General features: G+C 35.4%; 1 protein-coding gene across 1 annotated transcript; it reads left to right on the top strand.

Moving 5' to 3' along the window:
- The first annotated feature begins 10,817 nt into the window (after nucleotides 1–10,817).
- LOC110464455 lies at nucleotides 10,818–97,693 on the top strand. The gene is made up of 10 exons (XM_021519674.1): nucleotides 10,818–10,920; nucleotides 70,085–70,669; nucleotides 80,340–80,405; nucleotides 81,254–81,375; nucleotides 87,608–87,785; nucleotides 89,531–89,628; nucleotides 92,569–92,676; nucleotides 93,063–93,098; nucleotides 93,918–94,019; nucleotides 97,371–97,693. The coding sequence occupies exons 1-10, from the start codon at nucleotides 10,911–10,913 to the stop codon at nucleotides 97,665–97,667; spliced, it is 1,602 nt and encodes a 533-aa protein (XP_021375349.1). The 5' UTR covers nucleotides 10,818–10,910; the 3' UTR covers nucleotides 97,668–97,693.
- The last annotated feature ends 26,780 nt before the right edge of the window (nucleotides 97,694–124,473 follow it).

Below are 124,473 nucleotides of genomic sequence, written 5' to 3' on the forward strand. Positions count from 1 at the left end.
TCGAATGCAGGTGAATGACTGTGATGTGCGTTTTCAACTAGACAGTGCTGCGGATGTAAACACTATATGCAAACGGTATGTTCGGCGTGAACAGGTACGTGCATGCACGACAAAGATTCGCATGTTTAATGACAGTACTCTATGCCCTGAAGGTGAAGCAACGCTTAACGTACTGAATCCTAAGAGTGGAGAACAGCATAATGTAAGCTTTATTGTGGTCCCTAACAAGCTACAGTGCCTCCTAGGACTTACAACAATTACAAAGCTTGGATTTGTGACTGTGAATCAAGAAAAGTTCATTGGGAAGATTGAAACTACAAGTCAACCAGGAGATTTGGGTGAGGTTACTCTAACTATTGACCCCGAGGTCAAACCCGGATTCCTGCCCTGTAGGAAAATACCCATCGCTCTTAAGGATCGTGTAAAGTCTGATCTTGACAACCTTGTTGAGAGAGGTATTCTGATACCAGTGACAAAGCCCACAGCCTGGGTCAGCCAGATGGCTGCAGTACACAAACCTAATGGCAAATTACGAATCTGCCTAGACCCTCAAGGTCTCAACTCTGCCATGCTGCGAGAAGGTTATGCCTTACCAACACTGGATGATGTACTACCTAAGCTATAAAATGCACGTGTATTCAGCAAATTGGATGCTAAAGAGGCTTTCTGGCATGTCCGTTTAGACGAACAGTCTAGTGAACTAACCACTATGATCACGCCTTTTGGTCGCTATCGATGGGCACGCCTACCATTTGGATTAAATGTATCCAGTGAAATTTTCCAACGCAAGTTAAACGAGGCTCTTGAAGGACTTGATGGAACATTCACCATTGCTGATGACATCATCATTGCAGGACAGGGAGAAACTGATGAGGAAGCACACCGGGATAATGACAGGAAACTGCAGGAGTTGTATAAACGTTGTGATAAAAGGAACATAGTGTTAAATGAAGAGAAGAAGGTGATAGGGCTGAAAGAAATCACTTTTCATGGTCACACCATCACAAATGAGGGGGTGAAAGCTGACCCCAAGAAAATTACAGCTATCATTGATATGCCAAGTCCTGTGGATGTTGCAGGTGTGAAAAGATTTTGTGGTATGATTCAATACATGGCGAGGTTCTTACCTTGTCTGTCAACAATGTTAGAACCAATGAGAGCTCTGACTCGCAAGGACACTGATTTTAACTGGTCATCAGCCTGTGAAGATGCATTCCGAGAGGTGAAACAGAAGCTCACAAGCGCCCCAATACTTTCATATTTTGACCCTGGGAAGGAAATATGGCTGCAGGTTGATAGTAGCAAAGATGGACTCGGTGCTGTTCTACTCCAAGATGGGAAACCCATTGAATATGCGTCTCGGTCTCTAAATCCCTCGCAACGCAAATGGGCACAGATTGAAAAGGAAGCTCTGGCTGTACTATACGGTGTAGAAAGATTTGACCAATCCACCTATGGACACAAGATCATAGTACAAAATGATCACAAACCTCTAGAGTACATTTTGAGGAAACCTACCAGCAGTGCTCCCCGTCGGTTGCAAGATATCACGTTAAACCTCTTAAGGTACGATATTGAGTTTAGATTCCTTAAAGGTGATAAACTTATCATTGCCGATACTTTGAGCAGAGCAACGGTCGCTGACCCATCTGAAAACCGTGATCGTATCATGTCAGTGAGCGTAAACGACAACCTAAGTGATAAGAGACTTACTGAGATAAGGGAGGCTACTCTGGAAGATGAAGATCTACAATGTCTGAAGAACAATATCCGGGCCGGATGGTCAGATGAAAAAAGGGATGTTGAGGACTGTTGCAAGCCCTATTTCGACATGAGAGACAATCTAAGCGTCTATGAAGAAATAATTGTAAACGGAGAGGCAATAGAAATCCCCAAGGCCTTACGAGCTGATGTGAAATCTCGACTACATAGTTCGCACACCGGCTATGACTCAATGATGCAGAGAGCGCGGGGTACCGTCTACTGGCCCCATATGAACTCTGACCTCAAACAACTAGCTGAAAGTTGTGAAGCCTGTCAGGAACTTAAACCGCGTACAACAAATACACTACTAAATCAACATGATGAAGGACAAGCCCCGTGGCAAAAGATTGGTTTGGAATTGTTTGAAATAAAGGACAAGCGCTACTTGGTCAGCATTGACTATTATAGTAACTTCATTGAGGTTGACCTCTTACAGAAAACTACTTCAACTGTGGTCATTGGCATCCTCAAGAAACAATTTGCGAGATTTGGCATCCCGAGGACCATAGTATCAGATGGTGGCCCCCAGTTCACCTCGAGTGAATTCAAGACATTTACCTCAAAGTGGTGTATTTTTCACCAGACCTCCTCACCTCACCACCAGCGAGCAAATGGTAAAGCAGAATCTGTGGTGAAGGTGATTAAAAACTTAATGATAAAATGTGAGCGGAACAGACAGGACCAATTCGAGGCTTTGATGGAGCTGCGGAATGTTCCTCGACAGGACACTGGACTGAGCCCTAACCAACTTATGTTTGGACGTCAAACGCGCACTTTGCTTCCAGCATGGAACCAGGAGGCAGGAATGAAAAGTGAAAAACGGGAAAAGCGGAAGAAATCGTGATTTGCCGAGATTAAAGCGTGAACAAAATGTGTATTTCGAACACAAACCGGAAGAGAGGTGGACACTCGGAAAGGTACTAGACGCCATTGGCGAGTACACATACAGAGTGCAAGCACAAAATGGTGCTACATACAGAAGAAATCGGGTTCATATCAGACCCACTCGTGTGGAAGCCGTGCACGACCCAGAAAAGACTGCTCCAAAAGTACATGTGGAAACACAATTAACGCGGCAGCCCAGTATCGCTGGACGTGAACACCGCCCAGTGCGCCAACGAAAAGAACCTGGCTATTTAAAAGACTTTCTTCGTTACTGATTTTCATATTTATTGTTTATAAGTTTATGTTAGTAGTTTCTAGGTAGCCAAGTGACAATCAAGGACTCTGTAAAAAGTGACATTCTATTTTGCTCTAGTGCCAATTTAAATTTATTTTAGGTTCATGAACACTGGTAAAAATCATTCATACATTTCCATTATGGTGAAAATTGACAGTTGATTAAGATATAATACAAACTGCATTTAAGCTTGTTAAAAGCAATGAATTTTATTACTCAATATTCTAGTCGTAAAAATTTGAGTCATTCATTGGTATGCTACACTATGTCAGTTTAATAATTTGTGTATGTCCATTTCATTTTGACACTGACAGTCATGTTCTTCTAAATAAGGGGGATGTTGATGATTGCGTTCCGTTAGTTTATATCATTCCTAACATTACATGTACCGACTGTGAAACCTCGTTATGAGATATAAACAGCTAAGATGGTAGTCCATGCTTGTTGTTGTCTTTGATCATGAGAACCCGTACCTATCTGTAAGAACTTGAAACGTTATCAACAATCTTGACGGCTGATACAGGGTAACAAGTTCCTGTAGGTACTGAGGAGCTGTTCCATTCAGTGCTTTGTATGTGTATACCAGAATTTTGTACTGCGACCTGTATCGTACAGGTAACCAGTGCAACGAATAAAGCGCAGATGTGATGTGCTCTCTCTTTCGAGTACGAGTAACTAGCCGTGCTGCAGTGTTCTGAACCCTCTGCAGACGACTTGTTAGTTTGTCAGATATACCACAGAGCAGGGCGTTACCATAATCCAACCGAGAGGTAACAAGTGAATGCACCAAAGTCTTGCCTGCATCTGCAGTTAGAAACTGCCGAATACAGCCGATGTTCCTGATCTATTAATGAATATAGGTGAATATTAATGAACTTGTGAATACGTACGTGATTATAGTTATTAAACTTTATTTATTTTACAACAATTAAGAAACACGTTATTTCAATTTGTAATAATCGTTCTTATTGGCCCGTATGTTAGCGTACGGGGTCTTAATATTGGAGGAAACTGAAGTGCAGAGAAAACCGACGCCGTCGAGTAGGTGACCTATACCTTTTCAAGTCCGATCGGGGAGTCGAACCCCGGCCGCCTTGGTTACAGGCATGTGTGCTATCAACTGCTCCAACTGATCAAAATCTGTTGTGGGAAGTGAGAATGACTCATTATCAAAGTTTATACATTAATTTAGATATTACCAAGGCACCGCATCCTCGATATCCAGGTACCGGTGTTACGCTCACTTTCGCTCTCTGCACCCCTAGCCATGGCATAGCAAACTCGAAGTCTCAGTGTGCAGCATCTTGCGGATGAGACGAGAAGACTAATTTGATCCTTGAATGTGCATCAAAAGAATCTCGCGTTCGTGTAACGGTACAACTTACTGGCTTTGAAGTCGGGCGTCGCTCATCTGTAATCTTAAAGAGTATCAGCCTAACTAGTGGTTGGTCAGTTTTTATTACCTGACACCAATCAATATATCAATATATATCAATGGATAATGGATTATCGGTGGAATGCATGTATTTAGACTATAAGAAGTCCTTTGAAACTGTCCCTCATAACCGGTTACTAACAAAACTGAAAGCATACCAATAGCAACGCCAATCGGGAACCGTCGACACTTTCCGTAAACGAGAAAATACCAATCGGGAACCGTCGGCACTTTCCGTAAACGAGTATTTTCTCGTTTACGGAAAATGCCGACGGTTTCCGATTGAAAGCAACGGGTGACGGTAAATGGGAAGCATCCAGAATGGTCAAAACGCGATGTCCGGAATCCCACAAGGATCAGTCCTCCGACCAATTTATTTGTGATGTTTGTCAACGATCTACCAGACCTCGTAAAATTATACATGTTTTTACTTATATAATAATAATAATTGGAGGTTCTTATATAGCGCTTTATCACAACCTAGTTCGTAGGTCGTTGCAAAGCGGTTCACAAAATATTATCCGTGGTTATAGGGCCTTTCCACCCAGCCAATACATTTCTCAACTCCATTAGGAGCATACAGCCGGGGCTGCCATTTCGGCGCTGACAGCTAGCATTCAACAATTCTAGCACTGCCCAACTACCTACTCATTTACAGCTGAGTAGACTGGAACAAGCGGAGTAAAGTATCTTGCTCAAAGATACAACACATTGCCGTGCCGTGGCGCGAAACCGCAACCCTTCGGTCACGAGCCCGGCGTCCTACAACTAGACTACCTTGCCTCCTAACGATAGAAAAATAATCAAGATCATAGAGAATGATAAGGATAAGGCTACTCTACGAACAGACTTCGACAGTATGTGTGAATGGAGCAAAACATGGCTATTGGAAGTACATCCACAAAAATGTAAACATATGCGCATAGGAAATCCAGTTGAGGGGACAACATTATATTCTATAAACAACATAGTGTTAGCCAAAACAGAAAATAAAAAGGATATCGGTTTAAGGGTGGACTCAATCCTCACCTTCGAGGATCATATAAGTCAGAAAGCGAAGAAAGCTAACTCCATGTTCGCAATGCTCAGAAGAAGTTTCAATTATATGGACGAAAAATCATTATTACCATTGTGCAAGGCAATAGTACACTCACCTAGACTTTGCAAGTTCAGTATTGACACCATTTAGACTCAAAGATATTGAAAAGATGGAGGGAGTCCAGAGAAGGGCGACTAAGCAACTAACTACCATGAATGAAAGACCTCCCTTATGAAGAAAGGCTGAAGAAGCTAAAATTACCATCATTAGCATACCTTTGCACTAGAGGTGACATGATAGAAACGTCCCAGATAATGAATGGGATATACGATAACGATATAAATAGTATTCTCCGCCAGAATTATCTCAAGAGGGAACACCGGAAAGATTTTTCCACAGAGGGCCAAATCAAGTTTGAGACATAATTTCTTCTCGCTGAGAGTAGCCAGAATTTGGAACTATTTGCCAGGGCCATAGCCACCGCACCAAACACAAACACTTTTAAGAACAGACTGGACAAGGCCTCGAATAAACAGGAGCTGTTGTAAATAATAGAGCTTAAATTAGAACAGGGTTACACGGAAGTTACAGACCAACACTGGAATTAAACGACTAGTCCGGTGTATAGGAAATATATAGTTCCTGTACTGGAAATCAACTATAAGTTACTTTAAGTAAGTAATCAAATAGCCAGCCGCGTGCCTTCAATATTACTTTGACATATTCCAGGGGTGCAGAGAGCAAAAGTGAGCGTAACCCCTGGATATCGAGGATGCAGTAGGGAAATAAAGTTCAGCGTGACCACCGTGTACCCTATAGCTTCACTAGTGGGGTATTAGTATCGAGAGATAAGTGGTATCGGCATCAAAGCGAGACGGAGATCACGTAGGCAGGTCAAAGTACTTTTATAATTTTACAGATCTATCTTGTTACCCAAAATGTTATGCAAATGTAAGGGGTTTGGGAAGTGTTTGGGTAGAGTATGTTTTCTGCTTTTTAGAAAGAGGTTAATAGTTGCATTTCAGTAAAGAGTGCTTTAAAGCAGTGACATGTCAAATTAATCCTGAAAATTGTGTGTGGGCATTGACATTTTGGAAAAGAGGGCAGCGGGGTTTTGTCTAAATATATAATAATTGTGATGTATGATAATGAGAAATGTTATTTAAATATTTCCCGATAACAATAAGCATTTAGGACAATGGCTTTATCGCCACCGCTCATTGCTGTAAATAAGTATATGTAAAGGAACAGATGACGACGCTTCTATTATCCTTCCTTATTCTGTTTGGCTTTAAAACCACAGTCAGGATTTTTCCATAGTCATTCTGATATAGACATCTCAAACTGAAAGCCCATTGCCCTTATAAACCAAAACCTCAATACCACCAAGAATTTTTAGGATTATAATGATATTTTACCGCTCCCCCCCCCCCCCCCCCCCCCCCCAACACTATATAATTCAACTCTTAAACTCTTATGAAATAATATTCTTCACAATGCAATGAGGAAAATATCAGCTTGAATTGCAAGGTCAACGAAGTTCTGACAGTATCCACCAGTGTTTGCGACTTCGATGGGGAATTGCAAAGTGGATATTAGATTGTTGTATCACTTTTACATTCCCGCCACCCGTAAACAACATTTTGGAAAGCAAAGATATGTCTGGAGAAAAACATAAACTTGTATATGTGCGTACAATTTTAAAGCCGGCATCAGCCTTTATGTCTTCTCACAGACTAAACTGAATTTGTTTTGTGTCATTAAAGTTTAATAACTAAAGATCACATATCTGAATTCCGATGTTTTATTTGGGTCTTCAACTATAACTTATTACGGTGTTGAAATAATGCAAAAGCGATAGTTTTATGTCCAGATCTTTCGGAATAGGACTAAAGATAACTCACCTTGCCGTTAATGCCATTCGTGAACCATTGAACCATCTGTCTCAAACCATGGTACTCCTAACTCTTACTATACACTTCACCTCTCTACAACCATGTACTATTGTTACCTCTTGTTTAGAACCACGTACTTGTGTTACCTCTTGTTTATAACCACGTACTTGTGCAACCTCTTGTTTATAACGATGAACTATTGTTACCTCTTGGTTATAACCACATACTTGTGTAACCTCTCCCCCATAACCACGTACTTGTCTAACCTCTTGTTTATTGCCATGACCTATTGTTACCTCTTGGTTATAACCACGTACTATACACTTCACCTCTCTACAACCATGTACTATTGTTACCTCTTGGTTATAACCACGTACTTGAATAACCTCTTGTTTATTGCCATGACCTATTGTTACCTCTTGGTTATAACCACGTACTTGAATAACCTCTTGTTTATACCCATGAACTATTGTTACCTCTTGTTTATAACCACATACTTGTGCTACCTCTTGTTTATAACCACGTACTTGTATAACCTCTTGTTTATAACCATGAACTATTGTTGCCTCTTGTTTATAACCATGTACTTGTGTAACCTCTTGTTTATAACCATGAACTATTGTTATCTCTTGTTTATAACCACATACTTGTGTAACCTCTTGTTTATAGCCATGAACTATTGTTACCTCTTGTTTATAACCACGTACTTGTGTAACCTCTTGTTTATAACCATGAGCTATTGTTACCTCTTGTTTTTAACCACGTACTTCTGTTTATAACCACGTACTTGTGTAGCCTCTTGTTTATAACCATGAACTATTGTTACCTCTTGTTTATAACCACATACTTGTGTAACCTCTTGTTTATAACCACGTACTTGTGTTACCTCTTGTTTATAACCATGAACTATTGTTACCTCTTGTTTATAACCATGAACTATTGTTACCTCTTGTTTATAACCACGTACTTGTGTAACCTCTTGTTTATAACCATGAACTATTGTTACCTCTTGTTTATAACCACGTACTTGTGTAACCTCTTGTTTATAACCACGTACTTGTGTAACCTCTTGTTTATAACCACGTACTTGTGTAACCTCTTGTTTATAACCACGTACTTGTGTAACCTCTTGTTTATAACCATGAACTATTGTTACCTCTTGTTTATAACCACGTACTTGTGTAACCTCTTGTTTATAACCACGTACTTGTGTAACCTCTTGTTTATAACCACGTACTTGTGTAACCTCTTGTTTATAACCACGTACTTGTGTAACCTCTTGTTTATAACCACGTACTTGTGTAACCTCTTGTTTATAACCACGTACTTGTGTAACCTCTTGTTTATAACTACGTACTTGTGTTACCTCTTGTTTATAACCACGTACTTGTGTAACCTCTTGATTATAACTACGTACTTGTGTTACCTCTTGTTTCTAACCACGTACTTGTATAACCTCTTGTTTATAACCACATACTTGTGTACCCTCTTGTTTATAACTACGTACTTGTTTTACCTCTTGTTTATAACCACGTCCTTGTGTAACCTCTTGTTTATTGCCATGACCTATTGTTACCTCTTGTTTATAACTACGTACTTGTGTAACCTCTTGTTTATAACCATGAACTATTGTTACCTCTTGTTTATAACTACGTACTTGTGTTACCTCTTGTTTATAACCACGTACTTGTATAACCTCTTGTTTATAACCACGTACTTGTGTAACCTCTTGTTTATAACCATGAAATATTGTTACCTCTTTTTTTTAACCATATACTTGTGTTACCTGTCTCTAATGTGTTGTTACCTCTGACTATTAACACCCCGATCACCTTTTACTACTGTTACCACAAACCATGTACGTAGTATATATTAGTGTTACTCTGACCATAAACAAGTGCTATTCGTTCCGTGTGCTTGTAAGATTACCTCTGAATCTAACAACTCTGGTTTGCTCCTGGTTATATTAATCACATACTAATATTAAGATTTAATACGGCGTCAGCCCATGTACAGCGCTTAAATCTATATTGTACTGCATTGTTCGATGTTTCAGTTAACAGAACACGGCTTTCGCCTAACCATGCACTATAGAAGTCTACGATGTGTCACGTCGAACTCATAGTCTACATGAATATTTTATTAGATGTGCCTAGCACGATTCGTCCATACCGAAGCATTGGCAAAAGGTCTAGTATAAATCAATGCAAAATCTGTAGGAAGTCATTGCTAAAGTCGTGTCAAACGGTCGAATGCAAACTGTATATGCCCTAAAACAAAAGCACAAACATGAAGTGCTATTTGCACGAACATTGCATGCCGTATAACAACAGAAGTAGTGATGGTCACACAATATTACATTCGGTACATAACGAGCACTTTAGGTTAGTAGCGATCCTCGCACGGAAATTACATTGCTCTTTATACAACAAAAGCACTTGTATATAGCGGTTGAGACTTTTTATACAACGAACTACGAGAATGTATTGTTCCTTACACGGACTTTTCCTTAGGTATATAACGAAAACAGGTATGTGCTGTAATCGTCATAAGGAAATGACATCTGAATGTAACGAAATTACGTATATTATATACATCGACCGGCACACGGGAATAATATTCCTTGTATAACGGAATCAAATGAACATATATATATCGTTACAGGAAATTGACATTCTGTATGTAACGAAAACTCGTATGTAGCCAAGGTCACACATAACTTGAGGTTTTGTATATAAAGAAAGCTTAGACAATCTTTTATATATAGGAACTGTGTAGTGATTTTCTTACGGGAATTAGGCTTTGTATGTATATATTAGATGCATGCGTATGCAGTAATCGTTACATAAGCATTAACGAATTCACGTGCATGCAGTGGTCGTTTTCCAATATTTGCCCTTCGCATATGTAATAAATATCGCATAGATAATGATACTCTACAGACATTAATGGTCTAGAGCAATGTATTTTGAAGGGAGCAATAGCCACTGGAGTATTGCATGCCCAACAGTAATATTACGAGTGGGTGCAGATTGAAGAGAGAACTCAAGAAAGACAAAACGTACACAGAGAACGGAGCACGCCATTGTCTTGGGACAAAAGTAAGGAATCTGATAAGTCGTTGACGACACCTTCCGCAATTGTTCAATTTCGCCTTTGGATGCGTTGTCATTAAATCTAACTACGGCTCGGAGTTAAATCTCTAGTCGCTGTTTTCATCATTCAGCCCTGAAGGCAGCATCATTCTGGAGACATTTCAAAAGCCAATATAATTATGTGTGACAATACTTTTTTATCCATTAAAAACACTTTAAACGGAATATATATTTGAGCAGAGAAGTATTTTTCATGTAGCTTTGTCTAAAAGGTTATATTGACATTAAGATATATAGGTGATGTGAAATGTTTAAATTGCCGTGCAGTTTGCGTTGATGGTGAATAGGAGATTTCTGTGAAGGAATTCCACTGCCGTGTGATAACCATGCCATGTGCTCCGGCTGTCAGTTTCCCGGAAAGATCAATGAAATGGGGCGGGGCTTCGGAGTTGTATAGTTGCTGACAGTCTGATATGTATACAGTGTTAGTTGGAGGGCCGACATGGCAGAAGGTAAGCTATTTTTAATAGTTTTTGTAATTTGTGATTTGTTGTCATCAACATCATCATCAGTTTTTTATAGGCCGTGTTTGATGAATACCTTATTTACTAGGAACAGAATACGGGGTGTATCTTGTGACTTAGTAAATGTGTATAACGTAAAAGGTTCACGATACAATGAACATAGTTGTTGCACCTGTCGATGTACACGTGGGTTGCTAGGTAAACCCAACACCATACCTGCTCACATAGCCACGATACCGATGCACCTATTTGTAATTCCTGTTATCTACTGGAGAGGAGCTCACATCTGTGATGTTCATCCTCACCTGAGAAGCTGTTGAGCTACACCTGGATGAGGCTCGAGCACTGTAACCGACAGATGCATCATATAGCGTTTAGTCTGCTTACATCTGCTGTTATGTACGTGGATTCTAGCGTGCATGGTCGTCGATGCGTATTCTGTTGAAAACTCTTGCCATTCAGATCATATAAACTTGAGCACGATTAATCAAATTGACTATGTTAAATATTTTTTATTCAATTAGATAATTTCGGCAAAGCTTAATGTTGTTAAGTCTTTATTAGATTTACAAAATTTACATCAAATTGTTATACATTTTTAGAACACGGTCGTATATATCGATATTTCTTAACATGCAAATGTATGACGTTATAAAAGTGACGTAGTATTTGTAATTTCTCGTACAAGTGCACCATATATCAAAGGATTTCCAATATACCACATTCTAATGATTACAGACAACATCAGAACTGCCGGAAGCCTTGAGGGTAAACAATTGTTTTTATTTATCATCAATACCCGTAGAGTATCAATAACAGGCTATCGGCAGGAAAACCCAAAATGTACTTCATGTACAGAGCTAATCCGACAACACTAAATGTACCAATACAGCAATGTGAAGTGATGATTCCCGGTTGTATAATAAAGTGTATCAGTTGAGGCTAGAACGTGAACTCAATTATACTTTAATTGTATTTTGGTGTAATAAAGATTCCCTGGTGTAGATATGAGGACGTTTCAGACCCGTATGTGCGTGAGTGCAGTATCTCTGTTGTGTGTGTGTATGTGTGTGTATCTTTTAACGATCATAGCGAGACTTGTCAAGTTGGATTATTTGGATGGAATGTATTCGAGAGGATACTATGTCACAAACATGTTTTCTAACTGACGAATATACATTTGATGAGCCATATATCAAACGATTTTGGTTAAGTAAACGTCATCATTTGTTCTGAAATAATTGTATTTATTTTTCTGTTGTTTTAAGCCATACGAGAATAATATACGTCATGATTTTGCTCACCTATGTCCCTTTTCTTAAAGACTATGTGTTCTGAATTAAATACTTGTTATTGAAAAAATTCAGCCATGATGAACTATAAGCATAAGTGTTATGATATAAACACAACGTGGCGTAAGCTACATATGTTGCCGTTCCAGTTCTTGTGTGTCATTACCGTAGTATCATTCGTTTGCAATATGGTACAAAACGATATCTGATATATCTACTGTACACAGCATGTTCAGGTAACAGCACCGTCAGGTTAGAATACATCATTACCATTGCTACTAATGTAAAATATAAATCAAGTCATATTCTATGAATATATTCCATATAAAACGCGTCTTGCGATCCATTTTAATGAAATACAATTGTTCGAGGTGTTTTTCTGAAAACAAATATAAGAATAAACAAGCTTATAAACACAAAATGCAAGAAACAGAATTATGACCAAAATAACCAGGGTCCTATTCACTACCAACACCACACATTTTACCGACGTTATTATCCAGGAATGATCAAAATGAGGGATGAACACCTTACCAAGGGTAGTAGCTTTCAGCTAGAAAACGCCTTTATATTGCTAAATCCTGTGTACATGTATACATGTATACATGTATGAGAGAGACTATTCCGAATCGGATAAACTAATCTCTAAAGGGGAAATATTCTTCACGGTTCTAACTGTTGCAGTGGTACTCTTAACCTGTTCTATGGTCCGATAGCAGGTACAGAGTCATTGACGTCAATACAAATCGCCACCTGGGCTTAAGTATTGAACTGCTTTCAGTTGGCATTCATGGCATTCAAACTACCATTTTTTGGAATCTGTTCATCTCATAGAAAATTCAATTACACTTTTTATTATTCAGCATTTAGTTCAAATAATGTATGTATCGTGTTTGCTTGTTCAATGATTAGAACAGCCATCGCCCATGGATGGAGGGTCAGTGGTATCCAACGTAGCAATTATGATGTCAACAATCGGTCCACGTATTCACAGCCTATATGATTGCCAACTGAATTTGGCAGGGTTATATAGTGGCAGTGCCATGAGAGGGTAAATATAAGGAAATGAAAAAAGTGCGGACGGTAAATCGTGGTTAAACGGTTGCAAATTATTTTGATTGATCTATGTCACATCTTTGATTAAAATTTACCATATAAAAATATAAACGAAACGACCATACTGTGTATTTAATATTTAAAACAAATTGGTCTTACGAATGTAAATTTGATATATTGGTAAAATATGTGCCACGACAGAATGTGTCTCAGTCAATTTGAATAAGCATTGCCTATGACTACCGTCTATCTATTTCCGTAATCTAAACTCAATGTACATTTAGCAGGAAATCGGAGCTTCATCGAAAAGCGAGACACTCACGTTATCCAGATCACCGGACACACGCCGGAATAAAAGCTAAAACAGGTTTTAAGACCACCCCCTCAAAACAATGATAGACGTAGATTAATGGATATTACGTGGTTTTTGGATTGGTTAGAAAATAAATGCATTACTTTCGGGCGGAATATTTATCTTGATTGCAAGTTTTTGTTTGTTTATTTGTGATGTTGACGATAAGTTAGATTGTCTTCAGACAGGACTAATGTATACCAGCAGCTGCGTGGTCTGTCATTGAGATCTCTGATCGAATTTGATTTAAATAGGACAGACATCTGGACTCTATTGAACGAATCGTAATTACCTAACGTTTGAATAAATGATATTTTCATAATTATTAAAACTGAAAAAACCCACGCTATAACTGGCATGGGATTCCAATTGATCCCCATAAAGTAATATATACAACAATACTAAGAGTTCTACATAGATAAAAGAAAAGAATAAAAGATAAGATGGATATTGTACTATATATATTATATATATATTGATAATTGCGTGTCATTGCAAATTGAAAAATTGTTGTTACAGAAACTTTATAATAAAAACAATATAGAACAAATAGGCAAATGATGCTTGTTGACAGCACACAGTACAATTATGTGTTGATGTCATTCCACACAGCAAAGTCATGTGAAACTAGATAAACAAATAAGTGTAATCTAGTAAAAGCGTCCAGTGTCTTCAATGAATCTCTGAACCATCTCTAGAATACTTACACTCATATTGATATCGAGTTTTCGACATCCATAAACAAAGTCTTAGTATTTAATGGAATAGTGTCATTAAGAGCAGAAATGGAGTTCAGGAGAATTTGCCTTTCATAAGCATACAGGGAACAGTTGAGAAGGAAGTGATCACAATCCTCAACAGGAAAATTACGTAAGCAGAAAGGGGTATCAATTAGATGATATTAAAATAGATATGAACTCAGGTTACTGGGTCAGTTTTGTAAGCTGACAAAAGGTTATATTAAATTTTCGATCACTATAGTATTTAAAAATATTAGTACATTGGAGTTGAGAATCCATTTCAGCTGATTGTAAAACATCTCTTTTATAGCTCTAATTGATGTCATTGTGGGATACAGGCAAGTTGGATCATTCCATTCAGACATCAGTTTGGGGAAAACCCTGGCATTATATAACTGAGTTCTCGGTATAGGAACATCAAACATTCTATTATGGGGAAGATGAAAATAGTCAGTATTATTGTTAATGTACGGTTTACTTATATCATAGACATGAGAGGAGCTTTTCTTATTATGTATTTCATAAAAGGTAGTATTTTGATGCAAAAGTCTTCTTCTATTAAGTGTTATAAAACCAGATTCTCTATATCAGATGTCATGACTTGTATCAAGTGATTAACCTGTAATAATACGTGCTGCTTCTGGTTGGATTGACTCCAAGACACTGCATTCAGAATGAAACTATCGTCCATAGTTTGTCACGGCTGGTAAATTGTTATAGCTGTGAGATTCTATCAAAACGATGTGATTACCACACTGGTGGATGATACAAATGGAATGGTAGTCAAACCGGTGTTCTGTCTGATCAGTGATATTCTTTAAGGTACTGGCAGGTTTCACAATAAACTGCTGTCGAACGTTTACTTTTGCTTAGCAACTCCCATGTCATCTCTTCAGCGGTAAAGAAGTGAGCTAAAAATAAGTATTATTTCGGATTGGTCAACACATGACGTCATGGTACCATGGCGGCCGTTTGAATCTCCTTCACGGATGTTTACCCGCGGTAAAGTACCTTAATTGATACTCAATTTTATAAGTGGTCAGTCATCTTTACTAACACTAACAAATAACTGATACTAACTTTTATAATTAGTCATCTTTATTTACAACTCGCTTAGGAATGTATCTATATGGAACCACTGGAGGAGAGAATGCACGCGTGCGGAAAGACAGTGATTAGGACCCGGGGCCCTCCGAACTCTAGACGAACTCTCTAAGCAATTAAGCCACCTTGTCGCATGAGATCGACCCAGTCAGGTTTCGCTACTTATATAAAAATCATCATTAGTGGTATGCATACGTGAAGGAATTCAGTACTGGCATACCTAAAGCGCGATAAGATGCCTTACTGTAAGTTTTATAAATAGCTATCTTTACGAACCATATAAATGAATAACATTTGATCAATTCCAAAATATTAGATGGGTCTGCAAAATAAGCTGAAATTATATAAATGCCACTTTTTGCATAAAAGGTAATTCTACCAAACCGGCAATGTGATAACACTCTTCATCGGTTAATAATCATGTATTATGTTGTCAAGAAACCATGCACGTGGAACGTTCTTATACAATCCTCTCATGCATTGCAAATGTAAACAAGCAAACCAAGGGACTTGTCGAATGATGGTAAACATATTTGTTTTGGAATATTGGCTAACGCACAAGCTAAACATTTTTTGTTTAACCTGCAAATATACTAAAATCGTGTCAAGCTCACGATTAACTCTTCCGCCGGTCATACTATGAAGGTAACTTGAAATAGTGTTTGTAAGTCTATCAGGTGTTATATAATTAGTTCATGTGTTGGCGAGCGGTGTCAACATATTGACGCCTTTGGTAGATTGATGCCATGTTGTGCAAAACATGACGTCATGACGATATTTATCAACTGTTTCTAGAAGAGATTTAAGTCAGTAAAAATGTGAAACAAACGTAGCGAAAAAATCAAAAACAAATCCGTCATCAGCACGCGCATTTTCAACAACCATACCCATACACAACTGTCCATTCAGCTGGATAACACTTTGGCCTAAAAAGTACTCAATATCCTTACAACTCTTGTCCGGAAGAACATTTTGATCATTCCAGTAATTCAAATGTCTTCCACTGCATGAAATATTGACAACGGCAACACTTTATATTCCTACTGGGGACACATTATGAATTCAAAAAATAGACATTGTATTTTCTAGTTTGGTCACCGAAATGTCATAGTTTAATAGATTATTTCCACCATTCTGTATTTTGTAAAGTTTCTGGATTTATTTGCTAGATTTTTGGAATTTCGACGTGCAACCACGACACAAATCAGCTTATCTGAGTCTGACACGTATTTTGGTTTGAATTGTGATATTGAACTGTTAAGGATAATATATATTACTAATCGTAACTTTGACTAGGACCTATTTCGAGGTCAACAGTAAGAAAAAGACAGCTATAATACTCTATTCCTGCCCTGCAGCTGTATACAGATGTTTATGCTTGTTCATGCACAGTTATTAATAGAAGACGGGACTTGTGTACAATCTAGATTTAGTCCAGTATAATGTTACATTATTTCTGCGCTGTAACAATTCATTGTAATTTTATGTTTTATTAGATTAAAAACAGTAGGAAAATAAGTTATCTCAATTGTTTCGATGTGTAATCTATTATGAAAGGAAAGCAACATGTCTGTCTATTAAGTGACTTAAACGCAATAAGAAATAGCACAGGCGATTGCAACGTTTTAGTCTCTTTTAAATGTTTTCGGTAGGACCTATATAAATTAGACGATTTTTACGTGTTGGGGATTAGGATGAAATATGTGTTAAAATATGTCACTGCTGTTTATTTAAGCATTGAACTGTTACAAGATGCAGTATACAGTCGATATGAATGCAATTTGGGTGATAGATAAATAGAATGGCGCCTAACGGGCGACATGAATATTTATCTGTCACTCAAATTGCAATCATATCGACTGTATACTGCATCTGGTAACAGTTCAATACTTATATTTACATTTATATAGTTTGTTTTTTTGTAACTTAAGCAAAATACGTTTGAATTTCCCGCTTATCATATCTGTGACATCGGTAAGTTCAAATCCCAGAACAGCCGAATTTTCCAGAAGAAATAATCTAGTTCCTCGTGTCATTGGAAACCACACGCACCTAAAATGGTTTGAACACAAACATAACTTAATTATTTATTACATATGAGTGTGTATTTGTTAAAAAAATGTTAGTAATTGCATAACTTCTGCTTGTTTAAAATCAAAGCTGTTTTTCTTGCATTGATGGATTACATGTATTTGGAAGTGATGCGGCACTGAACGGACTTGATTGTTTCCTCGGGAAACGCTTATGTTTCTATCGACTGGAATATTACGTTTTTTTTTTCAGAAGCATATATACTCAGAAATGTTTAATTAAAATGGTCCTTTCAGTAGGTGATAACGAGTCCAAGGACGTTTCGTTTGAAACAGATTCCATGTCTAATCTGTCAGATTAGCATCGCTAGCAGACGACGTTCACAGGGGCTCGGTTTCGTGATTTTGAGTAATGGATGTCATCACTGAAGAAACACAACACTTAAATAGGTATTTACACACAATCTAAAACCTTGTCGATACCCTCGACTTTTACAAGGTTTTATTGTTGTGGTTATTCACTGATGTTAAGCATAACTTAAAATCTCGAAACCGAGCCCCTGTGTGATGACGTTGATAAACTTGGTAATTTCGTATCTAGAATGGCGCTTACAATAATTTTGTGGTACCTACACATCTTATAATAAATGTATATATCGTCATAATTTGTCAAGTTGCTTTATTTTGTGGGATGACCTACATTGCTAAATGCTAACGAACACAGAAAGTTCTCTGACTATAGGCCTATTGATATCGAATGTGACTGGCGGCCATGTTTGTTTACCTTGTACCAGCTGAATTCCTACACTGGCCGAATCACTGTCAATTGTAGTATACAGTCTCATATACTGCAATTTGGTTTACTAACGACATATAGGCAAATACAACACAGAATGTAAATATAAATTCATGAACTGCATTGAATTCTGTTTTTTTCTAAAGAACATTTAAAATTTTAAGTTGAGTTTACTTGTATATATTCTAGTATTGCATAAAATAACACGAACAATTGTCGAGTAAACTCAAACAAGTGGTTCTACAATGAAACGCGTTTTTCAAACATGTTACTGCAAGAATATGATAAATTTATAACCATATTAATTGCATGTAAATAAAAATTGAGAGAGCCAAACTGGTATCCCAGCCTTGTAGATATCATATCTGACTGTGTAATTGCCAACAAAGTTCATTTTCATATTTTTGATATGGTTTTACTAGAAGCAATAATGCTTGTACTCCTGTTATCCCTAGCTTTTGTTGTTGATGCAAAACAACGATAGCCAGCTGGTATCCCATCCATTTAATTGCTTTTGTTTTAGTGAAAAATTACACGTATACAAAGTCTGCATTTGATAGGTATTTTATTAAATATATTATTTACCATTATCGCATTATTGGAAATGTCTTGCACATGCATCGATATGTATTGTTACATGTAGCTTCGCACTAAGTCTAAGGAACACGAACATTAGTTGTAGTACGCTGTAGTATCATGAAGAACAGTACGATGAATAATTGTGACATACATGATATATGCACGACTCATGACACGCTTAAGCTGTCATTACGCATAGTTAACCATTGGAATTGTAGGGCTACTGATTAACTCTGTCCCTCTCGGGGAGTCGTTCTACGGGTCAGGGTCAGGTTTCACGAACGCTCATCAATGCAATGCAAATCACAGCATTGCTGTATGATGGACACACTTAACATAAGTCAAAAGTTGTTGATGGAAATAACAGGGTTGTGTGTGTCCCAAGGAAGTGTAGGCAGGTTTTGTGTGTCCAAAGGCAATGTAAAACCAAACAAACTAAGTTATAAAAGGCAGGATTGTGTGTCCCAAGGCAATGCAAAACAAAATAAACCAAGTTCTAAAATTTAGATTTTATGTGTCCCAAGGCAATGTAAAACAAAATAAACCAAGTTCTAAAAGGCAGGTTATGTGTGTCTCAAGGCAGTGTAAAAAAACAAAAACAAAGTTCTAAAAGGCAGGATTGTGTGTCCAAAGGCAATGCAAAACAAAATAAACCAAGTTCTAAAAGGCAGGTTTTGTGTGTCCCAAGGAAGTGTAGGCAGGTTTTGTGTGTCCAAGGTAATGTAAAACAAAATAAACTAAGTTATAAAAGGCAGGTTTTGTGTGTCCCAAGGCAATGCAAAACAAAATAAACCAAGTTTTAAAATTTAGATTGTATGTGTCCCAAGGCAATGTAAAACAAAATAAACCAAGTTCTAAAAGGCAGGTTATGTGTGTCTGAAGGCAGTGTAAAACAAAATAAACAAAGTTATAAAAGACAGATTTTATTTGTCCCAAGGCAATGCAAAACAAAATAAACCAAGTTCTAAAAGGCAGGTTATGTGTGTCTCAAGGCAGTGTAAAAAAAACAAAAAACAAATTCTAAAAGGCAGGATTGTGTGTCCAAAGGCAATGCAAAACAAAATAAACCAAGTTCTAAAAGGCAGGTTTTGTGTGTCCCAGGGTAATGTAAATACATATAAACAAAGTTCTAAAAGGCAGATTTTGTTGTCCCCAAGGCATTGGAACAAAATATAAACCAAGTTCTAAAAGGCAGGTCTTGTGTTTGTGTGTCCGAAGGCAATGTAAAACGAAATAGTTCTGAAAGGCAGGTTTTGTGTGTCCCAATGCAATGTAAAACAAAATAAACAAAATTCTAAAAGGCAGTTTTTGTGTGTCCCAATGCAATGTAAAACAAAATAAACAAGATTCTAAAAGGCAGGTTTTGTATGATTCAAGGCAGTTGAACAAAACAAATCATTTTCAAGGCAGGTTTCCGAAGGCAATATTAAACAAACTAAAATAGGTATTAAAAGGCAGGTTTTGTATGTCCCTAGACTATTAAAAATAAACCAAGTGCTCAAAGGCAGGTTTTGTGTATGTGTGTCCCAAGGCAGTAAAACACAAAATCAACCAACTTCTAAAGGGCAGGTTTTGTGTGTCCCATGGCGATCAATCAAATGTCTGTCAAGGTTCTAAAGACAAGTTGTGTGTGCCAAAAATAATTTCTTAAATGATTCTTAGCGACATGATTTGTGTAGCCAAAAAATATATAACACATCATTGACAAGATTTGAAGAGGCAGGGTTTTTGTGTTCAACGGCGATCTAACCCAACATTGAAATGTTCTAAGAGACTGACTTTGTGTCTAAGCTATCTGATACAACATTGATAGGTTATAATGGGCAAGGTTTGTGTGTCTCGGGGCGGACTACCAAAACAATAAGCCAATACAATGTTTTATAGACAGATGACTCGCTGACACTTTTCAATATATCATTGGATGAATTAAGCAGCTGCTTCTCCTTATTTAAATAAAAGTACAATTTAGACTAAATAAAAATATCGACTTCCAGTTATTGCATAACTACTCAACTATTCTTCCCATGAAGAAAAGACATGACAAACATGTCAATATACAATCTAGGACTAAACCTACATTAGTGATACACAGAGGATGAAGTTAAACCGTATGGAGCTTTAGTTTCCCTGGTCATATATTCACGACTTATTCCTGAAAATGATTTTGCAGCATTTAATTTCTTGCAACACCGTTCGCAAAAGTCTTCGAATTCTCAGCGTTTAAATAGTGTTCTACATAAACTTAAAATTCAATAGTTAAATTTGGCTATTTTTCGCGTATTTTTCAGACCGTGAAAGTAGGTAAAATAAACATCCGAGTAACAACGACACCATGCAGTATAATTTTAAGCAATGTTTGAATGAATATTTATTCAAATGAAATTTAAAAATTATGTGTAGCTTTTGTCATCTCTGTCATTTAGCTATCAAGGCACATTTGAGTCTACACATTTACATACTGTAGGTTTATTATATTTCGCACAATCTTATTTTCACGCTCTGACATCTGACAGGAATTTTTTTATGTGTTGTATGAATATTTTTTACATTATCATTGAATTCGCAGTCGATCCTTCACATTACTTAAAAAACGTAGGTAACTTGGATATACCTTATCTACAGTATTCTGTCGGCAAGATATATCAGCTAAACTGGTTGATGCATACACAGTTAAAACTATTATGGACTTATTTATTTTTGCCTGGTTGAGATGTAAACAATCCATATAATAACATATCTGACCAGACAGATCTCGTTTGTTTTGCCTTGCAGATAGTACGTAAACAATCCAAATGGCCTTCTCATCTTTCTGGACTAATCTTATTGTTTCTGGTTGATGCACAAACAATCACCTGACATAGCCATGAGCAGTTTGTGTTTTCATGGTTGATACGTAAACCATTCACATGGTGATATCATCTGTCTGGGCCGATATTGGTTTTCCGGATTGGTTTCGGTTAATGGGTTGATCGGTTTCATGTATTGTACACCTCATATCACAGTTACCGAAACCAAATGGCAGACGAAAAGTGGAAGTTGAGAATAAAAACGGTGGCTCAGATGACAGTCACATTACCCATGGCTTTCATGATTTTTAAATAGTGTGCATTATTATAAGATAGCGAAAACTTTGTACATATACGAAGATTGTTTTCAGTAAGTATCTTCGGCATATGCCAGGTCACGATTCCCAGAAGAGGTTTTTTCACTTGCCGACGATTTTAACTTGATATGATATAAACACTAACCTAGTCATAAAAACAGCAAGGACAATCCAATATGTTTAAGTTGCGACGGGATCTGATACTTTGTCTTCTGTGTGTTATTTGTCTGGATCAAATATTCACGGTAATGTAATACTTTCCTGTTGAAAAAAAAGACTGGAGAACAGTCAGCGACCTCAGGCCATATGTGTTGCTGCTGTTCTAAGTCATATTTGGAATAAAACTCATTTATATAGAAAAGACACTAACAATTCTGTATAATTCCATATCTATATTGATATTTTTTTTTATTAATAATACATATTTTTTATACGAGTACTGAACTACATTTGTATCTATTTTTAAATCGTTGTTTATATCATGTCTGTACGGCTGTTATGGTAACATGGCTGGTGTTTATTTGCTACAGATCTTAACGATTCCAGCGTGCCACAGGGTATATACAACGAGGTTAAATGTGCCAGTATTTAAATGTCTCACTGTCATATGTACACACTCTATATCGTATAACGACTGCCACGTAATGGTCATCAAGTTTGCTCGCAGAATTCATACCAGACATTGATAAATATATCACACATCATGAACTACTGAATTTTAATGTAAACCTGCTCACCGGCGGTATATTATTGTTGTAGAAAAATCCATACAGCCATGTTAGTACAACTATGGTTTTAACCTATCATTTATAGCAATCAGTTTAAGTACGAGATATATGTAAATATGTTTAGCTTTGTTGAGGTCTGTGATGTATATTTATATTGATATACGATATGTATTTGTACAATATTGACACGAACTTAATGACAAAACCTGCATGGCGACAGTTACATGTATATCAGTACAAACAAGTCTGTTAGATTCCTCCAAGACATTACCACTACTGTGAATAATCGAAATTCACACTGAATAATTGTCAGTCCTTCCGTTCTAAACTTATACACATCAAAGCATTTTGATAGCTCACATAGCCCCAATAGATGCATCAACTGTTGCCTTGCTCACAGCTGCAATAATCAATGCGAGTGATGTTGTAGTTATTTTATAACATATCTGTGATCAGCAAAAATACCGTAGATAAAATCTTTAGTTCGTGATGTGTTACTGAAATATTGAAATGTGCTCCAGGTTTCGAACCGAGATCAGTTACGACAAGGGTTGGTATGGTAGGCGTCACACTTTTGTATGAAGCCAATTGATCCGGATGACATTGTGTTCCTAGGTGTAGAGAATGTACTGTAGAACAGCCAAATCATAAATTAATATGAGTTATCACAACTTGTATTAATCACTCTTGTTGGCTCGGATTATTTAGAACTTGCATTATTTCTAAATCCGGTAAATAGTTAGGAAATACATTCAGTTTGAGGATAACAATAAAATAAACACTGATTGATTTTACTAATTTATTTATTATTATTTTATTGAAACATATCATTGTATAAAACCTTTTTTTATTATTAACATTCCAAAAATATATAACATTCAAAACATATTTTGCACAGCATTTGAACGTATTTTGTCCTATAGATTAAAAGCGTAGTTCATTCATATATATTCTATTATTACCTTATAGGAAAACGATTTGTTTACCGGCAACACAAACAAAACATTACAAGGATTGATATGGCAGAGTCGTTCATATATATATAATGACTTCATTCAAGCATTATATATCTGAGAACCAGGATGACATGTTTAAACCACCAATAACCACCAAAGCAGGAAGTCGTTCATTCGTCATACTTCTTCGTTTATTACACATTTGACAATCTGCTGTCAACGGAAATCCTCGAGAGTTTAATATCATAAACTTGTTTAATGTACATACTTCCACGATTTGGCAGGTTTACATGTTTCATTAATCTTTACGCAAGGTTAAAAAGCGGGATATTAACCCAGTATTTGGTATTCAATGTACCAGTCAAACTATCAAATAATATACAGCGGTAACAGCAACAGAGAAGATCTACTTCGTGGCTTTTACCGCTATCAATTAATACACTTGCACACAAATTAAGGTATGTTTTGACATTGTATCGTTAAAATGCATAATATTCGCATTTCTGTTGAAAACCTTATTATTCCTTAGTGATTTATTTTCAAATTTCTACAATAGACACTAGAAAAAATAAATCAGGAATTTTGATTAAGACAAATTTTCATCGGGGGAATTCTTGAACTGTTTACATACGCTTTCCCTTTTACAGATCCTTTTTTTCAAACAAGAAAACATTTTAAATAATGTACGTTTTGACATAAAAAATGTGGAAAGTGGTGGACGGAAGTAGCATCAACAAAACCCGGAAGTCAGCGGAAGCTGATATTGGGCGCCGTCTGGGATGCGACAGCCTACAGGACTTACAGTTCAGTTATTTGGAATCAACCTCATCAGATTGGTTATAAAGTATTTTCTGTGTATAAAAGCCAACACAGAGCGGATCGTAGTGTGTGTGACTCCAAATGTCAACCGCGTGTCAACACTTACTCAAGTATAACAGGTACTAGTGAAAAGGCTGCTTAACTTCAGTCGAAAAAAGGGAAATGTGATAGAAATGAGAAGAGGTGAACATATTCCACATCTATGCATAGCATAAAACTTGGTGACACAGACTGGTATTCAAGGAATGATCATACAGCAAAGCATCCTGGTCTTGGACCAGAACACAACTATGCCATATGTTACGCTTTAAGGAACATATGGTTTAGGTCAGCGATGGGATAAAGAGATGCGTGTTGTGACGTTAGTGGTATCAAGTATCCACTGACCGGTGAAATGAATGTGTAAACAGGTAGAAACAAAATCCGAATGATCACGGAGGAAAGAGCCGAATGATCACGGAGGAAAGAGGGGAGAGACCTAATATGTATGAGGTCAACATGTTCCAAGCTGAGATTGCCAGCTTACTTTGTTCAAATCTTATGGATGTCGTGGAAACGCCAGGCAATGCTATTTCTCATTTAGACAGTATAACGTGTTATAAAGAATAACAACAAAGCAGCATGTTTGAATTGATTGAATTGAAAACGTTTCTTAGCAAGAAACATGTCTAGTGAGCAAGTCTAATAAAATGTGTCATCATTTCAATTTTCTTCCTCCAGAAGGGAACAAAGACAGCAGAATTATTAGATATTTCAACTTACAATCCCTAGAAGGGAACAAAGACAGCAGAATTATTAGATATTTCAACTTACAATCCCTAGAAGGGAACAAAGACAGCAGAATTATTAGATATTTCAACTTACAAAACTCCTAATTCTGCTCCTTCTGATCCGGTACAATTACGCTGCCCAAATTTAGACGGCTTGTCCAAAGTTCTCACATCCTAATGGAAACAAAATAAGTATTTAATGACATCTTTTGGTGTCTGTAAGATTCAGGTTCCAAAGTATATCCTCATTTTCTTGTCGCTAGGGTCAAATATGGAATGGTCGACTCTTGAGTTCAAGAAGCTTTTCCGTAATGCTGAGTGTCTCCTTTATCATTTCTTCAATACAGCTTAGCATGACAATGACATACCTCTATAGGGTAAGTGGTCAGATAAATACGATTTTTATTACTAACATTAGCAGTCTAAATGCGATTAGCATGGTCCGGAATGTGCCGATCCGCCATTCGTGTTGCATACTAACGACCACACGTCTGGGTCGTGGTCACGCTTTGTCTGATCTTTATTTCAACACGAAAGTGAATGTGTTCAGACACTGATTCGTGTTTGTAACGGGCTCTCTGGGAAATTGTTCAAACTGAATGTGATAAGATAAGTTTCCCTTAATCATATATTCATGTTTGTTGAGGTAGTGACTTACAGATTATGCCCAACAAATACACGCTATGAAAATAGTGTCTAATCCTTTAGACAGTAAACGATACACTTCCAAACGCAGCTTCGATAAACATATTTCAGCAATATCTCGAGAAACTTACATTTTTTGTCCGTCCGCCTTCCTTGTTAGTCCTCGCGCCCAAGGTATTTTATTTTATGTAGCTTAGCCTGATTGTTAGACTTGATACGAATGATAGAGTTAAACGAATATTAGACATGTATGGATCAAAATGGGACAGTCTTCATGATATGAAATAAAATACTTAAAAAGGTGTGTTTCGATCCCGTTAGTGTAGGAGTGTGTGGCGATATCTATTAAATATCTTCATTATGTTACTTCAGAGCAATTGCCCCTTTTCTATAGCCTTGTATTGCAGATGAATATGGAGTCCACAAAGGACCGTTAGATATTGTTCACCTTTTCTAGGAACCAATTGTGTTTCCCCGTAGCAGCGTCACGTTGTCAGAGACAATAATATTAATAATGCAAAACGCCCTTAACAAGTACAGTAATGGTTAATTTCTACAGTCGAATGGCAGACCCGCGTAATAACGGAAATTATTGACATTTCGCTAGCGACAATTAACATGTCTAACGAGAAGAAATGGAAATTAGAAAGAGCAGATGCAAGCTACACTTGTACCGTAAATTGATAAAATAATCGCTATTTTTCTGCCAACGCCTTTGTGAACATGTGTTCTAGTTTACAGATTATTTTAGCGACGTCTTATTCATCCGACTTCCTCATGCCTTGGTGGAACAATGAAAATATGATCTGGACAGCAACGCATGTCTGAAGCACATGTTTGTTATTACATTGCTCTTTTCATCTGTATTTGGTATTAATCGCACATGCTACGCAAAATCGGATCGGCTGACAGTGATGCGTAGACACCATCGAGTTTAGTCAGATAACGTTTGTTCATCCACATATGACTGGAGGGTGCTAGTCCTGTACAGGGTTATAGTTGGGTAAACTGTTAACCGGGTGTTAGTCATCGTACAGCAAAATGTTTGTATCCCTTGAGTGAGATTAGATCTATTATCTCTCGCACATAATGCTGGGGACATTCTTAGATAAGTATATAATAATGACACTGTTGACCGACTGGCTACGTTCTTTTCCCGATAATTTTTCAGGAGAAACCGTCGAAATTGATGAATATGTTTTTACATAGAGAGCAGATAACAATATTATTTCATCCATTGTTACATAAGGCAGTATAACGGCTAATGCATAGACACGAGACACGAAGTAGTCTCTGTAAACTCTATAAACAGGGTATATCGGGAACCATTATACTGATACTGGCTATCATTATACCTTTTGTCCTTATAATGGGCATGTGTATGTGTGTCCTTTATGGGAATCACGAGAGTACGTTATCGGATAACGTGTAACTAGTCTTAAGACATTGGAATCAGCAGTAAAGTGGTTCCACCAATAGTGTTTTCCGTGCGTTCGTACAGTTTGTATGTGAGATAGGAGTTAAATACTGGAATTATCCTGCTGAATACGAACACGACCCGCCTCTGATGTACCATTACCACGAATACCCCTTTGTTTTGTATGTAAATATGTGAGTGCACCATTGGATTGGTTTTACTAATGTTTTTTTGTCATTGACAAGCCCCCTCCTACTCCTCCACTTCTATCTTTTTGTCTATGTACCTTCCGTATTTACGTTCCATGATATTGTGTAAAAAAAATAGTAATTAAAATTTTATAAATGAGTTTTGGAAATTCGTATAGCTTAACACTTGCTCCTCATTCTCTTATGTAAGATGTCTGTAATCCTGATAACTGACAGGTAACAAATATGTTGTTTTTGTACTAATTATTGACTAGGTCCGACTCTATTACCCCAAACATCCCTCACGCTGACATCACGCGTCCTAAAACAGCAACGCGGGCGAGAAAACGAATGTGGTTCGTCAGTCAGAAAGACGAGTACTAATCACAACATCAGAACAATCCAATAACAGTACAGCTTTTTCTGATTAACGTGCACGCTGACTTGTAAATGAACTTAACAACCACAGCTAAAGTTTCGAAGTCCCTAATTTAACTGACAAATGTCACCATTTCCTAATCATTTTCCAGTAAAACAGATTACAAGATTACCAAATCTCAAATCACAAGTATTATTTTTTTCTTTTGAAAAACAATTATTATCTTGTACTAAAAGGAACTTTTGGAAGATTATAATGAAAAAGTGGGGGTGGGGTGCAGCATCGAGCATCGTCAATACAAACTACAAGAAAACAACAGGAGCTGAGGAGACACCAAAACAAAAGGGAATACATCATAAACAAAACAGCGTACGCGACATCAAGCTTGTCCCGTCATCATGAAACATTTCTTATTCTAAATCATGAATTGTGTGCACATATAAACGTCTTGGTATCTCACTGAACTCATGGCACACATTCATAAAGAAAAGGCAAGGCATCAGAAATATTTTTCAAATCTCTAAGATGTTCCTAAAAAAATATTGAGAAAATGTCAATATTGAGTAATTTATCAACGCACACAATAATTAAGCTGATGCAAAAGAACCTGAGTTTGAAATATGGAAACGTTTTTAAGAAAACGGCACTTGACAGATGTTCGGGAATAAAAATGTTTTCTGCTGTCTATTTTCAAATCAAGGAAATCTAAAATGTGCCAGTCAACGCCTATCTAAGATACAGTGAGCAGGATTTCCATTGTTGTAGACACCGGAACAGGTCGATATCAGCTCACATCATTCTTTGGTGTCATGGATTTGAGTCTCGGATGTACACTAGGAGTTCATTTCTCAACAGGACACACAAATAGTAAATAAAAAATAAAATAATACAAAGAACAGACTGTAAAATATCGAATCAGGCTTAATGTTACAACTCCAGTTTTATGTGTGGTAGAATGATGTTTTAAGATAAAACACCTATATAAGGAGACGTTTTTTTGGTCAATAGGACGATTAAAAATGATTTAGAACAAAAATCGTCGATTTACTGTCTTTGTCAACAGAACAAAGAAAACGTTAAGATGATTAAAAAGGGAGAAAAAGAAAACTTCGACTTAAAACATGCTGTGAAATAGCGAATTAAATGTAACATTTTAACTTCAGATTTATGTGTGTCATATCTTAATAGATAATCCGCATTGCATTACCATTAACTGGGTTTAATTTTCATGGATAGTGTTCTGTGTATGTGTGAAAAATGTTACTATGAATACTTTGAACTAAAGAAGTGAAATACTTATAATGTGTTGATATTGATATTTCAGGAAAAATCTAATTGTGTAAGAAAAATTTGATATTCCCGAATCAGCTATGATTATTTTGATTTGTTTAGGGTTTTACTGTCCGTCCTTGCATCCGCTCAGGTCTTATGTTATCAGTAAATCATTTATGAATTGATCCAGTAGATTGATATGTAAACTCCCGAATTAAACTGTTCTGTTTGTGGTAGTGGCGAGTAGGATTATCCAAGTACCAAGTATCTATTGCTTCAGATTGTTCCATCTTGGTTATTCTTATACTATCATTGATGACTCGTTGGATTGTATTTCAAAGCTATTTTAATGAACAAATTTGTAGTCATTTACTTGTTACTACATTTACTTTTAAGAGCTGTATTTACTAAGAAGTTGTTCAGTATTAAACCAAGGAGTGGACATATACTGCTGAAAACATTCATTTAAATTTTGGACGTCGTTTTATAACGCACCGCATTGAGTACATTTGATGGTTTCGTGACTATGTATATACAATGGTTTGTGATAGTTACAACTGCCATTTAATTTGCTATAAGTAAAAAAGCGGGTTTCTTTTGTTACATTTTGTTTTTCTCTTGTAATTGTTACAACTGTTAGCCTATTTGTTTGAGCTAGTTACAACTGTGATTATTTGTCTGTGATAGTTACAACTGAGAACCTATTGGTCAGAGCTAGTTACAACTGTAATTTTGTTTGTTTGTTATATTAATAATTTAGAACCCATTTGTATGAGCTAGTTACAACTGTGATTTTGTTTATTTGTGATAGTTACAACTGAGAACCTATTGGTAAGAGCTAGTTACAACTGTGATTTTGTTTGTTTGTGATAGTTACAACTGTGAATTTATTTAAACAATAACTGATTGTCTGGATTTAATTATTGTTGATATAAATACAAGTGGCCTCTGGCAAATCCCATAAAACCCACTTGTAGTTATATCAACAATAGTTACATCCAGACAACCAGGTATTTTTTATATTTACATATTTTTCTTTTTTAAAACATATTCCTACAAAAACCATTTGCCCTGCCTCAAAATACATTTCAGGCGGCCCATTTGTTTGTTGATAAATTCTTACACTTGAAACAGGCAGTTGTATTTATAGTCGAGCAATTGTAATTATAGCCTATATAGTTACACTTGCCCTCTAACACTGTTGTATTGGGACGGCGCGGGGGCAAATGTAAATATTTGCATGTGATAATGACAATTACAACTGTGATTTTGTTTATTTGTGATAGCTACAACTTAAATCCTATTGATTGTAATTGGTACTTTTTTCATTTTCATTGATCTTTGATAGTTACGGCTGGGCTATTTTGTGATGTTTACAATTGTGGGTTTATATGTTCACGACTGGCTAAGGGTCTAAATAAAACATCGCTCTTTCTCGGTCTTTCTTCATAGTTTACCGGAAAGACGCCAACGTTCACATGTGTTAGCCATTGATTTGCCATGAGTTATATTCCAGTTCTGATTGGCATCTCGACAATTCGGCGTACACCTGCCATATGAAATGGAAACAGACGACGTTTTGATGAATATCAATCAATTTATGTCGTTGCATGGTCTGAATATCAAATTAAATCTTTAATTAGATCCAAGTAAATATCTACCTAATTAATTTAGAATTGATTTTGTGAGTGATACAAATATGTATCGGGACTAATTACATCTTGCGTTACTAAAGCTGCTTATAAATCAAGGTCAAACGACATTTCTCTATGGCCGATATCAGGGATAGTCCTTATAACGTACACATATCTCACTCTTGTAAACAGAAGGACACCCAATCTTAGCCACGACCTTATCACATCTAAGATGTCGTCTGTAAAGGAAAAGCTGGACTCCCTGTAGGAATGGCTTTAGACGAACACTGTAAGATAGATATACCGTACTCGTACAAGTAGTGATCTTCTCGAGATAATACACATCTCTGTATATAATAGCATGCCATGCGTCTTTTGCTTCAATCGACACATGGATAGGAAAAGCAATACCAGTTATTTACAAGGCCTTTATTAGCCCACACTTTATGCTACCGACTAGGTTAGAAATCGCTTCTTCTTTGATGTTTCCAATATAAATAATGGAATTGGCAAAATGTTGGCTGCGGGTGATTCGGTGGCAAGAAGCCGTGAAAACCAGGTCATGGCGACATCGAGTGCAAAAACTGTAAGGAAGAGGTTTGTGTCACACAACTTCTGGTGTATTGTGCTACAGTATTGATTATATCAGGTCACAGGGGCAGAGTCGGGTCATTGAAACGAACAATATATTTTACTAATCTTAATACGAAATAGTGTTGATTGTTTCCAATCAGATAGTTTATAAGTACAATATGAAACACATTTTGTAAACACAGTATCAATTCATTCTGTAAATATTAAATCCTTCTTATTTAATAGCTTACCTCATCGAGGACCTATTAGGGGATTGCATTGAAGCAGTGAGACCAGTACCATTAAAAATTATTGCAGATATTCGTACGTTTTGGACTTTAACCCCAACCTATCATATTTAAAAGCAAAATTACTAAAACCATTAAATAATAGTCTTGTATGAAAATGAAGTTTCACATCGCCTATTGAAGTTATTCAAATAAGCATGTAGATCTCCCTTTAAATTGTGGTGTTTGAAGACATCATAACGTAGCTAATTCATGGGCGTCTGTCCTCTGGGGGTGAACTGTTATCTTTGTGTTTTTTTGTGCAATGAAGATGTAACTATATTAATAACTCCAAATTGCATCCATTCTGATAATAACTGAAATAACTGGTTTCTATGGACAACATAACATACACAATGCTATGTAGGTATATAACTTGTCAAAATACTTTTCTTTTATCATAGAAAGTTGTAAAAATATCTGTTGCGCACGGATCATAAACATATATTTACACATTATTTCTAAATATTTATCCCGCGTGGATAACGTGAACAGCAGACAAAATCCAGATGTAAGTTCACACTGACGCTTGTTATATGCAAGGACAAGGCCTGTACACCTCAAGAGCAAAGCGGACTCAGAGGCAGACACACCATGATATCTTGCACCTTGTTTGTATGATATCAACACAGTTCCAAATTGTTTTTGACATGATATGGAAATAAAAATAATTATCCGTTGTTTCGGTGTTTTATGTTTGCCGGTGATATATTCCCACCGGGTGTATCGCTATGTGGTAAACCATAAAATGGAAGACTCCCCGATGCTTACCTTAATTAATCGAAGACCACCGTGCTCATATTTGTCCATCATACACTGTGACTGTATTGCTGTTGTTTGCGTTTGAATCGAATAAACTGTATAAGAAGAAACAATGTTGACCTTAAATTCAAGACTTGCACAAAGACAATACGAGAATAACAAGTCTAAACGTTAATCTTTTGTCCTTTGAAATTTTCAGGTCATCCTCAATGTCATTATTTATCACGACAATTCTCAATTATTGTACTCTTATTCTGCAATATATCAGATGCGGTAAGTCTTGATCGATCTAATGTTTGCATGGAACGGTAGAGGAAGCCCATCACCAGAGATAATTTCCCTGTCGATAGTCAAAATCAACTGCATGCTTGATATCTTGGCTCAAAGGATCAGAAAGAAAATATGTGTGACGGCTATTCAATCACTTTTACATGGAGGCTGTATTGATTCACTAACGCCAAGTACACACTCATTACGGTTGTTTTACACCTGAAGATGGAAGAGCACCTGTCAAACGAGACCAGTAATTATAGCTCTTCAGTACATCATGGATATTATATAACATGCAATTATTGAGAGACGGGGCTGATTTAAAAAATCCCAGAAAGAGTAAGATATGGGTCGGAGTTTGTATAACCATGTTATGTTGACGAGGGTTAGTTGAGCACTGTATTGTGCATCAGGGTTGGTGAAACTATGTAGGAAATTGCGTTTAGCTGTAACACTGCAGGAAAGATCGGGGTCTGTTAAAACACTGTAGAAAATTGAGTGGAATGAAACACTGAAAAGGGGCCAGGGATTGGCTGTAAAATTGCAAGGGAGACCTCGGTTGGTTGTAACTCTGTAGGGAAAAGCGAGATTGGTTGTAACTTATAAGGGGAGACAAGGGTTGGTTGTAATACTGTAGGGGAGACGGAGACAAGCTTGCTTACGCATGCAACATGTAAGTGGGGCCAGAATTGGTGTAACTCTGTAGTGCAGACTGGGGTCATGGAGAAACCTAGAGTTGTTATAACACTTATAACAATGATAAACCAACATTATTTAAACACCGTATGGGAGGCCGCTTTTGTTAACAATTTAATTTGAATTATGTAACAACTGTTCCAGACTTCCAAGAAAGATACCCTGTTATCAAAACATTTCAAAATGAACCTAAGCATGTACAGGTTTGATTAATGAAATGATGATCACGTCTATCGAAAAGAGTTGATGTTTAAGAGCATTTTGAGATTTACATATTTTATTGTTGAAATGTCGCCAAAGCTATATCCATTGCATAAGAATACACTTAATATCAAATCTGCGTAACAGTATTATAACAATTAGGTAGCAGACTACAGTAGAAATGACTTGACCCTAAAATTAAAGGACATGCAAGTCCCACGCAAGTAGTATTTTTTTCTTAAAACCTGTCTTAAATTAAATATCACCTACTCTGTCACAGATACTCACGTTTTAGTACAGGTCGTCAAACTGGATTTTTCACAATATTAACACATGTGCTGAGTACAAAAATAGACTACATGAAAAGCTAGCTTTTGTTGTGTAGACACAGATTCGTAAATTGCCAAAAATGTAGTCTCAAGCCAAATTCGATTTTTTTTTTATATGTGAAGCCCACATAGTCCAATTCATTATGTATATGCCAATTTTAGAGCTGATTTTTTTAAAAACTTTTGATACATGTAATATTACAGGGGTTATTCATTGTACAAAAATATCACCCATGGCCACTGGACGCTACTGTACACTACTATCTTACTGCCACGGGTCTATTGATGATCTCATTATTATGACACAATATAAGTTTGAAGCAATTCTACCACCATGGCATGTATTTTCCGGAATATAGAAGTAAACGATAACTCAAATTTCTTCATGATAGACACAATCATTAAAAATATAGATATTGGAGTTTAACTCCTTTCAGGTGGCATTCATATCGTCTACGTGTATGAATGCCATGGTTTCATAGTTAAGATGAATTCGTCTAGTATGCGGGCATTATTCAAGCGAATTTTGTTGCATTGTATGAAACAATTTAAGTTAGTTTCAACACCGAACGTTTCAGAAAATTATTCTTTTTTCTTTAGCCGTCCAAGCAAAGTAAACAATTATCGCCAAAATAAATAGTGTTTGTACTGAAAGGTAAATAAGGAGTAACATCACTGGTTACATACTATAAAGTCTCTTTTTGTATTTTTGGTGGTTAACTGGTTTTACTCTTGCGGACGCCACCTAGCAGGAAAAAGACGTCATTGCGCCGCCTGAGTGCATATTACTTGGCCGCCCTGGCCTCTCGAGACCTTGTGCATTGGTTCACGAGTTTATTGAATGAAAACATTTGTGGCACGATAAAAGACCAGTTTTAGTGCAGATTCCAGTTAGAATATAAAGGGTCGATCTTTACGAAGACTCGTTTACTGAATCGTATGTCCCCATTAAGTGATTGGTCATGAGCCGCAATAAATGATTTCTTGTTTATAAGGCACTTGTTTGCTTCTAGTTGATTAGTTTATTCTTTTTCATCAACATGGCTATTATTTAACGTCTGAAAACCGATAGCGAACAGGTATCTATCTTCTAGTCGTATCCATCAACTATTAGATTATATTCGTGTTAAAACATAGCAAAAACAATGGCAAAGTCAATTAAGCGGACCAGCAAGTTACAAAATGTAAGCTTCCATAAATCCATAAAATGAAGTAACAAACCTTCGTGTAATCTAGCCATTCAAATGCGTACTCGAACTGGAGTCTTCGTGCGGATTGTGGCGATTCAGCAAATAATCAAAGGTTTATTGAATTTTAAACATCTCATAGCGTGTAATGTAATTGGCGCTAGCGTAAGAAGACGTCGTTACTTGCAGCAATAGGGCAGGTCACTGTAATCTAGCTGAGTTGAAACCATTAAGAAATTCATTGACATATCATTGAATCTAAGACAGAAAGTCGAATCTTTAATCATTTTGTTATCTTAACCGTGACTACTGACTTAATGTTTAGACACCTAAAAGTCTGAAAAATTACACTTGACGAAAACCCCCATATCTTACTAATACAAGTATGTGTATCTCGTCAAAGAAAAAAATACAGAGAAAGATGACGTTTAGACATTTTCAACATTGTTATAAACAGCGTAAAAATCAATTTGAATTGAAAACAAAATGTTTGAATATGTGGAACATAATCAACACACGGTATGGTTTGTTAAAATTCTGTTGAATTGTCTTCGAGTTGCTTGCAGAACAAATTAACTAGAATAAACTGTAGAAAAACAAAAGTCATAAAAGTCACCAACGTCTGAAATGTCAACTTATAATATACAGTGCAATATGACACATGTAGTATCGACGTACATTTTGTAGTTTAGTTACAAGCAAACTAAAATGTGTTTTAAGTTGTCGTCTGCTTAACGAACTATTACAGTCCCCAAAAAACAACAATGGTTTGTTTAAAGTGCATTTTCTTTAAAAGATACAACCAGCATTTGTCAAATATTCACAACATCTGATAGTCGTTCGTTTATAAACTTTAAAGAGCTACCATATCTACATATTGCAGTAAGCAGTAACATAATTGTTTTTTTTTTTTTTAGAGATTTTCAACTTTGTATAGAGTCCCTATGGAAATATACATTATGAACTTGAAATGTTAAAAACACTATATGGTCATGCTGTGCTATTGACTTTCTAATAAAACCACGTATAGCATCGTCACGTAACTTGTATTGGACTCTTTTATGACAAGAAAGATATGTTTTAAGGATAAAAATCCCTTTGCTCTATGTTGTATTTCAAAAAGAAGAGTTTCAATTTGTTCGCCCTTTTTTCTGTTTTTGAGTTGCTTGCCCATTTGCCGCTATATACGAAACAAATATATATATACACAATAAAGCGTCTTTGCCCCTGCCATTCCATCTAAGGACCTTTTCCTTTTAAAACAGGAAACTAAATCACTGCGACAGTGGTTTTGGTATTTGTTAGGTGAGCACTCTCTGCTACATTACAAGGAATAGTTTCAATTTTTTTTAACCCCCTTAAAAAGTCTTCTACCTGTATTTGACTCTTTACCTTTTTCTCCATTTTTAATTTAGTCATCATGGCAATGCCTTTTTATATTCAATTTGCATAATGGAATCAGCACACGGGTAATTGTGTATTTACTAGCTGTTTACAAAGGATTCTGAGCTGGCTATTACTTGTCATTACGGAATACCCTTGGGATATTAAGCCATATTTTATAGATAAGTATTCCCTTGCCTGGCTGGAACTGGTTTTTGAATGTTTCTTTTCTTTTTTCCTAAAATATGTAAGATTAGTTGAGAGATGATATGCCTAGTATTCAGCTTCAATGACCCACTCTAAATTAAACGAGTTCCGGTGGGAAATCTAGCGTATTATGACCAAACGTTAACACACAAAGTAGCAATTTAACAGCGTCCTTCATTTTTAATCACTTGTTTGAAAATGATTACACAATGTTTTGAAAGGAGGAGTGTGCATGACGAAGTGTTGGGTCTCTTGATTTTTATTTGTTTTCAAGTTAACTATTAATTGCAGTTTTATTTGTATCATAGTTCTTTTTTTCTATTCCTTTGAAAGGCAACCGACATCTATAGATCGTATCTTAACTTGTTGTTGTGCAGCGTTTACTCTGTTCTGTTCTGTTGTGTTATTGTCATTGTTAATTACGGTTCATACAAATAACCATTGTTTTATCACTAAATAACTTTACTTTTATTTGGCATTCACAGATCTATGAATGGTTATGCGTAATTATACAAGAATCAGGAATACTGTCAAACGGCCAACAATGAAAGCTAACTTGAATCCATCAAGAAAAGTGCAAAGTATAGTTATATATAGAAATTCAAATGCAACCCGATTTGAAGCCCGCACGATATGGAGATGATTTAGTAAACTAATCTGTGTTTGCTTGAAGTCTAAGACATTTCATAGCGCCTACTCTTATGGATGCTAACATAATAAGATAATGTTGATTGCTGCAATCGGTTGGGATGCTAAATTCTTGATGCTTTGAAGCTATTATGGAAATCATTTACATTAAAAATGTATTTACTTTTTCTCATTTCCGAATGTGTAATGTAGAGATGTCAAGGGTAAGAAGGGGGTGTAAGCAATTTCTACCTTACACCCCATTTCAAATGACGTGACGTCAAAATGGCTTAACAATGACTTGACGTCACGAACAAAATAAATGTATTAATTCAAGGTTCTGTTTAGTCCACTCGTTTTCTGGGCTCGTGATTCAATGTTCAATCACACCCACATTTCACAAGTCAAACTTTGTTCCAGCATTACAAAAACACATTTGATTACAAAGTCATTTCATAAACATTAATCAATAACTGGTGAAATTATTTGTTTATAGAGATAACAACGGGCATTTTAACCTATCAATGACGGAGTCCTATACTGTACTAATATTGTATTATGATGTGATATATACATGGATAAGAAAACTGAAATTAATGATGAAAAGAAAATCATCTTTTCATCCTTAATCAGAACGCATTTTCTACACGCTGATCCATCGGTTAAACATTCCAAATGTAGAGCCGCGGAAACGTGAATTATTGAAGTGGGTTATTATTGTTATATGACAACAGAATGTAAATCAATATGTCAAGTAGATATAGTTTTGGTCATATCTGTTTCTTCATTATGGGTACCAAAACGCAAGCCGTAGGTTTTAGAAAGAATGTAATACAATACACGGATTCAAAATATGCTAGTTTCTTAAAGCGGCTTTTCAAGTAAAAAAATCGCATTTGAAATTTAACCTTCTCAGTTTCAGTTCTATTTGCTTTTTAAGACAGGGTTATTTTTCTAGAAAGGTAGAAACATATTTTTCTAAACCTGCCATTAGCATCTTGTGTTGCATTCTAAAAAGAACATTTCGCTATATCAGAACCATAACTACACATTTTCATCGACAGCCTGCTCTATTACAGACTCTGAGGCGGCAACCAATGAAAATGGATTGAGGTCTAACGAGATTGCTGAACAAGAATATTGATAATGTTTCGAAAGATACTCAAGATTGAATGACATGTGCAGGAAAACCTTTTAAAGCGATCGGATCTAGCTATGATGCATTTCTCCAATTTTTCAGAAAACAACACCTTTCAGTCTCTATAAAACGGCCTTTGTAGTAACAACATATTAAACGTGAATATTTGATCTTAAAAGCTCGTAATATTTGGTCTACCGCCTCTGTCTAATTTTACCTGTCTCGTACTTACCTCAACAACAGTGTACTAGATAACTCGTGTACAGTACTTTACAATTTGCTTATTTCTTTAGTATGTCTATACATTGGTCATAACTGTTCAGTTTAACTTTTTAGTTGGAACAGTGAAAGCTCAGACGGGATGGTGCCATTTGCTCCCTAAAGGAATAATTTTAGCTTAGGTCTTGTTTTATTTATTGTTCATGATTAATTGATAATAATGAAATAAGTTATGAGTATAGAACAGTCTATATTTGTTGTAAAAAGATCAAATATTAACGTAAAATAGTAATTCTATGTATGGATGTAGAGCCCTGGTGAGTTTCACTGGTTTGCACTCAATGGTTTTGTACTGGTCCACTGGATGTTTATAATCTGGAAAACGACTTCGTCAGCGATACATGAATGAGGAGTAATGCAAATGTATTGACGTAGGCGCTGTTTTCGTTACGTATTGAACAATATATCTGGGAGGAGTTATGCAAACTTTATTGATGTTAACGCCATTTTCGCTTTGCTTTGAACCATTTCTGTAGAAGGGGATATGCGCATTTATCAACGATGTACCTTGCAATGATGTTGGCGCTGGTTTCGTTATGTACTGAGCAAAATATCTTGGAGGTGTTATGCAAATTTATTGAAGATATTGGTGTAATGTCACGTTGGTATCATCTTCGTTTGCAGTGTCACGCACATACGTTGACGTTGACACTGGTTTTGTCACTTAAGTTTGTAACATACACATCAATCGAGGGACACGACGATACCATAATGTAATTATAAAGATGGTTTCCTGGTTGATCATTTAATATCGGTAGAGAAGTATGAACACTTAACATGCATAAATTAACAGTTGGTATAATTTGCATATTCTTAACGATAGGTTGCCTATGCAAATGATCTTTGATTCTCTTCATGTTTTACATTGATAACTTAAATAGCTACATTTGCTCTGCATTGCCACTTAAATCTGCCAAAGTCAGTTGTGGCTCATGACACCATGTATCAAGAGAGTAAAGCGTGACGTATTTACTCTGGATGTCATAGTTATACTATTGGTAATAGATGGCCGATTATTGCTGTTGACTGTTCTATTTTATAAAAAAATCTCAGTGGACAATGTAAAATGTAGATTATTACTTGTCGTCAACATTAATGTAAAATGCAATATAAGTATTAAACTGTATTCTGTTCAAATAACCTGATACATCTGAACAGTATTGCAAATCGAATAGCGCATGTTCTAAAATGTCGATAAACCCCTGATGTTTATGAGCAACCTCTGACTTTGTTAGGAGTTCTATCAGATTATTGTATGCTGCAGTATACTTGTATATAAGGAAAGACATTGTTGGATGTAGGTGTACTGGGTAATACCTACATATATATACACAGAGGACGAGTTGTGTACTTTATCGGACCTACACTGAACGGGATCGTCTATATTTGTCTTTGTAATTCTAATGCAGTACATTCACTATGTTTATTTTTGCTGCTGTAAGGGCTCTTTCAAATTGCAATTTAACGTTTTTAAGGTGATGACGTTTTCTATAAGATTCTTGGAAATAAAGAACACATGTCTTTTTTCTTTTTTTTTTGAAGTGAGTGACGATGCCATTATATCACCCGTCTATCTGTACGCCGAAATGTCGTTGCGACATAATTCTTGGCCGTATGTTTGCATTAGTGCCAGCATCGGTTACATGTGCATACACCTTAAGTGTTGTTAATCTTCTAGCATGTTAGATTGGGCGATGCATATCTCCATCTCCACAGTACATGTAATTTAGTTTTAATAAAAATATCACACTGGCTTTGTCAATTAGAAAGCAAGAAACACGTCGAAATTATATTAGGATGACATTTACAACCAACTTCCTACTTTTTTTAATGACAAAATTATAATACCGAGGAAGAAGAAATATCTGTCGGAGATTAAATTATTTATACCTTCAGAAAACTAGACTTTATATGATACATTTGTATCTTCATCTGCCAGCTTAATCTTCAGAAGCATTCTTGAAACCTAATGATGATGTACTTTGGTAAGTTCAATTCAACTTCTGTAACATATCCTCTGAAACCAAAAGATCTGTAAATTGAGTTTATAAGAACTTTCGTATGAGAAAAGAAACGTGTATAAGAAAAGCGACAGCTTTATTCAGATGTACGTATTAAGGGTATTACAAAGCTATATTTAAAGGCTTCGGGAAGTACTTCAAAACGTAATATTGTGGTTTCTGCGCTTGTCACTTTAATGTCAGGAACGACATGATACGGAGAGATCGTTTAAGTGTTTCTGTGATGGTTGTAATATTTCATTTTAGTAACTGCATTATACATATTTGATACCAACGTTCACAGTGGAAAGTTTTCCCCTATTTACATATCTATACCAACAGATAATGGCGATTTGAGTGAACCAAAACCTGGCACGTCCTTAAAACACAAACAAACCAAACGGGTATATATTACATATATTAAAAAAATATAATATTATCACTTATACCTTCTGTTTCAATTTTGTTATGTTTTGTTTACACATTTGTATTTAATGGCCCATTAATTACAAAATGCACGACAAAGGGAGATATTTGTAAGTACATCTTATGATTAGGAAATTAATACATTTATTTACGCAAACATATAAGAACTCGTAAAAAATGTCTGATTGGAAAGGAATGAAAACAAATGACACCAATTAATTTAGCTCAATTTAATATAATACACATAATATTAATAGTGTTATTTGAATGTTCTACACAATAGTAGCTTTGGTTATTTAAACCGTATACACATACATTTATACCGAAATTATAATTGGTAAAAACAAAGTTTTACTTTCATTGTTTCCAAAACATTTTATTTGTAGCAGTTTCCTACAGAAATGTAACCTCAATCGAACCTTAGTTACATTTTCATTTTCAAGTAGTATGCTGTTGTATTTTGTAAGGGATATGAAATTTTAACACGAACCTTGCAGTAAAATGAAAAGAAATAGCAATTGGCATCAGGTGCAATAGAAAGAATTAGTTGGTGTTCATGCTGTTCACAGCGTCCGTTGCTGGGCATGCTGGTAGTAACATGAACGACGTACTAGTATCAGCCGCGCCTTTCGAGACCACTAGCGACAGTGGTATCACGTCATGGTTTTATCCATCTCCCGGGCAATATAAATTCGCTTGCTTTGCCAACCTTTCAGACTTTTATTCATATGAATGGCTACTTAACCTTTGTTTAGTAATACGAGTGTGGAATTAGAATCGTCACCTGGGTTAAAATTGCGTTAGAACTGTATACCTTCATACGGATGATATATCACATTAAGTCAATGTTATGACGAATTTTTTATAATGAAAGAGTATTATTTTTACGCCTTCGTTATCGTCGCTTCCTGCACGTAAATGTTTTCAAAAATGAAACATTAACAATCAATTTATTTCAACGGTGATAATAAAATAGATTCCAGACATGTACATAATAGTTAAGTCCGTGCGTTAGGATATCAAAACTTAGCAACTACTGTAATAAATGAGTTGGAAACTATTCATATTGAAACTTTCCCATTCTTTATGTCGCAGAGTTTCCAATGACAACACAGTCTGGCAACTGATCCGATAAGTGACAGTGCTTTAAATTTCGTCGATAGCTGGACATGAAAAACAACAATGTCCTTCATCTTTGTCTGAACCAACAGACCAATGGAGATTTGGGATTGACCAGATGCTATCAATCATGGTTGGCCTACAAGCACTTGGGATATCATCAGAATACACACATTTTATAGACATCTTAGGAAATAGTTTCACGGACTGGAATTTTTTTCTAATGCTTTCCCATGAGAAAAAATGGTCTAGAAAGCTCTCCAAGTCGTCTGATATGTTATACATTAACTGCAGGTTATAACATATGTCTTCATTGGTGTTTAAAGAGTGCAATATATTTGTCACTGTCAGCTACATATTACAGTGGTATAAAAACAATCAATCACTTTGTATATGGGATTGTTCTTCGCATGTCTTTATTCGCTAGGATTTTGACGACGAATACCTCCCTTGTGTACTTTGTATGTAGTGAAACACATATTCCCGAGACTTTTAAATTCGTAATCGGTTCCCCTTCAGCATTAACACGAACATGTATATACATGTACGTATCCTAAAAATATATGTACGTTAAAAGTTAAAAAGAAAGATTTACAAGTAATATATATAAGATTTGGTAATGGAGTGACGGACTGATGCAAGTATTCGTATAGACTACTCTAACAAGCCCATCATATGTATAGATGTAATATAGCCAGCGTGCGAAATTGTTGAGTTTTAATATCATGGAATACGTATCAGTTAGAAGGGTCCGGGATTAAGTATAAAAGGGGCTATACAGGATAACAGAATACTACTCACTGTTGTCAATTAATTATAATTAAGGCAGGGATAAGTGACCATGACTTTTTGCAACGCACCTTAGCTGTATTCTAGTTACATCCACCTACGGAATTTCATTTAAAATATTCAGAAGACATTAGCAGGAAATGAAGGTGAGAGGAACAAATGGACGGACATGATGTAATCCCAGTGCCTTGATTTCACTTGTAGAAGATTAATTATGCATAATAGCTGATTCAGCAACGTTCTCTCTAAATAATACATATAAACACATGTATTGAATAAGGTGACGCTATTCCCGAAGTTATAAATAATAAAGTATGGCTCTCGAGGTTATAAACGGTTCCATTTAGGATTCAGGTAATTTGCTCTCGGCAATGCATCTCATGCTAAGGCTGGAAATAGTGCCTTCGGAATTCACTTCGTGTTTACTCATTTCTTCCTGGGTTAAGGGACGATCATACCAGAATTATCACGCTATTTCGTGCTTTGACGAATTGTGCCTATAAGATTCCATGCGTTGACGGAGTTGACCGATATGATGCCGAGCTTTCACGGAGTTTACCTATATGATGCCGTGCTTTGACGAAATTTACCGGACATGAACATTACGTTACGAGGTATCGGGCAAAAGTCTCCAGTCGGAATTTTTATCACCAATATTTTATATATAACTCCATACAAACTGGCAGGCATAATATATTACGAATAGCCATGAAATGTCATGGAATATTTTTCATTATCTTTGTTTAATGAGCAATGTCACCATTAATGGTTTGGATAAACCGTTCACGCTGTTGTTTACCTTGAGATTAATGCAAGTTTATATCTACCGTAACATAGCATCGCTCAAATAACCAATAAAGGCAGAAAATTGCGCTGACTGTTCAGCAGTTTAATTGGTAGACGCTGGTTGAGAGTCCAATCTAATATCGTGTTTTATTAAACATGACCATAACAAATTTATTTATATGAGTTACTTCATAAGTAAATCAAATTTGTATGGAATCCGAGACACAGTCGATAAATGTCAGAATATCTGTAAACCTAATTCCATATTCCCATATCAATATAAAGTTTTGTGCTACTATTTCTGTTTTTTAGCATTAAAAAAGACAGACAATAAAAATAATATCTTCGAAATTTTCTTCCTTATTTCTCCAAAAGCTTCAAATGCCGGCCCCGTAATTCTGGCCGTTCCGTTACTATCGCTAAAGTTAGCCTGGCTGAGTGCCCCTGGGGCATACTTATCCACTTCAAAACAGATAGAAATGGGAGTCCGTAGAAGCTCCCTATTTCACTGTAAATACATACGCCAGACGTCTGCATTATCAGCCATTCTCGGCCTTGCATTTCACATTGGTCTCACAATGTCAACGACACTGTCTTAAGTAATTGTTGCCCAGAGCGTGCAGACAGTTGTCTGCCTGTTTTCCTGGTGCATATTTAGCCAGAACACTCCGATATCGGATCGGTAAAATCCAGTTCCTAGATCTACAGTACAGGTCATTAAAGTTGTGACCAATATATTTAATATAAGGTGTGGCAAGTGTGTTTTGACCGCGGCATTTTCACAGACAACATTACGCGAAATGTCTCCATATTAGACACTTAACATGCAGTTTTTATGCTTCGGTTTTAGCACTTTTGAAACAAATTATCTCGAGTCCCAATAGTGCATTAACACGAGCATCGTTGTTTAATCACATAAAATGTGATATTTTCGTTTTACACGTATTATGGTCTTGCATTGTTTGCCACTTATGCATTGGTATTAGTGTTAGTATTATAGTTGTATTCACATAGGAAATGGCAAGCTGTGTAAAGACCTTTCAGGAATACACCAAGTAAGAGTTGTAGAAACGAGAGAAAAAAAGTTCAAGTTGACAATTTGTTAATGGAAAACAAAACAGCAAAAATAAAAAGATAAACGGAAGTGTCAATAAACCCAACCTAAAAAAAAAAAAAAAAACCAAGACAAAATATGCACAAAGGAACGAATTACATGAAAACCATTTAAAAAAGGCGTAAATGGATACTAAAACAAGCTATTTAGGAAGGGTAAGCATCTTCTGCGATACCTACGAAACCCAGCATGTCAATCTAGGTAAATGCAACACATTTAATGTCCTCAATGTGTAAATTGGGGTAATTTATGAAGAAATTAGTCAACAAGGACATTTACTTTCCCGTGTGTGTAGCCGGTCCTACCTTTCGCCCCCAGATTCTTCAGGTTTTACGAATACTTTCAGTCAAAAATCTCTACATGACCTCAGACAATTTGTGTAAATGTGTGTGTTTAATCTGTCGTATTTCGTATCAGTTGTTTAGACGATCTCTCGTTTTCATTTTTAATTGGTCAACATGATCACCCACTTTCAGTGACCTTATTACGAATTGGCCTTCATGACTGCTTGCATTTTGTGTGAGTTGATTAGATGACCTCTCATCTAACTGGGATCTGGTCTATAGATAGTGTTTCCCTTTCCTCGTTGTGCCAGTCGCTTCTAGTGACTTCATGAAATATCACCTTCAATATCTAGTTACCTTTTTATGACCGATCAGCCTTTCTTCTTTTGTTTTTAATGCGTTGCTGTCTACATCAAACACCTGTTCCTAATATCATGATGGGAGGACACAAGCTGGGCTCAAGATTATATTGATTCTAGCAAAATACGCGACATGCTTCTAGCCATCTTTGAGTGACACTGTGTGTCTGACCTGAGGACCACATCGTTACAGACCGAGTCTGGCATAAAGCCGCTAGCTAAACATGTATACGGTTACTAATCACAGGGACTGATACACCGATTTTAAATTAGTCCATAACACCTGATTTGCAAAAACGCACGGCATCTTCTTTTGTCATGGCATATGGGAATTCTATGGATCTTCTTCTCATTAGATTTTGTAATACGACTACGTACATTATATATATGTCATACATATAATGAATTCCACCGCCATTAATTAAATCTTAAAGGTTAAATTTTATCACTGATTTGATCCTCTGACAGGTCCTTGTCAAGCATATCGTGTAACTTGTTGTTCTCTCGCAGGTGTTTTGTTCTTGTTTGAACTCCTTTGTGATGACATAATGGCGACGGTGAGGACGGAGTTCCCGAGGCAATGCGCTTCATTCTAAAGACACACATAGCAAACAAAACATTACTCAAGATGAACCATACGATGAACAATATTACCACGTTGTCACACAGCCCCTTTGAACGACTGTGAGTCTTGTACTTCTCAAAAAATATGACAATATTATAATTATATTTTATATGTTCCATAATATTTTGACAATATCAATATGCGCATATATATTTTACAAAACAATTGTGATTTCCCGGTAAATCTCAAGAAACTCTTTATTTAAAATTCATTTTATTTACAAATATATGACACTAAATTTGTGGCGAACAGTTCATACTATCACTGAGAGCTGCCTAAGAATATAATCAATATCTATATAATCAATATCTATATAATCAATATCTATATAATCACTCTCTATATAATCACTCTCTATATAATCAATATCTATATAATCAATATCTATATAATCAATATCTATATAATCACTATCTATATAATCAATATCTATATAATCACTATAAGATAAGGTGTCCCCGACGTCGAGAATTGAATCGCCACCAACCAGAACTAGAAATGCCGGTACCAAACGCTCTCGATATCGCTGCCGACTTCGGGTGGTGGTTATACATACTTCTTTTATGTTACACTTACATTGTATCATACATGCCAAACTAAAACGTTTCATTAATATCATGAAAACGAGATAAATTTCATTAATCATAAAAAGGAATCATTTTTAATGCAGATAATGTGTAAAGTGCACGGTATGTTTGATGCCGGAATTTTTTTTACACGCTACGATAAACAATGACTTCCGGTATAAAATGTTTCCGTCAACAAAAATGTCTCGGAGATGCGAGTGAACTGATGAATATCGATTTGTTCCTGGTCAATAAAGACCCCGCCTTGCTGCCCACTACTTAGTTTCAATATTATCTTAAAAATCTCGTTTGATCGCTGCGAGCCAGCAAAATCCCATTTTCCAGAAACACGAGCATAATGACAAAATCGCGACCCCATAATTGGTTTATTTTGGGTATCCATGTTCGTAAACCGGAAGTTCATTTTCTTGTCCGTGATGGAAATATCTGGATCTGGTTTATAGTTCATTGCACATCCGCTACAGACCGCAGAATTACATATTTCCTATGAACAAATTAGATTTTGTTACAGAATGTCAAATACACCGAATGTCTCCCTAATATATGTTTTGATAAATTCCCAGTCATGCGGCAGTGACCGCTCGTCTCTGTATTACCAATGAGACAAGGATAGTAAAACAAGATTTTCCTTAAGTATTCTAGATGAAACGAGATTATAGACCGACGTCCCAACATGTCTGGAAGCTTCTTCCTGTGGTCGACAGGAGACTGAGATGTTCTGATAGAGGGATCGCTACTGTTCATTGTCAGTCGCTTTCAAACACTGGTTGTCACTCACCCAAGGGTACTGAATAATTTTCCTCCCGCAAAGGAAGCAGTGCAGACTATTTAGCTGTTGTCTAAATGCTGCCCTTTGGTTATTTTTACAAGTTCCTCAAGAACCGTATAGATTCTTTCACATTTATTCATTTTTGGAAAGAAACATTTTTGACAAATTTTATAAATGTCAATTTTGTTGACAAGAAACACAACTATCACAGTATGTGCCTGGCTTATGTTATTTCAGTGGAGCCTTTGTGCGTTTACATTGAAATTTCTCCAAAATCTTTCTTACAAACACGGATTTCGATAACAACAGTAGCAGGAGATCGCATATCAAGGAAATGTGGGACTTTTTCATGTTACTTTTGCCAAACTATCATCTTCACTATTTTGTCGATTATTTATCCTTACTACCGCGCAAGGACTTTTAGTTTTAGTTATTAACAAACTTTAATATTTCCCGTTTTAAACATTATGAAAATCGAGGATCGACAGAGGACGTGAAGTCTGCAGAAAGGTCCATGTTGTAATTATGTTTGTACATGTTGACAAAACAGCTGCAAGACGCTATTTTAGACACAGACCAGAATTCCTTCATTCGCAAAAAACAAAGCCCGTTTACAGGAACCTATAGTGATACGCGGATGACAACACAATGACGGCTAATAAACATCGGCATGTGTGACGAACACATCAATGATAATGGAATTAATTGCATTTCCTCTTAATGGTACGTGAAAATGCCAGACATATTTCCACCCCTTATGTGCTTCATATTATTGAATTTATGTTTCCACATAGACAGCACACAACAAGATAGCCGAAGCGTGGCGATCGTGCGAAACCACGCATGCCTGCATATAACACCTAAAATAAACAATCAATACTGGCTAACGAAGACTCAGCCGGGATGTATTGTTTTCGCCTCCTTCATAGCACCCCTGGGAACAGACAATATATGATCAGCTATGTATGATTGATGGAGGAAACGAATTGCGTGTCATGACCTTGACGGAAAGCTAGAATGCGTCTGAAATGCCTTTGAAGAGTTCAGTATCCCAGGATCATTAGCGTATTTCATAAATACCATCGTGGCCTTGGAAACGCAATCCGAAACTACATGATACCAAACGACTGAACGGCACACACTTCAGATTATGTGTGTTAATTGGCTTTATCCTACTGTATATGGGGTACCTGTCAACCTGTCCTAGACACAATGATGATATCAAAATACATTTTTATTGAGCAAATTAGCCCAAGAACTAAAACGTGGTCTGAAAACACCCCAACCAGGAAAATAAAACATATTTGTCGTCCGTTTGTACATGTATCTTGTACGAACGACATTTCTGTGGAGTTGCTCTGGAATCTATTTAATTATTGACACATTTTGTCTTTGTGAGTAACTTTGATTACACCATTCTAAGTAAGTTTGCACATTCTAGGTATGGCAGTATATATTCAATGATTTATGTCTATCGAATTCTGTACGCCTCATGAGATTGCTTTGCAAGATTACAGCACATAGGTACATAGAGGGTCAACCAGTATCCATCTATATCCCTGTAAGGTCAGTAACTCGATAAGATAGCTTTTGCTCTATGTTGTTCCAGTCACGACCCACTAAAAGTACTTCCACTCTAAGCTAATAATGACAAAGCAGTGTCTAGTGATTGCTGTACTGTTTCTCAGAACGTGTTAAACTGGAAACGATGTGACGACGGTCGGAACTCTAAGCTCACTAATACCTGTAATACTCAGTGACCGGGGTCACCATCCCGATAACCTTCCTAAGTATCAAACATGTCTAGTGACCATCCGATTAGCAACAGTCGATGTAAGCTGTCCGAGGGTCACACAACGTATCGCAATGTCTTCAAAGTTAATCTTAACTCGCTGACTCGGACTTTCACAGCGCGAAGAGCGCCCTGAGCCGATATCCCATCGATAATTGTAGCACCAAACAGAATAATGGGCCACCAGTGGAATATCGATTCATCTATATAACTGTACGTTGATAGACAATACAATACAATGAACGACTCGGATTGGGGTTGAGGTCCTGGTGTGTATGGGGGGGGGGGGGGGGGGGTTTTNGGGACATTTCCATGTCAATGGGTTGCTTGGAGAGTCTTTGAGACGATGAGTACTCCGTGTTATTTGAAGTGATACCCTGTGTTTTTGAAGGCAACTTTCGCCATTGATTGCCTCGTCGTAGAGACTGGCGTAAGCTTCAAGATGTTGCAATCACTTTACATCAAACTTGTCACGCGCTTATTGTCTGCGCGCCGATTTTACTCTGATCATTCATCTGGCGCCTTGCAAATATATGCCATCACGGTTCCCTGGGAAATATGACCGTGACATTGGGATCTCATTAACCGCGGGAGATGATGAAAGGGCGGGGGTTGCAAGTGGCCCATCGATTATTGTGTTACCAATTTTCATACACACAACGCAAGGAAATGTGGATGAATGGACTTTATCAAACGTAATGTGATAGGAAACAACATGATTACAGCTCCCTTTCGGACATGTAGAGATATACTTTACACATCTGTAGAAACAAAGCATCTAACAACAGTGCTGGTATTGCGCAATGAAGCCCTCTCAATCAAGATCATATTTGTTCTGTGATAAAGTACAATGAAGCCACCTCAATCAAGATAATAGTTGTTCTGTGATAAAGTACAACGAAGCTTGATTAGTAAACGTTAAGACAAAAGCGATAATTGTGTATAGAAACAAAACTTCGTGATGTATGATAAACCAGTACCAAATATGGCTGATTTTATTTGCAATTAAGTTACTGAACATATTGGAATACAATGTATATCTTATAGAACACAAACATAAAAACACACACAATGATACAACTAATTACTACTTGCACTTTATCTAGTGACGATATAAGTATGTCAAAATATTACATTATACCTGGTTCATTATAGGCATTTTATAATTCACAGATTGTTTAGCGTCGAGTGTAGACAGGTTACACTTTTCAGATTATACAGGGTTCAGTGTATACAGTTTATGTGTATCAGGTTTTAATGTACGGATAATACAGGATGCAGCTTAGACAAGTTCCTTTTCATGTTAAACAGTGTTCAGTTTAAAGAGGTTATACTGTGCATAATAGGATACAAAGTTCAACGTAGAGATTATATTGTACATATAATACAAGGTTCTGTGTAGACATGTTTCACTTCAGATTATACAGGACTCAGTGTAGATAGGTTACACTGTACAGATTATACAGGACGCAGTGTAGATAGGTTACATATGTGTACACTGTACAGATTATACAGGACTCAGTGTAGATAGGTTACACTGTACAGATTATACAGGACTCAGTGTAGATATGTTACACTGTACAGATTATACAGGACGCAGTGTAGATAGGTTACATATGTGTACACTGTACAGATTATACAGGACTCAGTGTAGATAGGTTACACTGTACAGATTATACAGGACTCAGTGTAGATATGTTACACTGTACAGATTATACAGGACGCAGTGTAGATAGGTTACATATGTGTACACTGTACAGATTATACAGGACTCAGTGTAGATAGGTTACACTGTACAGATTATACAGGACTCAGTGTAGATATGTTACACTGTACAGATTATACAGGACTCGGTGTAGATAGGTTACACTGTACAGATTATACAGGACTCAGTGTAGATAGGTTACACTGTACAGAATATGCAGGGTTCAATGTATTTATTTAACACTACAGATTATATTGGGTTCTGATCGTTAGTTGATACATTTATATGACATCAATGTTTACGAATATTTAAGAACTTGCCGAACAGCCTTAGCAAATTCGATTAGAAAATTGTCCATGTTAACGCATTATAAAATAATGTCTTACTGTGACATACACTGTTTCCCTGTTCTTCTGTAACAGCGACCCTATCTTTATAGCCGACCCTTTGCATCTTTGATCCAACTATAACCCGGCCTGACCTTTGACCTATTTAATCAGTAACCTTCTGTGATCTTAACCTTTCTGAACAATTGACATTCCTTACTCCCAGATCTTTCCTTAGCACGGGATGCTTCCGGAAGTCCGACCCCTCTGTAAGCGAGACCCCTCTGACACGTTGATACTTTCTTAACCAACCTTCCGATACGCTAATGACCTTACAGCCGATACCACTGAAGACACCTTGTAATCATGGTTGCTACAACACTGGGTTAGATTTAGGCCTACATATAGTTTTAGACTCCAACTATTACTGTCATGTAATATTAATTACACTGTTAAGGCGAGGAGACGTGAAACATACAGTCATGCATCGTAAAAAACGGATTATCGACTTGTTCCCACCTACACAAGCTAATGTGACACGAGCTGAAAACTCTCAAGAGACTTAAAACTTACCCATATGTAATGATCAACAGTATTAACGTTCGGCTCTGTAAGATTTGCTAGGTTATGCAATGGCAAAACGAGGACGGACTTTCGATTACGTCTTCATTTGCAAAAATAAGTTTGTGAAACGTCTCCTTCATCCCATAAAGAGAGTTATTCGTCTGACTTATGGTGTTTAAGTGTTATTAAACAGACGATACATCGCTATCCTCGCCATTCTCAAACCATATAATTGGTGTCTACCGAGGTTTTACCTCCTTCCGTCGTATCGTTAAGAAGGCAAAGCTAATAAAAACATGTAGAGCATGCCAAAAGAGATGCTATACACTCTCATATCATTCGGATTTATCTGTATCAGTTGTGCGGTTTGTGTCATTGTCTAGCCAAATATACCGTCAATACCTTAACGAGGTTAAATACACCAAGGAATTATATAAGCACTTTTAAAATTTGTTATTGGCAGAGTCATCCGCAATTTACAACTCTTCTGTATATAGACAGTTCAGTGGAGAGAGACTTTCTCGAGCACAAGCTTATGCATAAGGTAACAAAACTAAGAATGAGCTTTCAGGCGCAAACTTATCGGTTCACGACAATTATGATTCAAAAAGAACCCAGGGTGTTGGGTACAACAGATTGAGGATATAGGCTACTCGGTGTATGCAACATATGGCATCAGTTTAAAATCAAGCTCAGAAAAGGACGTAAGTTTAAATGTGAGTGATATATATACTGAACTCATGATGTTAGAATTTAGCCTACCCATTATGGAATGGAAAGACTCAAAATGTCATCACAAAGCATCAGGCATGGCTTAAGGGGCCGCTAAAAGGTGTGATCAATAGGATGTCTATCATATATAGGTATAAAAGACATTGAAAATCTACACCTGAGGGTAAATCTGCATATTCCACATATTTTCAGAATGATTGATTTTTTTTCACATACCCCAAAAAGAAAATGAGACACTTCCATCGCAAATACAAAAAAAAAAGAGTATTGCAGATTTCCAAAGGATAAAGGAGAAAAGAAAAATAACGTTTACCGTATTTCAATATACTTTATAACTAAAGGATTCTGCAAATCCCCAGCAAGCTGTCTGTGAGACGATGTCAGTTGCCGTACATTTTCCACTAGTCAAAACTCAATTTAACATCATATATCCCTATGAGGCATCGTTACGCTTAAGAACATCAGGTGGTAAGATACTGAACATTTATCTCAAGAGGTTTTGTTTTGTGTTCTCTACACTCCGGATTTAGAAAAAAAATATTCCCGAACAAGACACCACTGACTGCGGTCATGAAAGGCACGGTTCGTATCAGATCGAGATATCAAGTAAGCATGGGACTACATTTTCGCCACTGGTAGTAGCTTGTGCTTTGTTTATATTCCAGCTGCTCTCTCTGATACTCTTGTAAAAGGACGGACACTTTCATATAGGGGATGATGTTTTACTAAACCTAGCTATAAAAGACGTAAGTGTTTATTCCGGTTTGTGAGACTTTTCCGTACCATTCCTTTTTGTCAAACAAATCCATACGCTCTATATTTACAAACTAACTCCATTCGAACAGCTGATATCTGCATGATGGCTTTCGAACCGTCTGGATACAACATTGAACATATTAATCTTCGGGAAGCCTGGGGTCTCTACTAAATGTTTTATTCCATAGGTTAGGATGACCTTATACTTACCTCGCATTATCAATTGATTCTATTAGGATTTCATGGAACGATGTGTGCAAATTCATTAAGTCATCGGACTCTCATGAAAAGTTAACGATGAATACTAAAAACCATTTTTGCAATAGGCGAAATTAAACGAACATATAAATATGTTATGTTTATATATTGAAGTTATCAAATAAAATAGTGTTCAATGTGCTGATGATAAAGAGAGGTATGGTTAAGAATAATAGTTGAAACAGACGTCAAAAGACAACAAGAAGAAGGCTCTTAATCTGGTAAAGAAATTGGGGACGGTTTGAGGGTTGTTTAGGATATGATTTTGTTGTTTTGATGTCTCTTCGGTTCCTTTGCGACTCTGTATGTGTTCACGCTATGATTAAGCTACATGTATGATATATTTAGTCATGCTACATGCGTCTTATCTTTTTTGCTTTGATGATCAATATATATTTTGTAGATGTACCCTTTAAATACGATAAAACGAATTCCCGAGGACATATCAGCTGACCTATGATATCAATAAAGATTCGATTGACCGATTTGTATACAATATTAAGAAATCTTGCATACGGCTTGATGTGCAACGGTAATTTCGAGTTGATTTTGAAAATAACAAATATTAAATAATGTTGAATTTTACCGTAAATGCCTTTGACATAGAATTACTTGTACTGCACCACTATGCTATACAGTATTTGGATGAAGCATTACAAAGTACACTAGACACACGAAAATGGTCTAGAACTGTGTATTACAGAAATAAAACTAATTTAAAATTTTCTTTTTTTCAATAGTGCCTGTTGATAGACCAACATTAAACATGTTATACACACACGGTAAAAGCCACGATGCTTTGTCAATCGAGTGTGCAGCTCAACTGTACAATACTAGTACATGTATGGATAGGGAATATTTAGAGTAAATGGAAAGATGTCTTCAAGTCTTCTTTCCTATGAGGACAGTCACTTGGCACACCGATCTCTGTTGTAATTTGCAAAACGGGAGATGTTTGACACTTTTTCTCCTCATAAATAAACAAATGATCCCTTCAAATATTGTTCTGTGCAGTACATATGACTTGTAATTAATTCTTTTGGTTTATTAGTCATGCAAGTATTAGATAATTCCGAACTTAATGAATAAAAAAAACCTCATCTTATTTCTTGTCAACCCGTCACTGGCTCTAATACAAGGCTAATTAGAAAGCTGCGGAATCCTTCGTTTTTGCTCATTTCCCTTGGCTTCGGATTCCAATTGAACTAAATGAAGTAATTCCGATGCCAAAAATTGAATTGTGCACAGAGAAGAGGAAATATTTCCCCAAACACATGTGACGCGCTTTTCTCGCGAGGTGTAGACATAAACATGTCATTTATTTAATTTAAAATTGATCCTTTTATCTTTTGTCTTAATTTGTACATTTTGAAAAGAAAATGTATGGATCATCAATGTACCTGTCGGCAATGCCCAGCTATATTAACCCTTTAAAGGAACACTACTGACGTAAAACGATGCCTGATCGAGAGTATATAACATGCTTTCTTGCATTCCTTTAATCAGGTTTTCTATCAATAATATGGAAGTCGACGTTTTTAATCATGCTTATTATTGTGCCTTGCTTGTTGTCACTACCCCAGTTCTCGCTTTGGTTGGATGACATTACAACGATTTGACTTATATTTACATATGTACCTGGAGGTTGTCATCGAAGCATGAAGCAGAATATGTTTACCTTTCTAACACACTTGATCTTATTCTCCATGTACATTTTTAATGGTCTCTATGTGGATCGTTCCTTTATTCATTCTTTCAACAGTTTGTACTATTCAAAAATAGAGAGAGAGAAAAAGGATCTAACGTTTTGGTTTAATTCTTTCTCCGCAGACGATTTTGAATACGAATGAGTCGATTTTATGTAGCTGTGTGCCTAATTATAGCTCGAATATCACTTAATCCTGCTTAATTCTTTCACAATCAGCAAATATATTTTCATGTGTTTATCGAGTGTAACAAGGTGCGCAGTAAACGACCATCTTGACTCACAATACAATTTTTTAGGTTCGCTTTGTCTTTAATTTCTTTCAGCGTGTCCTTAGTTTCTATTGTTTGTTTTTGTTGTGATTTTCAGTTTGGTATGTTGCTATGCTGTTCTTTGTTTCTGACGAATGCTGTTGTAAATGCGTGTTTGCGTCAGTGACGTTGCTATCTGTGTTGGCTTGGCAGCGTTGACTTGCAACCTTTCGGCAACAGCAGTGTCACGGATTGACCAATTGTGGATACTGGTTATACACCTCCTGTTGGGAGGTCACCTTGTGCAATTTGTATGTGTAAAATGACCAGTGCCACTTAGCTGGCCAATTAAGTGCGAGCATTCCAGCGACTGTTAAGAATGTGAGTAATGCGATTGGGGTTCGCCTGATCGATGTCACGGCCTCGGGTAAAGTACACAACGTCAAATACAAGGTGATTATCTAGACCAAAATACACAAAGTCGATGGTCAATTTGATTGATGCAGCGTAAAGTTGAGGTCAGTGACAATCGGTATTCATTATATAGGTACACACAAAGTGTCGGACAGTCAGAGGTCACGGACGTAAAGATACAATCGGGCAGATCCAATAACAGGTTTACCTCTTTATTTATTTATGTGTCGTCTGTTCCCGTCTTCTTTTGTTATCGGATGAACTCTCTTTTGTTACTGTTTACTTCTTCACAAGTAGATTGTCGTCGGAAAGCTGGAATTCTATTTTTTGAAATGCAGATTGCTTCTATGAAATCATAACAAGAGAATTAAAATCAATATGATTGGAACAAATTCAACCAATTCTAAAAAGACACTTTCTCAAAGACTTTAATATCTCCGAACAACTGTAAACCGTGTCATTAGGAATCAGTACCCAATAACATTGACTATCACGGACAATGTCTAATATCCTGCATTAAAAATCAGCAACCGTATTCAACCTGTGTCAGTGTTGTCGAAACTGTTATTTCCATCTTCAAGTCGAATCAATTGCATCAGAACGGAATCCTTGATTAATGGAGAAATGGTGGTCGAAAATAAAATTCTTAAACAAATGAAGTCAAAATATGAGATCTGATGAAAAGAAATCCTTCACACTGTGGTTTAAATTCGGACCCTCCCAAAAAGCATGTCCAGATTATCGACCTGTAAAGCGAGGAACTAATAGCACGTGTATGTCATCATACGCTGGCAATTTCCGCTATGATGTGCTACAAATGTAGGATAACACCACCAACAATGCGGTACCAGAATGGTTAATATTGTATAGCAGACTCGATTATATTATTTCTTTACAAATAATTTTTAAGTTTGCTAAGACATTAAAAGTTGACAAAACATCACAAAAACATAGTAGGATGCCCCCTCGCCTCTCCCCTTAGAAATTTAATTCCACGACCAAACGTGTTTTTCGTTATAGTGTCCTTATGCAAATGTTTAACGAGGATTTGTCATCGAAGATTGCGTTTCTTGCTAAATGCTCATTAAATCCTTCATCACAGGTGATTAGCTTTAGCGCATCAACCCCTAATTAATTGCTTTGTGGAATATTGAATGTCTGCCATGAACTGTTTTTCTTTGACTATTTTTTGCACTATTCGATACCATAGCAGAAAATGAAACGCTGATCATAAAAGCGTTTTAATTTCAATTTGAATTTAATAGAAAATCGGCTTTAAATGTGTACTACATTCCTTGGGGCTCGAGGTCAGTTTAGCAATACGCTTGAGACCTGTGTCTTGAAATAAAATTCAATAATTCATATTGCAACCTGTCGGCGTGTACTTTGTGTCACGTGACTTTCATTAAGGTTAACACCTCACACGGTAGCATGACTGTGTGTACTTTGTGTCACGTGACGTGTATTAATGTTCAACACCTCACACAGTAGCGTGGCTGTGTGTACCCTGTGTCCCGTGACGTGTTTTCATGTTCAACACATTATAGTGCAAACTGGTGTTTGACAGTGTGAACTTACATGCATTGTATCTAACACGCTCATCGTCAAAAATGTATACTGATCCACGTGACTTGGTGTGAGATTACCACTTTTGTAACACAATACCAAAATATGTACTTTGTGTCACGTGATTAAATGTGGTTTGAACTGATATTCCTTGTTAAGTGCAAATCTCGTGTAATCCGACTTCTTTTGTTGTGAATGAGAAAACTAATTACAATATGTGCCTTGTTGCACATAACCTGCAGTGACGTATGCACACCGTACCTGTGCATGAAGACGAATGCTTTGAAATATTTCCATGCAAAATTCAAACACAATTGTCTTATTATAATTTGAATTAAAATTCAATTTCAGTGATGGCTATTTTAGGACAGGCAATTTCATTCTGCCACAAATTCTTTGAGACCAGCACAACACAATCACATCAATTTGAAATGTCGAAAATGAATGAAAGAAACATTTCGATTAATCGATATGAACTATTTTAATGGATGCAGGCAACAGGTTATGTAAACTGCATATGTGACTCCATTGCAGTTCTGCTTAGTACTTTGTTGTACAACGGATGCTGCTGATAGGAATTTTCTACCTCGTAACAGAGATTTCGTGCCTGGTCACAATATTTCTACGAACTTTTGTTATTTATATATCTACTGTCCTTTTCATGTAGATTTTCAGTGTATTGAGGTAAATGACGGATTTCTACGGTATTGTGTGACACAGCAGGCTGTTGTTTACTTGTCTGTATTTATAGACATTTCGGCGCACTATGATACCTTCACAGCGTTGCTCTTTTCGTTTCTATAAATATTCATAAGTCGGCTAGTTTAGCTTAGTACGTCTATTTACTGTTGTGCCAGTAGAGACCTTTCACATGCAATACCAATTGTAGGTCTGACAAGAGAGAAAGAAAAAGTGTGTATGTGTATGCTAGAGGGAGGGAGAGAACAAAGGGACGGATGATTGGGAAACGGGAGGGAGAGACGGGCGGACAGTGAGAAAAAGAGGAGAGACAGAGAGAGTATAGAGACAGAGAGAAATACATAGCGGTGGGCAACCGCCTGCATTCGTTTGATAACAGTTGTTGTTGCAACGTCAATGTGACTATAGAATTTTATAAAAGTGAACCACTTTGAAATAGAAATGTTTTAATGATTGCTATGCTATTGTATTAATATGACAAAACTAAAATTTAAACTCTAAATCGGTAAAACTGGGGCAAAATATGACCAAAGGAAAACTGTTACTTGAAGACCCTTGAAAAATTGCAAGGATAATAAGACCAGGTAGGTTAAGCGTCTTCTGGTTCGTCGACGACACCTGACATCTAAATTTAGGTAAAATCTAAGTAATATTACGTCCCACACCAACGACTCGGGTATTGAAAATAAACATTCAAGGATCACTAATGACCATAACCAAAACCATCGACCTTTATATCACACAAAGCGACAATATTAGATCATGATGGCGACCTTAACACTTGTCGTCATGAGCTTGCTTCTTTTCAAACCCCGTGTTGCAAGTTTGTCCAACAGCAGTCGACATCTAACACGGAAACCCTGTGTTGTAAGTTTGTCTGTCAGCAGTCGACATCTAACACGGAAACCCTGTGTTGCAAGTTTGTCCAACAGCAGTCGACATCTACCACGGAGGTCATGATATTCGGAGCAAGCATGTAAGCACCCTCGTTCGGGGAAGCAATGATGTTGCTTTCGAGAAAGGGAAAGGTTCTTGTTCTTTAAAGACAGCATGTCTGCGATATATCTTAACGTGAAATTGAAGGACTTGTCTAGGTTTGTTACATGTCCTAATAAGCTCATCTATAAATTCAGCCTCATACAGAAACAATTACAAGTCGGCCATAAGAGGGGCCGATACTTCTTGTGTGACATGGAGTTTTATCAGGAGTTCATTGATCACACAACGCTCTATTTTATCATATTTATTTAAAACTCACACCGTAACTTATTCTAATTAAAATGTATAATTTAGATTTGTATGCCAAGTCACGAGGATGTCAGGAGAAAGTGTCTTTTGAGAAATATTTCCACAGAAAGCTGATGTATGTCTGACCCCTGACTCTATACATTGTAAAGATGAAACCGCCTCGGGGTGATGGCGGTGATGTCTGCTGTTGGTTGTCACTCTTTTTTATTATCCTAATCAGAAAAACGGGAAATAAGGCCGATTCCATACTTCTTCCAAAATTGCGGCATGTTTGACATGAGTGATGTGAATATGGTTCTCTAGCAACGGTATTGATTGGGAAACACTTTATAACCAAGGAATGCGTACTTGATTATTCGACCTCGCGTTATGCAAGTTGCGTTTTGTTATCGAAATTCTTTACGCATATTTGATTCGAGAACACACATGACACATACGGCATGCTCTAAGGTTGACCAGTCCATGCTGTCTCGTTTGATAATCCACTAGACAGGAGACATGAGTAAGGTTCGCCCTGAAAAATCCCTGTATTTTTGCCAACAAAATGTAACTACATTGGAAAAAAAATTCCAGCTGAAGTATAGCTTTAATAAATTAGTCATGAAATAAATAACAAACTTTACCGGAACGAGAGCTAAGAGTATGAAAACACAACAGGACCAAAGCAGGAATCGAACCCTGGAACTCATTTTATTTTTGACTATAGCAAAAACAAAAACACAGGTATCTTTGAAAAAAAAATGTAAATACCAATGGCTACTTAGATAATAACATATACATATATATATATATTGCGGCTAACATACATTTATGTCATAGGGTAAAGAAGTATCGTGTTACTTAAACCACGTGACAAATAAATGTAAAAAAAACACCGTCAATTAAATGAATGTACCATGTACAAATTGAAATAGTTTGCCCTTTCATATTTATTGATTTTGTTTTCAATGAATTGTTACATTTTGACCGATGAATGACCTGAAATTACTTCCAATAAGGTCCATACCAATGTACAGATTTGTCCATGTCTAGTCTAAACGAGGTATGATAACAATACCTGGAAACTGCCGCTACTTAATTAATGGGAATCTGTGCGAAAAACCTGACTAAATTGCTACCTACGATCAATCTGTTTGTCAGTGTTGGAGTTAAGCTGAGTGTCACATTCTTCATGTTATCACGGGAATATGTCTGCATTTGGTCTGATTTCAAACTTAATGTTTTTACAAACTTATTTGATTAGTTTGTTCACCTCTTAACACGCAAGTATAGATAACGAAGTTATATCAATTCGGTATCTTTACAATCAGTGTTTTAGGACGCATCGGTAGACTTTGTTTGTCATCGTCAGTGAGCTGTATTTCCTATTAGGATAAGCGTACTGACTTTTTGATAAACAATGAAAAACACATTTGTTTTGTAAATTGCACATTTGTTTGTAATTCTTGAGGATTTTTTCGTCAGACTGGTTTAAATTCATGCTTACCACGGAAACAAAACCGGAAGGTTATTTTCCTCGCTTGTGAGATCTATATACAATTCTGCGGTGTTGTTTAAGAGCCAGATATAATTAAGCAATCCTTTCATGTGACTAAAAAGCCCTCCCTTCCATTAGTTATACCCTCAGTCAACATGTAATACCGATGTTTGACTTTAGAATGTTTATTTACTACAGATAACACTAATGATCTGAAGTCACGTGACCAGTACAAGGTTGTACTTCCGGCGGCGCGATACTCGAATATGCATTGTTTACACATGGAAATACATCTTGCGTATAAAGCTAGCTTCAACAACTTCTTAATCAATTAATCAATACTTTGATTAGTTCCATTTGATCCATAATCATCGAGTGTTTTGATGTCGGTGTCTTGAATTTGTATAAAGCCACGAAAGTGTACGTCATACATGTACAACATATACGGTAACAATATTGATGAGGGGTGTTTTCTACTTGATATTTGTCAGGGTTTATATAACAGGTGATGTTTGAATGATATACTGACCTAATTAGAACAACGAATGATGCATTATATTTTTCGCTTTTTTTGCGATAATGTAGTGTAAAGTACTGTATTTACATCGATGGAGATTTAATTATGGATGAAATATACTTGCTAAAAGATGGCAACGTTATATAATATCTTTACATATGAGAAGGACAGATGTATTCACAACTATTTGAAATATGTTTATAACGGTGGGCAAGATACCAATAAACACGTGTTCTGTATAAAATGGCAGATATACATATGTAAACCGATTTGTTTTGTATATGATTAAACTATGTTATATTTTCACACTCGAGTAATATAAGCTAGGGATGTGTCAGAATCGATTTTCAAGCGTGCTTTTATTATAACTTGTAGTAATTAGATATTATTTCACTTAAAAGCTTATCAACGTGGATTGTCAGTTTTAAGAACTATAAGTCATCTGTATTTAAAATAATTTTCTATTATCAGGGATTTCTCCAGTAAAAAGAGAAAATGGTCTTTTTGTATTATTTAACTGTTACCGGTATTTTCTGAACGCCTCTGAACGATTGTATTACGTAATATAAGTCGATGAGCTGTACAGGGGTTTGCCTGCCCCCATCAGTTTTACATATTGCAAATTAATGTATTGATTGTAATGTTCTTTATAAAGTCGTATATTGTCCAACGCAACCACTACCAACTTCAAAATCATTCCCACTACTTTTACACTCCCAAGGTAATGGCCCAATGTTTATGTGTATTTGATTCTAAAGCGAAGAAATGATAAATCTACTGCTAATTTATTGCTATCAGATGATTCGTATTTGTGTTAAGTCATTTGAAAATATCGTTAATATGCGAGCTTAAAGAGAAGGAGTTTTCGAAAGGAAAAATTGAAAGCGTTAGTGGGGATAATAATTCAGGAGACAATTTGGCAATGTTTTGTTGTATATTTGTACGTCCTATAACCGTGTCTTTTTGTAGTGATCAATGTGTTCTGTCTTATCAAATGATGTTGACGTTTTTGGATGGTCAATTTGAAATTGGTGTAATTCCTTTTTTACATTGGTTGAATGTTTCTTTTTGCGTTTGGCACCATTGTTAATCTTTATATAGAAATGGCCTTTTGTTCCACCTTTATTAATTATAAATTTAATTATCTTTACAGTCAGTGTATGATGTTACTGCGGCTTGGGATGAGCACGTCACATTCAAACGCTGTGCGAATAGTGCTATAAACAGCGTCTCAATGGCCGACGTTGCTTACATGTACCAAATATGGCTGCGTCTTATACGAAGTTGACTAAAACGTCAAGCCGTAAACTGCCAAGATGGAAACACACGAAGAAATCAGTAAAAAGTAAACAGTCACATACGTCTTTACATTTTTACACTTTTTTTTTGCTTCACTTCGTACATGTACTTTCTGCGTTATAAACACACTTTTTGCTTATAAAATACATTTCTCTTGTCAGAACTAAAAAATGCAATGTTATATACACCACTATTTATCCAATATTTTACCACTTTATAACATATACAAGGCGACCTTCTCTTTTAGTATGATGCATAAAAAATAGAGTAATGAGATATTTATGCGTGTTTGTAGAGACAGTAATGAATACTTATCTTCTAGTGTATTGGAGAAATACAGCGACTGTAATGACAAAACTAAAATGTATCATCTTAGATTGTCATAAAAACGAAACTATAAATAATCCATCGTGCCGTCGCCCTCAACGAAGCGAGCGATATTAATGTACAGTCTGAGACCATTAGACCTGTTGTAACAGTAATGCCTATTGGTGACTCAGATTTAGGTGTAAGAGGATAAGATATTGTAATTACCGGAACCAGATCCGGATACTGAGAATAGAGTCATATTGGGTCGTAACTCGTTATAGTTGGTGTATTGACAAGAATTCTCCTCGATATTTTCACATGACAAAATTTCATAGATGTTGAAAACACTCAGAGACCTTCTTCAAAAATATAGCGGACAAGCTGTAAATTGATTTGTGGTAATTGCCTCACTTAATGGGTTAGCTTATTGTTAAATGGTCGGGCTAATCCTCTCGGGGTACGATCGTGATACATAATTCAACATTTGTTCACGTCTCCGTGTCACACGTAATGCACGTCAGCCATCAATCTCTGATACTGAAGTGTAGGCTTGTGGTAGTGACAGTCGTTCGAACAAAGATCAAGCGAACAAATGTAACCTATGTTTATAAGGTTCTAAATATCTATTTCATTGTTACTTTACCGAGAGTATCACATCATCTGTCTGACCTCTGTGTCTTGTATCTCACATTGTTTTCTCTTTTGGTTTGAATTAGTGCTGTTAAATATGCATATGTATTGATTCCACCATGAGATGATTGGGGATGCCTTTGTAATTCATTTCAACAAATTTTGTTTCATTTAGAAAAAGGATTGAACAACAAGTTGTACAGATAACACATCTGAATATTTGCGGCGACTCGTCATTTTTAAATATAAATCCGAAAATCGGGATGTCAGGAGTATGATTTGTCTGCTTTGCACGATTCTGTTTTCATATATCACGTGACTCTGAAAGCAAAACTTCCTAATTGTTACCATAGCCACTCGCCGATAGTTATACATGCACTACTTGGCAGATTAAAATGACTCTTTTGCAAAGTCTGAGGATTACATTGATGTTTGGTTACACTGGATATGGTATGAATGGTCTTGTCAATACTAGATACAACATGAGCCATGCCGTTACAAATTACAAACAAAGACAACGTGGATACCAGAACAGAACTTGACAGTGGACGGTGTAAACAGCGTGACGTCATTTGATTGAAATATAAATGCAGCAATGTATCATTCGAATGAAATACACATCTAAAATAAAATAAAAATTCAATACTAATCAAATACCCGCATCGGAGAATTGATATCCTCATGCTTTCCAGGGCTTTGATTAAATCCGTATAGATGATGCCGCATTCAGTCAGCAATAGAGGACACGTTTCAGTTAAGTAAAAGGTTACTGATGAACAATCATACAACAAACAAGTTTGCCGTTCGGTCGACACTGAACTCAATATATCTAAACTATCTTTTGATGTGATGAGTATCTTTCCTCATACACATATTATCTATTTCTTTTGGTTAGATACTTCACAATTCAATTTCTTTGTAAAACTATTTTTTACTTTTACCAACTGATATGTCTTTTTGTTCTGAGGACATTTGTGTTTCCTTTCATTTTGTGTCATCAGGTGTTGTATTTAGATTTTAATTTTGTCCTTGTGTGTTGAACCTTTGGTGTAATTTTGTTTTTTTTGCGCTTCAGTTATAATAGGAGCTACATCCGTTTCAATAAATGTTATGTTATAATAATCAGAGCTGGCAGACGAAACTGAATTAAATCAAAATGTAGTAAGGTACGTTTTTAGGAGTGTTTTTATTTTATGTGCTTGACGTAATAATAACACGTTTCTATTAAGTTTTCTTCTCAACTACAAATGAGGCATATCCAAAATAAACTAACTGCAGCATTCTACATTGCAATGGATCCTATTATTCTAGTTTCGTCGTCATGACGATATTCAAAGACAGACTTTTATGGAGTAAAACAGTATTCACACTTCACTCAATGCTTAAACACGTAGGGACTTCATGATAAACAAGAAGAGTTTTACCGCATAAGGTTGATTAGGATAGTGTACGTTGATCCATAGAAGTAGTGAGTTTGGCCTATTGCGTTTAGTCTCTATTAACATCACATATAAAACATAAAACAGAGTTCTTAGAGCGTCCAAAATTCATGTATATTTTTTTATAAACACACTTTATCAGGAAAACGTGTTTATATTATTAATCTCATTAGAGGATAAACAAATATTTTTTGGCATTGAGATAAAAAGATAATAATTTATTAGTTGCTGAATGACATGTCTTTTGTAAATGCCGGGACCTCCAGATCTAAAGACATCAATGTCTCAAGTCCGCCCTTTGTTTTATGTCCTTTGTTTCGTTTTGTTGGAAACCTCGTACGTTTTCTGCTTAATTTATTGATCTTCAATCCATGATTCACGCATAGATCTCCGTGTTTTTGCACAACCTTGATAAATGAACCCACGCTTTGCTCCGGAGCAGTCAAATCGATGTTAGTGTGCAATAAAAAAAATGTACATGACATTTATAAAAGGCGTCCATCTAGTGTTAAAGGTACAGCTATTATTGCTGTTTTGTCTAGATTAGCAAAAGCGGCACGTCTTTAGGTCCCCGACACCCATTCCCCAAGACAACGAGGAATGCTAAATTTCGTTAACGCATAGATTTTTTTTCCGAGGCTGCCAATAAATGGAATATTTTTTCTAATTGCATTGAAATGTGTACCGATTTTTTTGTGATTAAAAGATAAAACAATGCAGTTTTGTTTTAATATATATAATTTGTAATGTTATGCTTCTCATGATTTAAACTAAAAGAAGGGAAAACTGAGGTCATTTTCTATATCGGAGAGAAAAATGCTTTACTGATGAAATGTTTAACAAAGGTTCTGATCTGCGGCGTTATAAATTTCACATCAAGCGCCATTATAACTTCAATATTTGAACGATGACATATTCATGTAAATAAAACAACAAGGAAAACCAAATTCTCAACAATATCCTGGTATGAAGCCATTGCCGTGATCACCTGGGCAAACGAAGAATATGACCAGGTGTTCAGGAAGGGTAAAAGTCTCCTTCTACATATACTACACCCATTATGAAACTCTAATATCACTCTTATCATAAGTCATGTCACGCCCCCAAAGAGAAAAACGGGGCACTGGCAACGAAACAAACGTTACATAATTATTGAACAGAACCAGAGGCAAGAATGTGCTCTTTAGTTTGGAATCATGCTGAAGAACTATGAAACATGTTATAGAAAAAGGTATATGATAAGAACAATGCAGTAAAGCATTACATGGCGAATAGACACGATGTGCGAGATTCTAGCTGATTAGGTTACCAGCATGCTATACCACTTAGATATCGAAACACAGTTGAGAGGAGATGAGACGGAATGCTTGATCCCTTGGGAAATAACGGTATCTTGCTGCTCTATCTTAACAACAATGGCGATGAATGATGTGGGCTGGCTGGCTGGCTGTCCTGCTGGCCTTTCGTGCACGTACACTTATCTTCAAGTGACAATATATTGCCGATTCTTATTGTCTTAATGGACCAACAGAACATGGTGTTACATAACAATGCCATGACGTAAGACTTGCCGATGAGATTTGAACACCTATCTTTATGTGACAACAGGACACGTTAGAATTATTCTGGTATCGAACTATTCAACATTGAACTTGCAAAGCAAAATTGCCTAAAATGAGTCAATACAAACAAGAGTAAAATTGCAAAGTCCACAGGAACAAAATGTAACAGGAACTTTGTGTTACAAGCCATGATATTATCTCATGGTAAACAAAGATCCTAGCAAAACTTCTTCTGTCATTTCAAAGTTTTACATAGCGAACCTGCGTTATGTAATTTTGTAAATCAAATTTAATTTTTATCTATTCGCATCCCCTAAAGTATTCACTCTTCTTTATTCAGGTGTTTGAACTGTGTAATATCGCAATACCAACTTACTCCATTTTTATCTTCGACGTTAGAGAGCCAATGATTCATTGGCAGTGTTATTTCACACGCAAAAGCCAATTATCCCTCGCGCCACGCAACAATCCCCATTCTCACCAATGAAGTCACAGTTTTATTTCATTTCTGTCAATATATATCCATGGCATTAGATTTGAATCTTAGCATCTACTTTTTTCCTTCGAAAATAAAAGAATTGATTAAGGTTTGCTCGTATTCTAATTTCAGGGACGTGTTTTGATAATCTACAGGAAAGAAGAAGAATCACAGGCTTTCAATTAAAATTTGCCTCAAAATGAAAAGTAAAACATCTTCATCTTTCTTTAAAGATGGGTTACAAATCTGCCACACATTAATGTTTTAAAACTACATATATTTGTGCTACGTCTAACCATTCGTTACCTTACTCAATAAGGGTGGCGTTGGTCAAAATACATGTAGACCTAGCCTCCCTGTATAACACCTTTTACTTACTTCTAACAAACCTAAGTAAACTCCTTCAAAATAACATCATACTGTTAGTGTATTAAATGAATACATGCAATTCCAGTTACCAGTTTTATTATGTTCCCGGAAAGGTAACCTCTTTTGCGCCCCCAATATAATTGGATAATATATATTAAAAATCATGATGTGGACAACCTAAGAACGACAATAATGTAAAGCTTAAGTAAATCTTTGTTATGCTTCTGGAGTCTATTTAAAGTGGTAACATTTCAATTCAAACACACTAATGTTTGTTTCTTGAAGCAAGTTTTGTGCTTTAAACTGAACTGTATACATTAGTTTATCGGATCTGTTTTGAGGATATAAGATCAATTTAAAGAAATTACTGATGAAGTGTTACTTCTGTTTTTTTCCTAATGAAAACAAATTTCCTTTGTCTGGCTTAGGGGGAAAAACACAAAAATAAAATAAAAAATCAAACTTCCAAAAAAATTGTAGCTCGAATTCAAAATCGATGCAATCATGGTAAAACATGAACAAACTACACAGACACCTTTGCATGCGTACGAGGATTTTAGCGTTGAAAACACATTTTATGTTTGTTATTTCATTTAGGATTTCAACAGTAGCCGATGTCTTTTCGTTTACCATACTGAAATATATGTGAATGTAGAAGTGTTCGTCAATATACGAGACTTGGTCTGTATTCAGCAGTGTTATGTCGGCGAGGGAAGAAATCCGTCCATGACTGGTTAATCAAAGTGACTATCACATGCCATTTTACGTACACAAAAATACTTTTCATTGTTAAATATTATGACACAAAAATTGCAAAATAATCAAAACGTTGACTTTCCTATTTTCCGACATTTTTCCTTAAGTGTCGAGTAACTTTGAAATGAACCGGTCTAATATCACGGGCACTGCTGGTCAATTTACGGTCTAGGTTCAAAATCATTCGAATTGCGATAAAAATAACGATAATGATTACTTTCGTTCAGATTATAATTTTGTTTGGTGATGCTGGTCATTTTGTGAATGTTCGTGTCAAGCCTGAAAGCAATATGAGCAGACACCGTCGAAAATTACAAAAATAGAAAGCATGTCAACCGCAGCGAATCTGGAATCGTTGATGGCGTAAATAATGTGCCTTCACTGGAGGGTAATATATCATTTGCACATGAAATACACATCTGCGATGGAAGATGATGAAATACCCAAAAAGGGTTTTAAAGATCCCCCTGCATTCCAAGGCTTCTTTTACACATTAGTCGCACGTTACAATGCCCATACTGTGGGCTACACAAGGTCTAACCTTGATTTCCCAACTGCATTACTATTTAATATGTTATGAGATTAAATAGCAGTTTGTGTGAATGGAAAGGATCAAACAGAGGAGTCGACGAAAACTTGTTTAATAAAATTGCTGTTGTCAAATTGAATTGTTGTCTTGTTAATTGTTGTGAAGGTTCCTTTGTATTTTGTTATTGGTTCGGCTATAGAAGCAATAATATTTAAATCACATTTCATAAGGAAAGCTATTTCAGTCGTTGTTCTTGCTGCATAACCCCTTAATCCTGGCCGAATTAAATTTGACAATATAATTTGCTTAAATGATACTAATGAAAAGGAAATTGATCAAATTATCAACGAAAAAACGCTTCGAAGTATGGAAAGCGGTGTAGCCAATGCATGAAAATAAAGTAGGAAGCATTCTCAAAGGAAAAGTGGCATTTAACATCGAAGATGTTATAGGATTATTGTCTTTAAATGAATTCGTTGTATCAGTTATTCGTATTTAAGCAATCTGTCATGGCGTCAAATCATATTAACGTTTTAATTGAGTAGTTTCGTGTGAATTGGGCTGCGTTTGGTGAAATGGAAAAGAGTGACATTATGGATAAAAAAACAATGCTTTATATATATTTTTCATATTATTGTATAGGTAAACAATAATTGCAGATACAGATGAATTATTTTTGCAATCATTTCAAGCGACAGAAATGCATTGAAAGTAAACGTATACATTGTTAAGCTTAAAATCCTTTTTTCGATTGTTTTTCTTATCTTTGGTGATGATTAAACACATATTTCATTTTGTAATATCACTTTTCAATTATGACGTCACAATGAAGAAATTGATTCAAAATTCGGATTAAACGACGTAGGCGAATTGTCAGTTCTTTACGATACTTGTTTAGCATTCCACCTTTCTGCAAATACATTTGATAATGTGGTTATAACGATTTTTACTGTTTATGTTTTATATTATGATGTTAATGAAACTTGGGAAGACGTTTTTTTTTGTATTTCACTTGTAATTTTAATATATTTACATTGTTATTTTTGTTTTGTTTTGTTTCATTCCGCATTTTTCAACATTAAGACTTTGAATTGTTTTTCTGTTGTCTTTCTAGACCATGCGGCCTTGGTACAAAATGAATCTAAATATGACTCGTCGAGTATACCGGACGAAACCGATGCACTGACGTCATCATGTTTGTCCCAGAATGACGTGTATTCCAACCTCAACACTTGCGATGATTCCATAACGTATACAGAGAGTTTGGAGGTAGATGTCATCTACTCTGCCCCACCTCTTCAGGATTTATACCGTTATCACGTGTTCTTTTCACATTCTCCAGAGGACCAATCATGGGTTTTCGATATTGTCACAAGGCTCCAATCAGAACCGTACAACTACAGGTGCTACTACAGCGGGAATTTCAACCAACAACAACCGAATATTTTACCAAACGAACTATGTGCTGCAATGTTAAGCGAGCGTGTCGTGGTGGTTCTCACGAGACATTACGTGAAATCAACGTGGTTTGAATTCCAGGATGTTCTTCAAAATTTGACTCAGTGTAGTTTGTATAGACAGCGCATGCTCACTGTGCTACTAAGGGAATGTTCTATACCAGAACCACTACAAAGTATAGGCTTTTTGGATGCTAGGGAGAGTGACTTTTTCAGGTGTCTAGTTCGTCATTTAAAGAGTGGTAAGTATGTAAATCACTTATTAATATTAATAACTTGACACTGTTCTTGTGTTAAATTGGTGAAGAAAAGGGTCGATCATAATTAAACGAGAACCTTTTACTATACACAATTAAAGTCCTTATAGTTAAATTTTGTCCTACTTAACACTTCGTTTCGTTTTAAATTTCTTCTGATATTGTTGAATTTTGAGCAATAATTATTCTCGTAATTATTCGCTGGGAAAACTCATTTGCAGATTTAAATATTCGGCAAGTATAAATTCCATAACTGGTAACCTCTCAATTGTTAAGCAGGTATTGGTAAAACCTTCAGAGATAGTTTGCAAGAATAGTTCACACTAAAACGAGGTTTTATGATGATCCCTGACTCCTTGTTATGCTTGACTTATTTGCTCATGGACGAAAACGCTGAAAGTAAAATAAGGTGAAATACACCATATTACATGAACGGGACACCAGACTTCCCTATTAGTGTATAATTCTTGCAGAGAATGTAAAGCTTACTCAAACATCTGAAAGAGCAATACTTTATTACCGTGCTGCTAACTTTCGATATTTGTTTTATATGCAGAATAAAACTTATATTTCTTATTTCTAATGCATAGCAAAAGTTATAAAATTTCCGTAAATACCATCCTCAGTATGTAAAAGGTCAAAGATATACAACTCGAAGTTTTTGACGAGCCGTAAAGAATGCAATGATTTACAAAAAGTCATGCATGTACCAGTGGGCCCCTTAAAAATAACAATATGTCTTGTCAAAGGCTGGGTCAACATTCGGCCACTCATTCCATTTTTTTTTTTCGCCATATGTTGATTCATAAAAATGAACAATAACTGCATTAATGATTTTGCATTATTACTACTGATAATCGTAGTGGACCTCAGTGCATAACACCAGTGCGGGTTGAGTGCCGGGGTATCATTAAAATATGTCAGATAAATGTCACAGGACATTTTGGAAATGAATTATTAAAGTGTATAGTGTATAAGCTAACTGTGAGTTTAGTACTGAATATGTCATATCGATATACATTAAGTAAGCGAAGTGATGCTTTTAATTAGAAAAACATGCAAAATTTTTCAAAAACAAAATTTTAAATATATTCAACATTGTCAACTTGCTTATGCAAAGTTCCAATGGTAGTGTATATTTTATACTTCTTTAAAAAAAATCCATATATATATATATATTCCGTCTACATAATTGTTTTTATGTACTTACAAATCCGGGAAAAAAACTTTAGCAGATTTGATTCTTATGATCTTGAACGATGGTCACCAATGTGTACAAAACTTATATCCATTCACATGAACAACCTACTTGCAAAATATTTGTGTTATGAAGAAAACATAATTTAAAGAAAAAGTGGAAAGAAAGCTATCTTTTCTTTTCTTTGTTTAAATCAGATGTGTTATCAGTGTTATCAGATATACCAGTTGTCATTATATTTTTGGAATTCCTGATGATGAAAGATAGTAATTGGTAGCCAACTTTTAAGCAAGTATAAACAATTTGTTCGTTTAAAAACTTAAAGATACTATTCTGCTTCAATTTACAATAAAAAGATCAAACAAATCGATCTTGAAATAGTGTACTATTTGGTATAAAAAATAGCTGGAATATGTTGCACACGATGATGATATAACGTTATAGTAATTGTGTCATTTAAATGCTATAGGAGGAATTGTATTACCACACCTTTAACACCCACACATGTGTAAGTCAATGAGCTATCATTTGTCATAAATTAAATTCTGAAACATTTTTTTTTTATTTAAACTTCATATACCTATACCCTTTTGCATCTATATTGTTTTGAAATTCCAAGCAGGGTCCGACGCTAATGTTAAATCTCCATAGGCGTTGACTCTGCCTTCTGTCACACTTCCTCTGCCATTGCGATCATGTTGCTTTGTTACTAAGGATTACAAAGTCGTTCAGCATACCAGGTAACGCAATCGGACTTTATCAATACAGATGAAAGCACCTTTATTTAGTATTCATCACCTCTGAACTTGTTGAATACATAGTATTGTGTAAATAATACCCCTGACGCAGTCGAACTCAGTCACCGTTCGTTTGATTCTGCTCTCATACTATCTTCTGAATGCGATTATGCATGTAATAACGTAAACATGGTTTCAACACTGCAATAAGTCGATAAGTCAAGAAAATGCTTTGAAAGGTTATAATAGATATGTTCTTTTTATTTTACAAACCTCACATTAATGTAACGTAACCGTGAATCATTGAATATCCGTGTAGACATATCTCGTGTACAAGATACTTGTAAGTAGGTAGAATGTTGTCTGAGAAGTTATCACTGTCATATTTAAATATAACAAAGGAAATCTTACACAAAAATATCTCCAGAAAAATACGACATAACTAAGACTTTGATTATTTTTGAACATTTTAGTAATATCTTTTTTTCATCTTTCTTATAATATCAGCATAAAAGGGAATTATATCGACGTGAAAATATAAATATCAGTTGCATGTAGTTTAAAACTGTCTTTTAAACAGTACAGCGATTGTCTTCTACAGGTAACATCGTCTTATTTTATGTGCATTTCCCTTACTCGACCTCAGTGACAGGCAATACTCTTACCAGTGTCTGTTTTCAAACTGACAGCTGAACTGTCAAATAAACAATCTATATATATAAAATATAATATTTTCCAAAGCATGAAATACATCAAACAAGAATAGTTGAATAGCTACTTAAAACTTTTCACTTTTGATTATAAAAAAGATGCGTATATGTTTAGTGCATTTCTGATAACATCTTCAGTTTGTAGTCATACATACGTCACTCATAAGCGACACTGTTAAACGGCGAACTTTTATTATACAATACAAAATATCCTCTAAATTTTATTGTCATGACAAAAAAAAATATGTCGTACTGCACCTGAACTGTGAGAGCTTCGCATGTGAAACATCAATAGCCAGGCATTTCACGAAACTGTAGCGCCAGCATTATTAATATTGTGTTATAACATTGCGTGAAGGAACCAAGGGCGACGAGCTCTCAGTGAATGGCAGACCGAATAACAGCAAGTGCTCCCGTATTATCCTGATTCCAACATTCCCAGACTTCAGCAGTTATGTGTTCTGCAATATCTTTAAAAAATAGCTCGATAGACAATAATCAAAGCGATGATGCAGATTTTACGTTTTATGATTATTCCAAACTGACGTGTGTGTATTATTTTGAAGGAACAATTTTCAGTCGTGGTAACCATTGCTTATTCCCACTTATATTAGGAACCATTTTTAAGCTAATGTTTTAAAATCGAAATTTCAACATATTGTTAGAAATATTCAATCAACCTCTATCGATGTAAATGCTAGGTTTTAGACAATTGTTTCAAGCATAATATTGCGAAAACGGAGTTTTGAAATGATGATACTGATTTAATCTTGCAAATGCATTAAAAATTATCAATACAAACAATGCTACAATCCTACGTTTCTCAATACTTTTGCAGTAAAGCGTCACGTGGCCCATTCTTCGTGGTTTAACCTGCTTATTGTCTCTTGTGTATGTGATGTTTTACGGGAATCAAAACGTTTTTAGCCAGATTATCCTTTATTTGGATCAAGTGCTCTCTGTTTTTAAGTATTTATTTTGAACTAGTTACCATGTTCCTTGACGCATGCTGTCAAACGAGCGAGGTTCACCTGACAGGTCGTTTGTGTCGTTTATTTGATGTGCAGACATGTTTACATATCGACTATCTGTTGTGATTTGTTTTGAGATCAAGTTTAGGTCACATATCGTTGTCTGTGTTAATTTGCATTCAACTTAGAGGGATCTTTCGCCGTCGACTTCCTGCTCTGTGTTGATTACTTGATGTAGGGGGAAATTTACATGTGTCTGCTTTCCTGTTGAATATTTAATGTAAAGCTATGTTTGTCGAGTACATGTAATGTGTTATTTATGTGTCATAGAGTGATAGTTATCTGTCAAGTGACTTATTTGTATTTTTATTTGTTTGAAAGCTATTTTACTGTCGACTGTTTTGGTTATGGTGTTTAAAGGCCTATGATATCCTTTTAACTGTCCTATTTGATGTTGGACTATGTATACTGTCGCCTGTCTTTGCTATGTTGTCTGTAAATCTATTTTCACTGTCAGCTGTCTGTCTTGTCATGTTTGTATAGCTGTCGACTGCATGGGTTTTGTCATTTGTTTATATAGTTTGTTAACTGTCGACGTTGTGGTGTGCTGTTTTCAGAGAGTTATGTTTACTGTCGACGTTGTGCTGTGCTGTTTACTGTTGTCTGTCCCTGTTGTGGTGTGTGTAGAGTTCTCTTCTCTATCGACTGTCTTGTCCCGTTGTTTGTATGATTGTGTTTGCTGTCGACTGCTTGTTTGGAGTTGTTTGAAGAGTTATGTTTAATGCTGACTACATGTATGGTATTGTTTGCAAAGCTATATTTACCTTCGTCTGTCTGTGTTGTGTTGTTTGCAGAGCTATGCTTACCGTCGTGTGACTGTGTTGTATTGTTTGCAGAACTATGCTTACCGCCGTACGCCTGCGTTGTCTTGTTTGCAGAGCTATGCTAATTGTCATCTGTCTATTTTGTGTTGTCTGCAGAGCTACGATTATTGTCGTCTGTCTATTTTGTGTTACATATATGCAGAGCTATATTTACTGTCGTCTGTCTGTTTTATGTTGTTTGCAGATCTACGATTATTGTCGTCTGTCTATTTTGTGTTGTTCGCAGAACTACATTTATATGCCTTTCGTCGTGTGTCCTTATTGTGTTGTTTGCAGAGCTACGGTTATTGTCGTCTGTCTATGCCGAGCTACGTTTATTGTCGTATGTCTGTTTTGTGTTGCTTGTAGAACTACAGTGTATGCTTACGGTCGTATGTCCTTGTTTTGTTGTTTGCAGAGCTACGGTTATTGTCGTCCGTCTATTTTGTGTTGTTTGCCGAGCTACGATTATTGTCGTATGTCTGTTTTGTGTTGCTTGTAAAACTACATTGTATGCTTACCGTCGTGTGCCCTTGTTGTGTTGTTTGGAGAGATATGTTCACATGTCGAACGCCTGCTGTGTCTGGTGAGATGTACTTCCTATACCGATGGATCCTATTTCTCCGACTTGTAGCTGAATTAATATTGTCAGTAATTAGCTGTTTTGAGTATGAAGCGTGTTACTAATTGTCCTTGTATAACAATTTATGATGACATCAGAAGAAACTTCAGCACTCCTCGTCTCTGGGCACACTCGGATATCTCACCACAGCGGTAATAAAACTGATTTACCAAAACAGATGACGAATACGTTGTCCGCCCTTTATTAGATTAGCTTTCATCGTGATAAGTCGGTATGTCAGTTGGCGAATCAGCGGGGATCAGTTATATTGGTAGTTTACAAAAGGAAAAAGGGAAATCTGACGGGAAATAACATACAACATCCCAAATAAAGTTATCGTTTGTGCTTTCGGAATCTGAGCCAGAACAATTCATGTCTTACAAAAACGGCATTCACGTCGTTCGTCCATATTCGATTGAGTGGAAATTAGAAAATAGATACCGAGCTGCAACATTAATAGATATATCTATATAGCTATGTCCAATATTTGGAACCCGGAATGAAAAAGCAGATCATGATGAGTTACATAGTGCAGGTGATTCGAACCCTTTCGGAAAACATGCTATTGAGGAGGATTTCTATATTTTCGTGTTGTTTTGTGCCTCCTTGACGGGCTAAAATTAATGATTATTTCGTATTAGTTTTCAGTGTGGATTTTGTCTTTATGTCTTGACGTTATGGTTATTTATTTTACTTCATCATAATAGTCTTTGCCTATCTATATGTTATATTGATATGAGTGGTCGGGTGGCGCAGTTGATAACGCACTCTCCTTTCTCCAAAATGGCCGGGGTTTGATTCTACGATCGGATGTGAAAAGGTATTGGGTCATCTGCCAGACCAAGTTAAAGACTCCCCGACCACTATCATCAGGGCCAGCAAGAGTGATTAAGTTTGAAAAATGTTTGTTTCATAAATTTGGAAAATAATCAAATGTATTTGTTATGTATATGTTATAGGTCATCTATGACAAAGCTGTCCGTCGGTTCCTTTGTTCCCGACAAGTCTCAAAACAAAAGTCATCACAGTCTATATTATGACCGGGCGTTATGTTGGAGAGTCGAACAACAATACACACCTCAATATCTAATTACAGTATTGGTATCCTAAATTCCGACAGGATATCGAACTGGTTGACATCAATTTGATGCAATTGTCTGTTTGTATTTATCGATATGGTCTATAACAAAACATGCATATTTCATTTTCATCAATTCAGACTTTTCTTCTATAAGATGAGATAACGAAATTGATATTATGAATAGGAGAAGTATTCAATTGACAAGTCCCCGGGTGCATAATCACACATTGCAATTCAAAAGCACACGCCTTTTCAAAGTTAATTATCCTCAACAGCGATGAACTGTAAAAGCAATTTACTCTTGAGTCGACAAGTGTTTTTGCTGCATATCTGTTATTACTCACACTTCTGGGGATGATAAATGTATAACTTCCCGCAACTTAAAACCAATTACCTAAAAAGAATTTTCCTCTTTTGCACGAGGAAATTTAACATAACTTCCACACCGAAATTCGCAAGTATACTTTGCCAGGAAATATTTTGTTTTAATTTTTCTTCTGCATGTTAATACATTAATTATTTAGCGAGTCAAGTTTTAAAATTCAAAAGAAATTCAACTGGGAACGTTAAGGCAGAGGTATTGGTAGAGAGCGCTAGAAGCATTTCATAGTGCTGAGTATATGAAGAGTTTAGAGAATTGTTTGCCAAGAGTATTGACAGGGGGCATGGGAATTTTCTTTAACAAAGCGCGATAGACAGCTTGTAATGACAGAGGACTGTACATGTCACAATTAAAAAGACATAATTCGCCTCAGGACGCAAAGCGATTCTCATTAATTCACATTAGAATATAGTGAAAACATTTGGTGTAAAAACCTAAGAGTATTATCAGTCGCAAGGATCTATGACGCGGTGAACATTTGTGCAAAACATGACGGAAACGACAATCTCCTTATTAGAAAACTGAGCATGGTGGCGATCGTTGGATGTTTTCAATCTCGACTAAAATGTCTCGGGAAGATAACATGTCAACTGTATATACAGGGGAGTCTCGTGTCTTACTACTCCGTTAAGCATTTGTAACGGTCGTAAAATAAATTAAAAGATGTATTCTTGGGTAGCACTGAGGAAATGAGAAGCCGGTATATCTACAAAAAATGTCTAAAGCTTTGTTATAGCATTGTGTGTTAGTACAAACATATCATATGACAGTGACTATGTTTGATTTTCCTGTTGGCGCAGGATAATAAATTATGGAATATAATTTATTTCTCGTGAAATTACTTGCTCAAAGTACTAGAAAAAGTACACGTTTCTAAGCTGGCTTGAAGCATCTTTCTCAATTTCAGTTATTAATTAAGTCCCCCAAACAAAGTTTGGGGACTTATTTTTTTACTCAGTTTCTTCTTATTATTATTAAATATTCTTCTGCAGTCATGAACGTTTCCAGAGGTTTTCTCAGAAACTAATTGGGGATCATCATGAAACTACACAGACCTATTCATTAGGGGTTCTAGGTGTGCAACAAGCTATTTCTATATCGACCGGAAGTCCAAGATGGCCGTCATAGTCTTGCTTCCTTTTTTGGAGTTTTTGGACACTGATTTCGGTGAAAATTAGTACATTAAGGTTTCTAGGGATGCAAAACACAATGGTAACAGTTTCGAGCAGCTCAGTCGCCATGGTAACGAAATTAAGGCCTCTTATTTGTTGAAATTTTAGATGTTGTCTGATTCTGCCTAAGCACTTAAGTCGTACAGTGGTCGTTTGGGAGACTTTTGTAACGGCCATCCGTTACAATTATTACTAGTTACTTATACGTTTATAACAGATTTAAACGCGTCAAATAATTGTGCATACATAAATGTCGTATACACCCCATTTTGAGCAATTGAATCCAACTGTAACTAATTATATAATAATGAGATATTACCAATGTTTGTTATTTAAAATCTGTGTAAAAACAGTACTGCAGTTTCAACTATTAGGTAATAAACTAGTTATTTCATTGTTGTTTTGGGAACAGTCATATCAATTGTCCCAAAATGCTTGGAAAGACCTGGAAAACTGTTGCCTTTTGATGAAACAATAAGCTGCTTCCCTTTCCCAAACATTTGATGTTTTTAGGCCTTAGGCATGAATCAGTTATTTATTTCCAAATTAACTTTCCATGCGCAGTAACTATTCCTAAATCTTTTCCCGATTGCTAATTAAGTATCAGATTGCTTGTTTCATTGTTGTTTTGGGACCATTCCAATGTTTTCTCTAGGTCTAGAGAACTGCCATTCACGTGCAAATATTTGGTTAATTATTTATAATTATTCCTTAAATTTCAAAACAAATTCAGAATCACTTCAGAATAGGAAGTGATGAGACTTTCCACATACTTAACGAAATTGTTGTTTTAACATATTGAAATTTATAACATAAAGTGTCAGGGCTACCAATGCGGACAAATGAAATAAATAAACAACTGAAAATAACTAGAAAACAATAATTTAAATAATAAATAGATAAATAAAAATGAAAATAAAATAACCCAATAAAAAGTCTTTAAAAATATTGGCAAAAAAATCAATATATTAATAAAATAAAAACAAATAACAATAAAATAAATATATAAATAAATATTAATGTACTTCTGACTTGTTGTGCTGTATGTAGTCATCTGAAGATGGAATACTTATCATGACCTTTGCATGTGTTTTCGCAAAGCGTAAATGTCTACGAATGATTAACTTGTCACTATGATGAATGACATATGTACGTGTTAAGACAGATGATTCTGTCCCCTTTCTTTGTACGTGGTTAGATAGCTGTATCAGTCCCCTTTCTATGAACGTGTTTAGACAGCTTTATCTGTCTCCTTGCTTTGTACGTGTTTAGACAGCTGTATCGGTTCCCTTTCTATGAACGTGTTTAGACAGCTGTATCAGTCCCCTTTCTATGAACGTGTTTAGACAGATGTTTCTGTTCCCGTTCTTTGTACGTGGTTAGACAGCTGTATCAGTCCCCTTTCTATGAACGTGTTTAGACAGCTTTATCTGTCTCCTTTCTTTGTACGTGTTTAGACAGCTGTATCGGTTCCCTTTCTATGAACGTGTTTAGACAGCTATATCAGTCCCCGTTCTATGAACGTGTTTAGACAGCTTTATCTGTCTCCGTTCTTTGTACGTGTTTAGACAGCTGTAAAGGTCCCCTTTCTATGTACGTGTTTATACAGCTATATCTGTCCCCTTTCTATGTATGTGTTAACACAGCTGTATATGTCCCCTTTCTATGTATGGGTTAACACGGCTGTATATGTCCCCTTTATATGTACCTGTTTAGACAGCTGTATCTGTCTCCTTTCTTTTTTGAAGTTTTGTCTAAAACCATAACTTCAGTAAAACAAAGTTTTACAGTGTATTAATATGTATATGGATATTTAATAATGTTATTATGTATATGTATATTTAACGGCACATTTTATAGCATAAATGAAATTGAATTAGCACAATAGTGAGGTTTTTATTCTTATCTGTTTTATTTAGAGGGACTACCGAGAAGTTCTGAGTCTTTCAGTAGTGAGATGAGCTGCATTTTGTATTCCCCAACAAGTAAGTTTGATATGATACATTTTTGATGCATAAAGATCACTTAATACACATCATTAATAATGTTCTAAATTATCCATCCTTCAAACAATAAAAAATTCTATATGAATATATATGGTTGTAAATTGCTTTGGAGCATAATTTGCGAAAAAACCAAAACAAGGGCAAAATAGAATATACTTAGTTTTAAATGGTTCTAATGATTGAGTTTCTGGTTGACATTAGTTTTGTTTAGTTTAGTTTGGAGGCAAGCTCTTAAATAGACTGTTAACATTCCTCTGGGACTAAACTGTGTCCCTCCTCCGACCTTTGGTCGACGTTTTGGATTCATCTTGCCTCGATTGTCATTAACCATGTAACTAACCCGTTTTTTGAAATGAGGACATGACAATACCTGTTTCTGTCCTAGATTTCTACATTTTATGTCAAAGAAACAGAGGACAAACACTTTCTGTTACAGAATGCCTGATCTTGTTTTATCAGTGTAATATTTTCAAGTGTGTCCGATATCAATCTTTCCGATCTTGAAATTTTGCTTAAGTATTATTATTTTTATTTCTACTTACTGTTTTAGTGACTTTTTTTTCGGTGAGATTGTTACAACTTTTGTGACGTTTCAGTATTTGTCTTTTTCCAATGTCCATCATCATATTTCATTTTACAATACAAAAGGCAGTCACCTTTCTTGGTTTTGAAAGAAAAGGTACGTTAATAATTAAGGAAAAATTAACTTGTACAATGGACCTTGTTTTACCTCCGATCGTTTTGTCAGTTCCATAAGATTTCATCTGTTTACGTTGAATAGATCCTCAAATGTTAATGTTGTATTCTTTTCACAATATTAACTTTAGATATAGAGAACGGTCAGCTTCTGGCCACTGTCCAGATAGACGTGCTTGGCCGCTGGAGGGCTCAGCTGACCTGTAAAGACGATGACGATGTGCCCACGCCTCTCTGTTGTCATGGAGTTAGCGTAAGTAATCAACAACATCCCAAAAACCAATGTGTCAAACAAATTGCAATTCAATGAAGATTCATGACAAGTTCTTTTGTCGCCTTTATGAATTCATAGGAAATATGTTATTTCTTTATGTTATTTGAAGGTTGGTGTTTTTTATAACGTCATTTGTGTGCCTTGTTTCGATTTTTCGATTTAAGGACAAGACATTAATTGAATTTTACAGATTTACATGGCGGGTGTCGTCGGTGAAGCAGTAGATGCTTACCATTTCGAAAGTCTTGTGTTATTCTCCTTGTACTGTCTCAAGAAACTCCCATGGAAATATTTCCTTTGTTCACATTTTGCCATAGTTCTATCGAATTTGATTTCGACTTACTGCTTTGTTGATAGTTCGGTATTCCGTCGTTAGTTTTCAATGGTACAAAACCCCTTACATAATGGTATACTATTCTCTACAGTTATTAACTGAAACATTTAATCAGATGAACTGGATTCTTTCCACACGAGATAACAATTTCGATAGTTTGATATAACTGAAAATAAAGGAACCAAGATTAGCAATAATCACATTTTATCAGTAGAATCAAAATCGTATCGATATAATAAACTGCCAATGTTGTATTTGGTATTCTCTTTGATGTAGCTTGCTCCATAGCCACAGAATCGGTTTTGAAGTTGTATATAATGGCATCATGACAGAGCTGGAGGTTGTTTCGCCCCAAAACATCCATAGGACGAAAATTTGGCTATTGATCTAGTTCATTTGTCTTCCTAACCACAGTTATATAACAAGCGATTAATTAAAACTGGTGAAGCAGCTACACTCCGTCATTTTCACTTTCTGTAATTGGAATCTACTAGTATACATTTACGTACAATTGGTTTAGGTATATGAAGACGATGTCACTCAAACTCAAAGGATCGATAACTATCTTCTCTAATAACCGTTGCGGGTTTAGTTATTCACGTCATTCAACACGCCAAACGATAAGAGTAGTCAGTCCAGCCTCCAGAATGTCACAGTGTTAGTTGTCTGGAGCCGTCTACAAACATCTAATGAAACCTGTGATAGCTTGAGTAGTGAGGGGGATTTATTTAGGGTTTTGAGCCCTTAACATTTTCTATTTAAGATAAAGTTCTGTGTTAATTTGAAAATCGAATAATTTAATCAAGCCCGGAACAGTATGTTTCCTTGCCATTTATGATTTCTTGAAGCTGTACTGACAACAATAATAAAAAAATATGTTACCACGTGAAAAATAGGAGCTTAACACAGTAAAACAAAAATTTGCATTTCTCGCCAATTCGTTTATAAAATCATCATAATTCATGTGATAACGCTTAAGTCATAAGTTGTATGTGTCTTATATTAATCATTAATGTTTCTCCGTAAAGTACCGCAGCACACACAGAGACGCATTAAAATAAAACTAGAAATATGACTATAATTACAACAAAGAAAGACTAGATTTGGTCAAGTGTGACATTTTAACGATTAAACAAACTTCATAAAAACAAGGAGAACTGCATCATTTTATTGGATATTATAGCGTATGTAGAAAAATAGTTAAACAAATGAAGTGGTTGTAATCGAAGTACAATATTACTAGTTGGCCTTAAAAGCAGGCGTCAGTAACGGCTTAACTCACACTTTATATTTATATGATGACATACTTCACGGAGGTTAATACTGATTTTTTCTTTGGTTTTTGGTGTTTCCATTGCTCCTATTCTGTGTTGGATCTTCTCCTTGTGTAAAGCCCCTATGATATCTTGATTTTCATACTGAACACAACGTTAACAAATTAATTTAATCCCTTTAATACAATAATTCGGTGATGCGTGTTCCATTGCTACGTCCATTGACCATTGTTTCATTACTTTTTATGTTAATTACTTATTTAATACGTTCTATAGATTTTGACAATGTATATTTACGAATAACATTTAAACATTGTATACAGATGTTACATACACATATAACATTGCTGATATAGAGATTCATGAATTGCATGATCTAAAATGATTTATGTCGTGGTTATGTTTCGTTTACCTACATATATAATACAGACCAAAAGACATATCAAGTTTATGCTTTGATAGTATGCTACACTCATCTTATTATGTGAATTACTCATTTAATAGAGCTACACTGAATTTCAATTTCGGTTGATAGTGTACATAATGGTTTTGCAAGGGTCTCATTAAATGGTCGTTCTTGACGTCTTATTAAACATCGTTAAGGTATTTTAATTACTGTTCCGAACGGATATTTGTGAGCTGTTAATGCTGACAATCGTATGAATAAAAACAACAGAAGAAAATGAAATCTAAAATAAAATAAAAAATGACGTAATCCCCTGCAGACTTAACGGGATTTAAAAGCGAATCGAGCACCATGAATTCCATGTCATTCAAAAAAAATGTTTTCAACGAATTGCTATCAGAAAAGGTTTAAGGCCGTCAGAAAATGACAACAGATTTCTCACAACCCATCGTTCCAATGACAGCGCTCGAAAAGTTCCGATTGTAGAATAAACGAATTTAGGCACACCGGATGACAAATGAGCAGCGGTGGCAGTACGGGTTAAGACACCATTCCAGTCTTTCTCATTCAGTAGAATGATCCACCGGAAAATCCCAGACATGGTGCATTTATGATATTGGAATGAAATCACATGAATAAGACGCGGAAGTTTTGGACATGTTTCCGACCCAATTACGTAAGTCAGGGAGACGAATGTGGTCATAAAAACGAAATACTTAACTCTGGTGAAGAAAAAGGGGATTTTTGTTGGTAATGAAAGTTGCGAACAGGTTTAAACAAACTGGAATGGAGGGGTAGTTCAGAAATCTTTTAACTACCAGCCTACATCAAATGACACACGAATAAGTTATATGTTATACACTATATACAATAGTGAAGCTACTTTACCTTTCTGTTTGGTAGTAAATGAAAACCACATCAACCAATAAGCGTGTTTATATACGAAATATACTAGCGCAATAAATTATTTTAAAGATAATAAATCACGACTCAGTAAATCAGTGCCGACGAAGTTTGATTAGAATATAATTATATTGCTGAAAAGAAAAATCAATGAAAGCAATTCTGATTGTTAATAATGTCCGTTCTGTTTGATATTAGTATCAATTAATTATATACAGTATTTAGCTTTTCGTTTTCATTTTAAATCCGCCAAACTGATAAAATTCGTGGACTCTGGCTTAGATCATAAATGATCATTTTAATGGTTTGCGTTTGTCCAACAAGCAAATCCCTGCGCGACCGGTATACTGTTTTTCATATACGGGTTATACATGCAGTACTTGGAACGTTTACCCTTTCGGATCCCATTTTTTTTCATTGGATGTGTGATGTCCTTTCCATTTGTGATGTGTCCCCGGTTACTTTTTTTTTTCTTTTTTTCCCCCAAGGACTTTGACTTTCAGTTATGTTCTTGTGTGTTGGCGTTTTAACATAATTTTACTTAGAACTACAAGCAGAAAAACACCACAAGAGAATACCTAAGTGTCAACAAAAGTCAAACTCATAATCGATAACACTGGGGCAATATAGGAACAAAAATATTTTACATGGAAAAACATGAAAAATTACATGGAGAATTAGACCAGGTGTTCCGGAAGGGTAAATATCTTCTGCTTCATAGATGACACCCACCGTATAAATCTTAGTCAAATCCGAGTAATGTCCCGTCCTCAAATCGAGAATTCGGTAGCGACAACGAAAACAACAGACACTCTTATGAACATAATTAAAAAACATCGACCTTCATATAAATAGCATATTCCCTTGGTGATCCTGATGGCGAACATAAAACTTGTCCATGCTATTTTTCAATTTGCAAATTTGTGAACCCTGTGTTGTAAGTTTGTTCGTTAGCAGTCTATACTATGCACCTAATCCATAATACGCTCTTTTGATACTACTCAAAAGTGCATGTTGTGGTGTGTGTTGGAAGTTTACATGCTATTTGAGTCACAGAATGAATATATTGTAATCGAACCAATGTAATCACATTTCTCTGTTTAAACAAATTTATATCGAGCATAATTACTTGCTACATATTTTTGTGTTTTTCTTCATTCATCGGGTCATTTCTTTTCGTTCATGTTATGCATATTTCCTTATGAATAAAACATTCATAATAGATACAGTTGCCTATTTTCATTAATGTTTTAAACGGTCACATATAGGCCAGAGAGATATTTGTCAAGTAAGAGGATCGCTGTAAGATTTACATTTAGAAACGTATTTTTAGGTAATTTGTCACATCTGATAATGTGAACAAATTTGCCAACGTCCACCGCGTTGCTCTTTGACAATCATTATCTCGGGAAGAACACCAGTTGTGGCAGATGTTATACTGTCTACGTGTCAATATTTATGTGTCTGGTCGGTCTATATATGGGATGTATTAGCGATACAACATGTCACCCATACGGGCGATTCATTTCTCAGTTCTTTTGGTGTGAGACACAGTTATTTAGATGAAGTAATTATATATTTTTTTTTTTTTTTTTTTTTTATACATTGAAATAATGTGAATGCAATGCTATAAGTGCCAATACAAGCTATTTTCTTATCTATGTCTAGGATGTTTTGTTTATCATATTTGCTAAAGAGGGTTCCCACCGACTAAGGATCTATGAGCAATTAGATCATATTTTCATTGCTGTTGTGAATTAAAATGTATCTGAATGGAATAGTTATATCATGATTGGTTGTAAGATGAACGTGAATAATGCCATTTCTTTGCACGGATATTGAACGATTCTATTTTCAGAGGAGATGATCCAAGATCATCGTTAATCGTGTCAGGAAAAATGAATACATATGTAAAAACATTTTCACCTTTTCTAACAATTTAATAAATTACTTAAAGTTAAGTTAAGATGATACAGACAGCACGTGTACTGACAACGTCTGTTATCATTCAAATAGTTAACAAATGCTAAAAATCACCAAGATCCATCTTTACAAAAAATATTCCTAAATTCAAGATAGTGCTGGATGACACATTGGAGTCCTGTGTTGGGTGTAATATGTCAATCCCTTGTAGCAAACGGGACAAACAGTACCTCTGGTGACTTACTCCATAGTCCGAAAACTTTGATTAAAGAAATAGCAAAAACAAATGTCATCAATCTTTCTAGACCAGAATCTAAACATCTTAATTCCAAAATTGTACGATGTACTATTCCTTACTCGTATCGTCCCTAATGCGTGTATCAACAGCTCCAAGGACTGAGCATACAACAGGCTCTTTATGAATAAGTAATGTATGGTGTACTTTGAGAACCAAAACTTCTGGACGATTCCAGCAGAAAAAAGACTCTATTGAATAATATGTATGCATAAGCTTTAAATCACAAGGACAGTCTTCCTTTCCTTACTTTTGTAAATAGAATGGCCGATTCGCAGACAGTCTTTATCAATAGTAAAAAAGGTGTCAACAGAATTGGTGTCGTGCCGACATTGATTGCGGTGTATTTTTATGTCATAGTTCTGACATGTCTGTGAAGCTCTCTTTGTGCTCGTTAATGCATTGGACGATGTTAAAATTAGCTAAAGGCTAAAATACAAGTCATTGTTTCCGTGGTACAATTGAAGTATTCCCTAGTGAGAAAAGTGCTGATCGAAAGGTTTCATTTGCTACATTAATATTTCACATTCACAGGATTGACTTCAGATTACTATCTTTGGGTGTAGGTTTATTGATATGTTGTTTTCGTATTCGTCTTACAAGATACTGAAAAATCATTCAGTATTAATTGGGTTTCAAGAATATACAGTACATAGCATTACTTCATAATCATTGCGTACTATCATGTTTGACAGTACCACGAATCTGCCTTGAGTAAGTAAGCTCTGTCCGTTAATATGAGACATATCGTAATGCTCAATGTCCCAAATCATTATTTTAAACAATTTCTTTTGCCGAAGGGTAAAGACGATATTGTGAACTAGTGATGACGACTTTGGTTTTTTTTTATGTATAGTTGACAAGTACATTACTATGGCAATTTATAAACCCACCGACGTTCGACGTTTGACTGTTGTACACGGCCAAAAATGGCGACGATCGACTTCCTGTTGATCAGGGGTTGTCTTGGTGTAAATTGTACAGCATGGATCATGTGTTAATCGTATCTACCGTTTTCGATGATACGTGATGGCATTTGTTGTCTTACTAACATTGCATTGTGTTTCTTATTGCAGATGAGCTATGGAGAGTTCATTAATATTCTTCAGACATTGACCGGTCCAACCAATGAAGACGGAACATTTAGTTTCTTGTTCTCCCTGCGGCCAGTCCTCTTCCTTCTTGTTGCAGTGGGAGTGTGGCTAACCACATTTATTTTTGTACTCATATTCCTCAGAGACGAATCAAAACATAGTAAGTGCAATTTTAACCGTGTCCTCTGTAGTCATCAATGCTAAATTTATAGGATAACTTTCCTTTGTCTTATTTCAAACAAGGTCTCGATAACACATTTTAATAAAGGGAAACTTAAAAATTTCACCTAAGGTTACGGTTTACACGTCAACGTTAATATTTGACGATATTAAAACCTTCATTCCAAACACCATGCGTTAGTTGAAAGTTTGTACTAACCAATAATAACAATCCTGGCGAGATATCCAGCGATTCCCATTAATATGTTAGTATACCCGACATTAAACTGCCCTGAGTCAATACAGCTGTACGGTAATATCTTGACGGGGATTAATTGGCGTGCTGTCTTTGTTATAATAAATTAGTAGACGTCGGATTGATAACATACGCCATATATACAATTCACGTCATAATAATGAGTTCATATGTACGTGATAGTTTTATATAATCATATTTTACTCCTGATTAGCTTTGGGTGATTATCGGTTAATGTTAGAGAGTCAAAGGTCATACTTCTGCAAAATCGTATTTATACCATACATGTAGTAAGGTAACAGCTTTACTCCTGATTAGGTTTTGATGTTCTTTGATCAAGGTAAACAGATCAAAAGTCAAACCTGACCAATTTGCGAGGTATATCTTTGTGAGCCTCCGCTCGCTTTGTGTTTTTGATTTGGTTTTTCTTAATGAAGCGGGCCACTCTCTTGCTTCCCTTTACTTCTTTTTTATTATGTCTATTATTCTTAGTTAGTATCGCCTCAGTTCCTGTTGACTTTTCTGTACTGAATTTGAGTTCCGATTTGGGCATTGTTTACCCATATAATTGGATATTTTTTTAATTTATGTTGGCATATTATCGTGGTACTAGCTCTGTTATCAGTATACATGTAAATGTTATGAGTCTCGCGTGTATAGTGTACTGTTAGTTGACGGTACAATGTAATCCATTACACCAAGCCATCCTTTACATCATGGTTGATACACATCAATCCGACAACGTTTATATGAGAGCTTTCCATGACGACAGCGGCAGTTGAGATTTGTTCTCACATTGCCGTTTAGATTAAAAGAGAGTGATTATTATCCCATTTTGAATGCCTGAACACTTCTAACCAGATGCCTAGTATTAAAGTGCATGTGACTTATACATAGTCTATTTATTTCACTGTATAGCATAAAATAACTGTCTTCAGTGTTTAAAGCGAAATATTTTTTTCTGGATGTTGCTGTCGGTATGCTTGGGATAAAGATTATTTGTTTATACTGGTGATTGTAAAGGTTCGTTGTCCAGTTCATACATTTACATTCGTTTCTGTCTATCCCTACCCGTGTTATTGTCTGTTTCGGCAAAATATTATCAATTTGTAACGTTTTAATTGGTTAATTTAGGTACATGTTCCATTTTGGTGGACATTTTTTTACATGTTTCGGAACATTTAAACCCTTATTTCCCTCTCTTGAAATTCAGTTCCTCTGATGTTTTTTCAATCGACAAAATGGCCATAAGGTGCAACAAAGTTGTTTTTTTATATTTGACATTCTGAATAGAATTACCACATTTCAATAGGTGTTTCGTTACTTCCTATTTGAATGTTTCTATAGTAATCATCAGAAGCCATGCTATCGGAAGGTTTCCATTTACCAGATTGTATGCGTGTGTGTTGGGGGTGTCGTAATGTCAAGACTGTTCCTATCGTTATCTTTTTAAAACGCCACAATTATTAATTATGTTTTTTACGTTATAGGTGCCTTAGGTATCAGACTCCCCGTATTTTCCTTTCCTATGCTGTTTGTGCTGTATGGGTACGGCATTCGCTGGAAACGTCAGGAGCGGAAAGACAAGGTTCGTCCAATTAACATACACTTTTATCTCCAAATCGTTTGGTAAATTGATACTTTGCAATTAACAATAAAAGTGTTTTGATTTTATTTGTATCATGTTGAACAGATGTATTCAAATTTGTAATAGAAACGAAACGCCTTCTGGAAATCATCATAATTTCGCGAGAGATTAATTTTTGCATTAACTTGTGTTCAGAGTCGGTCCCCAATATATCTCTTTTGTCAGTAGTATTTTCATGATAGCTATTTTTAATTATGAAAAAGCGTCCTTTTCCTTGAATGCAATTGTTCAGAAAACTAGTTACATGTAGTACTTACAGGTAGGGTTTGCGAAATAAAGTACACACGAAATTTAAGTTATTTACACACTGCAATGGTCCACCAAACATAGACTAATGGATTATTTCAAAGGATATGTACAAATTGGAACACCAAATCAAAGCGATGCATGCAAGCATCAACACTAAAAGACACATAGAATCTCTACAACGATGCATACAACGACGCATTTATAATTCTCTCAGGTACACACAAGTGCGTTTTCAATGGAAGCCATCAAAATCGAACTATACAATAAAATATACAATTGCAATGTATACAATCGCGTAATATAATCTACAATACAAAGGCATTACTATTGCAAACGGCTATTTTCTCGCTTTCTGGTCACGTTAACAATGCTCCACGGAATACATCCCAGAGCGTATTTCAAAAGCATTCCAGTATTAATACATAATTTACAGTTATATAGTTCTAATGGAAATCTTTTGGAATTGTCTTTGTTCTCCCACTAGATTTTAAGACAATAGCTTTAATGGTAGATTGTAATACACGCTGGTCTGGTAACATCTCTGTCTGAATGCTTCTGACAGGTGTCACCAACTTCTTTGTAAACGTGCTATTGATCAGACATTTGATGTGAAGGAGGACTTGTAGGTTAAGCTTTTAATGGACAGAAGGTCCAATTCCCGACGACCGTCACATTCATCATGTTACTAAAGCGACATCCTTCCAAGTAGATCTTCTCTCGAGGCATCAAGTCATTGTTGTAATTCGGCCTAGTTTGTCTCTAAAATGAATATACGAATCCCTTTACCAATACTCATGTTTTCATGTCGTCTATTGAAAGAAAATATATTAAATATATATATATATGTACCGTCAAAAATGAACGTAAGTCACACCTGTATGAACGTAGGACTAGCACAGTTTACGGAGTTAGCTACAGTGTAAGTTACCAATTACATGTATACCTGTAATATGTGTAAAACGTAAGTAAAACATTACCTTACATATCATATCTTTGAATCAAATACGACGTAACATTATATAATATGAGAGGTAAGCCTTTATGCGTCGGTACACATTATGCTTTAAATGAAAATATTTACCTGACAACCCTCGACCTATAGTTTACAGTGCTATATACGTTTTATCATATTTTGTTTTTGATATTTGCTATGACTTATAAACCACAAACACAATCGTTTTCTTGAAGGGGGGAAGAAGAAAGTTAATGACAAATAGATATATGATAAGAACCATTTGGATGTTGTGATAAGCTCTTTGTCGGAATATTCATTAGTTTCTAATATCAAAATAAGATTCAAATAACAAAAACGATAACATGTACTACCCAGACTATAACCTGATTCTAATCAAGTTTGAAGTACATACTGATACATGGAGTCTAAATTTGAAAGTTGTCATCTCGTGAATACTTTCTAAATATTTTTCGACTGAAGGGGACAAGCCATATAATCAGTTCCTGAAAATATAGTTTTGCCATATCATTTTTCTTGGACTTCAATATCTCCTTTAGACTAAAAACATAAACACAGACAGTTACGTCAGAGCTCAAACAATGTAACAACCATCTTTACGGCCTGATCACATTGTTCAAGTTATGTTATTAAGTGTGATCCGGTGACCATCAGCACCCATCGACCCCTTGTCTATTATCTTTCATATAAATTCTCCATCTAGATATAGGAAAAGCCATCTGAAAGGCGAACATGATTTATTAGCCTATGAACTCCAATGATCAAATAAAGGTTATACCTAATTTGGGACAAAACTGCTGAAACGTTCAGAAGAAAGATTTTCATTAGAATTACATTTTGCATTATATGTTCAACATTACATAATTACTTATGTATATTTTCTTACCTGAAGCAATATACTATGATCATTATACTAACCATGCTTCTAAAATAGGATCGCATGGCATACTTGGAAGTGCTCCAGCCTACGACCCCTTACCGTAGGTTCAGATTCCTTAGATGACAGAAACGAATTGTTTCCTTCAGTAAATTAATATACCTAATTGTCAGGAAGTGAGTATGATCTGGATTCGGTAGTGAATATAAAAGAATTGCATTTGCATTGTTAGGGCTTGGGTAAGTCTCCTCATACATGTCTATCGTCCCTTTAATGTCAAGTGCCTTCGAGTGATTTACTTAACATAGACAAATAACAGTTTAGAAAGAAATTTGAATGATAAAAAAATAATAAAAAACGTTTTCAAAATCCTTGGTTGTATATCATTTAAAGCAGAGCGTTAAGCGTATTTGTCTGTTATGTCGTTAATTATTATATCTAAGAAAAATGCTTTTAATTAGAAGAACCAAATTGTTCTTAAACATCGCATTTGTATTTCCATGTAGAACTCCAATAAATGGAACAGCAGAATACGGATTACGATAAACAATTTCCAACACATTCATTTATGATTACCATTACACTAAGAAACCTATTAGTATACTTTATATAATGTTAATTACAATGTTGTAGGGTGAACAAAACAAATAGCAAATTTCCATTTGAAATTCAAACACATTAAATCAATATATCAATTTTAGCAACTAAATGTATAATGTATTGCTGCAATTTTGGATATTTGCTATCTGCACATGTCTATGTTCTACTACTTCATCAACAGATCGTGAAGTCAATGCTACTGACCTGCGTTGCATTGAACGAACGCCTCTACGAGTCGGAGAAGCCTGTTTTACTTACAGTCACCGCTGCCAGGAAGGGAGTATTTTCTGTATCCTTTTTTTCATAATGTGTAAATATTTTATGATAGATTTTCTTTACCTCAAGATGATAAAACATCATTGATATTGTTATATCTAACATGAAATAGGTTGTATATTGTAATGCTGTAACGTGGTAAAACAAAAAAAATAATCTTGAACAGTAGAACAACTTGCAAATATGTAAAAATAAGATTTTTTTGTTTAAGAAATAAAAATGTCAAGTGCAAGTGTTGTGAACATTTCAAAATGTATTGAGTGTTTTACATAAGTTAGACATGCGATGCATTGAGCAGTTTAAAGAAGTTTTAACTGTATTATGTATTATTTGTATTTGAATTTATAAAAGGTTAATCGTGACACAACGTCATTCATTATTGTCCTTATCTCCGTCTAGCTACATTTTTTGTACTTTTGTATGTTCGACTGTGTGGTGAGTACTTCTTCATAGTAAACAATGCTTTTCAAATTTACTGGATTCATCTCTTGTCCGTTTTAAAATCTGCGGAACATACAAATTATCAAAACCGCTATTTCACGTTAACATGTTTGCTGCTTTAGGTGAATTTTTGATAAAAAAAAATGTACTAATTCTGTCTGCAAGTGTCATTTTGTTATATCTGTGCAATAACAATATAGTTTCATCTTTTCCCGACAGCCTGCTCAAATGCAGCTAACGGGGCCTATAAAGCAAGAACTTTGATAATGTATCGAATATTATCATTTTTACTTGTACGCAAAAAGCGTATCCAGCTTAAATGCGATTTTCAAATAACACTTTCCATTCTCTATAACGTCTAATTGTTGTAACTTTCTCTTCTTTTAATTTAATACATGCTTTTGAAACGTGACTGTTTTATATCTATTCACTGTTTCCAGGGACTAAAATGTGCAGTGCTTTTAGACGACATATGTAAAGTTATGGCATTATATCAGACACAATGTCATTATAGAATTAAGAAGAATGTATCTGCAAAGTAACGTGATATCATACGTTCAATCCAAATACAATCTTAGCTATATGTACAATTTTGTATCTAAATTTTATGCGATTTAAGGAATAGGAATACAACATTTGCTGTCAATGGTGTCATCAGTAGATAGGATCGTGAAAATGTCATTTGATAACAGCATCTTTTACGACTTTTACCTTTATTTAGATAAAATGATCAGACAGTAAGCGCTTTTGCTTTCTTAATGCATATATTTTGTAAGACAGAACTCTCAATGATGTTAAATACTTTGTCGATAGGGAGACGTAGACTTGTTACTAAACACTTATATGGAGGAAGATGCGGAGAAGTTTGCAACACTTGTAGAGTTATATACCAAAAATCAGGACTACGTCATACAGGTGGGTTGCAAAGTGATGAGCTGATAACACATAAGTATGTGAGATTCAGGTAAGAGATAGAGACTGTCGGATATCCATAACATGTAAGGAATATGATGGTGCCTTCTTTGGATAAACAAGTTGGTGAAATGGGACAGTCCTTTGACTGATAAGATGAAATAAATACAAATCTCCTGCATACACACACGCAAGCACGCATACACTATACACATAGAGGCACGTACGTAAATGACCTAAGCTGTTAATATGACTTTTAACAAAATTAAACCAAACCAAACCATAAAGCTAAAATGGAAAACGTGAAAACAAATATTTAATAAAAAAAATGGCAGAAATTTTAATATGATCAATTTTAATAGCAAACATGCAGCTAAAATATGTGTTACAAACTAGATGTCTGCTGTTTTTAGAATTGTTTTACATGAATTTAAAAAAATGACTAATTTGGCGGCCATTTTGAAAATGTGTATTTTTGGCGCTTCACGGAAGGCCGAAATTTCACCGTTTGTGGCACTAGATTGATCACTTAAATCGTCATTGTATCGCCATCTTTAATTGTAGCAAGTTCTTTTTGCTGTACAACATTATTATGTTCAATTTGATGAAAATGATATGCAACAAAGTGGAAAATTATACATGATTGGTATTTTTTTTACATATTTATTGTCACTGAAGCACTTTCAATCTTTGATCCATAAAAGGTGAACATAAACACAAATAATAATGGGACCAAAACACCAAAATAGAAATACACGGACTTCTCAGAGATGTATATCCTTTAGAACACTTTTGAGTCCTTCAACAAATAGAGAATATTGACCATTGTTTCGTTTTCAAAATAAAATATATTCCGTTTACGTGAAGCTGGTAATTAGAACAAGAAACGAAAATGATCATTCGGTGTCTTAAAGTAATGAACATGGCATCAACTAAATATTATTCTTATATGAATATATATGCAATAGATGGTACTTTCATTCATTTTAAAGTAGGTGCTGTTTGATTTAAATCTATTATTGAGACTATAAATTATAGATATATATCTCGAACTCAAATTTCTCGCTAGTATATATTCAAATACCAAAACGTAGCACATACTATACATCTGCTGTGCTTGTCTCTTGATAAATATCCCTTGCAAATAAGTCGATTTTATGTCAATCGCAAAATTTAAGGGTTGTGCAGTATAATCAATACGAACTTAGTAAGGTTGAATTTTGCTGTCGGAATACCGACATCCTAGTTCCATAGACATTTGCAAAAATATATTCCGTTTACGTGAAGCTGGTAATTAGAACAAGAAACGAAAATGATCATTCGGTGTCTTAAAGTAGTGAACATGGCATCAACTAAATATTATTCTTATATGAATATATATGCAATAGATGGTACTTTCATTCATTTTAAAGTAGGCGCTGTTTGATTTAAATCTATTATTGAGACTATAAATTATAGATATATATCTCGAACTCAAATTTCTCGCTAGTATATATTCAAATACCAAAACGTAGCACATAATATACATCTGCGGTGCTTGTCTCTTGATAAATATCCCTTGCAAATAAGTCGATTTTATGTCAATCGCAAAATTTAAGGGTTTTGCAGTATAATCAATACGAACTTAGTAAGGTTGAATTTTGCTGTCGGAATACCGACATCCTAGTTCCATAGACATTTGCAAAAATATTGTCCAACCGCCTGAATGTGAAGCAGATACAAAAATTACACACACAGCAGAAGATTTGGGACATGCCACTGTTTGCAACTTCTTTCCTGGGGCGATCGACATATTCTTCCTGTGAACACAACACGCAGCATACTTGTGTCACCTAACAGATGCTGCTTTACGGTTTTAAACTGTACTTGGGACTTTGACTACAAACAACCGAAGGGCTTGGCACACTTTAGCAGCAGATTTTTCCAAGATGCCCTATTCATCTCTGTCTAAATCTATCTAATGGAACAGACACATTGCTTTGTTCGCTAAAACTTGTCAATGGTGTGGGCGTAAACACAAACTGGAATTCTGACAGAACCTTCGATATGCAAGTCTCAAGCCTCAATAGCCTTGGTTTTATAAGCAATTAGTAGACAAACATATAAGCATACGAATCTTACACTTAAATATTGATTTTAAGATGTATTTATCGCCAGCATGCCGGTATGATTTAACACTATACGTCAATAACGATTTCTTTAGATGTACGCAATCAGTAGATATACGCGTAGTCACTAAACACTCCGATACACAATACACCATAGTTGCCATATACTGCTTACTTAGTAGAATCAGCGAAATTGTGTTTACTGTGAATGTTAAAACAATCTTACACTTGTGACAGAGACCACTCAACACCTTCTCTGTAAACGTAACGTGAAGCCGACTGCAACATAAGCCGCCAGTGGCTACTTGTGTTGGGACATAAAATGTCGGCTGAGCTCATACTGAAAAAGAACGATCCCGTTAAAATGTCTGTAAATGCATACGATAATCAACTTTTCTTATTGCCTCTCCTATTCCTTTCTTGCAAAACAATACATCACTATTATCCGTCGCAGACAAAATCCTTTCAGTTTTTTAAATGCAATATGTTTACCCCTGATCTCAGAGTTTCGATAAAATTATATTGTCTTATTTCTCCACGTGTCTTTTGTATTTTAATATAAATGAATATATTATTATGATATCTTATTTGTTCTTGTCTGCAAATATTACTTCGTTAATTGAAACAACAATGCTAAATTGTTTAATTGAAGAATAGCCAGTCATTAGTCGAAATGAATAATGAATGCAGAAGCAAATATGTTGCGCTTTTGTGATACATTTGTATTACCAGGCCTACCACTATTTGAATTGCATCAATATTTGAAGATGTCTTTAAAATAAACTCTGCTTGTCATTAGATATGCTTCATTTCGTTTCAAATATTCCATAGATATTAGATAAGATATATCATCACCGTTGCGATAGGGGAACAAGTTTCTTTGCGAAACGTATCGAGTGGAAACAAAATATCCTGTTTCCCTTCTACGTGTACAGTATAAAATACAATAATAATTAGACTGCAGTAAACGTTATCAGGCAATCGTGCAATTGTTGTTATTCGGAGTTTAACAGTTATTGTATACCTTACTCGCTAAGGTCCCGAATGAGGAAAATGTGACCAGAAAAAAACGTTCACGTCACGTAATCAACTTTATATCTAAACAGATATAAATCAGAAATATCAAAATGGGGAAATATTTGATACAACACCATAATAGAATACTCTTCTGAATGTGTTACTGACACAAATGTGATCTTAGTCAGATATCAATGTGATAAGCTATTATGTCCGCTTCTTTGTACAGGCTACAATGGCCGAGCGATTGTGTGTGATGCTGTCGGCACCCTACCTACATCGAATGCTTCAGAAACAGCTGCCCAAGTCCTCGAAGCAGCGCCACACCAACCACACCTTCTGTCTGTGTCAATTCATCGAACTTTTCATTGAGGACTTCTTCGCGTGCCTCACAAAGAAGAAAATGGCGAAGGAACTTCGTTTAGTTCTACACAAACATCTCAATTTCCTTGTTAAAAAAAAAACGCTACGAGAAAACGAGGACAAACTAGCAATCAGTGAAGACTTCAGTTTCATTTCTACGTAATCGGTCATGAAATTTTAAATGTTGCACATTAAATATTTGTTTGTATGTTTTTTTTGGGTTTGCATTTATTTTTCAAACAAGATTATATTGATACAGTAAGATTATAATTTAGGCATCAATTGGAGAATACGAAAGAGCAATAAGACAAGAATCTTTAAATATGTGCTGTAGATCTGTCACTAAGAAATGTTATTATATGCATGGACATTTCTCGCAATCACATTGGTAGGATCCTATACACGTGACCAGTCCACAAAAAAAACTCATGTAGACTGGTTATCCGGTGAATATCGATTTTTAAATATAGCCTGTATGGAAATTCCCCGGAACCTGTCATAGCGCATGCGCAGTTAGACTGGAACGCGATCTGTCAGACGACATTCGAAGATGGCTGCTGGCGAACGTTTCTCCTCCGTTAGGAAAATTACCAAAACTATTCGAGGATAAAGATGCTGTTAGCCATTGAACACGCAGTGCATGTCCTTCATGCGTATCTTAAGAAAAAGAACCCAGACGATGCCTTCGAAAGCTACAATGATGAACTGTTGTATTCAAACCTGGCTAAATTTTACACGGAGGCTCGCGTACAAAAATCAGAACCTTTTGTTTTGTTTTGTTTTATTTTATTGTTGAAGCATATAATAAAACAGTTATGGGCTTTTGTGCTGATAAATACAATGTGATATGAACCTGAAGGAGTGATATTGACCTCGGCTTCGCCTCAGTCAATGTCACTCTTTCAGGTTCATATCACATCTTATTATTTTTTCATATTATTCCCGACAAGAGTTTGGACAGGAGTGCATCACGTGTCCACCGATAAAAATCGATATTGACTTGGAGCGCGTGATTTTTGTTGAATGACTGGGTGTATCTAAAAATAGAATTATGACGTGTCTCCAAACGAACGCATCGTCCCGCTTCCATAGATTTTTGCTGTGATTTTTTTCCAGATTGCTAACATTACTCTTTTGAAAATAATAAAACAATTGTAGCCTTTGACTTCGGTCGATACCTGGATTTATCGACCCGAGAAAAAATATATTGACCTTGGACTGCGTCCTCTGTCAATATATCTTTTCTCGGGTCGATAAATCCAGGTATAGACCTCAGCCAAAGGCTATAATTGAATAATATTCACCAGCACACAAGTCCATACTTGTATAATGTAGTATGCTACGTACCTGAGTGTTTGTTATTCAATAGGCCTGGTTTGTTAATTAATGAAATAATTTACACAAATAATACCACAGCGCCGAACAAACGGAAACATATGAAGAGAAAAGAAAAATACGAAGCGAAGAGACATCAAAAGGGAATGAAAGGGATCATGAACTTCAATGAAGTCAGAAATAATTTGAGATGTCCTTATTACAAAAAACAATATCAAAGGATCATGCATAAGCACAAAAAGCATGGACTCATTTTCTTATGGTATAAATCAATAAGGCTTCTTTCCATGATGCCATGGTTTTTGAATTAAATGTGAACTAAGGGTATTTCAATCCGTGAAGTTGACTCAAATTTCTGTTGTTTAAAACACAGTCTAGGCTGGTCGGTTAATTACAGTATTGTTCTGGCATTTGCAAGCATTGCAAAACTGTTTAAGTAATTTAAATGTATTTATATAGTTAGGCATAAAATACTGATACATGTCAAACGTTAGTTATCCCTGGTAGTATTGCAGGCAAACATGAACATGTAACATATGTTCAACGGTGGTGCAGTACCAAAAACTCCCAAAGAGCTCTGGAGATTCTAATTTATACGGCGTAGGTAACATTATTTTGGGAAAAAGGAAATACATTTCTTTCGTATAACTCCAAAATCTGGCACGTCCTTAAATGACCATTAATTTGACGTAAATACAAACAAACCAAAACAATACCAAATCTTTTTCATTTTAAAAGGGCAATCTACTCAGGTAAAACAACGAACTAATTTAAACTCTTCTTCGTCATAGATACATAAATGTTCAGTACAGAGCACTGGGACACTACCTGCATACTCGACAATAGCAAATGCCCCTTAAAATTATCTTAATAATTAAGCTCGATTTAAAACAATATATGCATGTACAAACATGCATTCATTTCAGCTACTTGGCATCACATGAGTTTGTGGTTCATGTTCATGTGGTTTTGCAATGACCAAAAATAGCGTGCGCACACCGTGCATACATCGTTAACACACCGTCCGCACATCGTGCACACATAGTGCGCACAACTGTGCGATTTAACAATCGTTTGCCCCGTTGTGCGCTTCTACCCGCACAACTATGCGATTGGGTACAATTTGAAGATCAATATTACGGAATGAAAAAAATACGGAAAGCTCGAATGCATTAATGACAATTGTATGTATTACTGTAATTTCTCATCACAATAATGAAGATTATGTACAGTTTAACAATACGTGTTACCACGGAATTAGTCCTTGGTGTAACACAGCATTACAGTGACCGTTAGACTGTCAAGAATGGGTTTGGCTCCAATGTAACAGAACAGGTACATTTTGTAAATAACAATTTAATGAGTGACCGGAGTTTTACCTGGCCTGTACCGGACACATAGAGCTGATATGCGATACCGTATGACCGTAATGAAAACACAACTGGACGTTTAGTATTTGTTATTTGCATTCGGTTTGCCTATACATGTAGCTCCCCCTCACCTGTGTTTTGACAACCCTGGCCCTACCCGACGAAATACGTAAGCGCCCCGGGCGGGGGAAAACTACGGTCCAGGTACATGTACAAAGTGGCTATGTTTACCGGTATACGGGACTGTGTCGTAATTTCACATGTGTCGATTGAGGTCGTTTAAAAAATACCGAAAACAAAATTTCTAAATTTAAGAAAGTAAAGACATAAAGATAAGCTTACAGATGTAGGGAGAATATAGAAACATACCTACAAATCAAGTTTATATGTTTAAACACGAAACCGTTTATATTGTTAAGGAATTCCTCAATTTACACCAACCACGATTGTTATCGCACAACGTTTGTCCATCGTGCACATAATTGTGCGCAAGCAATGATCGTCCAACTTTCTATCGTTCGCACAACGTGCACACATCGTTCACACAGCGTGCACACCGATTGATGAAGCTAATCTTATGGAAATATCGTTATTTGTTTAAAACTAAACATTATATCAATTGCAAAAGAAACAGAACATGCCGATTGTTGTAACAGAACGGTATGAAGTAGTTCTATACTTGTAATTTAACAATTAGAAACACAAACTCTATCAGCTTTCTACAAATCAAAATCAGTGGAATTTTGTTAAAAGTAATATGCAGTTTTACATAAAAACATCAGTTCAAGGGAGACTATTCTAACTAAAAATACAACAAAAACACTTCTTGACTGTATCAATAATTGAGCAACTCAACGACAACATGTTATCATCATGAGTGCAAAGATTATTAAGAATTAAATCTTTTTTTGTCGATTTCATAGGGTGATGAATTGTTTTGATCTGAGAACTGCGAATCAATTCATGAAGAAATTGTTCAAAGAGCATTTCAATTCAACGCCCAATGAAATCAACGACAGCAAGATTAAATCTAGAACATGTGAAATTCTAAAAAATCTTTGTATTGATGTTATGTAAAAAAAAAAAAAAGCAATGCTTGTACATCATTGTATGACCATCATGTAAGCTGATATTTCAATACAGCAATATTATGATACGCAAAAATACAAAAATTGCATATGATAGAACGTTAAAAATCTGATAGCATGTATTCGTACGCACAGGAAATTTTAACCTGGCAAATGAAACATACATGATTTGGTAGTTTCATCGATCAATAAATATAAAAAAAACAGCGGTGCTTTCTTTTTATGTAATTAAATCTTAGTTCAATATGTCCTGTGCTTTTTTAGAATGATTCACCGTGAACAAGTTACATGCTTAATAAAATAAACCTATAACTCCATTCTATGTCAAGATCGTAATATAATAGGTTTTGACATCAATATAAACGAATTTAGAAATTCATACAATAGTTCCGCTTGTCATGGTTCAAGGTTGCATACCTGATGTCATACAGAACGACAATGAACATATGGTCCATATCTATAAAAATATGCCCACTTCACATATAGTACGAATCACTGCGCTACGTGATATGATATTATTTATCATTAAAAAATAACATATTTGCGACTTATCATTAAAACAATAAGTATTCACTAATCACATTTGCAACAATGGTATAACTATAATACATATAACAAAATGACCACGAGTCCACTACAAGGCTGCTGCGTTGATATCAGTTTTTACACAAATCAACAGTACTGTAGTTGATTTGAGCGCCCATTCGTCTCCGCCACAGTGTATGTGATGACCTCACAGGCAAAAATCAGTTTTCTGATATTGTGTATATAGATAAAGTCGACTGGGTTGATAACAGTTCGATATTTGTTCTGTCCTCCTTCTGATCAACACCATAGGTTGTAGATATGTTGAAATCGATATTCTTATTTTGCTCCCATTCTGAAATCCGTCTGAGCGGAATGCATATTAAGCCTCCAAGTCCAAGATTGATGCCACCGAAATAGAAAATTTATTGACTGCTGAGGACGTCGATTTAATTTAATAAGCAAAACGCGGCATTGATACTTATACAAAAAAACAGCGGTCAAAAATGCCAAACTTGTTTCATAAATCTTTGACTAACAATAACAACCTATGAGGTCATACATTTTGTATCGTTGGATAGATCGACAGAAACGTGAACAATTTACATTTTTCTCGGAACAATTAATTCAGATTTGTTCGTAAGCTTTCAACCAATTACCACGACGTTCCCTAAAAAATACCTCTCTGTTGCAAATATCGGAAAAGGTATGAATAAACTCCCATTTAGATATACACATCTCCCCCAAATTTGTACATGGATATTTATTTCGAGTTTAATATTAAAGTTTAGCTGTTTTTCCAGTTTCAGTGAATGTGTATATATTTTGCCCATTCAACAATAAAAGAACTGTTTACGTAGTTATATGTATGTTACAATGTGTAAAAAACAACCTCGAACCTTAATAATCCGTAACGATTAATGTTTCTTTTAACTTAGTATCCATCAATGAGTGTTGGTCCCTCATGATCGAGTAACAAGTGTTCTCGTACCTGCTATAGGCGATCCAACAAATGAGGACAGTCCCATGCTCAGTCCAACCAACCCAAATGAACTGGAAAGTCTGTGTACCCCCAACAGTTATGCCATCAGTATACTTCTCAGACAGCCAAATACCGCTGTACACAAGTCAAACAAAGCAATACACTTCAAGGCGTCGCTTTGTTATCATGAATATGACATTTATCATTCAAATTGATCAGATTATACATATATATATATTGTAATTAAAAACAAAACTTCACTGAGTCCATAAGTGATTTATTTTTTTAATTTTATGTGTTTTTGATGATTTTAAAAATGTTTTATTTTATCATATTAAGTAATTTCGGTTGTTTTTCATTTTCAGATTTGAATGTATCTTACAAATATACTACAATTACTCATGTTACAGAAAAATAATTAATGATTGCAACAATTGAAAGAGTAAAAGTTTAAAACAACTTAAACGAATAACAAAAATCATTATAATTCCACGAAATGTTTAAAAATAAAACTATACATTGTATTGTGGGGAAAATATCTGTTTTCATTCTAATTACACTATTTAAGATGGTTTTTTTCTCATTTGATTCAGCATACAGATTAAATAAGCAAAGTCAGTAATGTCAATACATTTTATTTCCATAATTACAGCTGAAGAAAATATTTTTTTTCTAGCTAAATATGTTAAATGAACGATTTCTGAGGGTCACTGTCAATTCTAGGCGAGGAAAGTAAATAACGGTTGCTACAAATGTATGGTGGCACTTGTCTGATTTTTCAGAATATCTGACATTTCTGTGTTGTTCATCAGTTACGGGAAGTGTGTCTGTTGCTAGTTTGTTGTTGAGATGAGTGTCCTAGTGTTCTTTCTTTTGATATCAGTGATCCTCGATGATGTCATAGATGCCCATTGATGACGTCATAGTTATGATGACATCACAGTTACTATGATGTCATCAAACAAGACATTAACATCATAGTATCAATGTACTGTTTGTTTTTCACATGCACATGATCTCAAAGCATCATATTTCACCCAAAAAGAAATTGTATTCATGAAAACTACAAACCTATTCAAGTTTTCATTTTTCAGATTACCTCCCTTTGTGGGAGGTTTGAGAGCAGAATTGGTTAATTAACCTGTCAGGAAAATTCATATTACTCGGTCACTATTATGGTATCAGTATACAGTAGAGGGTTGTGGCCATGGGTGATATTTTTGTTTAATGGCTAACCCCTGTATAATGATATGTAAATAAATATATAAAAATAAAACTGTAATAAAATTTGTATAAGCATGATGAAGTGGGCTATGTGAGCTTCACAGTAAAAAAAACAACGTTGTTTCTTGAACAATTATGTACAAGCAAGAAAACATGTTCCATTCTAAGGATCGGGCTCTGTTGTGACACTAATCAATTATGGTGTCATAGTCAATACATATCTGCAGGTGCGTGATCGAGAAGAAAATACCTGGTATGAGGCAACAAATGGGGGTAACGCCTGCAGAATAACGGATTTGTTTTGTGCTCTCTACAAGGGACAAAAATACGACCAAAATAAATCTGTACCCATCGCAACATTTTGGATCTTTCTATTATTTCTCCTCCTCTTAACAATCTTTCTGTTTCCCAGCAGCTTGCTAAACAATACCTCAAATTTTGACTTAGCGTTGAACATTCGCTCATTTTGGGGAGGCTATGAGTTATGTCCCCAAGTAAGACTTCGTGATAATACCGATCTGTATACTTGGATTTTGATCAGTAATTGTAGTTCAGTGTGTAGAAATTCCTCGAAGAAGGGAGGTTAAATGAGTTTATAAAAAGCTCTGATATTCCGTACGTTATATCGTAATTCATCAACTTATTTACATCAAGTATAGACTCCTAAAACAGTGATATATCTCCGACAAACAGAACAAGTGATTCAACCGGTTAAGTTGCTTTATTTAGCACGGTGAGTAATCTCGCAACTTAGAACGCATTGTGCTGTAAGAGGTCACGTTGTTGGGACTTTTGGTTCCGTGTCCAGCGAAGGCAGGTAGACAGACTAGAAAGTACATGCGCATCCTTTTTGTATGTCTGGAATCCAATGCAATGCGCAATACATAGCCTTCAAAACGATGACTTAAATTTTGTATTGCCAATATGCTCAATACATGAATGTTTAAAAATGTAAACCATAACAGACACTATCAATCGCACTCTCGCACCATTGATGACAGAAGATTTGCCCTCTTGATTGATAGGCGACAGAAGGGGAAGACCTGATTGATCGGGAAATGTTATCAAACAAGTCCAACGAAAAGTCCTTCTGAGTGAAGCCTGTTGCGATTGCCCAACGTGTGTAGGTGGATGGTCTGAGAACGTTGACGTGCCGCCTTGGACAGAAGCTGTTGCAGTAGATCCTGATTTGAGTTAATGGTATAGATAAGAAATAGTAGCGCTGGATACCAAACTTGCCTCGACAACAAGGGAGCTATACGAAGAAGAGAACAAGATTGAGCTTGCAACTTCTGAAGCACCTTTTCCATCTAATTGAACAGGAGAATGCGTCCGGGCAGAAAAGCCTCAAAAGGGAGATTTTTTTTCCTTTTTCTTATTTTATATCATGACAAAAACAAATGAAATGAATGGAAAATTACATGCAGTACTAAAGATATGATAGATATAACTGAGAGGTAAAAGATGAACACTAACCACCATGTTGAATCACCTCCCAATCCATCTGTTAAGGTAATATATCATAAAATATATCAATATTGTTGACCAAACTTACCAGCAAATCTATTAATCGGTCACAGGGGAAGATGAAAATGCATCTAGTTTCTGATTGTACGTTCAGTTAAATTCGCTGAATACATCTTTGATATACATGATATATCCTATTTTCGTAAAAACAAAGAATAACGAGATGATATCACCTGGACTGAAACCGTTAAGTTGAAAACATTTTTTAATCATTTTTGTATGGTACAAAGACAAAAAGGATCATTTAATTGGCAGCGTGACAAGAAAAAACAGCAAAGCATCTGAGAAATAGATGATAAGATCGAGAGGGCTGTAATAATTTCTAACTATAGCTAGTTCACTTCATAACAATGCAATGTATCACATATCAGTGTTAAGTGGTACGGGAATGCCCAACTTCTGTAAAGAGTGAAAATGTCAAAAAATGATATTAGACTTAAAAATTATCCATTGAAATTGTGTAACACGTACCTGTCAAAGATGATAGTATAATCAAGCTAATCATCATTAGTGACCGGCCAGTACACCATCCTAAAAAATACACCATACACTGAAATTGTGCATTCTGTTATTGCAGCAATGTACATACACTGTATATTACACTGTATATTGTTTACAACCATTCAAGAAATACACTACATATACAATTATCGCGAAACATCAAATTTTGAAGAACAAAATAGCTTTTTTGCAGCTTAGATTTATATAAAAATGTAATATTCAACACTACTTTTGGGGAAAAACAAGTTGAATTCGGAGCTATACCGGAGCACAAATTTGGCAATTTTCTGGGATCTGTACTAGTACGGTAGCACAACGGTATCACATCGCTAAGACAGGTATTAAGTCGGCGAAAAATTTAGCAACAACACGCGACGGTAGAAACTTTTGAACCTAACCAACATTTTTCGTCGTTGCGCTGCCGGAGCGAGCAACAGGACTACAACGGCAGTACATCGGAAGTTCTCCGGTATGGCTTCGTTGATATCGGTAGAGCACCGGAAGCGCCCCTTAATGGATCGGCGGCTCTCCGATGGCCTCATTGTGTACCGTACTGGTACCGTAGTACTACCGAATACCACCGAAGTAGTACTGATTCGCCACCGATGTACTAACGATGTAATACCGTAACATCGGCAGCGCAACGGTATCACTCGGCTATATCTCCTGTCAACGTTGGCACATCGGTACAACAACGGCGGCGCCTCGGTATAACATCGGCAGCTCATCGGTAACACTGAGGTGTCAGAAAAGTGGTATTCGGTAGCACATCGGCTCTTACATCGGTAAAACAACGGTATCACAACGGGAACGCCGGTACTTTATAGGTATTGACACGGTCAATTTTGCCCTTTCAAGTGCTTTCTCGCCGGAGCTCTGCCGATCTTTTCGTCGTTGTTTATATTTTGCTCCGGTTTACATGTAGTCCCGACGAGGTACATCGGAAGTGTGTGACAGGCCATTAAAGGAAGAGGGACTTATAATGGCCTTGTATTCACTAAACAAGCAGGGTAAGTGCTCTCGACGTTATCTAAAGTCTTCAGACAAACTTCAGACTCAAAAATGAACAAAGGGCTAAAACTATGCAAAACATGTGGTATCAGACACAATTTCATAACTCAACACTCTGCCTTACAAAGAGGCACTAAATATACATACGATAATATCTGATATGGCCTGGGCACGGTTACCACTAGTGAAATCGCGGCAATAACGGCCAAACTCTGTATGTAGCAAAAAACATTATTTTAGTTTGCGATACTCCGATATCCTGAGGTAATTTATTAATTATTTCGCAATTTTAGGTAGTACGGTATATTTTGTAAGCATAGGATAAAGAAAACACTGACCGACAGTCCGATTGACAAAGGAAAGGTAAATATATATATACAACTCACATTTTGCTAAGGATCACTTTTATTTTTGGGCATATGTGAAAATAGATAATTTATTTGGTTTATACTGAGATCATTTTGAAAAATGTATTGTTCTTTTAATTCATCAACATGCAAAAAAATTCGTAATTACAGTCGGAAAATGAGCCACAGGGAAAGGATTACCTTAACATTTTTAACAACAGAGTATTCTTAAAAACCCTGAAATTGAACAAAACTCTTTTTTTTCTTGTTTTAGTATCGAGTGTGACCGCATGAGCATCAATTACAGCTTCACAACGTCTGCGCATGCCCCGAATGAGATCGCGTATCCGGTTTAGTGGGATAGCGTTCCACTCATCTACCAAAGCTGTTCCCAGCTCCTGGAGCGTTCTTGGCTGAACATTTCTGGCAGAGAGAGCTGTCTGCAGCATGTCCCACACATGCTCGATGGGAGTGGGCTGGCCAATCTATTCGTTGAATAGTCTCTTGCTGTAGATACTGCTTAGTCACCCTTGCTCTATGTGGCCTAGTATAATCGCCCATAAGGATGAAGTCAGGGCCGAAAGCGCCAGCGTGGAGTCTGACATAGGCATCAAGAATGTCATCGTAGTAAATCCGGACCGTAACGGTACCATTATGGACGACATGGAGGTCAGTTTTCCCAAGAAGTTTTATGCCTCCCCACACCATCACTGAACCTCCGCCATAGCGGTCATGTTCCACAACGTTACATGTTTGGAACTTCTCCCCAGGTTGTATCCATACTCTAAAGCGCCTGTTGGTGAAGTCGAGGCAGAATCTGGATTTGTCAGTAAAAGGAACCGGTTCCCATTCCTGAAGAGTCGAAGTGCTGTGAGCTTGGGCCCAATCTAATCGGTCCCTAACATGGCGGGCAGTTAAGGGAACTCCTATTGCTGGTCTACGTGACCTTAAACCAGCATCATGAAGACGGCTCCTAACTGTCTGAGTGTCTACTCGGGTAAAAGAAGCATTTAGAAGGTAATTTCGTGAAGCTGTGGAAGTCTAGAACCTGTGACGCCGTGCCTGTATGAGCAAAAATTGGTCTTAGCGCTGCGTTGTAGCCCTAGAACGACCTCCAGCATGACGTCTGGAAGGGTTTCCGTTAGTTTGGAAACGATTCCGCATTCTTGCCACCACACTTTAAGACACCCCAAGGTCTGCTGCAACCTGACGTTGAGACATGCTAGATTGCAGCATTCCGATGCCCCTATTCATTTCACCGTCATGTAACCGTTGTCTGGTTCGTCTTTGTGCCATATTAAAACAAAAACACGCAAAAAATATTCATCAAATTGATTTCCTTAAAAATTTGAACAACGCCTTACTTAGCCAAGCTTAGCTTTTGAAAGGGGTGTACACGTGGAAAAGCGTACACGCGATTTTATGGTTGACTGAACACACTCACACAGGACGATTAGGAATGCTAATATATTCGCCCAAAACAGCACGGAAGGAAAATATAATATCCTTTCTAACTTTTTCTTCTTCAAAATATAGGTGATCCTTAGCAATATGTAAGTAGTATATAGTTCCCTTCGGTTTGCACCGCTTAGGACTTAAAAATCGTTGAACACTGCGTTTTATGGTCAATTGTTTAGAGTGTGCAGTTTTTAAACTGGCCCCATAAGGAAACATTACATCCCTAGTTTACACAGTACACGTGCATTGACTTCTGGGTATACATTGAGTACAATGCTACGCTACATTGAAGTTTGTCGACATTAGCATGACTAACCTCAGGCGAATACCCGGGGGGAAATAGTACCAAACAATAACGTCTGTTTAGGTCAAATTGTTTACCTGTTCATCATTAGTATTAAAACAGGAACGACACGTGCAAGTGTATAATGATTTTAAGAGCTATTGTTACATAAAGCTGTAACCTTTTTTTCCTGGATATTGAATTCTCTCACCGTGTTAGATATATCAAAACATATTTTTGTCACAGTGTAAATTTATCAGTTTTGGTTTTGACTAATCAAAACAGGGGTTTCTACTCACTGCCTCCAAAGCAGATTTTATTATCAGGTGCAGATTAAGCAACAGCATATACGTGAATTTTTTGGTACATCTTTGGTACTTACACTAGGGTATGTATCTATTAACTACATGATTGAAAACATCTTATGAACAAATCTTTTCAGAAACCAGTAAGGTCGCGTTAGGATGCCAAATCAAAATGTTGGCTGGGCAAGCGTTCCCTCATCATAATATGTCATCAAATGTTATGCTTTTCAATCCTAAACACTGCAGTAACAGCTGTTGGAATTACTTAAAATGGAATAAATAAAAACAATTATTGGTTTCCCGTTCGACACAAATATATTCCACTCGTATTGCAGTGTAATGATATTTGTAACTCGTGCTTAGAATTTGTTAATACATATAAACATCCTCTATTTATAGATGACATTTGACGAAATGTGTGGCAGACACAAACTAAAAACAAACATCAAGGCAGATATAATGACAACGAAAAGAGACACACATAATGACAAAAAGTAGATCAACTAGTCATGTAGACAAACCTAAATAAATCAGACAAAAATTAGGAAAGACGGACAGGGGTAAACAAAATAAACCGGCTGAAATCTTGACAAACATACAAGACTTTTATAAAGAAGACAGACAGAAATGTAGAGAGGCAGAGAAAAAAACACAGGTTCCCAACATCAAAACCATGAAGTAAACAGAGATAAATCTAACCGACTGACAGAAAGTTGAAACGACAGACTGACAGAGAAGAACATACGTAGTCAGCAAAGGAACAAAATAGACCGACAGAAATCTACACAGTCAGAGCAGTAACAGATTCAGGGATCGATCCATGGCTGGTCAAGATGTAATCTGAAGGGGAAGAGCTGACAATTTCGTGGTTTTAATTGCAAAGGTTTGTTGATGTTCTGAAGTCATCAAAATCTCCCTTAGAATCAAATATTGTCCCACACAGAATCACAATACCATGGGCAGCCGGGAATGTAGACAGAAACGAATACAAACAACAAACAAGATGTATACCTGAGGCAGACAGAAATCTCAATAAATGGACGACAGATTTATATTGTTTATCTGGAACAACATTAACATATTGGCCATTGCCACGAGCATATTTTGTTTTTGCACAGGAGGAACTCCTTCTGAAAATGAAAATTACCAAATTTATAAACTTTAAGGATAGCTTTTCTTCAGCTTCATTCAAATTCCATTTGTCCTACAAAACACAGGTACTTTTATATGTTTGTTTTGAAGACAAACAGGAATTGAAATCTTTTGTTGCGATATTTCGAAAACGTCTGTATCCTTTGTTTGGCAGAGAGTGCAAATGGCTTTGTTCTCAAAAACTCAAGACATTTAATAAACAGTTTCTACGTGTTTGATAGATTTGTGATATGTTCATTATGCAAACCATGTGTTCCATAGATTAATGAAGATCATAAAGACCATGACATAAAAATATGTATTCTGAAAAACGGAAGAAAGAAAGTTGTGTATAAAATACAGTATGTATATGTAAGCACTTTCATGCTACAGAGGAAACTTCAAATGTATTGTTTGTATTGCTATAGTAGTATATTGCCATGGTTATTCCAACCTGTAAACAATGCACTCGGGTACGATTCACGTTTGTCTCTGATTGGAAACGAATGGTTTAATAACACTTCTTCATTTCGATTGCAATATCTTTCCTCTTCACAAACACAGGTGCCTGAAATCAGGTTTGTTTTGCAGAGTCTTTTGCTGCATCGTTACATTATTGAAATCACTAAAATTGCTTTTCAAAATAAAATATCTTTTCACTTCTGTAACATTAATAATTATTTTGTTATTTTGTTTAAGAAGAACAGACAATTTAGTGGTTCCATTGTTGTTTCGATTTAGCAAAAGTCAATAAAAATATCCAAACCCTTGTCCCTGTGCTCACAAACTGTTTAATTTCAGACTGAGACTTACATTTGGCAAAAAACAACGTTATCCTTACCGTGGAGTGTATGTGAGGTACGATAAGATATTATATATAAATCCACGTTGCATTAAATGTAAACAGCTGCTTCCACTCACTGGAAGAATTGAGATCTAGTATTTCATTCGGCATGGAAATCTTATCAGTAAAACACATCCCATCCCCAGTAGCACCAACGGTTGATTTGTGAGTGTGACATTTAACTCAAATTAGGGTTTGTGGCAAATGATTTGGAACAACAGGGGGCTACAGGCATATATTTCATTCACCGATAAATCAATTATCTGTAAAACATCCATTCGAGCATAAAAGGGTAGATACTATCACTTTTAGTTTTTTATCTGTCAAACATCAATAATAAATTCAACTTGATTAAAACGTATCACCTCACTGTATACAAGAAATGCTATATTTTCACATATGATGATGTCAGATCTAATACCAATGGTAAACCGACTACTAAGAACATGTCAGTTTATTTTATTTATTTAGTACATAATCTTATATATGAATTTTTAAATGACAAATTACAATTTTGTTTGCATTTTGTACCTGATAAACAAACGTTTAGTTTCTTTGAGTAGCTCATTATATATTGCGTGCAGCCCTGTTGACAAGCTGGACGCTAATACAATATGGCGCACAAAAGACAACTCTATGAAATCTCGCCAGTTGCTAATATAGTTACATTTTCATATTTCCTTTGAAGCTTAGTAAACTCTGCGTATAAATTAGCGATACGCAGTGTAAAAAAGTAAAGTGGATTTATACATGTTTCAAATATTTTTGTATCTATAATGTACTTCACTTTCCCCAGGATAACGGACCCTGATGACAGCCATTGCTTGGACATCTGGAGACCTGGGATCCATCATGTCTAAGTATACATAAATGGGAAGCTAACAAACTTCATATTCCATGGGTGCACTTTCAATTTCCTCTTGCTGCACAAATAAAATATAAAAAATCTTAAAGCTATCAAAAGAAAAAGAAACAATCATGGCGACCTACTCAGCCTTTTTTTCTTCGTGCAACATTAAAACAATTTTACGGATATACATTATTGAAAAAAACATAACCTTCATTTTGATTGATAATATAAATACAGTTGGCAGCGAACATATTCTTTACAGAGTGATTCATAATAATATGTTCGTTGCCAATTCTATTATTTTTAAAGAATATCTTAAAGATAATGTAAATAGAATATAGAGATTTTAAAATAATGGAATATCTGCACGGAGTCAAAGTTCAATTTAATAAAAAAAATGAACAGGAAGATTTTAGAATAACTTCTGTGGTAAATGTCAATAGAATATCAAACCATTTCCAGGAGCTGATTTTAGAGTAACCCCATTAATCACTACGTTGAAAAGTTCACTTCACACGTATCAAGGAATTTTTACTTTTTTTACCTACATGCTTATATTACCGATAAGGACAACATGGAATGTACAAATACTTTGGTAAGTTCCAAATTTATGTTATATAAGCCAGTTGTTCTGATTCATGACTTTTTTATCGACGTTGTTTACACTTCTGTTAATTTATAGCGTTTAAACATTAAGATGACTCATCAGTAGGTGATTAATGATGTACAAATATATTATACATGCTTTAAACCTCTCGTGCGTATGCAAATATTCATGAACCGTATTATATGATAACCGCAACGTTTTCTAAAGTTAACAAAATGTCTCCATTGATTACCTTAAATCAGATATATAGAGATTCGCCAAAGAGTGATGGTTGGTTATCATGACGATTTAACTCGATTGAATAAAGACACGAGATTTACAAAATGTCTTTTTACAATTTGAAAATTAACTAACAAAGGTTACATAAACATGATGAACGACAATCGGGGGTTTGAGGACCTTCCACAATGTTAGATAATACATGTTTATCTAAAAGTTTCTCTTTGTAATACACAATTTCTGTTTCCGATCGGGAAAACAATTGCCATATAAAGCTTTTAATCAACATTTTAAAGAGCAACATAGTTTGGTTGAATGTACGGGTTTAAAACAAAACGCGAGACAAATATAATGATGTACTGGATACAGGTTTTTTTGTATGGTTTTTGTGTATGACATGCAAAACACCTATCAATACACAAACTAATTTGGATTTAAGAAGTCTTACTAATACAATTAATTTAGATCTTCTTTGTGTTCCTGTTTATTGTTATATTGCAAGGTTTGAATACAAAAGGTAATGAACAAGACCTTTTACATCTCTTTTTAAAAAGAATACACTTGAAAGTTATTTCATAATTGTTCTCATTTTGTCAAAACATCTGTAGACTATACTATGATACGAAGAGCATCAATCAGATAAGACCTTTAATAGTTAACGGTCAACTAAAACAGAACACGTTCATGAAACATTGAACTTTACAAAAGTATTCCTGTTGTTTTTTAGATTGTTTTAAGTTATTGTAAGTTCAAGGATGAAATATTTAAGTTGCAAATAAAGTTATGTTAAATATATAATGATGATTATAGATTGTGGAGCTATTTACATTTTATTGCTACTTTTTTAAAGAAAAGTAAAGAAATAAGGGAAAATAACAACAAATAAGGCTATTTACAACAAGGTGACAGAGACAGATGTGAGATAGTTTACGTTACAAAGCTTTCTGTTTATCATATTACAACACGAAAAAAAACTATGTTTATATCGATGCTAAAATCTTCGTTCAATGTTCCTAACCGACTTTTTGTTTTGGTGGACTCAATGGCACAAAACAGTAGAATTAATTTTAATTATACCTCCTCTAATAAGAACACATGAAAGGTACGGTGTCTTCTTTCCTGTTGTTGGTCCATTTGACGAAACATTCATCAGATAACCACAGTGCTTTTGAGATTCATTTCGAGGATATTGGGTGATATTAATATTCAATGCTTATTGTGTAATTTCAATAATAAACCCAATCCGATCTGGATGTAAATATAGATCAATAATCCATTTAACATTTATAAGGGCGTTTTGTTTCTGACAAGAGATACATAAATATACATTGATAATGTTAAGTTTCTTTTAAACACAAACAGTAATTGATAATTTATTTTGTGACCATTTGAAAACTTGTGTTTCCTATGTCAAGAAAGGAATGCAAAAGACAAGTGTTTCGCCTGCCGAGTCAGTAAAGTCAACTGTCAGAAAATATCAAGACATTTCGCCAAATAGCTTTCGAATACTGCAGGCAAGCAGAGGGACGTGCACTATGTTTATCCATCCTGCTACTTAGTCGATGATACTAACATGGGGTCATACAGATGACTCAGCTGGTGGAAACCTCGTGTTTGTTCGTCAGTTCTCCTTCTCTCCTAATCCATATGGATTTGTTGATTCTCCTTAGTTTCCGGTTGTCCTCCCTTTAAGAGTTGTTCCAGTCTAAGACGTGGCTGTGTATGTAAACGCTGAAATATAGTATTGTTTCCCCGATGGTCAAGAGATACAGACTATTTTTAGAAATTTTCTTAACAAAACTTATACATGAAATATGATTTTTGTTTAAATGATACTCCAATTTTATTTTAGGAAATTCGCTAAAGATTATAAGATAGATTTTCCATATACATCATTCTTATTATGAATATCTCTTCCTTCCTATAAAACTATTTGATGTTAAAACCTCATTATTTTTTTTATTTTTTTTTAAATATACACAATAATCTTTAAGGTCATTGGAGTGTATTGATAAACGGAAACAGGAAGTACATCCCTAGTTGAATAACCAATGTAGGGAGACAGTATCACAATTTCCACAAATTCTAATGTTTAATATTAAATTGATGAATATTGTATGTTTATTATTGACAGAACAGTGTGTTCTCTCAATATTAAAGTATTTCAAAGCAATCCAGGCATTAATTCAGGTTTTTTTTATCAATGAGTCACATGTGTCCATTTTTCTGTACTTCAGGAAACCGGCTACCTATTTCACTACTGTGAAGTTTTTCAAGAACGATAACTCTTACCTGCAATTACTATGTGTATATGGTTTTATTATAAAATGTCAATTTTTATATCGTGTATAGAGAATTAATTTTACACAATTTCAGCATTTATTAAATTGATATACATTAATGCAATACTAATATATGTCAGTATCATTTTTATTGACATTATTTTGTAAAAATATTGTGTCTTTCATTTTTTTTTNCTATGTGTAAATGGTTTTATTATAAAATGTCAATTTTTATATCGTGTATAGAGAATTAATTTTACACAATTTCAGCATTTATTAAATTGATATACATTAATGCAATGCTAATATATGTCAATATCATTTTTATTGACATTATTTTGTAAAAATATTGTGTCTTTCATTTTCTTTCAAAATTCACTCCTTTTTACATAAATTTCCATTTAAAATCCTTAAAATTCTGACAACCTATATTTTTTATGTGGCAGAAAATGTTCTTCACTTTAAAGCAATAGAACTACAAAATTTGAAGAAATTCTACTGAGCAATGGTGACACAATCCTATTACCTTAGGGCAAGAAAGGTATTTGTTATGTAATACATAGCTTAAAGCGTTGGGAATAAGTATTGTAAATTATTTCAGTGTACTTGGTTATCAGCGCGGTCTTTTTTAAAGACTAAAATATATTCGTAAGTGCTGTATTTGTTGATACAGGAGTAGGGTTATCGGTGAAATGTCGTCTTCCTATATTTACGTTTACACATGCACACTATCATTTAAGAGTATTATTTGCCTACAAAAGCATCATATGAACAGTACCATTGCAGCAAAAGTAGGATTTTGATGGATTTACGAAATCAATTTAATATATACATCTGCGCAATATTTATTTTCAAAGAGTTAGGCTCGGTATTATCTTTTTTAACTAAACTGACAATCCTGGCAATCTCAAACGGCCCTGTTTGACTAATGCCGCATGATCACGATATGTGGGTGATGTGTGTCGCTGTTTTTCCAGTGTATCGTTTGTCACCTGGTGGGGTGCGTATACACGTATTCAGTTCAACATCTGTCACTTCCAATATCGGGGGAAACTTAATGATTATCTCCCTTCACTTGTAATATAATGTGTTATTGTTATTTTACATATGTTTGTCGCAATAATACCTCTCAAGAGCTAATGTTCCTTGTTTACCTGTATGCAAAGTTTATTGTATTCTTGTATTCTTGTTGTATAACAATTATACCGTTCCCAAATTTCCATTTGCATATGGAATGTGGGTGGCAATTGTTAATGATCACGAATAACTCTTGCAGCATATCTCATGAAATGGTTTGATTATAAGGTTACTATAACAGTAGTGTGATTCTAATTTGTCAGAGTAATTCCGACTTAGATTAAATTTTTATAATACACAGAAGATTGACCTGGATGTTTTTAACAGGCACAGAGCTAAACTCATAGTTTCTTTCAGTGATTTGAGCTAGTTTGAATATTTATTAGAATCGGGATATATCGCTAATATGTTTTGAGGTCTGGTGTCGTGATACTGTGTTTCCTGTTAACTCAATCCGAAAAATCACGATATACATCTACAAATTTCTGAACACCTTTAGGTTATTCCCTTATTTAAACAGATATGCGATCAGTCGTTGTCTGTACAATTTTAAGTCATAAAATGTTACCATTTAAATGTGTTTATGCTAGACAGGAACAATAAACTTGTTATGATTGATACGATAATTTGCTATCACAAGAAATAAGGAAATACATGCATTTGATTACGAACTTTTTATTCCGTGTATATTGCTTGATACATAGTAGAAATAGAGAGTACAAAGAATCAGTCAGTAAGAATCGACTCGTTATAACGGTCTGCTGGTACAGCTATGTTTTGAACACATTTGTATTTGGTATGCAGTAACAAAAGCATTAAGCAGGGCGATGATTGCCAAAGATATTTAAAATTAAAATGATTATTGTAGTTATAAATGTTTATACGGACATTGAACCACATGTCGATGTATATTCTGTTTCAAAATTTCTATGTCTCATCTCAGCAACCATAACGAGTAATCACTTTTATTGACGAAATCTTGTCGTTCTGAAAGTAGCCCTCGGAGGACGTTCCATTGAAAGCTCCCCTTGTGAACAAGTATTGCGGGCCCTGGTAGTCGACAACTCGATAAGCTATCCAGCTACAATTGAAATTAAATAATATTTATTACTCGTTCAGATAGATGAGATGCCTTATTACATATATGTATATATGTAAGTGTATTTACCTACTATGTAAATCATTATCTAGAAACGTCATGGATTTGGACGCATGTTTATTTAACCGTTACCGAAATCTACGGTGTTACTTTAAAAAAAATCAAAAATCGAATGAAATATACTATGATATATATTACAACATTTTAATTTGGATAGCACACCATCGGGAACAATTCTCTCGCAATATATAGGGTTTCCGTCTAAATAACGTTAAGAATCATGTTTATAATGCTTTGCCTTCTTGCTAGAGTTAAGGAAAGTTGAAGAAAAAGCTATTAGAAAAGTTTAAATTTTGCAATCGTTATATGTTAATATTTTATCCTGATCAGCGGGAAAAAGTAGCCGCAGTAATATTTTGTATTACATTCTGCGCAATTTTCTTTAAAATATATTGGTAGATTACAAGACATGTTTCTCCAAATTGTACACGTGCATAAATGCATTGACGGGTTTTTTTTCAAGAAAGAAAGTGTACATAAACTTGTTGCTTATCCCCTCACACTTATCAATATTCTCTCATAAATGTTTTTGACAAATCTCTATAGTTATACCCCCATTTTTTCACCAACTCACGAACATTCTAATTTGTTTTCCAATTTCAAAACAGTGGGTCCTCAACACATAATCATTTAATCATCGTAAAAACCTGTTTCATCTATAAATAAATAGATAAAAACTACAAATTACAAAAACGGTAAAAGACTTTTGATATTTTGATATTTTAACAACAATCTAAGCAATCGAATTTCTAAACAGTTTTAGATACCAGTGTTAGTTTTAGGCACATTAATTTCCGTATAAGTGTTTCTACACCACCAAACCTCAACAACAGACCCCATCTACAACATTGCCCTGGAACATTCATTCTACATTCTCTTGTTGATATCTTAGGTTTTGGGTGCATTTGGATTTTTAACTGTTAAACAGACTATAACCCAATTGTTTGCTTACTGAAGACTTTCGATCCTTAATACTATACCTTCGATCGACAGACAGGGGTAGCAATAACGTAATGTTGTTATTGAATGTGTACATGCAAGTTGAAGTTGGCCATTAGCGAATTGCTTTAATATCGTCTTAATGCTGAATTCGAATTCACGCTTCGGTTAAGAGTAGAAACGGTTAAAATACCAACTAAAAAAAGCCAAACATTCCAAAGTAACGGTGTTCAGTATGTAAATTACCTAGTGTATAGATAATATGAGGATCGTCTCCCCTGTCTCTGCACATTAACAGTACGGTGACATACTTACGTTCCACTATCGACTACAACTGAAGTAATGGAGTCCTGGAATTCACTGGCTACAAGGTTACTATTCGAGCTATTAAAAGTCATGTTTTTTTCCAGTGAAAGATGGCCCATTGTAGCCGATCAAAGAGGGAATGTCGGAGAAATCGTAAAAGAAATAGAAAACGATAATAAGACAAATTTGTACCTTAAAGTTAACCGATTTACACACAACTTTTGGCACCATAATTGAGTTACTTCTATTGATTTTTTATCTCGAAATAATCATTGTTCATGTACTATCTGAAATCATCAATATGTTTTCTATAATACCCATTGCTATGTTTTACTTTCTTAAAGTGAACGCGATCTTAAGCAAAATATAATAGAATTTAACGTTTGAAACCATTAGATCTTAACGGATATGGTTCCTTCATTTTCAGTCTGAGTGACTTTCGATATTTGAAACCCTCTCCGACGGTTTATGGTTTTTAATTCGGAATCACATATTTTACAATTGCATTATTAGGCAATGTCATATTTTATTTGATAAAAAAACAACCTATATATCGTTATAAACTGAAGTGAAAATATACGAAATGTAATGATCTGCACAAAACTGTATTTCTGTTCCTGCTGCAGATGAAGCGACGGTAGAATCGATTCGTTTTTGTACATCTTTGGTGCATACATTACCTATTAAACTAACCACATACATACAGAAAAGGCAAAGCCTGAAAAGAGCATTACATTTGCTTATTTGTGACATTTATTAATTAATTTCGAATTTTACATTGTCAAAAATAGAGAATAGATTAAGAGAGTATTTAATGTTCAGCTACAAATTGATTTACTTCCCCCATTTGGGAGCATTTGTTTTAGGCAGTATTGACCTAGTAAATCCTTCAATTGTTTCAGTTACGACTATTTAAGTGTAATTATTCTATTATCTAATATACGTAAAGCCTTTAAGTGTGTTGATAAGTTCCTATGTGTTATTACATAGTTGAAACCAAGCAACATGTCGGTAGAAACATTATCATAACTCGGTTGATCGGCACAGTTGTGTCTTCGGAATCTAAACTATCCGCATTGTTCAGATTTGAGGCAGGTTATTAAAACAAGTTGGTTTTTATAAATGAACGATATGTTTTGTTGAATTAAAAACATTTACAGTGTTGAAACAAAGGACATTGCATCTGTCTTTCCAGATATAACCGAGAAAGGCCGATTGAAAGATGAGGTTATTGTGACGTCATACTAAGATATTCTCTAAACAAATTTGATACATGCTAGTATCATATTAATGTTATGAACTTAGCTTACTCACACTATATGCTTATTTTATCAAAGTCTGATAAATGTTTAGAAAATATTGGAACAATTCTGATATATTTATTTCGTGTGTATCCTAGTTCTGATATTTCTTTTAGTAACAAGAGATATAGAATACGTCTGTTTTGGTCAAGGACTAAGTCTGTACTGATTTTATCTTTAAATTTTACCAATCAGAACACGTGTCACATTACACTTACGCTCTTATTCTTTCAAGGACGAAATCATAGTGTAATTTGCTGTTACAAATTGGTCAGACGAAGGGGCGTATATTTCATTACAAGGTCTAATGTAATAAGGTGCACTACAGATTTTTATGGGAGTGGAAAATTTTATAAATCCGGATCCTATTTGAGTGTTTTATTCCCAAACTCATCTAAATACCCGATAAGGTATTTCATACAAAATTCAGAACCTTTGTTTATTGACGTGTAATTATGACTGCATTCTGGTTATTTTCTATTCAATGACTTAGAAGACTTTACCATTATGTCATGCTGTATATGGAGTGCATTTGAGCTATGTATGCATTAAATATTGTTATATGATACCAAATGAAGTCAAACGAGTTATTACATTTGTTCTGTAAGACTAATGCATGATGATTACACAGGTGACTGCAGTTTTAAGATTTAGAAAATGTGGTATCATAATTATTTTTTAGACTCACTTCTGTGGTATTATGTTAAATAATTAGTTGATATGACAAACGTGTTCGTTAATGTAAGACTTACTGTGGAGAAAGGAATAGCTTTTACACGTAACATCATACATCCATTTATTTGGCGGTATATATCACATACGTATTCACATAAACATAAATTTGGTCATGGTTACATTCTTTGGTATATCTGTTTTTCAGAACGGCAACACTGTTATGATAATTTAACTTCGTAATCAAATGGGTTTCACTTAAATCCAACCTTACCTGAACCAGATGGAAATGCTTTTCAATATGTAAATATTTCAATTCCTATAATAATCAAATATAATTTATTTCAGACAATACATGTATCACAAATGGATATATATCAAACTTGAGTATTTCCTATTTTAGGGTTACGTAGTTTGAAGCCGGCGTCACCAAATCGGCTACTCATATGTTGTATCATAGCGTGTATTCGTTAATTGAATCATTAACTGTGAGCAATCTAATTTGCACTGGGGTATGTTAATATGATTGTTGTGAATTGAAAAAAACATTGTTGCTTTACAGCGACAAGTTTGTTACTATGTTATGAATAAATCAATTAGTAGGTACGTAGACGGGTGTATTTTGGATAAATACATGTGTAACTTAATAACGATGAGTGTTCTCTATTCCGCAAAATGGACATTATATAGCATTTTATAGTGTAAACAATGCGTGAAGATATTCCATAAGAAATCCGAAGTCAGTTGTGATAAATTTTAACATTACATTTACCAAAAAATATCTATCTATATAACAAAAGAGTGCTAATGAGGGATGATTTCCTTGGTCAACGAGGTTGTTATTCATTGTATATCAGGTCGGATGGAAAGAATACAGACTTAAAATAGCTAGCTTTACAATACAAAGAAATGTCGATAGATTGTGTGGAATGCGCATATAAAAATGATTGAGAAGTTTTATCCAATGAGATGCAGACTGTACAATGTATGCAGAAACTAGATTGTGGAAAATTTGTATGAATTGTTTTTTTCCCTTTCATCTGCGATTAACTGTGTGCCATCTAGCTTCCAAATATTATTTTTTAGGTATTGAAAAGATGGATGTACTGTGGATAATGCAAGAGCCTTCAAGACTTTTTCAAGTTTTTAATGTTCTACGGATTTTGGTCTCATATAAACAAACCCCGTTTATGAAGACAGATAATAAGACTTTTCTTAACAAACAGGGGTTTTAATACGATGTTATAGGTAAACAAATCGCTTTTCATTTTAGTGACAACTAGACATTTATATAAAGACACCAATTTCATCGGTGCATTGTTCTTTTATAGATATGACTTATAGGGTACTTTTCGTGTTCATATTTTGCATATGACACTATCTGCTGTTGAACAACAATGAATAATGTAGATTTCTACAGATATTTAGTATTATTGATTACAATTCACAAACCGATATTTAATAATAACAGATACTTGATCAGAAAGTAGGTGATATGTGGGATTCGTATTAATTTATTTACAATCTATCGTTATAAGTTGTGATAGTGAAGAATGTCATGATACGCCTACATGTACATAGCAAATTGCAGTAAAATCTGTGAATATTCGATTAATGACCGATCAGAAACATGTCTACTGAATGGATACATGGAAATCGCGTAAGAGGTCGAAGTGTCTTAATACAAACAAACAAACACAAAAACACACCTACACTCACACAACCAAAACCCAAAATTTGACGAATCAAAAGCAGTGTTATACTCTATAGTTGCCATTTTGTTTGACGAGTAAATGGAAGTTGCTGAAAAGTTCTCTGGGCCATAGGACAAACAAAAAACCCGATTTCGTTCAAAATCGGCCAATAACTTCAGATTGTCATAGAAATTGTGTAATGTTCTAATATGATAATATTGTGTTATAGTCGACTTGCTTAAATTTATTTTTAAACATAATGCTTCCGATGATGTCATTCTTCTCATCAGATTTAGTCATATTGACATAATCATAAGAAATACCAGATACATAGCTCAACAAGTAAAACACCGTATAACGCACTGATCAAGCTGCACTCCTTTCACTAGGAACTATCTTTGTCAATACAGAAAAGGGGCGGTTTTTTATCGAATTTCGTCGAAACCACCTATCAAATCCGATTTTAATACTGATATTTACCTAGACGCTCTAGAACACATTATTGTGTAATTTGCTTTTACAAATCGGTCAGACGAGGGGGCGTATATTTCTTTACATTGTCTAATGTTATAAGGTGCCCTATTTTTGTATATGGGAGCGGAAAATTTCATAAACCCGGATCCTATTTGAGTGTTTTATTCCCAAACTCATCTAAATACCCGATAAGGTATTTCATACAAAATTCAGAACCTTTGTTTATTGACGTGTAATTATGACTGCATTCTGATTATTTTCTATTCAATGACTTAGAAGACTTTACCATTATGTCATGCTGTATATGAAGTCCATTAGAGCGATTAATGCATTTAACTATTGTTATATGATACCAAATGAAGTCAAACGAGTTATTACATTTGTTCTGTAAGACTAATGCATGATGATTACACAGGTGACTGCAGTTTTAAGATTTAGAAAATGTGGTATCATAATTATTTTTTAGACTCATTTCTGTGGTATTATGTTAAATAACTAGTTGATATGACAAACGTGTTCGTTAATGTAAGACTTACTGTGTAAAAAGGAATAGCTTTTACACGTAACATCACACATCCATTTATTTGGCGGTATATATCACATACGTATTCACATAAACATAAATTCGGTCATGGTTACATTCTTTGGTATACCTTTTTTTAGCTCACATGGCACGAAGTGCCAAGTGAGCTTATGTTGTGGTGCGGCGTCGTCTGTCGTCCGTCGTACGGCGTCAATATTTTACTTTAAACGACTTCTTCTTAATAACCAACAGGCCTAGGGTGATGATATTTGGCCAGAAGCAAACTGGGATGAAGGGCTACAAAGTTTGTTAAAATTAATGACCTTCAGCCATTTTCAAGGTCACAGGGGTCAAATATGTGAAAAAATTTAAACATCTTCTTCTCGATAACCAAACTGCCCAGGGAGATGATATTTGGCCAGTAGCATGCATGGGTGAAGGGCTACCAAGTTTGTTCAAATAAATGACCTTCAATTATATTCAAGGTCACAGGGGTAAATTGTCTTAAAAAACCTTTAAACAACTTCTTCTGAATAACCAAAATGCCCAGGGTGATGATATTTTGCCAGAAGAATGCTGACATTAAGGGCTACAAATTTTGTTCAAATGAATGACCTTCACCTAAATTCAAGGTCACAGGGATCAAATATGTTAAAAACTTCAAACAACTTCTTCTCAATAACCAAAGGCCCAGGGTACTGATATTGGGCCTGTAACATTGGGCCTGTAGCATGCTTGGATGAAGGACTACCAAGTTTGTTCAAATGAATGACCTTGACCCACTTTCAAGGTCACTGGTGTCATATGTCTTTAAAATCTTCAAACAACTTCTTCTCAATAACCAAATGGCCCAGGGTACTGATAATGAGCCTGTAGCATGCTGGGATGAAGGGCTACCAAGTTTGTTCAAATGAATGACATTGACCCACTTTCAA

The sequence above is a fragment of the Mizuhopecten yessoensis genome, unplaced genomic scaffold (genome assembly GCF_002113885.1).
Source record: "Mizuhopecten yessoensis strain PY_sf001 unplaced genomic scaffold, ASM211388v2 scaffold10989_1, whole genome shotgun sequence".
Lineage (NCBI taxonomy): Eukaryota > Metazoa > Mollusca > Bivalvia > Pectinida > Pectinidae > Mizuhopecten > Mizuhopecten yessoensis.

Bases quoted from the DNA above. Each gene is read 5' to 3' on its own strand.
- LOC110464455 (XM_021519674.1), top strand. The intron at 92,677-93,062 runs GTATCCTTTTTT...ATCTCCGTCTAG, and splicing joins CCAGGAAGGGAGTATTTTCT to CTACATTTTTTGTACTTTTG. The intron at 94,020-97,370 runs GTGGGTTGCAAA...TTCTTTGTACAG, and splicing joins ATCAGGACTACGTCATACAG to GCTACAATGGCCGAGCGATT.